Source organism: Gossypium raimondii, chromosome 1, assembly GCF_025698545.1.
Source record: "Gossypium raimondii isolate GPD5lz chromosome 1, ASM2569854v1, whole genome shotgun sequence".
NCBI lineage: Eukaryota > Viridiplantae > Streptophyta > Magnoliopsida > Malvales > Malvaceae > Gossypium > Gossypium raimondii.
In genome coordinates this window covers 3,841,026-3,955,615 of record NC_068565.1, presented here as the reverse complement: position 1 = coordinate 3,955,615, position 114,590 = coordinate 3,841,026, and the positions used below count along the sequence as shown (strand labels likewise).

At 32.3% G+C, this 114,590-nt stretch overlaps 6 protein-coding genes and 2 non-coding genes across 30 annotated transcripts; 6 read left to right on the top strand and 2 right to left on the bottom strand.

Annotated features, from left to right (window-relative positions):
* Positions 1–2,340: 2,340 nt before the first annotated feature.
* Positions 2,341–2,447, top strand: LOC128033106 (small nucleolar RNA R71). Its single transcript, XR_008189446.1, has one exon. It is a non-coding gene; the product is annotated as a small nucleolar RNA R71 (small nucleolar RNA).
* A 24,773-nt stretch (positions 2,448–27,220) lies between these two features.
* On the top strand, positions 27,221–45,221 carry LOC105776655 (alpha,alpha-trehalose-phosphate synthase [UDP-forming] 1). 12 transcript variants are annotated; one of them, XM_012599515.2, is made up of 19 exons: positions 29,936–30,136; positions 30,241–30,304; positions 35,196–35,595; positions 35,684–35,781; positions 35,872–36,260; positions 37,101–37,215; positions 37,397–37,498; positions 38,173–38,323; positions 39,187–39,275; positions 40,241–40,289; positions 41,044–41,144; positions 41,342–41,529; positions 42,595–42,712; positions 43,016–43,192; positions 43,269–43,391; positions 43,473–43,560; positions 43,660–43,790; positions 43,905–44,003; positions 44,327–45,221. In XM_012599515.2, exons 3-19 carry the CDS (start codon positions 35,205–35,207, stop codon positions 44,723–44,725), a joined length of 2,808 nt encoding a protein of 935 aa, XP_012454969.1. In that variant the 5' UTR covers positions 29,936–30,136; positions 30,241–30,304; positions 35,196–35,204; the 3' UTR covers positions 44,726–45,221. The 12 variants fall into 12 exon arrangements, 11 of the variants coding, with proteins under 11 accessions (XP_012454951.1, XP_012454933.1, XP_052485927.1 ...); XM_012599506.2 differs by having other exon boundaries at positions 35,142–35,595; XM_012599497.2 differs by lacking the exons at positions 29,936–30,136; positions 30,241–30,304 and adding an exon at positions 27,221–27,380.
* Positions 45,222–45,773: 552 nt separating this feature from the next.
* Positions 45,774–48,079, top strand: LOC105776623 (uncharacterized). Of its 3 annotated transcripts, none has more exons than XM_012599408.2 (5): positions 45,774–46,125; positions 46,259–46,286; positions 46,413–46,666; positions 47,291–47,479; positions 47,722–48,079. In XM_012599408.2, the coding sequence occupies exons 2-5, from the start codon at positions 46,283–46,285 to the stop codon at positions 47,797–47,799; spliced, it is 525 nt and encodes a 174-aa protein (XP_012454862.1). In that variant the 5' UTR covers positions 45,774–46,125; positions 46,259–46,282; the 3' UTR covers positions 47,800–48,079. The 3 variants fall into 3 exon arrangements, with proteins under 3 accessions (XP_012454862.1, XP_012454880.1, XP_012454896.1); XM_012599426.2 differs by having other exon boundaries at positions 45,775–46,125; positions 46,259–46,278; XM_012599442.2 differs by lacking the exons at positions 45,774–46,125; positions 46,259–46,286 and adding an exon at positions 46,127–46,215.
* A 6,570-nt stretch (positions 48,080–54,649) lies between these two features.
* Positions 54,650–58,209, bottom strand: LOC105776617 (trifunctional UDP-glucose 4,6-dehydratase/UDP-4-keto-6-deoxy-D-glucose 3,5-epimerase/UDP-4-keto-L-rhamnose-reductase RHM1). Its single transcript, XM_012599376.2, has 3 exons — positions 58,048–58,209; positions 55,672–57,244; positions 54,650–55,579 (listed from the first exon to the last, which is right to left on the bottom strand). Exons 2-3 carry the CDS (start codon positions 57,229–57,231, stop codon positions 55,136–55,138), a joined length of 2,004 nt encoding a protein of 667 aa, XP_012454830.1. The 5' UTR covers positions 57,232–57,244; positions 58,048–58,209; the 3' UTR covers positions 54,650–55,135.
* A 3,371-nt stretch (positions 58,210–61,580) lies between these two features.
* Positions 61,581–62,808, bottom strand: LOC105787157 (trifunctional UDP-glucose 4,6-dehydratase/UDP-4-keto-6-deoxy-D-glucose 3,5-epimerase/UDP-4-keto-L-rhamnose-reductase RHM1). Its single transcript, XR_008194589.1, has one exon. It is a non-coding gene; the product is annotated as a trifunctional UDP-glucose 4,6-dehydratase/UDP-4-keto-6-deoxy-D-glucose 3,5-epimerase/UDP-4-keto-L-rhamnose-reductase RHM1 (transcript).
* Positions 62,809–79,114: 16,306 nt separating this feature from the next.
* Positions 79,115–87,744, top strand: LOC105776590 (protein FLX-like 1). Of its 10 annotated transcripts, none has more exons than XM_052629946.1 (7): positions 79,115–79,233; positions 79,566–80,212; positions 80,396–80,562; positions 81,130–81,215; positions 81,365–81,493; positions 86,331–86,398; positions 87,084–87,744. In XM_052629946.1, the coding sequence occupies exons 2-5, from the start codon at positions 79,605–79,607 to the stop codon at positions 81,455–81,457; spliced, it is 954 nt and encodes a 317-aa protein (XP_052485906.1). In that variant the 5' UTR covers positions 79,115–79,233; positions 79,566–79,604; the 3' UTR covers positions 81,458–81,493; positions 86,331–86,398; positions 87,084–87,744. The 10 variants fall into 10 exon arrangements, with proteins under 10 accessions (XP_052485906.1, XP_052485913.1, XP_052485909.1 ...); XM_052629953.1 differs by having other exon boundaries at positions 79,131–79,233; positions 79,603–80,212; XM_052629949.1 differs by having other exon boundaries at positions 79,171–79,233; positions 79,590–80,212.
* A 315-nt stretch (positions 87,745–88,059) lies between these two features.
* LOC105776564 (probable sodium/metabolite cotransporter BASS1, chloroplastic) lies at positions 88,060–90,840 on the top strand. The gene is made up of 7 exons (XM_012599293.2): positions 88,060–88,664; positions 88,845–88,938; positions 89,042–89,075; positions 89,168–89,222; positions 89,744–89,827; positions 89,913–90,200; positions 90,411–90,840. The coding sequence occupies exons 1-7, from the start codon at positions 88,161–88,163 to the stop codon at positions 90,561–90,563; spliced, it is 1,212 nt and encodes a 403-aa protein (XP_012454747.1). The 5' UTR covers positions 88,060–88,160; the 3' UTR covers positions 90,564–90,840.
* Positions 90,841–101,541: 10,701 nt separating this feature from the next.
* LOC105776570 (protein SRG1) lies at positions 101,542–105,842 on the top strand. The gene is made up of 4 exons (XM_012599302.2): positions 101,542–101,850; positions 103,872–104,119; positions 104,339–104,663; positions 105,367–105,842. The coding sequence occupies exons 1-4, from the start codon at positions 101,590–101,592 to the stop codon at positions 105,616–105,618; spliced, it is 1,086 nt and encodes a 361-aa protein (XP_012454756.1). The 5' UTR covers positions 101,542–101,589; the 3' UTR covers positions 105,619–105,842.
* Positions 105,843–114,590: the final 8,748 nt, after the last annotated feature.

Here is a 114,590-nt window from a genome sequence, read left to right as displayed (position 1 = left end):
AAAAGTTTAGAAAAACTCCTCATGTGATCACAAATGATGGCAATGAGCTTGGTCAGTTGCTGGCCAAAGGTTTCAAGTCAGGCCTTAATGCGCTTTAAGTGTTGCTTAACGGTTTGCTTCATTTTTTTTCTAAGGAAAAGAAGAAAAATTGATTAATATCTAAATAAGTAATAAATAATAAAATAAAGTAATAAATAAAGTAAAGAAAAATAATAATAAATAAAATAAAAATTGGGTTGCCTCCCAACAAGCGCTTGTTTAACGTCGTTAGCTCGACGCCGTTATTGGTTCTTTGGTGGTTCCAAATAGATTTTCTTAACCGTGTAGGCTTGAAAATTCTCATAAAATGGCTTCAACCGCTGGCCATTGACTACGAACCGCTTTCCAGATTCTTCACTCTCTATTTCAATCGCTCCATGTGTGAACACTTTAGTAACAATAAAATGTCCTTGCCATCGTGATCGAAGCTTACCCGAGAATAACTTTAACACGGAGTTATAAAGTAAAACTTTTTGTCCTACCGAAAAATGCTTCTGAGCTATTCTCTTATCGTGAAACAACTTTGTCTTGTCTTTATAAATGCGAGCATTCTCGTAGGCATCATTGCGAATTTCTTTTAACTCTTGAATGTCTAATTTCCTTGCCTTTCCTGTGGGTTCTAACTCGAACTCTGGTTCCTGTATAACAGAAGGTAACAGTTTAGTATTTGGAGATAATAACTCATTAACAAATTCAATTTCATCAAGTTCAGAATTATCTCCATAAATTGAATGAAAATTTTCTTCCACTAAAGAGTCAATTATATCGATACGATTTACGCTCAAGATTTCGCTTGGATGGCTAATGGCGTCGTAGACATTAAACTTTACGATCTCCCCATCAAACTCCATCGTGAGAGTTCCACTTCGAACATCAATTTTAGTACTAGCTGTACTAAGGAACGGTCGACCCAGCAGAAGATCTGAAGATCCAGGAGTGCTATCCTCCTCCATTTTGATCACATAAAAATCTGCAGGGAAAATAAGCTCTTTAACTTTTACCAGAACATCCTCAAGGACTCCTTCTGGATGAACAACAGACCTGTCCGCCAATTGAATGATAACACCTGTTTTTGTCAAAAAACCCGCGTTAAGTGATTCATAAATAGAATATGGCATTACATTTATAGAAGCCCCTAAATCACACATAGCCTTCTTAATTCCTAGATGGCCTATTTTGCATGGTATTGCAAACATGCCCCTATCCTTGCATTTTGCCGGCATTTTTCGTTGTAACACTGCGGATACATTCTCACCAACATTTACCCTTTCATTACCTGTTAATTTTCGCTTGTTGGTGCAAAGCTCTTTAAGAAATTTAGCATACCGTGGTATTTGCTTGATGGCGTCCAACAGCGGAATATTGATCTCGACATTCCTAAATGTTTCAAGGATTTCCTTGTCCTCTTTACCTCTTCGACACTGGTTGAATCGTTCGGGAAATGGAAGTTGAATTTTAGGCAATGGAGGCTTCGGTCGGACCTGTTCGTCTTTCTTGGGTTTTTCCTGTGCAATTTCTTGGGCAAGATTCTTGTCAGGAATCGATTCCAGTACCTTTTCGCTTCGTAACGTCACTGCATTTGCATTTTGTCTAGGGTTTGGTTCTGTTTGTGACGGCAGCTTCCCTTGAGAGTTTAATTTCTCGATCGATGTGGTCAACTCTTTGATAGACGCCTCGGTTTTCTATTGGAAATCCTTCATCTCCTTTTAGAAATTAAGATTTTGCTGCTGAAAATCAAGAACATTAGCTGCTAACTTATTGACCATGGTTTCTAGAAAATTACCTGAACCTTGCGGCTGTTGCGGAAACCGATTTTGGTATGGCTGGTTATTTCGTAGATTAGCCCCATAACTTAAGTTAGGATGGTCCCTCCACCCTGGGTTGTAGGTATTAGCGTAGGGGTCATATTGCCTTTGTGGCGGCCCAGGGAAATTTCCCACAGCATCCAGATGGGCCGTGGTATCATCATACAAACTGGGACAAGCATCAGTTGCATGATCAGGTGTAGCACATATTCCGCATAACCGAGCTGTCTTTGCTTTTTCTGCAATAAGAGAGTTCATCATATTAGTAAGTTTATCAACTTTATCCTCTAAGGTTGAATTACTTAGCTGGTGAACCCTTCTAGGAGGTTCAGTATTGGCTCGGAACTGCTGAGAATTTGCAGCCATCGTGGAGATCAAGTCTCTCGCTTGTTGGGGAGTCATGTTGACCAATGCTCCTCCACTAGCAGCGTCTACCATATTCATCTCTATGGGCTTCAAACCTTCGTAAAAGTATTGGAGGAGAGATTGCTCCGTTATACCATGTTGTGGACAGCTTGCACACAACTTCTTAAACCGCTCCCAATAATCATAAAGGGACTCAGCTTCTTTTTGCCTTATTCCAACGATCTCTCTTCTTAGCTCAGCTGCTCGAGATGCTAGAAAAAACCTGTTCAGAAACAAACGAGATAGATCAGCCCAAGTTGTAATAGATCCAGGGGGTAAATAAAATAACCATTCCTTAGCAGAATCTGCTAGGGAGAAAGGGAAAGCACGTAATTTAATCTGATCCTCAGTTACCCCCTGAGGTTTCATGCTAAGACAAACCATATGAAATTCTTTCAGATGCTTGTGGGGATTTTCATTTTGTAACCCACGAAAAGTTGGCAATAACTGGATTAAACCTGACTTCAACTCAAAATCAGTATCCATAGTAGGATACGCGATGCACAATGGTGGTTGTTCTGTCGGAGCTTCGGCCAGTTACCGAATTGTTTGAGCCATTAGTTCGTGTGCTAAATTTGGGTTTTCGTTAACCCTAGCATTAAGCACTTCTTCTGGTGAGTCGACTTCTACTTTTTCACTTTCAAGTGTTCGAGTAGGATTTTCGTTAACCCTAGACTCAGCTTCGTCGTCGACTTCAATTTCTGGCAGTGGATTACTTTGAGTTCCAACCACCGCTGACTGCTTTTTTCGTAACTTTGTCTCCTTGCGATTGGCTCTAGCAGTCTTCTCAATTTCTGAATCGAACGCAAGAGTACCTGGAGCAGATCTGGTCATAAGAAACAAAAAACAAGATTAGTACGTTGCCAGTCCCCGGTAACGGCACCAAAATTTGATGCGGTCGTTGAAAGCACCAAAAATATCCTATCGCTAATAAATAATGAAAAGAATAGTAAAAGGAAGTAGGGTCAAATCCTCGTGGATTGGACTTGCAAAATATCTTGTTCGTGATATCCAGTGTAGTCTTGCCCAAGACAACTGCGTTCCTAAAAAATAAAAACAATAGCGTAATTAAATTGTTGGATCTAGAAACGAAAAATAAAATAAAAAGCAATTAAGAATATTGAATTGAAAATTCGAGAAATTAAAAATAAAGTTAAGAGAAAGAAAATTCTTATGGGAGATTCCACCTCCAGGTTGTCTCGTTCCGCCTTGGGTTCAATCCTCGGCTTTTAGATGATCCTTCCCAAACCAAATAAGCCAGTTATAGTGGAAGAGGAAGCCTACGACCACCAGCTCCAATGATTTAGACTTACGATTTGATGGAACCTGACTCTAGCTAACAATCGCTTCTGTGAGATCGTCTTATGCTAGATCAACGCTTCTCAATGGCGAATCTCACGCCATTTTGTCTCTTGGGCTCGCCAACCTCTGACGCAGTAAGCTAACGAACCGACTGTGCAACCTTCTCAAAACATACAAAGCGGCCGCCTTTGCATATGTTGAAAAACTTACTTTTAAGGGACTTGGACTAAGCGTCACCAGAGTAGTGAGAAACGATGAATACTCAAAGAAGAAGGCTAAGTACGGATTCTAAGCCTCAAGAACCTTTTGGGGATTTTGACAACCTTGACTAGATGGGTTTAGTGGCTCATGGTTGTGGTAGAAAAGAAAATAAATAAAATAAAAATAAAGATTTTATTGAAAGGAAATATGAAAAGAACAAAAGCCTAGACTTTTTGGGAGAGAGTGTTTACAGAAAAAGAAAAAGATGAGATCCCCTTTTGAGTCACTTCACCCCCTATTTATAGTGCTAGGGGAGATATTCTAATTCTACTTAAATTCCTAAAAGATAAATACATTTAATTGAAGATAAATAAAGATAAAATAAAATCCTAAAAATAATCCTTAATAATTATCTCAATATTAATTATCCTAATATAATTAAAATAGAGTTTAATAAAATAAAATCTCTTCTTTTTGCATTTCAACCCTTGTGTCCTCCATGCTTGCACTTTTGGCACCAACTTTTTCTTGTGTCGCACATTGGCCCATTTTATCTCTAAATTCACGCTTTTGGCCCTTAATTTCACTTTTGCCTCAAATTTAGTCCCTATGAGATAAAAGATCATAAATAGCTCAAATTAGCAGGATCATACTCAGAATAAATACATAATTAATACATAAAAATACGTTATTCTAGAGTGTTATCAATATGTGTATGATCCTCAGACTTGAGATCATCATAATCCCAACATCGTGAGTTGTATATTTTGATACAGTCAAACGTACACCGTAACTGGTTGTTCTATAAAGGCTGATGTTGGATATACCACGATCTATGTAGAGGGATATGGTTGATCGAGATAGGATAAGCCCCTCCTACATAATAGAAGTAATATCTTAGGCCACTTGATTGAGTGAGACTAGAAATGCATGGCCATGCTCAAATAAGTTGATATGAGATGTCATACTTATTTGTATATCGTAGTCTGCTTAAGATATCAAGGAACATGGAATGGACTATGCAAGTGTGACTATTCCATGACTATGCATAAAAGGTTAATCATAAAAAGGTTATGTCGAACCATGATTTCTTGTGACTTAGGTAGCAATGATGCATTGCTAGATGCCACTCATTGTTTGTAACATTGGAATCGTTCTAGTATTACTGCTAACGTTATAGGAACCTACAGGGTCACACTTTATAGTCGAAATGAACGGAATAAAACATAGTTGGTATTGTGTTTGGTTGTCTCTTGAATTAAATTAATTATAGAATTAATTTAATTACGTAATCAAATATCGAACACATTATGTACAAGGTTGTTGTACGCATAATGAGAACATGTATTTGGTTAGTATATAAATTAAATAAATATATGGTTTACCGAAATTATATTATAATTAATGTAATTATAATTTTTGGTTTAAAATATTATTATATTTATATTTATTTAATTTTTAAAAAACCTAAAAAATATATATAAGAATCCCGTTTTTCTTTGCTGTGGTCTAGCAGCCTTCAAAGAAAAATTCTTTTCAAAACTGTTTTAGGGATTCCTTCCGTTCATAGTCAACTGGGTGGATTACGTAGAGGCTGGGATCACAATAGATTGCAGCTGGGTTTGATAGTAGATCAGACTACTCGTTGCTGAGGCGTTGCTGTCTACTTTGAATAAACATTCGGTAATTTCGTAACCTTTATCACCCCGATTCGTTTCCCACACATGGATTCGTGGTTAGGATCGCCGATTTTATTTTTTCTCCGCTACGTCGTAGGGGTGTCGGCGATCCAACAACAGTCATATGTCTTTTACAAATCCACCTTAATGGTCATCCAACCTTTCTTTCTTTTTCCATCGTGCATAAAGTAAACAATCTCCTATGTAATAATAATGTTATATGTAATACATTGATTAGCAATAAAGCTTATTTGATTAGGCCCAATCGACATCATAGAATTTAATCAATTGACTATTACCTTGGTGAGAATTTTATAAGGCATGGTTTACAAGCTTATTAGGCGAAATTGAGATAGAACCTCAGGATACTCCACTTTCAATATCAAAACTAGCATTGTTTTATTAACGAATTCATTTAGGTTCCCTCTATTGAAAATTGCATGTATCATGGCAAAAAAAAAATGCACCCACTACATCCCACTCCTTTTGGTAAAACTGTACATGAAGCCTACTGATATTCGGTGCTTTGAGAATAGCCATTTCAAAGAGTGCAACCTTGACTTCCTTCCATTGTCACCCTTGCATGTAGCTGAACAAGGTCACCACTATCTAGGAATAGAAAGAAATCCCGACAGTGGCGGAGTCAGGATATTAATCTTAGGGGGCAAGTTAAAATTAAAAGTGCTATGTAACAGTTGATTTAAATATATAAACAATCAATTCAAAAGAAGCAGTATTCCAACATGACAATCGATTTAAACATATAAAAAAATATATTCAAAAGAAACAATATTCCAACAATTAAGACGAAATAGCTATCATTTGACTCGGTTAACCATTTTTTATTTCGTTTGTTTCACAAGCTATCATTTGACATAATTTTAAACAAGGTGACCAAGGTTTTCTTCCTCCCCTTCACTTTGGCCAAAACTTACTATAACATTATATAACTATTTTTGTTTCATTTTTACACTTCTAACAAGTTAGAAACCGTCTCCTAATCATTTTTCATCCAAAAACATACACATTTCACTTAATTTTATAAGCTTTCAAGTTCCACAAATATCCTTTAATGGCAAATTTTAATATACTTGATAAAACAAAAAAACTATTGGTACATATATGTAAAACATGTTTCAAATATCCAAAATCTATGAAAAGTTTGAAGAAAAACATACCTTGTGCTTCAAATTTAAAGATAAAATGATAGAGAATTTTTTTTCTTCTTTTCTTGCTAAACACCTGTAAGGGCCCTATTTTGTCTGGGCCCTAAAGAGAAACCAAAAATAAAAATAAAAATAAAAATAAAAATATAATTTAACAATCCGAGTCTAATTTTACAAGCCCAAAAAAACCCTAAGCCCAATTAACAAGCCCACAACCTAAACCTCTATTTAGTAAAATAGAAACCCTAATTCCCATTCGCGCCTCTCTTTGCCACGTCAACAGGCACTTCCCCCGAAGATGCCCATGCCTCGAGGACTGCTCCTCTACCACCCTTGCACCAAAACAGTAAAGACGATGGCCTCCTTCGTTGTAGACCCTCCACCGTCACCTGCAAAAAGAAAATGAAAAGACAGAAACAAGGACAACAAAAATGAAAGCAAATAGTAGCAAAAAATAGTAAATATAACATGTAAATAGACTATAAAAGCCATAATAATCCATGTAATTTTTTTAGACAGAGAAGAGTAATTAAAAAACGAAAAAAACTTCAAAAGGTGATTTTTTTTATTTTTTCTTTTCGAATCTATTATAACATATATATAAATATAAAAAGAATCTTACCTAAGATACATCGATGCCACCGCTGAATCGGCCCTTTCCACCAATTCGAGGAGCCTAAGAACCTTTTAGGGTTCTGACAAAAGGCAAAACCTTTCATTTTCTTTTCCCTCGGCTAAACGTTAGTTAGATTTTTGGGGTTTAAACTCTTGATTTGGGTTCTATTCAAAAATGGGGCAAAAATAGGGTTTTTTTGCATTTTTCGACCACTGTGGACGGTGGAGCCATCAACAGTGACCTGTAACACCCCAAACTCGACCCAGACGTTATGGCCAGATCTAGTGATGTCACATGATAGGGTGTTTGAAAACCCTGTCGTCGCATTAAAACCACTTCTATTGAATTCCTTATCTTAATATTTTATTAGTTCTAAAATTGCGTTGCTCATTTTATTAATAGTTTCAAAACATGATTCGTTGCAGAAGCTTTTAAGACAGTTAAACAATCGTGCGTTTAGGAAAAACATATGTTTCTTTTGAAAAAACTGAGGTTTCCTACTACTAGCAGTTGCAATCCATAAGGTAAAGATAATTAAAGCCCAATACCAAAGTCCGAAAGTCCAATTACAAACCAAAAACTTAGCCCGTAAAAATAGAATAGTAATATAACCAATTATCGTAAATATGGGTTAAAAACCTTGACAGTCCAAAACATTGGTCACCACCAGATCCTTCACCGCACTGATCCATCTAGATCTGGGGATTTCTTGTGCATATTTAAACAAAATGGGTGAGTTTACGAAAAACTCAATGTGTGATCCCACAGAAAATAAACAATAGCAAATCACAGTCCACAGTTTAATCAGTCTTGGGCCAAGCCCTTTTTCAGTATCAGTAACAATTTGGGCCTTAATTTATCTCAGTATAGTATCAAATAAGCAATAGGGTCTTAGCCCATCACAGTATCAGTAGCAGTCATGCAGTATTCAGTAACAAAGTCTTACCCAACCAGCCTCTACACACCATCTCCGTCCAACCCAACACTCCATGTGGGGAATAAATCAACCCACCCATCCCTACACTCTAGGTAGTACCAGAAGCGGCACAAAACAGTAATTTGTAGCTGAGCTGCCAGTATGTTAGGCTTAAAAGTCTTTCAATACACTTCCTCTAAATATAGTCAACCCACCCCATGCAATGCAACATACAAGTCATGACATGCTATCTCAGGACATCAGTACATATAACCAGTTCAGTATACAAGTATACTATCATCATGCTCAACACATATATAAATCAAACAATCAGTTCATACAATTAGGGGTCTAAGTGATGGTTACCGACCCTACAGTAGGTTCACAGTCGACTTGGGAGACCCGTGCAACCTTAGCAATCAATTTAGTGAAAATGAGCTCACACGCCCATGTGGTCTGCCCGTATGGGCCTACACGCTTGTGTGGCCCACTCGACCCAAATTGTCTTTGGCCGCGTGGTCCATTTTTAATGTAACCCGTGCTAGCTAAATATTTATATATATTTCACTATTTACTTATATGTTCCTTCAAAGCTGTCTACTTGAGTCACTGTTACTAAATTATTTATATCTTGAGCTACAGAATTCCACATTAAGATCCGCTTGATTTTTTTTAAACTAGACTCAAATATCTTTCAACCATAAAATTTTTAGAATTTTTTGTTCAGCCAATAAGTACAGTAAAATCTTAAAACTTACCCCTATTCTGCTGTTTGACAGCTTCGACCTTTCCTTGATAAAAATTAATTATCTCTTAGTACAAAACTTGAATGATGTTTCCATTTGTTTATATTGAAAATTGACTCATTATTAATTTAAACATGTAAATTTTAACCCCTAATTATTTTTCTCCAATTTTTTATGATTTTTCAAAGTCATAACAGGGGAACCTGAATTCATTCTGACCTTGTCTCACAAAATTTATTGTATCTCATGATTTACAATTTCATTACTTACACGTTTCTTTTATGAGAAACTAGACTCAATAATATTTAATTCCATAATTTTTTCATCCTCTAATTCGATTTCCACAATTTATGGTGATTTTTCAAAGTTAGCATACTGCTGCTGTCCAAACAGCAAGCAATTTTGGCTTTTCGCCAAATCTCATTTTCTACGTTTCGGGTACACACCTAGTTTCGTTTGATGCTAAAACAGTCCCCGAGCACTCCAAAACCTATAATTGAACAAATAACACTAATTTAATCTCACATAACGTGATCCCAATTCGAGCTCGTATTGAGGTTTTAACCCATAAGCGACTAAACCTTATCTTCAATCGATGAACAGTAATTCCCGCACAAACTAAGACTCTGATTGGTGATTATAAGCCCTAGCTTGAATCCTCCCCTAATTGGCATAAACAAAACACTTCAAAACAAAGTTAACAAACAAAGACAAATCACTTATCTAAAACTTACTGAACGATCGCAGACAAATCACTTATCTAAAATTTACTGAATGATCGCAGACAAACGTGGAGCGACACGAGGCAGAGTGGGAAATGAAAAATCAAGAAGATGAAGGGTGAAAGAGAGCAGAAATTTGGCAGCAGTGAAGAGAAAAATGGCAAGAGGGTGGAGGGATTTTGGGGAAAGTAAAAAAAGGAAACAAAAAAAAAAGATGAAAAGAATATTTGATAACCACCCCAATCCCTTATTTCTCTCCATCGAACTCCCTACTAAATCCACCACTTAGATTTTTAGTTCATCTCAAACTCTCCTGGATGCACGAGCAAAAATAATGCCCACGCCAAGATTTAAACACAAGACCTTCTTCACACCTACACTCCACTTATCCACCAGACCAGTAAGCCCATTCTACAATTATTTGCCAACATTTACTTAAAAGCCTACTAACCAAAGATAGGGCTTATTTATAAAGGTACCAAAATTTTCCCAAGTCCTAGCTTGAACTTGGGACCTTCCAAACACACCCAGAACACATAACCACTAAAACAAATAGATATTTTGTGTCACACATTCACAATACCCAAAATTAAAATTTTGGGGAATTACATGATCGGTGGCCGATGCAGCGGTGATTCGTCGGAGCCATGGCCGACCAGAAGAGACTTTGAGAGAAAAAAAAAGGGGTTCGGTTTTTTTAAAACGGAAGAGAGAAGTGTTTTTTTTTTAAAAAATTCAGCTTAAATAAGTGGTGCTAAACGACACCATTTTAGGCCGATTTTTAGACGTCAAAACGACGTCATTTTGACTCAAACTCGAGACTTGACCCGAAAATGGGTAAGATTTGCGTGTTTTCGCAAAAACTGGGTTATTTGCGGTCCCGAACCTTCCTCCTTTTATTTATTTTTCAATCTAGTCCTATCTATATTTTATATATTTAAAATTTTACCATACAATTTTATTTTTGTTTTATTTTAGTCCCCCTGAGAAATGGTGCGCATAAGGACAAGGGATATTTTTAGCGTGTTACATTTTAATCCTTATTAGCCTATATTATTATTTACAATTTATACCCTTAATTTCATTTAAATTTCAATTTAATCATTTGTTTATTTAATTCCAACCCTTCTATAATTTTTTGTTATTTTATTTATTTATTTCTTACTTTTTATTTTTTTAGATTGTTTATACTCTTTGATTTGGGCATTTTATTATCGTCATTTTTATTTTATTTTATTTGTACTTGTTATTTTATTATTTCTTTATTTATTTTAATATATTCATGTTATGTTTATTTATCTTTTTTAAATTATGCATTTTCATTTTCATTTTTATTTTAAGTTACCTTATTTATTTTGATCTTATTATTAATATTGTTATCACTATTATAATTATATCATTATTATTATAGTATTCTATTATTTATAATTTATTATTATCATTTTAATATTCTACCCGTATAGTTATTTTTCGTTATTATTGTACTATACGTTACGTTTAAAAATATTTGTTCATTTTTCATACTATGCCTGAATAAATTAAACATATACCCTTTTAAAATGTTACATTAATTTCTACTTGATGCATAAAAAGGAAATTTTTAAAATCAAAGCAATGTTCTGCATTTGGAGATTCAAGAAGTCGAGCCCTAACTTACGGGGATCGACTTTCTCTTTGAACCTAGATAGTCGAACATCCCTTTCAAAATTAAATCACATGAGATTTAAATAATAATTAAATAAAGAGCAAGCTTATTTTCGAGGATTCGAAATGGTGTGTCCTAACTTACGGGATATGGCATTTTTGCTACCTCAAGATAAGAGGGCCTTTTACACACGTTTTGACTTATTCAAGGGATTTTACTTAAAAAAAATACATTAATACAAAGAGAGATCGTATTTTGAACTTTTTTCGAGTTTCCAACTTTTGACATTAAGACACCAATTAATTAACTAGGTACCAGTTTTAGGCGTTAAAAGGGTGCTAACCCTTCCTCGTGCATAACCGACTCCCAAACTCATTTCTTGGATTTTGTAGACAAGAAAAAAAACATTGTTTTAGTAAATCAAACCTTTTATTAAAACAATTAAATTACGAGGTGAACCGATGACACCTCATAAAAAAAGATTGGTGGCGACTCCATCTTCGTTTTTAAAATATAAGTCAATTTCAAAAAAAAAGGATTTCGACAACACCAATATGGAGAAGAAAGATGATAAAAGTCTTTTCATTTTTTCTTTTCTTTTTATATATGTTATTATATTTCTTATAAAATATTATTATGTTAAGTAAACTATTAAATAAATATTAATTTATTATTTAACAAAGATATCATTCAAAAGTCATAAAAGCAATTTAGCTTCTTCAAAAACTCTTTGTTTTTATCAAGAGTAATTTTTAATATTAGTTTTAATCCTATAAAAATATTGGAGGGGCCTACTTATATTTTTAGAAGGGCTATAATATATATACAAAGGGGAAAATTGCAAAAATCTTAAATCTTAGGGTTCTACTTATATTTTTGAGAGGACCATAGTGTAAATTTACAAAGGACTAAATTGAAAAAAATTAAACTTTGGGAGGCCATACCCCTGGGCCTCAACGTGGCTCCTCCACTGACCCCGAACAAGATATTTCTCATGCATGGGTTGTCCACCGTATATAACTATTGGAAGAAGGAAACTGCTAACCCCTTTAACTATTCCTCATCAAAGCGCCAATCACCATTCGACAGCTCAAGGGCTTTAATTTTATTATGTCGACGTCTCGAGGAAGCACGACCATGGAAATATTTCATGTTCCTCTTGATCTAAGGTAATCTCTAGTTCCCCCCCGTAAGTCTCGTTCAAGATGAGTGAGTCGTTCCAATTTCTGGAACTCCAACGCCGTTTGTATCCAAGCAATTCGCCGCATCAACTTCTCTTTCCTCTGCGTAATTTGCGCATAGACGTTTCTATTCCATTTCCTCGCAGCCTGAGTAAATCGCTCAATTGATTCCCTAAGCATATCATTAGTCAACCAATTATCCTTAACAAGTGACGGAAAGGCATCATGCGCAAGCCATCCTGAAAAGAACCGAAACAGGCCCGACGGCGCTGCCTATTTCCAGGATTGGCGTTAAAATATTAATTTTAATTGAAGAAAAAAAAAAGGGTTTAACAAGGGTCAAATTTTGATCTGTTCGGGATGCGCTTTCAAACAAAAAGAACATATATCACATGATGGAGAAGAATTTCTTGTGAAAGCTTTTATACCAAGAGATTTAAGTTGGTACACACGAAATTTTTATGCAGCTTGTTATATTTAAAATTTTAATATATATTTTCAATATTTTGGTCAAAAAATAGTTATTCTTTTTGAAATGTTGGTGATTGAATTTGAATTTTTTAAAAGACTGAGAATCAAATTTAACTCAAAAAATTAAGGATTAAATCGATAAAATATGTAAATATTGAAAACTAAATTTGACATTATGCCTTTTATTTATATTTATTTGTTTAACCTACTCATGTTTTCTTCACTTGTTTTTTGTTTTGAAGTTATAACTTCAATTCTAAAGGACCACCTGGTGAAGGTGGCCATCTCCACCCATTACTCAAAAGTAAAGTTTGCAAATAATTCTTCACTTGGTTTTGTTTCCTTCTACTTTCATACTTATAAAAGCTAAACTATTAATTATAAATTAAAACCAAAATTCAATTGTTCTCTCTACAAGGCATATTCCCCAATTGTCGTAATAAAAAATGAGGGAAGATTGAAATTCCTTGGAACTTAATGTTGATATATTATGTATTTATTTTATATTCCCTAGTGGTTGAAAATTTGTGATGTCATAATCAATGAGATGGATGAAGAAAATGGTCCCAATTTTATCCCATCATTCTTTAATGGGGTAATATAATTTTCGGTCTTGAATTTGGTAATTAGGTTGGTTGTGGTAATATCTATACTAATTTTTTAGTCTATTTTGGTCTCTGAACTTGACATCGAGATTAATTTTAGCTCTTGAATTTCGATTTTGTCAAGATTTGATGATGTGACCAATATATGTACTGGAACACAACCAAATCGATCCTCCCAAAAATTAATCAATATAATAGTCCAAACAAAGGGGTTGAATCGATTAACTTGGAAACCACTTGAAATTGGCAAAGATTAAAAATCAAGACAAAAATCGACAGTTGGATAGGTTGAACCAGTTTAATAAATTTTTAATATTTTAGATTTTATTAATATTTAATTCTTGTTGGTCCGACGATCGAATTGGTCGAACTGGTTGAATTGAGAATTAGTAATCTAACATGTTCAACCATCAATGTAGTTATTAAAACACCAAACATGACATTAATTCTAAGATTGTATCACATCAACATCTAAAAAATTATATAAATTTTTAATTTTCAAGTGATGATGGGGCACTATCTCAAAGTGGCACATCATCAAACCTTTATATTTTTAAAGTTCAGGGATCAAAATAGACCTAAGTGTCTAATTCAAGTATCAAAGTGAACCTAATTGCTAAATTTAAGAGTTAAAAATTATATCCATTCTCTAATTAATTAGTTTCCATTTTTCACTAAAATGAAATGGAATATAGGCTTCTTAGAGGAATCTCGTAAGGTGTTGTGTCACCAAGATAAAAGGTACATTTTCCCTTCATTTCTATCCTTTGTTTGTGGCTTAGAACAAAAAACATTTTAGAATAAGGAATTAATAATGAGAATTAGAATATTATATATTATTTATATATATACACACACAAAGCATGTTTATAGGATTATTCTATATGTTTCTTTCATAATCATGTAAAATTTATTAGTTTTTGGTACAAAAGTTTCAACTTTGCAATAGGATAGAAGGGATTGTGTATACTGAGATTTAGAAATTTTAGTAAATACCACCATCTTTTATAGTTTTTGCATAGCTAAATTTCGATTTTAATTTAAGACTTTTTAATATTATTATAATTACATGTATTTTTGTATATCTAATAAATTTATTTCAGGGATTTCAAAACTTTTTAGGGAGAAATCAAGAAATTATTTTAAGAGATAAAATTAAATTATAAATTTCAAAGTGTCAAAATGTAATTTTATCATTTTATTAACTTGAAATTTTACAAATTTTAAAGAGAAAAATAAAATACCAATTATTATATCCATAGAGATAATTGAAATACCAAACTAATTCTAAGAAAAAATAAAATTCTTGTACATATCATATAAATTATTATTTTTAAATTTAGATTTCAAATTTTACATTGAAATCGTCCATTGTCTCTAAGATTACTTAGCATTATTACTATCGCATCAATAAAGAAGACGTGAATTTAAATATACTTAATCACGTTTTCTTCAATTTAAAAATTCGGGTTATGAGTGAAAATAAACCAAAATCTCTCATAAATCTAAAATTATGAAATAAAAATACAATAATGTTAATGAAATAATTTTGAAACACTTATTAGATATATGACATCATCGAATGACATTAAAATATTGCAAAAGATACAAAATCTTGAGTAGGCAAAGGGAATCCCAAAAAGCCGATATAAGATTGCTACGTGCATGAAAATTTTCACTTTAAAATATATGTTCAATCAAGCCCCTTTATAATGTGTAGGGGTCCCCTTCGGGTTCCTTTGTCGCTGGACACCTCTTTTTTACTTTCTCAATAAAATGATTCGATAAACTATTTTTGTGGTTCACAACCAAAAAGTATCTTTCTTTCAACTTTTTTTCCTATTCACTAATTTTTATTCTTTTTCAAAAGATAGGTAATCATTAATGTGTTGATTAAATTTACTTTTTTTATTGAATTTCAAACTATTGATAGCCTCTGCAGATAGGATAACCTACACCTTGCTCCAATCTACTTGATTTTCTTTCATATCTTGGAAACTTATGTGTTTGGTTCTGCCCCTTCTGGATGCTCAAAAAGTTTTAACAGTCTCTGCACTAGCTGTGTTATTTATAAGGGTGTAAATCTTCTAATAATATTCTGAAATAAAAGCTTAATAAAAGCTCTTTATGCAGTTCAATAGTCACATTTACCTATGCAAGTTTTGTCTAATTATTAAGTTTACTAATTAAAACTTTTTATATAAATAATTTAAAAATATTAATTAATTATAAAAGTAGTCTGAAGGAAATATTATATATGAAAATGACTCATTTGTTATAGTAGCCTGACCAATTGAGATCACCATCCACTTTTTCTCTCTAATCATAACTCTATCATCAATGTTTAAAAAAAAAATTAGTGATGCCGCCTGACATAGTTGTAATACTGATTAAAGTGTGATTATATAAATTGTTCAGAGACTTGACGAAGCAATTACCTCTTTTAGAGTGGCTGAAAAAAGGGTGCCCTTGTGGCAGCCAAAATTAAATTATTTTCAACTTTTGGTCTATTTGCATGTTAGGTTTGTTCCCTTTTGAAATTAAATTTAAATAGTCCTTAAATTATATAAGAATAAAAAAAATAAACCCTTCACATTTTTTTAGTTTTTTTTAAAACAATAAAATTAAAAAACTATATAAAATTCTTAATATAATTTTTCAAATATATCCCTCAAAAAAAATTTCAAGTTTATTTAAATTCAGATATGCTAGGAAATGAATTGAAAATATTTAAATTTAGATAAACTAAAAAAAAAATTAAACATTAATAATTGGGTCATGATTAAAGGAAAAAGGGGAGTGGTGCCACCGATTGCTTAGGTGACACGAACAGGTACGATAGTAAACAGATCATTTTTGTATATATTTTTTCTTCTAAATTATTTTCGTAATTAATTAATAATTTTAAGTTATTTATATAAAAAACCATTTAATTATTTTAAGATTTCCTAAGATCAGGAAGGAAGACAAGGGGTAGGATGTAGTCTTCATCCCAAAATGGTAAATTTACCAATTAGACCTTTTAAAAATTCAAAAAATTTATAATTCATATTTGTTGATCTCTTAAATAATTTTCTGACTTTGTTCTTACCTAAAATTATTCTACCCTCGTTGTCATAGGCTTTTATGGATGCTTAGCAAGATTCCTTTGTCTTTAGATGTCTTTGTCCCAGAAGTTACAATCAACAAATCTCAGAATGCATCAATGAATTCCTTTTAACAAATGAATTTGATGCCCAAAGTTGATATATTTCTTGCAGGGCAACCTTTTTTTTTTAGAAAAATAAAGAAATTACATTAAATTAAAAAAGATCAAAAGCACCCGGATTTGCTCTTTATTTAGCACTTCCAAGATTTTATTAGATTTCATTAGGTTGCCTTCATAAGCTTATAGTTCTGATTTTCACTCTAAGTTCAACTTAGTCAAACTATCAACAACAAAATTATTCTCTTTGGAAATATACCTGCCATCAATTTTCATAATTCATTAAACTGCATGATGAGGTAGTCAACTTGCCAAAGTTTCATCCTCGGGATTTCAAGGCAGAGTTAATAATAGACAATTCCTAAAATTATCACCTTAATATATCCTTAATGAGAAAAGCTTAGAATCCCACAATCTTAGAACTTATAATTATCTACTTTCCATACAGACATATAGAATCCCTATATTTATTGCAGCTAAATCCCATAAAAACGTAATTACTAGTACAAAATTTCAATCTACAACACCACACACGCTTGCATCGCTCCAAGTGTTGTGACATTCAATGTGTCACTTGCGATGTTGCAACACAAATCACGTCTATTAGAAGGTATTATCCATTTTAGAACTGAGACGATTATCGGGTAATTTATTAATAAAAGCCCTTTTTTTTCCAAAATTTACCGAAATGGGCCAACTATTTAATTATCTACAGGAATGGTCCATTTTCTGCGAAATCGCGTCCACGTCAGCGCGATGCTAGGGTACGCGCCAGGAAATCACGTCCACGTCAGTGTGATTTGCTGACGTGGACGGAAATCGCGCCTTAGAGGACGCGATTTGCTGACGTGGCATGAACAGTTTATTTTTTTAGCTTGAAAAACTTTGAAAGGCCATAACTTTTGGCTCGGTTGTCCAATTGAGACGATTTTTTTTATTTCGAATAACTTTTCGAGATCTACGCGCTGACAAACTTCTTAGAGATGAATAGGGACTAATTTGTAAAGTATAATTTGTTAGTTACGAGTATAGGGACTAAAGTGTAATTATTTCAAAATTAGCATGAAATTTTTGTATTTAAGAATATTTGAATGTTATGGAAGGATGAAATTGAATTTGAATTGAAAAAAGAAGCTTAGATTTGAAAATATGACTATTTAGGTTTTAGGGACTAAATTGAATCAAAATGGAAAATTTTAGGGAACTTCTCAAAAGTGGAATGAGCTGACTTATACCTATAACAAGATGATACAAGACAATTCTGTAAAAAAATATCCGGTGTTTACTTCAAATAAATAAGGAAAATAATAATTTGAATGTTTCAAAATTCAATTTTAAACCGAAAAAATCAAAATTTAGGGACAAAAAAAGATCTTTTTTGATGAAAACTTTGGCAAACCACCTTCGACCATTTTCCAGCGCGTAGATCTCAAAAATTTATTCGAAATAAAAAAAATCGTCTCAATCGGACAACCGAGCGAAAAGTTATGGCCTTTCAAAGTTTTCCAAGCTTAAAAACATAAACTGTTCATCCACGTTAGCAAATCGCGTCCTCGTAGGCGCGATTTGTGTCCACGTAAGCAAATCGCGCTGACGTGGACGCGATGTCCTGACGCGTACCCTGACATCGCGCTGACGTGGACGCGATTTCGCGGAAAATGGTCCATTCCGGTAAATAATCAAAAAATCGGCCCATTTCGGTAAATTTTGAAAAAAACGGCTTTTATTAGTAATTTGCCCACGATTATCACTATTTTGTGTTTTTGAGAAAAAAAAATTATGTTTTTCTTTTAGTACAAATCTAAAATGGATTTCACGTGTAAAAGTATTATGGAAATCTTTATATTTAAGGATGGATTACATTTCAGTTCATTTTACTAAAATATAAATAAATTAACCTTTATACATTTTGAAAGGTGTAATTTTTTTCTATTAAATGATGACGTAAATATGCAGAAAATTATTTTTTATGGATAAACTATAAAATGGTCACCCAATGATGCCTTTCGTTCTATTTTGGTCACCCAACAATTATTTTTTTCAATTTAATCACTAAACTTTTCAAAATTAAATATTTTAGTCACTTTGAGCTTATGTGGGTTTTTTATTGGTTTAGTAGCAAAATTAGCCCTCTAATGCTTACATATTCTATCAATTTGATCCAAAATATAAAAAAATTCAACAAATTTAGCCTTCATGTTTACAAATTGTCATCTTAGTTCTAATTCTATAAAAATCCAAAGAATTTAACCTCAACATTTACAAAATCATCATTAGTCCTAACTCTAAAAATTAATTCTTAACATCATTATTTTTCGAATATGTTAGTTAAATAAAATTCCATATTTAACATTATTATTTTTGTATGTTTGTCCTCAATGATTTTTTAATGAAAAGAAAAGAATAATAAGCAAATATTAGCTCATCAATTACCTAAAGTTTAACTAATATTAAGTTGCATCATATGGATGGAATATGATGTGGGAAGATAAATTATATTAGTAGGTAATCTAAACCGTCCATAGTCTGAGGAATCAAAATGAACATTTAATTCAAGGGACTATTATGTCAACTGTTAAGTTCAATGGAGGAGATATCTTGTCTTGGTTATCAAAGGAGATGACTCCCAAAAAATAGAAGCATAGGTGTGATTGTCTGAATTGATGGTATATTAGACAAGGCCCAAGTTGAATTTATCTTGGATTCGTTTATGGATTTATTCACTTGTGATGTTTACGACATGACTTGCCTCAATATTAAGTAAGTGATTGACCATGTGTACCTAACTCATATACTTTAGTATATCGAAAACTTGTGTTCCATTGACCTCAAAACTGAAAGTTTGTGTGTTGAGTATGTGACTTATGTATGGAATGACTTCACTTACAATAGTAGAATTCATAGCTCGGATAGAGAGTAAATAATATCATGTCACTGGCATTATATGGATTATGGAAAATAAATCGTGGCCACAAGTCATTCATCAGGGACGAATAATTGTTATTACTATTTGTTAGTAATCACCCCTAACACAATAGGGTAGAAAATCACCATTGTCAGGAGGTAGCCAGTGAAGTAGATAGCCTAGCATATATTCAAAAACTACTTCATTGAAAGTTTTTATAATATATATTTTAAAATATTTATTCATAATACATTTTAAAGAAAGAGATATAAGTTCAACATATATGACAAATTTAATAGGATGGAGAGAGTAATAATTTTTCATAATAATAGTTCTCTTGGGCTTATCCTAGTGTTGAACCTTAGCCATATATCATATAATACAACAATTCTAAACTTCTAACTTACAATATTAAGGCCAATGAAGCATTCGCTCAATGGCAAGATTAGACTCCGACAATTTTAATGTCCTAAGTTCGAATGTGTGGATTCCCTTAGTTATAGTCAATTCAATTATTGAGTTAATTATTCAACTTGCATTAGTTGATTGTATAGAAATTAGACATGTATAATATACAAAAAAAAAATTAATTTAATTTATTAATATATTTTACTTATTGAAATAAAAAAAATAAAAAAATATTCATATAATAATTTCCAAAATTTAAATAAATATTCGATTCATATATCATCTTCCAACATTGCGAAGTAGCCGCTACCTGAGGGATATGTGGGTCTCATTTTTGCTGCAGAATCCACTAAAAGAATAAGAAACACAAAGCATCTTTTGTTTTTCCCCCTTTAATTTGTTAAGTGGGTTAATGTTATTGGAATCTCAGCCATTTTAACAAAGTTAGTGCTTAGGTGGTGACTAAAGTGCAAATTACTGAAATTCACAAAAGCTTTTCCTCAAAGGCAACCAAAACCCTATTTATATTTTAGTGGTCAAAGGAAAATCCCAAAAAAAAAGAAGTAATTAATTGATTAATTAAAAAAGTGGCTTTGCTCACGTGACAGCCGGAAGTGCATAAAGATGTTGAATAGAAAATAAAAAGAGACACATGAGGCATAAAGTTACCATTATGCTGCCGCTCTATCACCATGCATATTTGTTTAGGGGACAAAATCCATAGTCAGTGCTACCAGAATTTTTATCTTTTTATATAAAATAATAATTTTTTTTATAAAAAGTTATAGAAGCACATAGCTTTTTCAACATTTTTTTATGTTAAAGATCGGTTAAAGATGGTTAAAAAAATGAATTTGGGTTTAAATATTAAAAAATTGTTTTTAAAATATTTATATTTAATATAATATTATTTAATCAATTTGAAAAATAGTACATTAATTATAATTTTCTTTTTTAAAAAAATATCTACATTAGTGTCACAAAACATGGATTAATCGTTTCTCTTTTATTTTTGTTTTCTTTGTGGCTCAGTAAAAGTAGTGGTTCATGACTTTGTGATCAACTTTGTGTAAAGATATAAAGTTGGCTATTGGTCAGCTAAACTTTTTGTGTGGAGGGACATGAAATTCATGAAGAGAAATGGGTATTTGATTTTCGACCTCACCTTTTCATTTAGAAAGTATTATAATAGTTAAAATTTTATAATCATTAAACTATTAGTAAATTTACGTTTTGTTCACTCAACTTCAAAACGTTATAAAATGGTCAGTAAATTATACAAAAGTTTTCATTTATGTCACTAGCTGTTAAAATCACTATTGTATGGTCTTCCCTATTCGCACTCCCTACACCAATCAAAAGCTCTCATTCTTCTTCTCTTCTACAATTTAGTTTTTTTTTTCATAAAACATCTTTGAATGTCACAATTCTATGAACCAAAATCTAAACAGCTTTCTTCTCTGATCTCCAACATTGATCGTCAAATCGACTTGGATCTAAGGTATGTTTTTCTACTTGTTGATGTGTACTAATCAACCATACTGATATTTGAATTATTGTTTAGAGCTCGTTAGCCATACTTTAGAAAAAAATATTAACAACCTAGTGACTTAAATAAAAACTTTCGAATAATTTAATGACTTATATAAAATTTTCAAATACTCTAATGATTAATTTGTAACTTTTTGAAATTGAGTAACCAATGACGTTGGGTGTAATTTACTATTATGAATTGTCAATCTCTTAATGCTTTTTAAGCATGAAAGGTTTGATGGAACATAGAAAATTTATGAGAAACAAGCAGAGGAATTTAATAGTTCTAACTTGTAAGTTCAAACATTTTCTTTTATTTGTAAAAGCTCATTCAAAGATGTAGATCAATTTACTTGTTACATGGTTTGTTTTATCTAAATGAATAGTTAAAATTTTAGGAGTTGTAATTGCTAATATAGATGAAGTCTTTGTTTATATGCATGCTTATGAAATTATAAGAAATGCTAAATTTGTTGCTTTATTCCCCTTTAAGGAGAGGAATCTACTTACACCTGTGTAAAATTAAAGAGTTTTACACATTTACAAATGATAAATTCATTTGAAGGCTAGTTTGAGGTTCATTAATAGAATTTTTGAAGGAGAGGTTGAATGAAGCGAACATGGCTATTCAAAGACCTATTCAAATAGAGGCTAGAATATAATAGACATAGGGTGCCTTTTGGCCTTTTAACAAAAAGGAGGAGATAAGTTGATACTAGTTTATTTTGATGTATTGGATAACATCTATTATGAGTTACTTATATTGATTTGTTTTTGGTATCTCATATGTTTTTATGGCATGGTGATAGGGGGAGTTTTGATCAATTGCTTATGTTTTGTCAAAAGTCAAAAGGGGAGATTGTTGGGACTTTAGCTATCTCGTTGCTAATGTTTCAACTCATGTTCAACACGTTCATGTTTAAATAGATGTTCAGATAAACCTTTAGACAGTAATTTAGACATGAATCTTAAACAACTCAAGTCAAGTTGGATGTTGGCATTTTTTACTTTCACCTCCATATTGGTTTCTCTATAAGCAAATGATTCCCAAAACATGTTTTATCTCGTCATTAAAAATGATGATCAAATTTGGCTGATTGAAGAATCTTGGAAATCAAACTTGCCTTATCCAATAAGAAGTATCCTTATCCTTTAAGCTATTTTTAGTAATTAAGTTGTCGATTTTTCTTGGCTGATAAGGCTGTATTTTGGAATAGATATTGGAGTATATTATCCACGACTATTATGCATTAAATTGATAATTTTATCTCCACAAAATTTGTTAAGGGAAGCTATTAATATGCTTGGTTTGACAAGCCCTTTAGAGGGTGTTGATACTACATTGTTTTGTATTTGTTGTTAGGCTTTTGTTCGGATTTGGCACTCAGTTTATAGTTTTGTAAGTGAGGTTATTTGGGTGAGTGATTCTAACAAGTCAGGTTATCTATTAGGTTGCAATTACTTCTTGTGTAAGGATAGATTAGGCTAGTCAATAGGTTACTAGAATGAATCATTTACTAAGTAATAGGATTATTTCCGAATTGAATTAACAAAATTTGTGTTCCTATATCTCTCCTTCTCTTATTTGTTTACTGCCTTTGTAGTATCCACATTTCTAGTCAAACATCTATCTAAACATCAAACTAGACAAACAGCAAAAGAGTATTCTCCTTGGTAAGGATCTTTGCATCAAGGGGTTTTGGAACTGCACTCATCATATAATATTTACAATCATTTTGCTTTTGGTCAAAGGACAACATGATCATGAAATTCCCCTAGGACTCAACAATGGCATACATTGGAGATATCCCCCGATCTCAATGGATATTCAGTCTCTTATTACACTGATGAATCACATCATCATAACCAAATAACATCACCAAAACCAAAAGGAGGTGGAATAGTTTGAGGGGCATGCAATAAAGGGTTTCTCAACAATTGCTTATGCATCGACATCAACTTCGTTTTTGCTTGATTTATTTTATTTTGTTGCATGTTTCATGTGTGTTAAATTCCACGATCTCTTTCTTTCCTCCATGAACTGTTTCTATCTCAACACTTACTTTGTCATTTAAAAGAAGATGAAGTTAATTTAATCTGACTTTTTAAAATTTAGTAATTTAAATTGAATACATTTGACATTGTGCAAACAAATGAAAAACTGTATAAATGCTGACATAAATTTTTATATGATTGTTTGCACCAATATCAAAGGAATAATAAATAAATTCTTTGTTTATTTTATACATAAACTAAATTGCATTCTTTTAGCATATAAGTATTGCATACATACTTCAGCCATATTAAGGATGAGGTTTTAAAATTTTAATAATAGATGGTTAAGTCTTATATGCTTAATTTCAAATTCTATTAATAATAAAAATAAAATTGAAGTTTCATTGAAAATGCATAATATTTCATTTTACATATTTACTTATATATATATATATATATATATATATATTTCCTAATCAACCCTTAACCTTTTAAACCTCTAACTAATTACATTCATTTAAGGTAGATGTTACGTAATTAATGTCAATTAAATTAATACCCAATCAATTATAAGTTAATAATAATTATTTTTATTTAACTGGAAAAAATAAACCTCCAAATGTGAGAGGTATAAAGGTAAACTTGATAAAAAAAAAGAGAGATAGATAAAAAAAATAAAACATTAATAATAATTTGTTTGATAAATAGAAGGGAAATGATTGAATTTAGAAAAACAAGATATGATGGCCTAAAATAGAAGAAAAAATAGAAGCTTAAGGGGCAAACTATTAAAATAGTCATATTTGTTTGCCTCAGGGTATACTTTAATCACTTATGTTTGAAATATTATATTTTAGTCACTTACGTTATTGTATTGTAATATTTTTATCACTGAGTCGTAAATTGTCGTTAACGGTGTAATGCTAAGCTGATGTGGTATGTTAAATCATCATTTCAAAATAAAATTTTAGGCTAATTTATACAACCTGTCCCCATATTTTTTCGTTTTGAGCAATTTAATTTTTTCTTTTAGGTTCTTTTAACCTTTTTTTTCTGCTTCTCCCTCTGTTTTCCTCCCTTCTTCATTTCTTTTAACGTAGTTTTTTTCTATGTTTTCCATTTGTTAAAACTAGTCTTTATACTTTTATTTTTTTGAACAATATAATTTTTTCGATTGAGGCGAGCTTGTGGACTAATTTTATCAAATGGAAAACATAGAAAAACTACATTAAAATAAATGAATAAGGGATGAAAACAGAGGGTGAAGCAAAAGAGAATGGAAAATAAAGAAAAAAAAAAGGAAAGTTAAAAGAACATAAAAGAAAAAAAATTAAATTGTTCAAAACGAAAAAATATGGGGACCGATTGTATAAATTAACCTAAAATTTTTGTTTGAAATGATGATTTAACATGCCACATCAGCTTACCTTTACACCGTTAACGACAATTAACGACGTAGTAACTAAAATATTACAATGCGATAACGTAAGTGACTAAAACATAACATTTCAAGCATAAGTGACTAAAATATATAACATGAGGTAAACAAAAGCGACTATTTTAATAATTTACCCTATATTAAAGATTATGTAAAAGCATATTCACAATCAATGATATTTAATTTGGCAAATATCTATTTATGGCATAATTTTGTCACACCAAAAATATGTGATCAGATGGATAATTGCTTCCTTATTATGAGTGGGAGTGGGTTACTAGTAGTTGCTAAAATTACAAATAAGTTTTGATTGATTTTGACAATTTTGGATATAATATGACAATATAAGGAAAATAATTAAAATATAATATTCTATAAAATGTGACGTCAAAATTGCATAATCACGACATGCATGAAATTTAAATATGTTAAAATTTATATAATATTTTAAATATTATTATAATATGTGAAAATACATAAACATCATACAAAGCATTTTTAATAGTTGGAATTTGAAAATAAACATATATTTAATAAATAATTGTGACTAAGAATTGCTTTTATTGCCTTTTAATATTTTTTATTTTATACTATTTGTTGAAAATATTATAATTTTATTTTAAAAACACAAAATTTTCAAAAAAGAAATTCTTGAATTACCTTCGTGTCACCTTAAATTACATAAAAGCTAAGCTTACATTATAAAATGAAATAAATTAGGAGATCGTTGATTGAATTTTAACTTAATTGGTATCGTTATCATTACAATAATTAGGAGGATGTGTATTTAGGTATATTTTTCTCCAAAAATTGGGTTCTATGGATAGGTATAATCATTGTATAAAAGAAGACTTCTTAATAATAATAATAATAATAAGGAAAAAGGTCTCTCAATCCTTCTCAATTTTGATATTGAGCAGAGTGGTTCTTCTAAATAAATTAGAGTAATTTAATCAAGACATTAATATTTTTTTGTCAATTTTACATAAATTTGATTGGTATAATAACAAATTTAATTTTTATTATTTAAACATTCTATCAATTTGGTCACAATTAAACAAATTTAACTCTGTAATATTTTCGTAAATGTGTAAATGTTGAGGCTAAATTCGTTGACTTTTTAGAATCAATACCAAATTAACAAAATATGTAAACATTGATAGCTAAAATTGTTATTATACCTATCAAAATTATGCACAATTAACTAAAGACGTTAATGCAATAATTAATTGTTCTTAATTGTTCATTATCAAAATTAATAGAAATTAAATTACTTTAATTTTTTATAGAAACTATTTTACTCAAATTTAGAATTAAAAGTGATTGAAAAAAATACCAAAAAGATTCTGTGTGAGATTCTCCAATAATATTAAGCTTCAAATACCTTACCACCAAATCTAACAAATGTAAATGATGTTAAAAATATTTTAAAATCTTAATCTTAAATTTTTTTAGCTCAAACAAAATATTATCAAAGACAAAAATAACAACAAAGCAATAAATAAATTAAAATAAATAAATAAGTAAGGCATGCATTCACTAAATAGAATTCAAAAGTTTAAAGACTACACTTAAATCGAAAGACTCAATCACTATAAAACTCTTGGTACGTCGTAATGCCATACATTGGTTTGTTCAATCTGAGAACTCATATCCTTCGCATTCATAATCAACGCTTAAATGTTTAATTCTTATTTCATAAGTTGTTTTAAATTTAATGAGATTTTTAAGTCACGAATTCACAAAAGAAAAGATAAAAAAAAAAAAACTACAGAAACAACTTAAACATAAAGAATAAGAAAGACTTGAAATCAGTTTGTAACGTAAAACTTAAAGACCTTGTTTTTTCGATAGATGCTTAAAGAAGGAAAAGAGAAAGAAAGCGTAGAAAAAATGTGAACATATGTGAAATCATTTTATGTTATCGTTAAAATATTGTGTAACGTACGAATCAAATTTATTATTTATTTCATAAATTATTTAAAATTTATTAATGCGATTAAAGTGACAATTTTTATTTTATTTTATTTTATTGAAATTTACAAATATCAAAAAAGAAAAAAAATATATTTTTTGAAAAGAAAGAAGAACAAATTCCCTCCAAATGATTGGGCACAACCAAAGCGAAGCCAACAGTCTCCCAGCCATAGCCATTACTCTCTCTCTCTCCCCCGCCAAAAGAAAAAGCCTCTTTGATTCTCTCCTATAAATACCCTCCTCTCTTCCGTTCCTTCGTTTTCTCTCCAGAAAATTCCCTCACTAAGTTTTTTTTTTTTTTTGTTCTCTTAATCGCGCTTCGACTTTGATCTCCATTAATTTTTAGCTTTGTTCTTTTGAAATTCCTTAGCATTTGAGCTCTTTGCTCAAACATCAGATCTACTTCTACATTTTATCAAGGTTAGTTTCTCTTCTTTTTAAATCTTTTTGTCGTTCATTTTTTCTCTGTTTTTCTTATTTGTTCTGGTTTTTTTTTTAGCTTAAATTTCGAAAATCATTGATTGTTCTTCTTCTTATTGTTGCTGTTGTTGTTTTGTTTAGTATTTCGAAAATTAGAGGCCCGTCTGATTTTCGTCGTTGTTTTCTTTAAATCTTTTTTAGAATTTTCATTGAGAAATGATGTTCATTCTTTCGAGGCTGCTCTGTTTGGTTGCTGTGAAACGAGAGAGTAAATTTTGGAGTATATAGAAAGAAACTTTTGTTTCTTTTGTTTCCAATATCGAGATTTTCTTTGTTTTCGAATAATGGTAATTGCTTTATTATTTATTTTTCTAAAAGATTCGGTCTATTTCTGGATTTCTTTGAACTGTAAATAATACCCTTTTTTTGTTTATATAAAAGGCTAATTTACTCTTTCTAAGCAAATTTCTGCTGTGTTGTAACTTGAAACGGTTATCAGTATCGTTTACTTATTTGATAGTTTGGATGAAATATAGTTATAGGAAAGCTGTTAGATTCATATGGTGGTATTGAAAATTATATTATGTAAACATTTTAGTTTTCAGGAAAGACAAGTCTCTAATTATATTGCTTTATTTTTCTACAAGCGTAGGTTAATTATAAAGTCTGGTATTATAAGTTGAGTGATACTTATTTTGTTAAAATTATACTGATAAATCTATCAAAACATTACTGATAAAATAAATTTAAATATTTAAGTCATTAATTTTAAAAATAATTTTTTAAGAAGGTATTTTTTTTAATCTAGTATGGTTGAAATATTTTATTTAAAATTTTTATACAATAAGAGAACTATTCATGATCTCATCCTACTTTAAACATTTAAATTTTGATAATAATTTCGATACCAATCGAGTTAAAACTCAATTAACTTACTTAATTTTTTTTAAAGTGCTTTAAATTCAAGTTTATATACTATTACTCGAGTAAAGTATATTAACTACCGTTAGTACTTAATCTTGGCTTGGCGCATCACTCAAGTTGTCTAGTCTCAATTTTGTCACGATAGTGATTGAGTGGAACTTAAGTATATCCCTGGAATCTGAGTTTAGTGGCTAGCACTTAGCAGAACTGCATAGACTTTCTTTTATTGTTAGACTGCGGAAAAGCACTAAACAGGTTCATTTAATGAGGCACTGTAGATTAGCAAAAACTTTTATAGCCAATGCGGCCTTGGAGGGGCTAGCATTTTCGAGCAGTTAAATCATATAGCTGGCTTTGCAGCCAATTGAATCTGGATTTTCCAAATACAAAAAATTGCCAGAGTATATTTCTTTGAGACCCAGGGGACTGTGACGTTAAGTCTTAACTACCCCTGTAGCTTTTACGGTGTAATTTTTAACTTTGGGAAACAAGCTCAATAATTGGAGTTTAAGGATTATACACTAGAAGGAAAAGAGCCAAAATCATTAGTGAAGAAAATGACAACTCTTTTGGCTAACTGGCCAAATTGCTGTCATCTTGCTATTCTGAGAGTGTGGATAAAATGACACTAATTTTAGTTGGTCTGGTTGCAAAAGAGGGAGTAAGAACTCCATTGGAATTAAGGCATTTATGTGTCTTCACTTCGTATGCACAGATTCTCTGATTCGTTAGACAAGAATAGTATATATCTCCACCTTCACAACAACCAGAACTTGAAAAACAGATTCATCTGTAGACTGAAAACAGAGTTCATTCTTTCTCTTTTCAAATCGTAATTGAGGTAAGCTGTATTTCTCTTAGTACGATGCATGTAATTTGAGTTCCTTCTATGTTTCACTCTGTTTTTCTCTTCATTTTCATATAAAAAACTTAGTAGTCGATGCTTTGAGTATCTTTAAAACATTTTAACTAAGAAAAAAAGATTGTTAATTCCCCCCCCCCCTTTTTTTGAAAATTTTGCTCAATGACTTGCAGCATTGATGGTAAAAGGCCTTTGTAACCGTTACCTTCTTATTACGTGGGTTGAAATGTTTTTGTATGGTGGTTACTGGTTAGATCAACAGATCTTATCCTAGGAGAAGGAAAGGAAAATCATGAAGAATTTCAGAAGCAGAGTAGTGTTTTTCTCCATTATTCTCATCAAAAAAAAAAAACTCTGAACAACTTGTTATAGTAGCCACTTGCCAATAGTGGGCCCTTAGTTTGAGCCTCTGAGGCTGAAAGGCTCATGTTTTAGACGTTTTGCGAGATGGCAGTTCCCTGGGGCCACATTAGAAATATTTTCTTAGGCTCAACATATATTTCAGAGATCTTTTTAAAGTATTTTGACATGGGTATGGCCTATGAGGTCATTTTTGCTCCACGAAAGTGTTTGCCAGACTGGATGGTTAGTATCATCTATCAGGCGATTCGGCCGGCCAAGGTCCCAACCCCAGCCCAGGCAAGGAATCTGTGACTTAAATTTTTACGGGACCCACAAATTGTGGGTACCAACCTTTCGTGAACGAGTAACAAATTTATGCCTTCACTGAAAATTCCCTGGCGAGTGGCTACTAGTGTATCTTTTCACGGGCACTCACGCTCTAGGATCCCCAATATCTTTCTTTTTATCTCTGACCACAAGCAATAATACCAACCGCCCACTTGCCTTCGTTTAGCACAGAAAAAGAACAAACCAGCATGCAAGTCCTTTCTGTCAATTTCTGGTCTTCGCTCATTTCCCTTTTCCTCCCTTTCATCGATTTAGTCACTTGTATTATGGTTCTTTTCCGGTATCTGTCTTTCCTTTCTTCGCTTTTTTATTTGGACAATAGTCATAATTCAAAATTATATTTAAAAAGTATATTTCTGTTTGCTTATTATTTCTTTTTTGAAGTCCAAAAGTTGCAACCTTCCCCTGTAGCAAGTCCATGCAGTTCTTCCTCATTTCCTCTTAGACCGTAAGTAGCGGCATTTACTTACCTATCTGTACCATTAATTTCCGACATTTTCTAGCACCAGATTGCTTATGTTTTCCATTTTACTGGATTTCATTGACGCACGTCTTTACTGTCTCAGTTTATCTTTTTCTTGTTTCTTTGATTGCTATTGCTTAACTCTGGTAAATCAACAGAATTACTTGAATTGCTTTTGGTGAATTGTAATCTAGCTGAGCAACAAATTTTATGCTTTGGAATCTCTTCATTGTTTGACTTTTAGAAAGTTTGCTTGCAATATGCAGAGCGTGTAACCGGGTTAGGTATATAAGTCTTTCTAATCATACTATACAAGTTGGTGGCAAATCATTTTCGATCATCAGGTTAGGTACCAAGGAGATTCCTAATATGTACTATCTGTTAATATGGCTAAAGCCATTGTCATTCAAGTTTTCTTTCAAGGAATCGGATTAGGAATACATGTAGACCAAGCATTTTGGCTTATCTCTTCGGTGCTTTACGTAAAAAAACATGTCCGTTCTTGAGTTGCGTCAATGTCCCAAGGTGGGAAAATGTCTGTTCATTCAGAATTCCCCACTAGGAAAATAGGGAAATGGTTGCCCCATTTGGTTGTTCTCCCACAGGCAAAAAATTTGCCTTTTCTTGTGCCAGCAGTTAAAGGTTGCTGGCTGCACCACTCAAAGAGTACAAGTAGCCCCCCCCCCCCCAACTCAACAGAGCAGGGGTTGACATGTCATCGCAATCGACATTGCTTAGTGCTTTTATTCTTTGGTCTACTCAAAATTACCCAAAAAATTAATCAAGGAGATTGATTTAGGTTTAGTTTAGTTGGTATTATTACTATTAAAACATATAAGAGAATATAAATTAGAGTGCATTTAGTCGCATAATATTTTTCTATAAATTAGTGAATAGGAATTGCATTGAAGAAAACACTAAAGAAGATTATTGTCGCACTTCTAGTTGCTTATTTTCCATGCTGATGTTTTTCAGTTCGAAATAGAGAGGAAAATAGAGGGGAAAACATGTTATTAAATGCGCTTTTGAGTTGCCAGGTCTAGTGGCTCTGTCTGTGCATTTATATTTAATTTCACCTATTAAAAGATTGTCACAAATTTCTTTAATTTATTATTACAATATAAGGATATACGTGATTCTATTAATTCTGTTTGTAAAAGTTGATAATTTTACTGTCAACGAATGTGATAACTGGTCTCATAAGTAACAGAAATGTTACTAGAAAAAAGTGTAAAATGTAATATTCCCCTAAAAACTACTTTTTATCTGGACTAGTTTATAAAATGCGCATTGCTAGCGTGGTCCAGTTGCTGGTCTCTCTATGCGCATTTACTTTATTAATCCTTTGCACGATAAAGGTACAAAGGACTAAATTTATATATATATAATCAGTAGAATTCTTAAATTTGTACAGGGCACTACAAATACAATATATGTTAAAATATAAAAGTAGAAACCTTATAATAAAATGCTAAAGATAATATTCTCCCAAAACAAAAGGTAAAGTAATTCAAGAAAACGGGTAGAAATTAGACTAGAAAAGTTGGTGAAATGAATTTTTAATAAAGTTAAAAGTAATAGGAAGATTTTAGCTAAAACACATTTGGAGATTCCTAGTACGGCCCCTAAATTGTTTATAGATCTAATGTGAAAAGCATTATTAAATTATATTGCAGAAACGTTTTATGTGTTTTTTTTAAGGTGAAGAGGGATTTGATGTGTTGAATATAATGAAGACAAATAAGTTTGTCAAAATTGAAACAAATCATGATTGTCATGTATGACCCCTTTTTCATGCCTAGAATGCTGCTCGAGCCATACATGCTTTCTTCTTTTGGTTTTAACGAGGGAAGGAAAGTATATGGGGATTGAACTGGTCAATGTTTTTTGTCACTATTTAGTGGCTTAAACCACGTCGTATGTGCCTCTTAAGTATATTAGAATTCATCAGTCATTTTGTGGATAAAATAAAAGAAGGTTTTTTTTAAAGTAATAATATTTATTAAAATGGTTATATTTGAAAAATAAATTAAAATAGAAAGTAAATTTTTAAAGGAAATGAGGGGAGTAGGAGATAAGAGTGGGTAGTTATGAAAGATATTTATAAAAATACAGAAAGATAAGTTGTTTTTGAAAAAGTTAATTTGTTAGTCTTTTCTCTGAGTTATGTGACTAATTCAATCAAATATTTTATTATTAGCATAAATAATATTATGAAATGCTTTTCCATTAGAGTTTGTAGTTCATCCTCCGATTCCACACTGTGAGGTTCACACACTACACTATCAGTGGTCACCTCTTCTATTGGAATCTCTCTTTCTCGTATTTAAACTACAAGAAGGGACTCAAGTATCCTCCAAGATGTCTTCTTTCTAACTTGTATGATCATTTAAGTTAAATCCTAATTTTATTGTTTATTTTGTATTCCTTTATATGTAAATTAGGAGATAAAAAAAATATTTTTAAAAAATAACAGTCCTCGTTAATTATAACATTGATTTATCTTCTTTTCCTTTTTAAATATTAATAAATTGAAATCTTTCCGCGTGGTACATATTCGTATTGTTGACACTATTACAAGATTTTACACCTATTTTAGTAAGAGTATACCTAATTTTACTAAGATTTTGATTTACTGGTTTCTTTTCTTAGAGCAAAAGTTGGACCTTAGCAGTTACCACGCCACTTAGATTTTCTCCCATAGATGTAAAGAAAAAAAGGATATTTGACTTGTCTCTAAATGTTGATTAATTGTTGCATTGCACAGCATTTTGCATTTTGTTTATTATTATTTCTTTCTTTGGTCAATTAAAATGGATTAAGGGACAACTTGATATCAACCATTTGTTTCTTTATAATCAGTTTCATTGAAAATTAATAATAGAGATTAGTTGATTTGTGGAAAAATATTTGATAGGGAGTTTTTAAACACTAAACAAATATCTTTATAGGAAATGGTAAATTAGTTTTTTTTTAAAATACACATCAATTTTTTATATTGTTTGTGAAATAAAAAAATTTATGTCCTGGTGTGCCAAATACATACTCTACTAATAATAGCTCGTACAAAAAAGCCAAAATTTTTGGGTTGGAAACGAGCTGTAATGATAGGACTTTTGGCACACTTCATGTTTTATTTTGCATGCAACTTCTGAAAAATTAAGTGTCCATATTATTACTTCATCTATTTTCTTATCAGCTTTATTAGTTTTTAAACTATTTGTTTAGTCACTTTCTTCCATTTCACAGCTTCTCCAAACAGTTACGTACTTGTCACATTAGTGTGTATATATAAATGGTGACGGCTCTTGTTTTCTCTCTATTTTACGTTCTAGAGAATGCCATAGTTTTCAAGGGTAGTACATTGATATCTGGAACCTTTTGACAAAATCAGCAGAGGACTTAAATACAAACTTTTGTTTCCTTTCCTTGAAAGGGGTAAAAACAATTGGTTTATACTTTTGTTTTCGTTGTTGTTTTTAGAAAATAGGACAGGCTTAATTATTAATTATAATAAGTAAAAGATTTGATTGTTTTATTTTATTTGAAAAAGACAAAAGATTACCCTTCCATGCGGAATAAAAGACACAATATTTTTTCCCACTAAAAGAAAACCAAAATAAATTAAAATTGATATTGAAGCGGTTCAGATTTCTTTAGCAATCTGTTCAAATACACGATAAGACCTGGAAAATGCTCATGTGGCCTTACCTGAGTCGGACCCACGGAGGAACGTGTAGGAAAAGCAGATCTTTCCTAAGTGCTTTCGTCATAGATTTTTTAGTAATGATCATTTAAACACTATTAAATTACTTGACTGAAATGTCCCAATTTCTTGAGTCTTCCGAGGTTTTGATTAGTATTTTACTATACTACGTATTTTCTGGTTTTTTGTTGGTAAAACTTTTTCTTTCCCTTTTCTACACGATCTTATGTTCTTTCTTGTGTCACCTGCAGCTGCATGGCTGGCTTTAAGTGCCCATATAAAGATTTCACAAGAATTGTGTTCCTTCCTTACTTTTTGTCCTGCTATGATAACTCTCTCCCACCCACAACTAGACTCTGGAATTTTCTTTCTGTTTCATTTCTTTACCTTTCTTATCTAATCCTTTGGTGCTTCAGTTTTAGTACAGAAGTTCATGTATTGTAGCAAAGCGTAAGCAGGTTAACTTTTCTTATAGGAAATATTGGGTTGTTTGGTTTTTAGGATTTGGTCTCAAAGGTGGGAATTTTTTTTTCTTTTTTTTTCACTACTTTTTGCTATTTTAAACTGGTTAAGACTTAAGATAGATTCTTCGAGTTTAATAAGCTTCCAATGTTTTAACTAAAAAAGATTCTTTTAATTTTTGCGTGCAATGGGTTGGATTTTAACCTGGATGATAGGTTGTTGCGGAATCTTGAAAAATGAAGGGAACTACATAGCCGCGTGGATTTTATATTCTCTATAGTTCGGCTCTGCTAATGTGTCATTCTTGCTTCTTTTTCCTATGCGATTTTTATACATAGTGGATTTTGGTCCGAAAGAAATCTTGGGCTTGAATTATTATAAAAATTCATGGTAGACCCCATTTTTTCATCAAATTCAGTGGATCCCATTTTATTTGTTATCTTTTCATATTTTTCTGTCCTTTTGTTTGATTCTTTTTGGGAAGAAATTTAGGCAGTAACAAGTTTTTAAAGACAATGGAAATCTTAGTAACTATTTGTACAAAATCATTGACCGTCGTCGTGTTTTTACAGTACGTAATCTTAGTAAGATGCAGAGCTTTCTCAGAATTATGCTGCTGATTAATACGCTTAATTTACTAAAACAAAAATGCAGGACATAAAATTATTCTGAGAGCTTATAAAATTGGTATTGGTGGTTGGTTTCTAGATTGAGCGTATGCCTGGAAACAAGTACAACGGTAATTCGCCGCATATACCAACTCGCACGGAACGCCTTTTGCGTGATAGAGAGCTAAGGGAGCAAAGGAAAAGCAACAGAACTTCCCATTTAGATGAAGTGATTGATATTCGTAAGGGGGCTGAAGTATCTGAGAATGGACCACGTTTTAGAGAAGGTGACAACTCTAGGGCTGCTTTTGTCGAAAAATACTTGGAAGACGCTGCAGTTGCAAGGGCACTGACTGAGGGATGCGAAAGACAAGATGGAAGGCCTTTTAGGCAACGACTGTTGGTAGTGGCCAATAGGCTTCCTGTTTCTGCCGTGAGGAGGGGTGAAGATTCATGGTCACTGGAAATAAGTGCTGGAGGTCTTGTAACTGCTCTCTTGGGTAAGCTATTAACTCCCTGGTTTACTTGGGTCTTGTGTCAACATTTCTACATTTACCATTACAGGATAACTTTAGATGAACTTTCCAGGTGTCAAGGAGTTTGAAACAAGGTGGATTGGATGGGCTGGTGTGAATGTTCCGGATGAGATTGGACAGAAGGCACTTACTAAAGCTTTAGCTGAAAAGGTATTTAGCTGCTTTTGAAACACTCTTTCTGGAATGCAATCTGATTATATGTTATATAGGCAATTTAGATTGAAGGCACTTATCATGCAGTGGTGTATCCCAGTATTCCTTGATGAAGAGATTGTTCATCAGTACTACAATGGTTATTGCAATAATATATTGTGGCCTCTATTTCACTACCTTGGACTTCCTCAAGAAGACCGCCTTGCTACTACAAGAAGTTTCCAGTCCCAGTTTGCTGCATACAAGAAAGCCAATCAAATGTTTGCTGATGTCGTAAATATGCACTATGAAGAGGGGGATGTTGTCTGGTGCCATGATTACCACCTAATGTATCTTCCCGAATGCCTGAAGAACCACAACAATAATATGAAAGTTGGTTGGTTTCTACATACACCATTCCCTTCTTCTGAAATTCATAGGACACTGCCATCCAGATCTGAGCTTTTGCGTTCAGTTCTTGCTGCTGACTTGGTTGGGTAGGTTTCTGCTGCATTTTTGCTGACTTATTGCACTTCATCTTAACATGATTGATATATTTTACTTTTCAAACATAAGTTATCAGTCTATCTCAATTGGTGAAATCTGGATATGCATAGTATAGCTAGTTAACTTTTCCTCTTAGCCTATTTACCCCTCTAATTTTTGCTGTTGGTATTCTTTGTACTTATGCAAGGTTCATTGTTTTACAATTTGGTTGTGAATGGTGGACATTTCTATTGGCAATTATCACACTGACATTTTCTCTGCCTTGTTAATTTAATTATTTTAATCTGCAGATTATTGAAGTTTAGCTGGTCCAGAAATTTGTTAATTTCACTTATCGTAACTAACATGTGCTAGTTTAAAACAAGCAGGATTATGTGGTTTTAGAATTGCATGACCTCTTGCAGTTAAGCTTTCTGAAAATCTACAGGGAAGTGATGCTTATTAGTGAAGAAAAGTCGGCAAAATAAAAACAAAAAAAATCGTTATTTGTATATGTTTGTATTTAAGATGTGTTGCATTTGATTCTAATAGGTCTCATGATTTTATCACACCTATTATTAGATCAGCTCTGAGAGTGTGTTTCTCAAATTTTTATAAAGCTTACTATTAAAGCAAAGTTGGCAAAATAAAAACAAAAAATCCTTATTTGTATAGATGTTTGTATTAAAGATGGATTGCATTTGATTCTAATAGGTCTCATGGTTTTATCACTTTGAAGTGGTTCATTCCCTATGATTGGATCACCTCTGAGAGTGTGTTTCTTAGACTTCTATAACTATTTGCCTAATGTGCAGATAACCATTGTTTTCATTTTGTTGTATGCGTTCCAGTTTTCATACCTATGACTATGCCAGACATTTTGTTAGTGCCTGTACTCGAATTCTTGGAATTGAGGGGACACCTGAAGGAGTCGAGGATCAAGGGAGGCTGACCCGTGTTGCTGCGGTATGTTTGATTCCTTTATTTCCTTTTTTTTCACTTGACTTCTCCTATGCCTTTATTCTTCATAGCTTGTTGCTTTATATGCTGTACTAGGAATATTAGTTTAAACATGTTTTTCCTTCAAACTAATTGCAAATTATGCTTATACTTGTCTTTTTGGTTCTTTAATTGCTTGAGACATCAGTTTCCTATTGGGATAGACTCTCTACGGTTCCAAAACGCACTTCTGGTTCCTCAGGTCCAGGAACACATCAAAGAATTGAAAGAAAGGTTTTCTGGCCGAAAGGTAGATGCTTTATTTACCTTATGACATTATTATAACCTTTAATTTCTTTATCTGCTTGTTTGTTGCTAAATTTGAAATCCGTGATTTCTGGTTTTGTAAGTGTGTGATCAACATCTTGTGCAATTGTTTTGACCAAAACTATTTTCAGTGTTTGTTAATAAAAAAATTCTACCCTGATTTCTAGTCATGCCATGTTTGAATTACTATGGAATATATACATACACAAACTGATTATATAGACATGTAGATATGTATGCATAGTTTATAATATTTTAATGTTAATACTAGGATATATACTTGTTAAGCATCTAACGTAAAAACAGTTGGCATTAAGTGGAGAGACTTTATAAGACTAGGAAACCCAATATTTAACAGATGGGGTATAGCACCACTTAACAGCCAGCTCAATTTCAGCTATTTATCCCTTTTAGATTGAAATTTTCTTTTTCCTTTTTTCATTTTTATTTCTATTTCACCTTTCAAAGCAGTATAATGTAGAAGTGTTTGCCAGTTTATTATACATGTTTGTAAATCCATGCAGAAAGAACATTTCTCTCTTCTATATCTTCTCTTTTTGGTTTTCTAATATAAGTCTTTTGTGGCCTTATATTGCTGTGACGTATTATTTTATTTGTTGCTCTGTGTGCTTATTATTAACTGTCCTAACTTGGCAGGTAATGCTTGGTGTTGATCGTCTTGATATGATTAAAGGAATTCCCCAAAAGATACTGGCATTTGAAAAGTTCCTTGAGGAAAATCCTAACTGGCGTGATAAAGTGGTTTTGCTGCAAATTGCAGTGCCAACAAGAACTGATGTTCCTGAATGTATGCTTCTTTGTTTCTCTTGTCTGTAGATATGTGTTCTAATACTGTTTATGTGTTTGCCAGGTATAGCATATTTCTGGAGTTAGTTTTCCTTTACAAGAAAGATATGTTATTGTTAGTTTTTAATATTCTTGAGTTCCATCTTGGGCAGCAATTGTGTAGATTTTTTAACCTTAAATCTGTTTTGGAATTGTCAATGGTGTATTTACTAGTCGTTTGGCATAAAGAGCCTCCAGATGTTGTAGACTGAGCAAGTTACCAGGCTATCAATTAGCAATTAGAAGCTTTAAAGAGGAAAGTGCAGGATACAACATGAGCTTGAAATTTTAGTTCACTTGCTATACTCAATATGTATTATCAATTGCATGCCCAAATATGTTATAAAAAATATCAATTAGTTTATAAAGGATTTTGTTTTCCTGAATAACAAACCAACCTGACTTGAAATCTGAACCAGGAAATGATGTAAGAGTCGAGGTCTGACATATAAATATGCTATTCTAATTCCTCAATTGCTCTCCTGAAGTATGTTTCGCTTCCTGACCAAAGTTGAAGATAATTAACATTCTTCTTTTTACAGTTACTCACGCCCTTCAGAAACCTTTCTTGAGTTTCTTTTGTCGAATGAAAAGGAATTTGATATGTTTTACTACCAACTCTGGTAGTAAATGCAAAAGGCAGGATGATAATGTTGTCAACTTTTTCTTACAGATTCCTTGGGTTCATCATGCATGCTCAATTTGGTCATATTATTTTTAAACTTTAATATGGTTATTTTTATAAATAATGAAATTATTTGGAAAATTCCTGATTAATGTGTTTGGCTGAATGTAATTCTTAATTTTACTTATTATTGTTGGCAGACCAGAAACTTACAAGCCAAGTTCATGAAATTGTTGGGCGAATTAATGGTCGATTTGGATCACTGACTGCAGTACCAATACATCACCTGGTTTGTCTTTGGCATCCTAATAATTTCATGCCTGTGTTTTTTTTCTTTGCTTGTATTTTATCTGCTAGCTTCATGAAACTTTGATTTGAACTCTTTTGCCTGCAGGATTTCTGTTGCCTGTCATCTTGGCATTCTAGCATTTATCTTTTTATCTTATTATCTTATTATCATTCTTTTAGTCTGGTGGGAGATAAATATGGAACATCTTGTAGAAAAATGTTAAAGAGTAGCCATTTCTGTTGGACATTAAATGGAAGAGAGAGTAGAGTAGAAGAAACAATTATCCTTTTCTTGTTTTGAAATAAAAGTAGAGTTGAGAATTTTTCATAATGGTTTTTCCCCAGAATTAACAGTATGCCCCAAATTCAAACCATTACTAAAATGGATTTTTGGGTGGTAACTTTCACCTCTGAATCCTCTACTGAAGAACTCAGAAACACTGAATTTTTTTCACTCTATTTCTCTCTACTCTTCCCTTGCCAAAGTTGTAAAAGTTTACCATGAGTTCTTGTAGTTATATTCTCAATCCTCAATTCATAGTTTGATTATGTGGTGTAGTGCCTTAGGAAGATAGATACCTAAATTGACTAAAGTTTTAAATGAAAAGGAAGTACTCACCTTTTTGTGGAGACTCTGAGATATTAAAAACTTTTACTTTCATGAACTTGCTAGACTAGGATGAGAAATATTCATGTATAGGAGAGTGATATATTGTCTAAAATGAATTATAATAGGTTGAATTTCAGGTTGTGTATTATTTGTCTTATCCTGAATGTTCCTTAATTTGTTATAATTGAACCCGTTTATAATCATAGGTTTCTTGGTTTCATCTTTGAGTTTCTACCAGCATTTGAAGTTTGGACTTTGGACTGTGCAAGGAAGAGAGATCATTATTTTAAGTTTTTGTTTGCTTTCATGGATTTCTAATAACGGGGATTTTTCTATGTACTTTTTTCGCTTTACAGGATCGTTCACTTGACTTTCACGCACTATGTGCATTATATGCTGTTACCGGTACTTGTTGAATTATTTTTCTTTTTATCTTCAATTTATTTTCATTCTTCAGTTTATTACTTTATTTGGTTGATTCGTAATTGTTTTGCCACTAAACATTTTTAAATTAGTATTTATCTTCTACTTTTTCTTTTCGATTTGTTCTCTATGGGTTCAGATGTTGATTGATTTGGTCGTCTGTTGTAGTTGCAATTACAGTTAGTACTTAAGACATAAACAAAGGCCCTGGTTTCACTTCTTGCAAGTAAATATTCTAGGGAAAGCATAACTGGTTCATTTGTTTTTTCTGTACATCACAATCTAACTGTTTTATTGTGTTTTGGCACATTGAAGAATCATATGACATCTGTAACTTTTTTGGAACTTGAAACTAATTTGGATAGTTCTGAGGAAAGGCTGACGGTTGTTCTCTAAAGAATAATATCTGGAGAAATCCAATAAGTCTGTACAATTAGAGACTTTATTATGAAGTTGCCATTGTTGTAACCTGGAATGTCAATCGATTGTTGTGATCACAGGATTAACAATCTTGATGAATTGTATCCTCAATGTCTTTTAAATATTTATCAGTCTTCAGGGAACTAGTGAAATCCACTTTAGAATATTGCTTTTCGGCTTCTCGCAAGGCCCATATGACAATAGCATTTTGGTTATGATTGATTCCAGGATATGGTTCTTAGCACCAAAATTTTCATTATACTGTTTTTAGTTGTGGATTGTTGTATTTAATAATGGATGACCTTTTCTTCTTCAGATGTAGCACTTGTCACATCTTTAAGGGATGGCATGAACCTTGTCAGTTATGAGTTTGTTGCTTGCCAAGAAGCAAAGAAAGGGGTCCTCATTCTCAGTGAAGTAATTACTTACTACTTAAAAGTATTCATTGCATGTTTTTGGGTTGAAAGAGACTAGTTTTGCTGTACTTGATTTTCATGCTATATTGAAGACTTAATAGGTTAATCAAAATTCTTGCTCTCAAAGTACTGAAGTGCTGTACTCAAGTTAGTAAAAGTAGTTCTTTCTAACCTTGATATCCTTGATGTATCTTGCAGTTTGCTGGTGCTGCACAATCTCTGGGTGCTGGCGCAATTCTAGTAAATCCTTGGAATATCACTGAAGTTGCGGCTTCTATTGCCCAGGCTTTGAACATGTCGGCTGAAGAAAGGGAGAAGCGACATCAACACAATTTCCATCATGTGACAAAGCACACTGCTCAAGAATGGGCTGAAATGTTTGTAAGGTACGCAACGATATTTGTCTGCAGTTTTGAATATATCTTCTGGCTGTTTGTCTCGTTCTTAAGAGTTCTGAAACTCTCTAGAACATGTTCATCATATAGGCTGGGCAAATTTTCCTCTAATAGGCCAATTAGTTCTATTTCACTTTCAACATGGTTTTAGTGTTGAAATATATTCTGCTAAATTCAGGCTGAGGTTCATTAATCTGGCAATGGAGAATTTTATAGTTGAAAACATAGCCTTTTCTTTTAAAGATTTACGTGAATGTGAAAGAGGACACAATATGATTTTCTTACATTGTTCAAGTGCATGTAAATTTTGAAATTTTACTGCATTTGTTAAGGTCATTTGCACTATGACCTTTCCCAACTTCATACAGAAGTTATCTGGTTTGGCCATGGTCAACCCTCCATCAGCTTTTGTTGCATTGATGTACATTATCAAAAGTAGCAATCTATTTTCTAATTTAGTTAGCTAGGCATCATTGATTTTTGCCTCAGTCACATAGGAAACTAAATTCTCAGGTCTGCTTATTTCATCTATCAAAAACGTAGATGGACAAGATATTATCTTGATATGTCATTATATATATAATTTTCTTTTAAAGGCACTCAGTTTCCCATTAGTACTGATGATTATTACATTTCCCTTTCCAATCAACCTTCAGTTAGTTTGGACAAAGTCGCTTGTTGTCTTGTATTAGGCATTCACATGTCAGCCCATTTTGTTTAATTGTCAATTTGACTTGCTCACAAGGGCAAATATGTGGTGTTGCCCCATATTAGCTGATTTTGAAGTTTGGTATTGCCAAGTTTGATCTCTATTCCTTGGCCATTTACTTTTAGCTTAGGTGCCTTAACAAGTATGTAAATGGTAGAGATTATTGGTACTAATTCTTTCTGTTCACTCTTTAAGATCAGTACATTTCTTTCCCAATGATTAAAAGAAATGAAGTAGAAATGTAATGTCTTTTCCTCATTAAAGTTAACGTGTCCATGTTCTGCTAAATGCTAACCATGTCATGCCGGGATTCACTGAGATTTGAGTTTCCTGTAAATACTTTGCAGTGAACTGAACGATACCGTTGTTGAAGCACAGCTAAGGACAAGCAAAGAGCCTCCTGAGCTTCCACAGAATGATGCAGTGGAACGTTACTTGCTGTCTGGCAATAGATTACTGATACTGGTATGATTGTTTGACCTATAATCTCTTATGTTATTTTAAAATGCCCCTCAGCTAGTAAAAGCTTTATCCAAGGCCTGCAAGTATAAGATACACATCAAGCCCAAGGGGCTTATGATTGTTTTTGTATCAACTAAAGGCAAGTTAACATTTTTACATAATCTGACCATTGCCATCTATGTTTGCTAATGTGATTGCTAGCTCTTTGATTTTCTTTTTCCCTTGCAATCTTTTCCTGGAGGCATACTATTAATGTCATAAATGCTTCCCTTGTTGACCTCATCTTGGGGATGGCCCAAAACTCAGGGTTTTAATTCAACATTAACCGAACCTGTGGATACTTCTGGGAATAGAAGTGATCAAATCAGAGAAAAGAATCCTAATTTGCACCCGGAATTAAAAGAACACTTGACAGCTCTCTGTAATGATAAAAAGACGACGATAGTTGTCCTTAGTGGGAGCAAAAGTGAAGTCTTGGACAAGGTACGCTTGGAATTTTCTTTCTTTCTGCTCTATCCTCAGTTTGTCCTCTATCAAAACCACCTGATTGCTCTCACAGAACTTTGCGGAGTATGACATGTGGTTGGCCGCAGAAAATGGTATGTTTCTACGCCATACAAAGGGTGACTGGATGACAACCATGCCAGAACACTTGAACATGGAATGGGTTGATAGTCTGAAGGTAACAAGATTGTAATTGATGTACTCTTCATCCAATCTGTCTTTCCTGCTTTGCCTAATGATGCTGATGGCATGATGGCAGCATGTTTTTGAGTATTTCACTGAAAGAACACCAAGATCAGAGTTTGAGATCCGCACTACATCGCTCGTATGGAATTACAAGTATGCAGGTACTTGGTCTGTTTGATTTTCGAGTTTTCTCTTGATTGATACCAACCCTGCTTGTCTGAACCTTCCTTGTGTTCCCTTTCATGTTATTTTGTCTATAGATGTTGAATTTGGAAGACTTCAGGCTAGAGATATGCTGCAGCATCTCTGGACCGGCCCCATTTCTAATGCATCTGTTGATGTTGTTCAAGGGAGTCGATCGGTTGAGGTGCGACCTGTTGGTGTTACAAAGGTAACTTCCTGTTCACCTCATATAGATTTTGTTTGTTCTATTTGAATATGTTTTTAGTTTAGTGGCATTGGAGATTCCTCCTTGCCTCTATTTGATAATTTCATTTAAATCCAGGGGGCAGCTATTGATCGTATTTTAGGAGAAATAGTTCACAACACGTCGATGACAACACCAATTGATTATGTCCTTTGTGTTGGACATTTCCTGGGGAAGGTAATATTCTCTTCAATCTTGCATAAAGGCATTCTAATAAACAAACAACACTGCTGCGTTATGGGAAATAATGAGAGGCATCTTTAAGGTCGCAAAACGAATTGGAGCAACCTCACCATGGTGTGGAGGCATGGTTCATTAGTAAATCTTGGTGCATTGGTTATTTTAACTGGATTAATCATGTTCTGATAATAGGATTGTGGAAAGTGCTGAAACTATAATGTTCACACTTTAATTACTAGAAAGAAATGCCAGAACATTGCATGATATTGAACTTTGTTTGACGCCCTTTAACGATAAGAAAATTTTCGTCATTTCAACAGGATGAAGATGTTTATACATTTTTTGAGCCAGAGCTGCCTTCTGATGTAAATATGGCAAAATGCAAGCCAATCGATGCACCAAAGTTACCTACTGAGAAAAAGGCTCCCTCGAAGCTTCCAGCAACCAAAAGTGGGCCAAAATCATCACAAACAAAGACACCCAAACCATCCCCGGCTCCTGATAAAAGAACTGGCAATAACCATAGCGGTGGGAGTTCACGGCGTGCATCACCGGAAAAGGTAAAGGAGAAGGAAAAGATGGCCTGGAGCGTGCTTGATCTCAAAGGAGATAACTACTTCTCCTGTGCTGTCGGACGGAAGCGTACATCTGCTCGATATTTACTTGGTTCATCAGATGATGTTGTCTCGTTCCTGAGCAGACTAGCAAAAGGCACTTGATAACGCGCCTTCAGTTGTCGACTTTGCATGTCTAATAATTTCTAGCATTTGAGGACTCCACAATCAAACGAAGTGTTTCCTTAACAGTCAAGGCAGATATGTTGCCATTGATCGGCACTTTTCCCTTTGATTCTCCCATCCTTCTGAGAACAAACTGTGCAAAGCTAAAGTTTTCAGACATATGAACGAACCACAGCATAGTTCATTGGGTCAAAATATATATATGATGAAGGAAAACAATATATGGCGACGAAATTTTCTCTTCATTGTTGCATCAGTTTATACAACAACTACAATGGCTTCACCAGTATTTGAATGTTTAAATTATGGTCACTTTTCTCTTTGTAACTTCAACACTTTTGACTTGAGATTCATTTAGACATGCCTATTGTTGTATTAAAGGTGGATACATCTATATACAGATACAAACAGAGTACCCAGCTGACAAGCTTTGAAATTCTTTTTTAGGGAATTTGAAAACTGCTAATTGACAAAATTACTGGTTGATGCAATTTTTGAACTTCATAAATGATCCGAAACTTTAATTGTTAGCCATTTTGTTTTGTAATTATATTTAGGGGTTAACAAGTATAATGAAATACTAAAAGAATAAATATTTTAAAAAAGAGATGCATGTTAATTTTTTAAGATCATTTCTGGAAATATAATAAATATTCGTCCTTATTTAATTGTGGATTCTTGGTATTATCTAATTGGATAGATTTTTATCTCGTGTTCTTCTCTCTTTCCTTTCAATTTTATTATAGAAGTCTTTATTGACTTCAACAATCAACATATTTGATTATAAAATTAAGTTACCGTTCTTAAACATTAATTGAAGAAATTACTAGTTTGAAAGGAAAAAAGTTAAAGAAATTATTCATGTAAAAGATCTTCCTTTTATTTTTTTAAAAAAAATTGAATTAAAGTTATAATAGTAACAACAATAAAAATAAAAATATTTACCAAAAAGGTTTTTTTCTTTTTTTTTAATTCACGCTCAAACCCAAACCTACCCAATTTTGTTGGGGCTCATGTATGGGCCACTCCTCGTTTCCTTTCTCAATTGTCTCGGCTCTCGTCATATCTACAAAGGAAAGCTCAAGCCTCAGCTTGCGACGATCACCAGTTGCTGCAGCTAACCTTTTTTTTTCTTTCCTTTTGCCTGGTTTCCCACATTATCATTTGTCAATACTCTTTAGTGAACTGTTCAATTCATTAGTTAAATTGGGTATTATTGGGTTTTTCATATTGCTTCAATTGAGTGGAAACGAGCTGCCTTTACTCAACTTCGCACTTCTCCTTTATCGTTTTCTCGACTCAACGTCCTTGTCTTTTCCCCTAATTGTTAGGGGCAAGTTGATTTCATAACTTCACGATCAGTTCATAATCTTTGCCAGGTTCGTACTACAGATGTTAGACGGAATTAATTAAAAAAAAACTGGTCCTTTCAGCGAAAGATTATGAGTGATTGTATTCTTGCTATGTTGGTAAGGGATTAATTTTAAAAGTTTCTTGCTTTTTTAATTGCAGGTGGCTTTTACTGGCAGAAGGTTAATGAGTTGAGAGTCTTTATTTTTCGATTTTCATTCTCTGTTTTTATTTGTGGTTTAAGCTTTGGGGTGCTTTTGTTTTAATGGTTTTATTCATTGACATACTTGGATAAGTAGATCATATCATCTTCTAGGTAACATGAACAGGGTTAGTCAAAACTCGTCGTTGTTTCGGAGGTTGTTGCATACATTATCCCGTGATGATGGTCCTTCTGAAACCTTGAAGAAAAAGGTTCCTGAAATCGAGAAGACGAGGAAAAGGAGGAACCCCAAGAAGGCTCAGTTGTTTGTGGAGGTTCCCGAATCAAGATCCTTTCTAGATACAGCAACACTGCCAATGTATCTTGCTGTAGCTGGAATTGCACTTTTTGCAAAGCTGCTCATGATGGTTTGTTCTTTCAATCCATGTTTTTACTAGGAATTTTGTCTGTCATTTACGTAGTTTGATGGTTGCTCCTAGCTGATCTCCTAGCTGATCGGTCTAATAAACTATATGGTCTTTTAGGCTGCCTTGAGTATGGAAAGCTTAATATATTATATTTTCTTCTATGGATACTTCAATGTAGAGTAAAATAATCATTTTGAAAAGCATCTATTCTGGAAGTTTATTCTTAGATCATAGTTAAAACAGTTCGAAGAAATCCTTTTTGGTTATGTTGTCACTCTGGTTAACCCCCCAGACATCGGATTTTTCATTCTGCACAATGACTAAATACAAGGTATCAGGAGGAAAACAAAATTCGCTCAACAAAATTAGACACTAGTTATAGAATGAGGTCAGTGATGGGTTCTTTTTTTAATTATGTATGTTGTGTCTTCGGTCGCAGTCTTCTTGCCAAAATGAAATAGGATATGAGCCTTCCAAATTCACTCATCATTACACATTAATGTTTCTGTGTTTATGCTTCATGAATCGTCTTAAAACAGTTACATGTCTCATTAAGTACTCTTGGTCAGTACTTACTATCAAATGCAGAGGTATTTGTTTTATTGATATTTTGTCCATTGGCAGCATGATGAATCAAAGTCCCAGGAAATGATTGAGCGAAAGATAAAGAATGCTCCTCCTGGTCAAGGCACCATTCGGATGCTTACTCGTGAAGAGTGGGAAGAAATTAGAGAAGTCAGACCAAGAACTCCTTTTGAATCCAAGCTTGCTCGTCCAAATGCAAAAATAAGAACTGGTGAACCGTTGCATATGGTAAGCCACATATCTGATACTCAATTTTGTTTGATGATCAAATCTATGAATCTGTTAATTTTTCTTATTGTCTGTGCCCTTTCTAAATGGCAGTTGGACTATGGCATCGTGTAGTTTTTTTATGCTTGCATTGAACGCATTTAGATGATTTTCAATAATATTGCATTAGCTAATAAGCTGTAATAGAAAAACCCCGGATGTTGATGGTTTTCGAATCTTGTTGGTTTTCTTCTTGTATGTAGGAGGACATGAAGAATTGGACAATAGATATTCTGACAGATGCACTTACACGAGCTGAAAACTGTTCTAAACACAAGTAAAGCTGATATAACGCGAGAAGATGTTGCCATATTTTTTCGCCCTTGATTACAAATACAATTCTTTGATGGAATTGAGAAACCATTAATGATGCTGATACCTAGCAGAGTAATTATGCATATCTACCTATTGGGAAATGGTTCAAATGGATTTGCTTGGGATTTAACTGTAGCTAATGAATGATTGGATATCTTTAGCAGATTTATAGAAGCATATTATGTATAACATGTTATGACATCATCTTGGTTTATCCTTAATAAGAGGATGTTTATATTTGTACAACTTTCATATCATTATTGTTTTGCCACAAAGAAGATATGTATCATTTGGTATTGTGAATTTTGTGCTTCCTTCTACATTTCAGAGCAAATGAAGCTTTGCAAATCAACCTTGAAGATATTATTATTCAGGGGATATGAATTTTTTATCCAAAGTTTGAAAGCCTTTTTCCCGTCGATTTCCTCCATGCATAATTGACCTACCTTGAAGTTATATTTATTTACTATTTTACCAAAATAATCTAAAAAACTTTTATATTTACAAAAATAACTCAGGATAAAAAACAATCACCAAAATAACCTAAAATGAACAGTAAAATGGGGTTGTGGCCTGTCAATGGCCGGCACCACCTGGTATTTTGGACCCATGATTGACTGATAATTGTGTCAGACTTAAAAAAATGATTTTTTTGATTCTGGCCTGTCAATGGCCGAAACCAGTGTATTTTTTTTAACTCGTATCATATTGGTAAACAGGGAAAAAAAGGAAAAAAAAATTTTGGATGCTGGTCTGTCAATGGCTGGCACCACTTTTATGTAAAAAAAAAAAAATTACATTTTGGGCTGTCATTGGTCGGCACCAATATACGAAAAAATTCAAAAAAAAAAATTTTTGGTGGTGGCCTGACAATGGCCGGCACCACCTTTATGTAAAAAAAATTTTACATTTTGGGCTGTCATTGGAAGGCACCACTATACGAAAAAATTCAAAAAAAATGCTTTTTTTTTGTGGTGGCCTGACAATGACCGGCACCACCTTGATGTAAAAAAAAATTTACATTTTGGGCTGTTATTGGCCGGCATCAGTATACGAAAAAATTCAAAAAAAATTTATTTTTTGGTGGTGGCCTAGTAATGGTCGGCACTAGCTTTATGTAAAAAAAAATTACATTTTAGCTATCATTGGCCGGCACTAACATATGAAAAAAATTTAAAAAAAAATTTTTTTTAGGTGGTGGCCTGGCAATGGCCTGCATCACCTTTATGTAAAAAAAATTACATTTTGGGCTATCATTGGCAGGCACCAGTATACGAAAAAATTTAAAAAAAAAAATTTCGGGTGCTGGCCTGTCAATGGCCGGCATTAAACTTTATATATAGTGAGTGGTTTGGGTTTTGATAGTGTAAATGGAATGAGAAAAAAAATTTTGAGAGAGCCATCAAAATGAGAGTGTTTTGTAGTATATCATCATATAATTTTTTTTGGAGTAGATTGTATATAGAGTTTTTTGTAGTGTACAACCAAATTTCGAGGTTGAATTATATACTGTCATATTTTATTGGAGTTGAATTATATACTGTCATGTCCACGCTAAAGGTTATGCTATTAAGGGTTGGATGATTATTTGCACCATAGATGGCCAATCGAGTTATCCAATGCAGATGGACATTATCTATGGTGCAATAGTGTTTATTCTGCAACTAGGTTCTGATTGGAACCGGTTGGTAGAGTCTCCATGCAAAGGTATCTCATAGGACCTCATGGGACAATGGAGGAAGAAAAGGTCTAGAGCAGAAGACGATTAATTGTGAAGAAATTAGTATTGAAAATAATTGTATTATTTCTTAAGAATGTTTGTATTTTTTTATATCTGTAAATTTAATATAGTTGTTTAGGATTTATGGTTTCATTTTTATATTTTTGTGTAATAATTTCTTAGAATGTTTGTATTTATTATATGTAAATATAATTTACTCTGTAATATATAAAGTTTGAAAATTAAATTTTGTGTATTAATTTTACCCATCTGCTTGTAGTTCATTGGGTGTTTAAATTTAATATCGTGCATATTATTTTTGTTTGAAATTTATAATTTTGTATTAACATTGTAGAATAATTGTAGTTTATTGTGCATGTAAATTTAATTTGTTGTGTAGTATTACTTATTTGAATTATTGTTTTTAAATATTACGAATTCATGTATTCAAAAAAATAATTATTTTAGATCCATTAAATTAATATTTAAAAATAAAAAAAGTAAAAATAAAAGAAATATTTACAGAAAAATTTATAAAAAAAGAAAAAATTAATAGAAAAATTAAAATTGTCGCGATCCTGGGGACGTCCCTGGCGCTGGCATGTAATGATCCGGATGCCTCTGTTGGTGATGTCGTGCACCTTGCTGAGGCGTTTGAGAATTGCTCGGTCCGGCATCCAGTGTCTCGTCCGGTGTAGTTAGAAAGGTGGAATAATCGTATACACCATAATCGGGACTTAATTGGTATTGCGTGACTGGAGGTGTCGATGAAAAAATATCCTCAGTGGTGGGTGTGCGTGCTTCAGGATGGAACTCCGGATGGTATGAGGATGATGATTTGGATCGTGTCGAATGTTGAGGGTGGAGGTTGTCACCAAAAATATCTTCAAATGATGGAGAAAATTCATGCACCGGATCCGGATCTATGTACTGTGATGATGAGTCGGGTGCTTCATTTTGGGCCCCGAGATCGGTGTTTGAGGCAGTATCAGACTCTTCGTTCCCGAATGGCGAAACTCGGTTCCTACGCGGTTGTGCGTTCCTTGGTTGCCATCGCGAAGATTCAGGTCACGCGTCTCTTTGGACCATCATGTACTAACCCTGGAATATGAAGGGTTTCCTGTGTGCCATATACCATGCTGCGTACTCGGGCGTAGGAGAGAACTCTCCTTCTAAGACATACAAGGGAGGGCGCCTTAAATGTCACTGATTCCACAGAAAGATATACGGTTCATGTTTTTGTGCCCAATTTAAAGAGTCCCGACCCGAACCCTTTTTATCCATTCCGTGGACATCTTTGATGTCGACGGGAGGGTTCAGGATAGGTTGTGCACAACCAAACTGCCTCAAAATATCTGAATGTACACAGCAACCCCAAAACCCGCCACATTCAAATACGGTATAACTCGTTGATCGGGAAAATAACCGGGATCATGCAACCGAGGTCTCACAATTCTGTACAAATCCTACATTTATAGTAAATATATAATGTTATATTTATCGTTTTAAAAATAGTTTAAAAGAATATTTAAAATTAAATAAGACATTTTATTTTTCAGTTACCTTGTGCACAATGCTTGCAATGTGGTCGTTGCCATTTAAAAGAACATTCGGATTAGGATCCATGGAGTGATCGGCGGTCGTCGGTGATGGTTAAGCGTGAACAGCGACGGTCATCGGCAGTGGTTGAGGGTGAACCATGGCGGTGGACGGAATAGCCTATTTATGGTAGGGGACCATTTGAAAAGGGGGCAAAATTGGAAAAAAAAATTTAATACTTCTGACACACTTTTTTTTTTTTTACCAATCTTATTTTTTTCATTCAATCTGACACACTTTTTTTTTCTACCAATCTAATTTATTTCATTTAATTTTAAGCATTCAATTTTATGACATACTTTTTTTTTCTACCAATCTAATTTATTTCATTTAATTTTGAGCATTCAATTTTATGACACACTTTTTTTTTTCTACCAAGCTGATTTATTTCATTTAATTTTAAGCATTGCATATCCGCAATAAGGACCGAGACTTGAATGGTGGGTGACACTTTCACCAAAGGGATGATGCAGTTGCATATAGTTTTTGCATATAACTTTCTATGGTCTTGCGACATACGAGCGGATGTGCATGTGTGTGAACCTTCTAGTTTCCTTATTATCCACATCTGTGTCTGCTGCATTAACGCGGCTCGGACACGCCATTTACAACCACTCGACGCTTTCTAACATTCTCCTGCGTACAAAGACTGCATCGACTTCGTTACTTTATAATCCACACCTAACTTCAAGCTAAGTTGTTTTATAGCATGTAAACAGTCTTTTTTGTTATCAAATTGTTGCCCTACAAACAATGCTTCTTTGTCAAAATCATTGTCAACTAGGTGAGTCGACACAATATTTGGGTATTCCAAGAACTCGCATGCAAGAGTCGCATTAGGATCCACGTCGGTCATGAAGGACCCTGGATTATTTCTTATAACTATACCAGGGCCCGTGTTTCCGGCTGAATGGGGGTTCGCATTTTCACCCTCTACCGGCCCTTTCTCGTCTATGTCTTCAGGTATGTCATCCAAATCGAGGTCACTAAAATCATCATTGGGATCATGGTGGGACTGATCATCATTATCGGACCCTTCATCACTATCTTCTATGGTGGCCAACACCACAGGATGGATCTCTAGACGAGGACACGAGTATGGGGTGTTATACGAACATCCACCAGTGTTTGGATTTTCGGGAGTTGGCGTTGCCCATCCAAAACCTGACTAATCTTCCCAATAGACGTTAAGATCAAAATCAATTTCGGAGTTTTGGCTTGCTGGAATTACCACTTGAATGGGATCTGGTTCAACTATCTCCGCAAACAACTCAACTGGGCTGGGATTTTCTATTTCAGGGGGGCAATAAATTGCTATCATTGTCCCTAAATCATCATCTTCAAGCTTCATTTCTGAGAACTTTAGCGGATCAGTTGAAACCGAAAATCTGTAAAACAGTCTCAACATTTGCTTCCCGCAACGGCTTGATATCTTTGTACTGATTTTTCGTTTTAAATCCGAAAGCGAAATCTGTTTGTTAAATCTCATTCCTATTTTTTTCGACTTCGAAATACACAGCCTTCTTCAGTTGTATTTATCATTTCTCCATCGAAATGAACATAAACAAACAATATTTGGGAACTCATTTTAAAAAAAATTGTTTTCTTCTAAACAGAGAGGGAAAAAATTCAAACCAAACAAAATGGAAGATTAAATACTTATATATATTTAATAAATTTGGTGCCAGCCATTGCCAGGCCACCACCAAAAAAAAATTTTTGAATTTTTTTATATACTGGTGCCGGCCAATGACAGCCCAAAATATATAAAAAAAAATTACATATAGGTGGTGCAGGCCATTTCCAGACCACCACAAAAAAAAATTTTGAATTTTTTTATATACTGGTGCCTGTCAATGACAGCTCAAAATGTATTTTTTTTTACATAAAGGTGGTGTCGGCCATTGCTAGGCCACCACAAAAAAAAAAACTTGAATTTTTCCATATACTGGTATCGGCCAATGACAGCCAAAATGTAAAAAAAAAATTTACATAAAGGTGGTGCCGGCCATTGCCAGGCCACCACCAAAAAATAAATTTTTTTAAAAAAAAATTTCGTATACTAGTGCCGGCTAATGACAGCCCAAAATGTAAAAAAAATAAAATTTACATAAATGTGGTGCCGGCCATTGCCAGTCCACCACCAAAAAAAATTTTTTTTTTGAATTTTTTCGTATATTGGTGCCGGCCAATGACAGCTAAAATGTAAAAAAAAAATTTACATAAAGGTGGTGCCGGCCATTGCCTAGCCACCACCAAAAAATAAAAAAAATTTTAAATTTTTTCGTATACTAGTGCCGGCCAATGACAGTCCAAAATGTAAAAAAAAATTACATAAAGGTGGTGCCGGCCATTGCCAGGCCACCACCAAAAAAAAATTTAATTTTTTCGTATACTGGTGTGGCCAATTACAGCCCAAAATGTAAAAAAAAAATTACATAAAGGTGGTGCTGGCAATTGTCAGGCCACCAGCAAAAAAAAAAATTTAAAATTTTTTCGTATACTGGTGCCGGCCAATGACAGCCCAAAATGTAATTTTTTTTTACATAAAGGTGGTGTCGGCCATTGACAGGCCAGCACCCAAAAAATTTTTTTTTCCTTTTTTTTCCCTGTATACTAGTATGATACGATTTAAAAAAAATACACTGATTCCGGCAATTGACAGGCCAGGACCAAAAAAAATTATTTTTTTTAAGTCTGACACAATTATCAAGCAATCATGGGTCCAAAATACTAGGTGGTGCCGGCCATTGACAGGCCACAACCCCATTTTACTGTTCATTTCAAGTTATTTTGGTGATTTTTTTTAACTTGAGTTATTTTTGTAAATATAAAAAATTTTTGAATTATTTTGATAAAATAGCCTATATTATTCAGGGGACTTTCCTCGTTGTTTCTTGGCAACTTTTGAGGAAATAAAATAGAAAATCAATAAAACAGAGAATGAGAGAAAATGAAACATTAATGCACTGGTCCATTTAGTAACGACCAAAAGAATGGCATGTTTCAATAAATACTGCAGACATTGCCCTTTCAAGATCCTAAAAGCCCGGAAACAGCAAATGCTTGGATTTGGCATTCGACAGGACCTTGATTCTTGGCTAGATTAGTTTAAATTAAATAAATTATTAAAAATATAAATTTTGATTCAACAGTCGATTTAGTCAGTTTTTTAATCCGATTTAACATTGTATTGATAAACAAATTAATTCTTGATCCAATTAAATTCAAATGCTCAATCCAATTTCAACAACCTTTGAAAAAAATTACAAAATACTGAAATTTGTATGAACCAATGGAACTAAATCTTCATTCGTTCTTATGCATATAAAAAAAATCTTATATAAAAAAAAATCTTCATTCGTTCTTAACAAAGGTAACAAGTACAAACGTGTTTAATTGTAAAAGAACACATGTTCTTATGGAATTGCATAAACATCAATAATATGATTGCAATTGCAACTTTGGAAAAGTAAACAAGAAAAGGTGCTAAAAAGTGAAAAGAAAATATATACTCTTATTTCAGTCAAAGGACTGGTATACTGAGTAATATAATGTAGTTGCACAAAGGACAATTGAGAGACTCAAATACATAAATAATTCACTCATCTGAGTAATAAGAGATAGATGGAATTTCCTCCATCATAGACCAGTAGGTGACTGTTGAAAGTCATAACATTCAACTAATGTAATGCCAAATAATACACCTGTCAGCCTGCAGATGACAATTTGTAAAGCACCTATAGATTGTTTCTTCAAGAATGGACGTACAGACTAGGATACTGCTTGGTGCAGCTACTAACAATGAATGGTTTAAATCTAATAGTAACACCTTAAGAGTTATCTAGTGGAAACTAATAAGGTGGAAGACAAGATTATAACAAATGAATTAAACTGAAAAGATATTCCAGGCAATAACTAAATGAAGAAAAAAACATAGGATAATACCGAATTCTATTCCTGTAAACTGCTGCTCAAAAGGCTCAGGTTCTCTTGTTGGGTTCAAAGACATACTTAATCAGTGATTCCTTGATTGGTAGCAGATCGGGGAACTCGTTCTTCAACTTGGATGCGTCCATCTCATTATTGCTTCGAGGGGCAACTATAACCTTGGCTTGTTCTTCCAATGTGAAGTTCACCCACTGAAACTTTGGGTCAATGTAAGCCTTATACATCTCCAGGATCTCATTGTGGCTTACAACCCCAGGGTTTGTAAAGTTCCAGATACCGTTCAAGTTCCTTTTAGCCATCTCGATAGAAATAGGCAGAAGTTCATCCAAGATTGTCATGCTGTTGGGAATGTTGACCACCTTGTTGTAGCGTGCAATCTTGGTAATAAAGTTACGAGGGTTGTTTAGGTCAGATGAGATCGGCATTCGAACTCTGAGAGTGCAGACGTTGTCATATTCTTTCAACAGCTCTTCAACCTAAAGAAAAAATAATTAAGGATGTTTATGAGATCATAAGAAACAAACTTCCATACAAATTGAATCAGAATAAAGATATCGAACGTAGTTACCATAGCCTTGGTTTTTGAATAAAAGGAACCAGTGAAATTGGGTTTGTCTTCCTCTTTATACCCAACGCCGGAGCCCTCAGGATGTCCTGCATCGTACTCGAATATACACCCTGTAGCAAAATTCATCATCAAAAGCCCATGTTCTCTGCAAACATCTGCTAAGGTCAAGGTTCCAGCCACATTGGTGCGAATTGTTTCTGTTTTGTGAGACTCACACCAATCAACATTGGGCCTACCAGTCACACCAGCAGCATTAAAAACATGGGTTGGCTTTATATTCTGAATATCTGCCATAAGGGATGAACGATCTTCCAATCGTCCTCTTCCATATTCAAAGGGAATACCTTGTTTCTCACATAACTGACCAAGCAGACCTCCAATCCAGCCAGTCCTGCCATAGATCAAGAACTTCAAGGCTGGTTTTTGCGTGCTGCTACTAGTTTTGAAGGTTGGAACCACCATTCGGGTCTGATTAGGTCCACTTGCAAATGATGTACCTTTTCCCTCTTCAGAATCGAAGTGTCTCCCACCAGGCATCATCAGCATTCTAGGGTGAGGAAGCAATGCACCAGACACATCGCCCCACCATTCGGGATTCTGAGTGTACCATTCAATGGTCTTCTTCAGCCCCTCTTCCCATACAGTTTGCTCGGACCATCCCAAGTTCTTCAGCTTCTCATCATCAAGAAAATACCTCTGGTCATTGAATGGTCTGTTTTCAACAAACTTGATGCTGGTCTCTGGATCCATCGAGAAAAGCTTACAGATATCTTTGGCCACATCAATCACTCTCCTCTCCTTCTTTGTTCCAATATTATAAACATGGCCAACTTCACCCTTGTGAAGAATGACTTCAAATGCCTCGGCCACATCCTCACAGTATAAATAACTCCTCACATTAGAACCATCACCGTGAATTGGTAAAGTCTTTCCCCTCATTGCTAGGAGAATGAACTTTGGAATCAACTTTTCAGGGAACTGGTTGGGACCATAAACGTTGTTTCCACGGGTTGTTATCACAGGCAGCCCATATGACCTACCATACGCCATAACAAGCATTTCAGCACCAGCTTTTGTAGCAGAGTACGGATTTGTTGGGAGAAGTTGGGAAGCCTCATGGTTTCCTACAACAGCATCCTCATCCGTCTCACCATAAACCTCATCAGTGCTGACATGGATGAACCTCCTGATTTGACCAGTGACTTTGCAAGCTTCAAGCAAGACATGAGTGCCATAGATATTGTTCTTGGTAAACTCAAAGCTGTTTCCAAACGAGTTATCAACATGAGTCTGGGCTGCAAAGTGCATTATTGTGTCGATAGACTCGGTAATAAGGAGGTAGTTAACAAGGTCAGCACTACCAATGTCACCTTTCACAAACTTAAAGTTCGGAGATGACTTGGAAGGAAGGAGGTTTTTCAGGTTCGAGCAGTAATCAAGCTTGTCAAGCACAACAATCTTGTAGTCTGGGTAGTTCCTTATGAGCCGGTTAGCGACATGTGACGCAATAAAACCAGCTGCCCCAGTTATGAGGATGTTCTTAGGGGTATAAGAAGACATAGTGAAACCAATTCTGCAAAAATAAGAAACACCACAACCTAATATCAGAACCCTGGCAAAAGTTATGAAAATCAGAACCAACTTGCATAAACAAATACACAAAAATGTAAACAAAGAATCAAGTACCAAACCTTATATAATCATGTAAAAATCCAAAAGAAAATAAAGACAAGCTGAGTTCAGCAAAATTCCATCTTTACAGAATATTCCACCAGATCTCATTCTATATAAATAAAATAAGGGAAGAAGAAACAGGCAACCTTAAAAACAGATCTGACGGCGAAATCAGTGGATCAGACCATCCAAATGCAATCAAAATCACGTTATTATTATTTTTCTATTATTTTTATAGCTTTGGTTCATCAAACTAAACTGGAAGAATAAACTACCAAGTCAATGCTTGTAATAGTAGCTAAACAAGCCAAAAAAGGAAATGATCCATAAATTTATAACTTTAGCAACAAGATCCACCTTATTTACTAGATCAAAGGTAAAAAAAAAAAATTCAGATCTTTTAAATCCCATTTCGTTCATATATTAGGAGAAAGAGAGATCCGGATCCAATTAAAAAGCAAAAAACTGTAGCCAAAGTAACGGCTAAAAGAGCAAAACAAAGACATGAAATTTCCTCACATTTTAGAACAGATCTAAGAAAATTAAGCATCACCCAGATCATAAAATGGATTGAATCAATCAAAAAACACTAAATTTCCCCCCAAAACACACGCATACACAGAATCATCGATCACATTTGATCTTCCATCAAATCACACTGAAAAAAAAGAAAAAGAAAAATGAGAAGACTTTTTGACTTACAAGACGAAAGAAGAGAGAGCTCAATCAAAATCCAGATGGAGAAAGATAAACGACGAAATCTTAGAGCGAGATTTCAGAGGAGAAGAGAAAAGGCTTTGAAGGAGAGGGAAATTGCAGAGACTCCGCGGATTCGTATCACTATATATATACATCTAAATAACAGTTAAGGCGAGCCATGAAATAATCTAAAATTCCAAAAGTACCCTTATGGGGTAATATATTTAACTCGTGTCATGTTTCTTGCGTGTACAGTAAAGTATAAGGGTTAGTTGCGGAATGAAGAAAAGTAAAGATAGCCAACGCGGGGTTCATGGTGTTTAATTGTTGACTTAATTATAAATTATTTTTTGGGATTTTAAAAAAGTTTATAATTTCGTTTATTTTATAATTTAAATGAATTTGGACAGTCTTTTTTTTAATTTATTTTTTAATATTTTGAAATTTCTTTTCCTTTTTATGAAGACTGCTTTCCTTGATGTATTATTTATTTGGTAAATTAATTGCATGTACCAAATATTTCTTTTAATTGCAATTCTTGACTAATCTGAAGAAGTTTTTCATTTTGTGTTGACTAATTAGGATTAATTTATTTCAAATAAATTATAGTCTTTATTAGTAAATTCATTCTTAAATTATACTTTTTTTCAAAATGATATCTAAACTATCAATTTTGTCTCAACTTATCCAAAAATAGTATTATGAGATAAGAATGTGACACATTCTTATTTAATGTCGTACAATTTTATATACATAGAGAAGTGCTAATTAAAACCCCAAAAATGTTATATTTGTTATAAAATAATAATAATACAATGAACACGAGAATAATAGACGAGAATGAAGGAATTTTTATTGCATTTCACTTCTTTTCTATCATCATTACAAGTAGTATACTCCTATATATATATATATATATATATATATATATACACGGAGATTAGACTCCTTATTTTCTAATACATAAATAGGAAAAGAGTTACAAGAATATGAAATATTGAACATCGACTTAATAGCATTCATAATAATATTGATACGTTTAGTTCACTACATAATTTATTAAGAATGTAATGATAATTTTTGAAATTATTTATAAGATAAAATACAAAATTTATTAATTTAATACTTTTTAATGATATTTATTATTAATTTGATTTATTGATTTTAAATAAAAACAATCAGTATATTTTTCTTAAAATTAATAAATCAATAAATTTAGGTATACTACCTACGTGATTACCAAATTTTTAGAGCACTTTCATTTTAATTATTCAAGTGTTAAATTTTTAACACTTGTTAACTATACATGCCACATCATGTCTGTACTTCCATTTTGGTTACCTAATTTTAGGTTGTTTTCATTTTGGTCACCTAAAAATTATCTTTTTAAGTATTGATTGGAGTAAAAAAATAAGGATTAAAGTACAAAAAAAATGGTAGAAACTAAAATAATACACAAAACTGTCAGTTTGTACATTGTCAAAATTCTAAATTTGGGTTTTGAAATATAAAATTATAAATATCAAGAGTTAAAATTATAGTAGCAAATCAGTTGATATTATCAATGGATAAAAATTTCAACAAGTTATTTATTTTGATGTTTTGAATTTATTTTCAAAATTATCATTAAAAGTCTTTAATAGTTGTCTACAAAACCCAAATTCTTTTGATTTTATGATTTTGAATCTTCCATGCTAAGCTAAAAGTAAAAAAAAATATCCTTGCAATTAATTTTATCTTTCATTCCAAACAAAACTCAAACAAATTTCATCACTTCTTTACTCAAACGAAGAACAAACAATTAATTTAATTAATTACAATTATTTTTCCCTTTACTTTTAGCTTAGCATGGAATATTTAAGAGTATATAATTAAAAGAAATTTAAGTTTCAGTAAACAATTATTAAATATGAGTTGATTTCATTAAGTATAATCTGAAAACATAAAATAAAAATTTTAAAGGATATTAAATTAATTAATTTTAATATTATAGTAACAAGTAAGTCGATATTAACAATGGATAAAAAAATTCAACAATTTATTCAATTTATTTTGATATTTTGATATTTTGAAATTTAAAATTTCAATATTTTAAAAATAGAATTTTAGCAATGAGATAAACAAGTACAATTTTTTTTAAAATTATGTATTATTTTAGCTTCTATTACTTTTCCACTTTAATCCATAATTTTTTACTTAATCAATACTTTAAAAATATTTTTGACTGATCAAAATGAAAGCAACCTAAAAGTTGAGTGACCAAAATGAAAGTGTAAATATGATGTGAGGTTTACAGTTAACTGCCATCAGATATTTAATGCTTGGGTGATTAAAATGGAAGTGGCCTACAAGTTAGATGATCAAATTATAAAGATTTCATTTCGGGTAACCAAAATAAAAGCACCCTAAAAATTCAATGACCAACTAAAAAATTTACCCATAAATTTAAAATAAATTTATCGTCGAAGTGAGCTAACGGTTTTGGATGCAATTATTGAGAATTAAATGATAGCTGTCTTTGATTGAGAAATTTGTAGTGTTTGAAAGTAGTCTACATTTATGCCAATTTTAAGTATTAATTGTCTTTTATAGTTTTTATTAATTAAAATACTTTTTATTAAAAACATTCTTCACATATTTCTTAGATCTCAAGAAAAGTTTTATTGAATATTTATTAATTAAAATTAAATTGTATATTTTACAATAATAAAAATATAATTTTATCGTTTTAGTAGTTTATATTTTTATAAATTTTAAAAATTAAATTATTTTTATCATTTTAAAGATTGAAGTACAATTTTATCATTATTAATTTAAATTTTATAAATTATAAAAATAGAAATAGAAACTTATTCATTTTAGGAACTCGTGCCTGCAGTGCACCACAGTTGATTTAAAAAGTATTAATTAAAAAAGAAATAAAAGTTTATTCAAATAAGACACGCTATGGAGACTCAGCGCAGTAGCCAAACACTCATATTTAATCATTTTGTCACATTGAGAAGAATCTAAATTCCAATTGGGTATCACGAATTGACACTTACAAAGTCACTTCTGCTGACTCCTTTTATTGAAAATACATGTTATCCAACATTATTGGATATTATTATATTTTTAAAAGTTTTTATAATTATTTAAAACATTAACTATGATAATTTATAATTCTAAAAATAAAATAAATATGTTTTTAATTGATATTTAAAGAACTCTTTTGCAAATTTGAAAAACTCTTAATTTTAAAAAACCTATTTAATCTCCTTAAATGGAATTAATTGTGATGTACGTCATTCTTGTTAATTAAACAGCATAACATTAAATTATGATTGTAAATAAAATTTTATTAATTAAAGTGACTTCTCAAAAAATATATATATAATAAATGATATATCTCAATAATTGAGTTGGTGTACATGTTCACAAATTGATTTCTTGCAATACTTGTTTTAAATAATCCTCATCAGATAATTGAGCTAAAGCTCATACATTTTCTTTGGCGGTTTGGGTAAAGGGTTTCGATTTTTTTGTTGAGGTGATAGTTATCTGCAGTCGTGAAAATTGATCACCATAATTAGAAGATGTGCTTTCATGGCTTGATCAACAGAGATCAATGGTGGACGTAGTGATGGTTTTGAAGGAGAACCATTGCATTTAAAGTTTGGATTTGCCATTTGGCAATTTAGGACCATTTACGTGTGACATACGGTTCAGTTCTTCGAAATCAAAGTGCCGTCCGCCCGGTATCATCAGCATTCTCGGGTGAGGGAGCAATGCACCGGAGACATCACCCCACCAATTAGGATGTTTGGTGTACCAATCTATTGTCTTTTTCAGCCCCTCTTCCCATATGACTCGTTCGGACCATCCCAAGTTCTTTAGTTTCTGATCGTCGAGAAAATACCTTTGGTCATTGAATGGTCGATTCTCGACAAACTCAATACTTTTCTCTGGATCCATCAAGAATAGTTTGCATATATCTTTGGCTACATCGATCACTCTCCTTTCTTTCTTTGTCCCGATGTTATAAACATGTCCAACTTCTCCCTTATGAAGTATGACTTCAAAGGCCTCAGCCACATCCTCACAATACAAATAACTCCTCACATTCGAACCGTCCCCGTGAATTGGAAGAACCATTCCCCTCATCGCTAAGAGGATGAACTTCGGAATTAGTTTCTCAGGGAACTGGTTCGGGCCGTAAACGTTGTTTCCCCGAGTCGTTATCACAGGCAAGCCATATGATCTACCATATGCCATCACAAGCATTTCAGCACCGGCTTTTGTAGCGGAGTACGGGTTCGACGGGAGAAGTTGAGAAGCCTCATGGTTTCCCACAACAGCATCCTCATCTGTTTCCCCGTAAACCTCATCAGTACTCACATGGATGAACCTCCTGATTTGACCAGTGACTTTGCAAGCTTCAAGCAAGACATGAGTGCCATAGATATTGTTTTTAGTGAACTCAAAGCTATTCCCGAACGAGTTATCGACATGAGTTTGGGCCGCAAAATGCATTATCGTGTCGATAGACTCCGTAAAGAGGAGGTAATTAACAAGATCAGCACTACCAATGTCCCCTTCCACAAACTTAAAGTTCGGAGATGACTTAGATGGATGAAGGTTTTTTAAGTTCGAGCAGTAATCGAGCTTGTCGAGAGCGACAATCTTGTAACTCGGGTAGTTCCGAATGAGTCTGTTTGTAACATGAGATGCAATAAACCCAGCAGCCCCAGTAATCAGGATGTTCCTTGGCTTGTAAGTTGCCATACCAAAACCAATTCTACAAAAAATATATATACAATCTAAATTCAGAAAACTATGGCAAAATACCCTAAACATAGAATTTGCAAACATAAAACAAGCATGAAAAAAAATCCAAAAATAACCAAACAATAAAAAAATCCAAAAATAACCAAACAATAGAGATATAAACAATAATAAAAATTATGGGTTTCTCTTTTTATGTTTTGGTTTGTCAAGTTTAAACTTGAATTTATCATATTCTAGCACTTTCATTTTCTATAAAAAGAAAAGAAAAGAAAAATAGGACAATGAACTATAAAACAAGATTCGGTAAAATTTTATAGAGAACTTTATATTCAGATTATATTTTTAATTCAAAAAATGAGTAAATTAATTCTTGAATATTAGATCAAAGAATAAATTAATTCTTTCTATTAAAATTTTCTTCAATTTCTATCATTAAAATTGGTATCTCGTGATAACGTAAAAATACCAGTTTATAATAGTAGAAATAGATTGTACAAGAACTAATTTATTTTTAATAAAATCTAAATTATTTATTTTATTCCTAAAATCAATGTTTGCCATTAATGTTTAACGAACAAAGAAAAGATACCTAAGTTTATTGCTTTATCAACAACAACTCTCCCTTAATTCCAGATATTATCGAAAATGTCACGACACTGTTATAAGTATATGAGAAATTACAATTAAATTATGTCAAAATCAATCATTATATTAAATTGCTAAATCAGAATACATCAAAACAACTCACGAATTAAACAAATCATTTAAATCACATTTCATCCTATAACATTACAAATTTATTAAGATCCAACTAAAACGGTAACCCAATTCATGAAATTTCATTCATTTTTAACAGAGACAAAAAAAATAAGAACAATGAAATACCCAGATCATAAAATGGCATCAATTAATCCAAAATAAATTTAAAAAGAAAACAGCAAACACAATCATTAATGGCATTCGATCTTCCAACAAATGACAGTGAAAAATGCGAAAACTTTTGAACTTACAAGATGTAGAGAAAAAAGCTGACAGGAAAACAGTAATACAAGTGTTTATGAATGGAGAAGCTTTGTGGAGATGGAAATTGTGGAAGTCTATGTTTACTATTCCTAGCCCTACGCCTACCGATAATGTGGGTGGAGTAATTAAAGTATTTATTATTTAACTAAATATTTTTTAAAATTTTTTAAAAAAAGTGAGATGACCTTACCTACACATTTTAAAAAAATTAATTTAAATTAAAAATTAAAAAGTGTATCATTTTAGATTATAATCTTGACTTATAATTACATCAAATATTGAGATTTTAGAATAAGATTTTATGTGAGATATGAAGAGATAAAAGAGATTATTTTATAGCAACTTTTATCTTGAAGAAAATAATTTAGATGTGATTAGTTAATTGAATATTAAATTATGTCCGTAATAAGATTACATGAATGTAAGATTGTATGTGAAATGTGAGATTATCTTATTTGACTTATTTGTCTGGAATATAAAATTTAAATGTTTGGTTCAAGGAATGGAAGATTACTTAAAAGCACAATCTATTCAATTATTCTTGTTATAGAGTTTTTTTAAAAACAAATTTAGTTCCTTCAATTTTCTTTAATCTACGATTTTCATGAAATTATGATAAATTATTACAATCTTCACTTCTTATTACACTTTATATATTAATAAGTAAATATACAATGTTGAAATAAATTTATAAATCATAATTATAATATTTCCTAAAAGTGATTGTAACACCAATCATAATTATAATTAATATATTAATAAAAATATTAAATAAATTATAATAATTGTAATTGTAATGTATGAATTCTATTGGTTTACTATTAAGAAAATATATATTTTTATTTTTAATTAGTATTAAAAATTCTAAATTAATTAAAATAATTTCTAAATTTGGTTAATATATTTTATAAACTTTACTAAAAATCGTAAAATGAAAGGATAAAAGTTGACCAACGTTATAGCTAAGTAAAGTTAAAATATCATGAAATGAAGATTACCCAAAAATCTTACATTAACAAGGAGGAGTGCTCATTCTAAAACCTGAGTAATATTGAGAACGTAAAATTATCGATTTAAGATCATATTTATAAACCAAACGTATTTTTTTTGCCAATATGTTAAGTCAAAATTTAAAATTATCCCTGAAAACATACGATGACTTAAACTAAATGTCTCCTAAATTATAAGCGTTTATGTGTTTTATACTAATAGAAATTATATAATTAAATCGAAATAAATTAAGATAGTATAATGTAGAGTTTAAAATTCGTGATTTCATCATGTGTATGTATTTTCTTAAATTTATCAAAATATCAAATTTAGAAAAAAATTAATAATTTTATAATTGAGTGATGATTTGTTTAATAAATGACACTAATACAATTCAATCAAGCGCATGATGGTGATAATAATAATATAAATAAACCCTAATGATTTAAGGTTCACATAAAGTAGAAAAATAATTGCATCAACTTCGAACATTGACCAACACGTACTAAACTCTTTTTATTCTTTTTTCCTGCACCCCCTTTATTCTCGACATCTTTATTCCTTCACACCCTCACTTTAAAATATTTTAACACATTTTCTTTTTTGGTAAAAATATTTATATGTTACCTTTTATTTTTTTATTTTTAGCTTTGCTATGTAACGATAATTAAAAATACGAAATAAAATAGGATATAAATATATGAATATTTCAAAACTTTTACATATAAATTATTCATGTATTAAAATTTTATAATTAACTATAAAATATTTTAAATATAATTATGATATGATAAAATATACAAATATGGTTGGAATATACGAATCATTAAGTCTAATGTTTGGAGTCTAGATTCATGAAGACTATGATTTTTCCCATTGAATCTCATCGTGATTTAAATATAAATTTTAGTCTAATTAAATTTAAAATTTCAATATTTATACTAAGTCGGTGTCATGAGTTAATTTATAATGTAATAAGTTTTAAATATTTAACTTAATCACTTAAACTAAAGTATCATTTGGTTTCATATGAACTTGTAATAAATATATTTGTAAACCCACATCTTAAGTGTGTCATAATCTAGTATATATGAAGTCATTGACCAAGTTTATGCCATAAGTCAATCGAGCACCAACTCAATTGAGTAACGACTAAAATATCATAATTTTATAAAGTAAATTTATAACACCCTAAACCCGACCTAGACGTCCAGCCCAAGTCTAGAGGGTTACATCATCGATACTAAAATACCACATATATAACACAATAAAACAAAACTATCCGTCGCATAATACCCATCACAAAGATTAGTTAATTATATAATCCTTCGAAAGTCATATAATCATAGTTTACCGAAATTCCTAAAGTAGTATTTAAACGAATGATAAAAACTTGACTGAGCTCCCGTAGCGCCGACCCGTTCAAGTTTGAGAACCACTTGAAATCCAATCAGAAAATAAATGAGTTGTGAACTCAGTGCATAAAAGAGGTTCATTCAAGTGAAATAAAATTGAAAGACCATTCTCAAATGACAAGATTCAATGAAGCAACATAAGTCATTCCAATTGAGATACAGAACAGTTCAATTACAAAAGCAGAAGTAGTTTCAGTTTCATTTACAGAACAAATTAGTTTCACATGCAGGTTTTCCTACCCCTAACCTCTACACACCATCTTCGGCCATCCCAACACACCATTAAGGGCGTTCAATGCCCAACCAATCCTATACACCATAGAGTCTCATGTGGTTTATTAGCGAGCCATTTTTACGAATTTGAGCTTGTTAAAGCATGATGGTTTATTAGCTGAGCTTCAAGTTGAACCGATGTTGGTGCTAGAGGTAAAAGAGGCGCAGAAGTCTGATGATAGTTTGGTTGTCAGAGCAGATAAGGTGAGGCTAGGAGAAGAATCAGGCTTCGAATTACAAGATGGCGATGTATTGTATTTTAGAGGGCAACTTTGTGTTCCAGTAGGTGAACTAAGGGATAATATCCTTCGTGAGGCACATAGTAGTTCGTTTACTATGCACTCAGGTAGTAACAAGATGTATTAGGAGCTTCGTCTATTTTATTGGTGGCCAAGGATGAAAAGAGATGTGTTAGAGTTTGTGACTCGATGCTTAGCTTGTCAGTAGGTGAAGGCAGAGCATCAAGTTCTTTCAGGTCTTCTTCAGCCTATCCAGATTCCAAAGTGGAAATGGGATAGAGTCACTATGTATTTTGTGACTGGGTTACCTATGTCTCGGTGCAGACACGACGTAATTTAGGTTATCGTGGACAGATTGACGAAGATTGCACATTTTCTACCAATGCGCATGGACTTCACTCTCGAAAAGTTGGCCAAGTTGAGTACCTGCCTGTACTTTAGTACAGCTTTTCATCCGCAGACTGATGGTCAGTTAGAGCCAGTCATTCAAATTCTCGAGGATATGCTTCATTGTTGTATCATTGAGTTTCAAGGAGGTTGGGAGGACCACCTTCCCTTGGTCGAGTTCGCATACAATAATAGCTATCAGTCTAGCATTCAGATGGCTCCTTTTGAGGCATTATATGGTCGTAAGTGCAGGACTCATTTGTGTTGGACAGAACTTAATGAAAGGAAGATTGTTGGTTCGGAGTTGGTCAGAGAGACTGAGGATAAGGTTCGGATGATCCGGGACAATCTGAGAGTATCTTTCGATCGTCAAAAGTCATATGCAGATTTGAAGCGCAAAGAGATAGAGTTTGCAGTGGGCGACAAGGTCTTTCTTAAGGTTTCGCCTTGGAAGAAAGTTTTACGCTTTGAACGTAAAGGGAAATTGAGTCCCAGGTTCATTGGACCTTATGAAGTTCTAGAGAGAGTTGGACCAGTGGCATATCGATTAGCCTTGCCGCCAGAGTTAGAGCATATTCATAATGTGTTCCACGTGTCCATGCTTAAGAGGTATCATTCTGATCCTTCCCATATCTTACCACTTGAGCAGATTGAAGTGAGCCCAGACTTGTCATATGAAAAAGAGCCAATTCAAATTTTGGCCCAAAATATTAAAGAACTTAGGAACAAGAAGATCCTCTTAGTGAAGGTCCTGTGGAGGAATCACGGAGTTGAGGAGGCAACATAGGAGCTAGAGGAGTCCATGAAATTATAGTATCTGCACCTATTTTTATTCATGTAAATTTCGAGGATGAAATTTCTTTTAAGGAGGGGAGAGTTGTAACGGCCCCAAATTCTTGAGTCATTGTTCGAGTGTTGACTTGGGTTAGAGATGGATAAATTTATTTTGGGATTGGGTTTTTGTTGGAATTAATTTGGGTGAATTTTAGACCTTTTTATAAGAAATTAAGGTTGTCAGGAAGCTTGTGTGAAGTAGGGGAAGATGGATGGCTAATATGGTGATTTTACCATTTTTGAATAAAAATCTTCTCCCAATTAATGGGAAAAGATGGTTTGGTAGATTGAGGTATGGGATAAAGTGGATTTGTCCCTATTTTTTCCTATATTATAATCACCCTATTTTTTTCTTTTTACATTTCTTCATTTTTTTTCTTCTTTTCTCCATCTATTTTTCCTTAGCAAGTCATGTAGAGGGAGAGAGATTTGAGTGAGTTCTCACCATTTTTTTTCATCCTCCAAATCTCAAAGAAGGTAAGGGTCTTGATCTAGTTTATTTTCTTTTAAAAACATCCTCCAAATCTTAAAGAATGTAAGGTTCTTGATCTAGTTTTTTTCTTTTAAAATGTTCCATGGAAGAAAAAAATATCTATGTTCTTCAAGGATGAAGGTGGAGGTTTTTGGGTGTTTGGAAGGGTTTGAGTTTAAGAAAGTCTTTACACATCTTCTCATATTTTATTTATTTATTTATTTATTTAAAGTATGTATTTTTATGTCCTATAAACTTTTATTTTTGTGGAAAATCTTGTGTGTTACATGGTTATTAGTTAAAGAGGGTGGTGAATCTTCTAAAGCTAAAGGTAAAGGCAAAGTGGTAGAGAGCTAGGCAAGAAACTTTGTTGGTGTTCTTCCATCAAAGTGGTACCCTCTAACTCTCCTATACTTCTTAATAAGTCATAAATATGATGCTTGTATGATAATGCATGCATGTTATATGTCTTTGGGTGAAAATCTTGTTTGGATGATTTAAAATAGAGCTAAAAACTTAGTTGTGAAATCTGCTAGAAATAGATTATTATAAGAATAGTAAGTTTGAAAATTCACCATAAATTCTATAAAAATAATTAACAAGTTATCTATACAAGTTATCTATAAAAATAATTAATAAGTTGTAACCGTGAGCCAGTCAAATTTCATTTAGAATAAACAGAGATCGATTTCGATTTGTATTTTAAAAGATATAGGTTTTTAAGTGTTGAAAGGTCATAAAAATCTAGCAGCAGAATTCTTATAAAATAGATTTAGCAGTGACTTTGAAAAACCACCAAAAATTTCACAAGATAAAATAGGAAGTGAGCCTTATATATCTATAACCATACAGAAGTCTAGTTTCGTTTAAAACAAACAGTGCTCGATTTAGATTTATATATTAAGAGTGAGTTACATGCTCGTGTGGTTCCTAAGCATAAACAGTGAGTTATATGGCTTGGACACATGGCTGTGTCCTTGCCCGTGTGGCTCCAAAACATAAACAATGAGTTACATGGCCTTGGCACCCGCCCGTGTCCTTGTCGTGTGGTCCTAAGTCACAAACAATGAGTTACACGACCTAGACACATGCTCGTGTCTATTGCCCGTGTGAACCCTACACCAACATGGCTACACATAGCCCAAACACACACCTGTGTGCCGTGCCCATTTGGCCTCAAATTGATGAACAGTGGGTCACACAGCCAACTACATGGCCTAGCACACGGCCGTGTGGCGTTGACAACCACCATTTTCGGTGACCGAAACTCGCAAAATTTGAGTTTTCAGCACGCACCTAAAGAGATTTCGAAGCAACAACAACGAGGAGGATCCCCAAAGCCTAAAATAAGCATTTAATTGCACAATTAAGCCATTTTATCGACAACCAATCCCAATTATACTCCTATACCCAAGTCGAAAGTTTCGACATGAAACTTCCAATTGACTCAATACCTATAAAAAATTCAACGACAATCACTGGAATTGGCATGTCGTTGTTCACCACTTCAGATATTTCCGCCTAAGTAGAAAATCAACAATCCTTTATCAACAACTAATTGGCTGGGACTTACTCGATAGCCTTTCGATCGATGCGATTTACAATGTATAATATCGACTAGACCATATTCACTTACGACCACAATCAACTTCCAACATTTAGCAAAAATATTATCTCTCACATATTCTAGGATTCAAACTCAAAACCAAACAGAATACAGATAAATACTTAACCAGTAAACCAACAAGCTCATTCTTGATATAAATTTACACTGAATTGAACTTAACTATATAACGCATGGACATAGATTGTTTTTAGAAACTAATAAAACTATTAACAAAGCAACTCGAACTCCAAACCATAGACACAATAGCAAATCACAGAGCCACGGATATAGAGATTTAATTATTGCAAATTCTTACAATTAAATTCTTAAAATTTTAGGGCATTACAAAATTATATTATTTTAAGAGTATTTTTTATTTTGTATAAAAAATGCGAGATACATGATAGGATTTGAATTTTAGACATTATAGTTTGTAACAACTTTATTTTACCATTTCAACCAAAATCTCGATTGTTCTTTTATCAATTTTTTATAAATATATTTGTTACGTGATTTTGTTTTTCATCCAACATTGTGAGTATCTTATAATCCAGTGTAATTTATAACCCTTTCTTTTCAAATTATTATTTTATGTTTTTCTTTCCTATCACTTTTACTAGCATGGTTTTCGACCATGCTTTATGTAGGGTCAATTAAGTTTTTACCAAATTATAGAATAAAAATTTGAAGGTTAAAATATGCTCTAAGTCCCTATACTTTTGTACATTTAAAATTTAATCCTAATACTTCAATTTTCAAGAATTTAATCCATTTACTTTTTGGATCTAAAACTTCAGGTTTAATTGTTAATACTATCAAAATTTTATGTTAAATCCACCAATGTGGCTTATTGAAATTAAAAAAATACTCACTTGGTAGCTATGTAACAAAAAAGAATATTGTAATTGACATGAATTTAACAGAGAATTTTAACAATGATGGCAATTCTTAAAATTCACATCAATGTTTAATCCGAATAAAATATTTACTAACTAATGACACTAAAAATGTTTAAAGATCAAATTATGTCAAAAATTAAAGTATATAGATCAAAATTTCAAATACTGAACATAATATAGGGACCAAAACTAAAATTTGACCATTGTTGTATAATTTGAAAAAGAAGTAGAAATTATTGTATTTAAACACATGTACACCAACATTTTAATGAAAATGGAGTATTTAAACTAATCGTAACATTATAAAAGATACCAAATTATGTCAAAAATTAAATTAATATATACACCAAACCTGAAATTTCACCATTTTATATTATCTAAACAAATAAAAACAAAATCTATTTTCACAAGTGTCATAAAAGGAATGTTTATGGATTATATCAGAAGTAATAATAATATTATTATCATCTTTAATCGAGACAACTTTTATATATATATTATTAAGCATTATAAAGTTGAGCCAACTTTTTACACCTTTAAGCATTGTTAAAGTTGAGTGTGATACTAAAATGACATTTTAATATATTTTAAAATAATTTTATTTTATTTTTAATGAATTATAAGAGGAGGGTAAAGCTCTAACAATAATGCGACTAACGTAATTCAAACACGATCACATTTAAAACGATAAACACTCGAGTATTAATCAAACTTGCCTAGCATTAACAATTAACATTTTTCTAGGTCAATTGATTTGGTATTTGGTACTAACTCTCTGGTGGTGCAGATAATATATTCTATCTACCTATAGAAAGAATGAATAAATTGTAAAAAAAAAATTAATTAATTTTCCAATGCATAGTTATGGTCCAAAGGAGATAAAATAAATATTTAAAACTTTTATTATTCTTATTCTTTGTTGAAAGCATTAGATTCCCATAGTAAGGTTTTGTGATCTCCAATTTTCTTTTTAAAATTTATTTAATTGTTAATACTATTAAAATTTGTATATTAAATTTAAATTTATTATAATATTATTTGTTTATATAAATATCAAGTTTTTTATTTTAAAATATCACACCAACAAATTTAGTAAAAGAATTTTAATGACATTAATAATTGAATATGAATTTTGAAATTCAAAAAATATTAAAAATAAAATAAAATTTCAAATGTATGAAATGTACATAAATTAAGAGTATATTCTAACTTATTTTCTTCTAGTTATTGAAAATACTTTTCAAAAAATTGAGAAAATGATGAATTTTCCAAATTTTTTCTAAGATGATATTCTTTTATTAATTGGTTGGGATGTTCAATTTTATTTTATTTTAATTATTTTCTTTTGATATTTTTAAAAAAAATATGTTTGTTCATAGTATTGAATCGAATCCAACGAAAATTTGAAAATTTCTTAAACCTTTTATTTAAATTTCATTTAACTATTTTAAAACAATATAATAATATTTTTATATTTTATAACTAATGTCCCAATTCGATAATCTGTAAATTTACTATAGTTATTTTAATAGAAAGTTTGTTTGTTCCTTTTTGTTAATTTCGAGTTTTTATATTTCATTATTTTATTTAAATTTAAATTAAATAATATTTAAAATAAAGGTCACTTTATATTAATCAAAAAATAAAATAAATCAATCCAATTAAAATATAATTTGTTTACCTATAATTAAGTCATTTTAAATTTATTATTTAAATAAAATTTGTTACAAGTACAAGAATTTAATTGGGGCAAATTTTCAGTGGCATTATTTCATTATAGTAGCAGAAAATTTGCTTTTTGATTTATGTACTAATAGAAAGAACACTTATTTGTCCGTCAAAAGAACTATGTGGGAAAGTAAAAGTGAATCTAAATAAATGTATAGGAGTGAGGTTATACTATAGTAAGTGAACTAAGTTTAAATCACATTTTATACTATTAATTTATAATGGGTTATTCTCTAAAAAAATCCCAAAAGCATAGAAAGAAGTTTTGAATTGTGTAAATAATTTTTATGTTTATTATCTTTACTTTCCGGTTTAAATTATATCTTTAGTTGCAATTAACTATACAAGTGATTGGCAACTCAAAACTAATATTTTTCAAAGGTTATAGATAGATGTAGACAGGGGGCAAGTGTGGTGCAGTTACTAATCCATCTCTCTCATGAAGCAAAACTTGGTGGACTGGTTTTCTATCGGTGGATGTATCCTATAGAGAGGTGCTAATTTATTTGCAAAGTTTTCATTCATTCATGAATATACCTTTAATTACAACTTTTGATAATGTTGTATATCGTGTTTAGGTTCCTATGTAAATTGAAGTCTTATTGTTGTAATAAGCGTTATTCAGAAGAATTAATTGCTGAAGGTTACTTAGCAGATGAGTGTATGACTTTTTGCTCTAGATATTTAAAAGATGTTGAAACAAAGACTGAATAGACCAAGTAGAAATGCTGGGCTCACTAATCATAACTTAGCTGAAACTTATCTATTTTGAAGTTATGGACAACCAATCGGTAAAGTTGAAATTGCATACTTAGATGATAGATCTTGGGTATAAGCACATCGATATATTCTTTTTCACCATGATTCAACTGAACCATTACACAAGTAAGTTTTAGAATTTGATAAATATTTATCTTTTTCATTTGTTTATCTTCTAACCAAGTAATCCACTTTTTAACATAGTGAGTACAAACAAGTCTGGAGATCTCGTTCACGCTCCCGAAGATTACAACATCGAGAGATTCAAAATTTATTCACAGAATCTTTTCATGAATGGTTAGGGCAGACGGTATACAACTGAAGCTTTCAATGACAAATAATAATGTTTTCGTATAACATTATGATTAATCAATTTACTTTCAATTCAATAGGTTTGGAGTGGAAAGGACGTTAATGAATAAGTTAAATGACTTTCCCAAGGTCCGAATAGAGTAGTAAAAAGATATAATGCCTTCCTTATTAATGGATTCAGGTTTCATACAAAATCTCGTGAAAGATTGAGGAAGACTCAAAATTGTGGAATAGTTATTAATTCTTCAATTACAAGTTATGCTAGTGCTAGGGGCAGTAATCTTGTTGAGGGAAATGTGGAGTATTACGGACTTCTTATGGACATTATTGAGTTGGATTACTATGGCAAACGAAAGGTTGTCTTATTTCGATGTGATTGGGCTGTGTGCTCCGGCCGTGTAAAAAAGTCTAGGTCGTGTGGGGGGTCAACACACCCATGTGGAGGAACACACACTCGTGTGGAAGGAGGTATATACCCATGTGACCTAGGGACATAGCTGTGTGATCCAGCCGTGTAACTCTCTGTCCGTTTGTACTAAAATAGAGTTCAGGGCAGACACGACTATGTGAGGGTCTCATACGCCCGCATGCCTACCAGACACAGCCGTATGTCTAAAACACACGCCGTGTGGGATTCTTAAATCCCTAAATTAGCCACACAGCCGTGTGGCACCAAGACTAAATCCCTAATCCCCAAACATACACACTCGTGTGCTCAGGAGACACGATCGTGTGAAAATCGACTAATTTCCCCAAAATAGCCACATGGGCGTGTGACACCCAAATTAGCCCAGAAACCCTAAGTCTCAATTGCACACGGCCGTGCGAACCGCCCGTGTGGGGGCGCACGCCCATGTGGCCACCCGTGTGGTCACAAAACCACCCTAAAATATCCTATAAAAACGTGTTTTCACCCTCGAAGCACTTCCCAGCCCTCGATCACTCAAAATTTTACCAAATCAAACAAGTTCTAAGTATAAAAACAACAGAACAACATCCTAAACAATCGATTTGCGAACACACACAAAATGCCGATTTTCGCAGTATCGAAACTAGAATTCACAAATAAATTAGAAAGATACGGAACCCACACCTTAATTCGTGATCAATGACGTCTAGATACCGAATCATCGACAAAGGAGTGAAGCTCTTCGAAATTAGCAAGAAAAACCGTTTTTCCAAAAAGAAAGGAGAGAAGAGAAAAAACAAAAACAAAACCGAAAAGAGGGAGAGGGAGAGGAGAATGTGCAAGAAACAGTAACCAAAAAAATAAAAACAAAAAAACTAATAATTATTTTTTAAAAACTTAAAACAAGTTTACTATTTAACAAAATAAAAATGTTTCTCCAAAACGCACACACAAAGGTTCAAACACGTGACCTAGAGATACACTAGCATGCCACTAACCACCAGACCAGCAAACCCATTCTGTCACTTGAATGCGAAAACAAGCTCGAATGCCTGATCTAGCCATTGACCCTACCTACAATCCTCAAAACTTATAGCCCAGAATTCGGGGTCCTACAACTTTAAAGAATTGATATTTTAAGAAAACATAAGCTTCAAAGAGAAATTGCGAAATGTCCCGCCGGGAATGCTAAGGTACCAATGGGAATATGCATTTAGATTTTGGAATTCAAAGAAATGAGATGTATTACGTACTTCCAAACTCTTATAATTATTTTGATTTATAGTATTTACTATATACGTAATGATAATTTCATAATGTAGGATCGTGAGTGAGTTGGAACTACAAGTAGGCAAAAAGAAAAATTCACGCACACAGCTAGGTCGAAAAGTTTTGTTTGTATAGCTGATGACAAGATATTTTGAATTTATTAATTGTGTCAAATATCAATTACTTTCTACTAAATAATATTTTTCCTGTTATATTGTAAGAACTGTCGTCTAGTCAAAAAGTTGGACGCCTTCAGCTTTTTGACATTACACATAGAAAGAAAGATGGATCTCCTATGACTATTGAAACTGTAAAAATTATTGTAGATTTACTTAATAAAATTTGAATTATTTTAAATATTTATCATGTTTAATTATAACGATTTAATTCGTCGTTTGTAATGCAAAGAATGCCAAGTTATGTTGCATTTGTTTGATTATATATTTCGTTTCTAACTTATTGATTGATTTATTAGGAGAAACTAAAGGATAAAAGGGCGAAGTATGAAGCGATCACTTCAAGTGATAGTTTTGTTAATCTGGACGACATTGATAACTGAATTATTACTGAAGTTTTGGGTCCTGAAAGGTATGGTCAGGTTCGATTTCAAGGATCTTTTGTTAACCCAACCCAATATTTTGGATCTAGCTCGCAGCAATACATGTCTTTGGGGAATCAGACTCAAGTTGAAGTTCAGAGGTTAAGAAACCAGATGGCTCAGATGCAAGCGAGCACAGCTGAGCAAATTGCTCAACTTAAAGCGGAGGCAACATCAAGAGAAGTAGAGGCTCAAATAAAATGATGAATTCTAGCTACAACTTAAAGCGGAGGCAACAGCGAGGGAAGCAGATGCAACAAGAAAATATGATGAACTCCAGCTACAACTTTAGAATATGGTGAAGATGTTTCAACAGTCGCAGAATCTGCCATCTTAGACTTTTTGTGAGAATATTTTAACAAAATAACTTTTGAATATAATATATTATGTTATTTAATTTATTAATTTAGATCATATACATATTTCTTTCGTGATAGTATCATTTAGATTTGAAGTTTTTGGTTGGATTTTATGTTACAGGAAATTATGTTGACAATTCGGGTTAGAGGTGATCATGGGTTGGGCTACCCGGCTCGGCCCGACGGCCAGCCCAAAAATGGAAGGGTTTTGGTAAAAATATAGGTCCAAAATATGGGTTTGGGCAAAAAAATAAGGCCCGGGTAAAACTTTTTGGCCCGGGCCCGGCCTGGCCCGAATTATATATTAAATATATACATATTTTATTTTTAATCAAATAGACTTTTTAAAATTTAATATGCTATTTTTAAAAAAATATGCTATTTTGGTGTTGTGAAATTTAATATGGGCTAGGTCAGGCTCGGGCTTAGCAATTTTCTTTCGGGTAGGGCCCAGGCCTAGAAAACGGGCCTAAAATTTTGTCTGGGCCTGGCCTGAACTCGGCCCATGATCATCTTTAATTCGGGTTCATATGAATTAAAATGGTTTGGTAAAATCTGCTAAAGTTAGTGGCGCTTATCAAAACGCCGCAAATTGTTTTAGCGACGCTATAGAGCCAAAAAAACGCCGCAAAAAACCTATTTTGCCGTAGTGAACTCACTCATCAATCAACCAATAAAACAATTTAGCACATGATTGAACTTAAATTTTGCACAAGCATTTTAACAAACACATAGTAAACTTAAAATACAAAAGATAAAAGTTAAGAAAATGTTCATTAATAGATAAACATTCGATGAAGCGCTAGCATTTAATACATCTTCATCCACAATGTTCCAGCAAAAATGAAGAAATAAAAATACTACAACAAAAACAAAAAGAAAAGAAAAAGAAAAAGAAAGAAAAGAAGAGAAGAGAAAAAAATTTGAAAACCTAAATTAAGAACTATGAAACTAAGGAGAAAATGTTTGGCCACCAAAATTTGAAATCAAAAGCTTACAAGGTAGTATTTATAGTGTCATAACATTTAACTTAACATTGATCATTATGCCTTTAAATAAAAAATATATAAGCTTATTTGGATACAAAATTGCCCTGTAGTTTTTCACCTCTCAAGTAGCGGTATCGCGATACTCAAAACAGTCTTGAACTTGGAAGTCTTAGGGGTCTTAGTATCGTAATACCCAAGCTCTAGTATCACGATATCACTGGAGTTGACCTCAATTTTCCTTACTTAAGCATCATGATTTTTTCAAGTTTGGGTTATTATCGTCTCTCTACACCGCTCAATCATATTATTAGGTTCCTTATGACATGATTGACTAATTTGGATCCCAAAAATGACATAAAACTAACAAAAACATTTATTAATGCTTAAAACTAAAAATCAAAAATATAAAAAAAAACACTTAGAATCAGCCAAATTTTAGATATCAAATTAAAAAAATAATTTAAGATAACCTAAGTGTTTCAAATATAAGATTTGGTTAATATAATTAAGGGTAAATTACATAAACAGTCACTCAACTTTGGGGTAGCTGACAAAACAGTCACTCAAGTGTCAATTCAGTCACTCAACTTTTGAAAAATAACAAAACAGTCATTTTAACCATTTTACGTTATAGATATAATGAAAAAGTAACATGACATTTAACGGTGGGCTAGCTGTCATTTAAACAACCCCATTTAAGAAGTCTGGGCAGTAGAAGAATAAGAGAATAAATGGAGAAGAAGCGAAAATGGAAGGACTTCATACCAGTGATTCCCAATGCTCAAAATCTGGGAACTCAAATACGACTACGCTTCCACGACACCAATGCCTCAATGGCCAATGCCCTCTGCTGCATCATGGCCGCTAAGGTTCCCACCATAACTCAAATACAACTTTTTTCATAGCTTTTCTTTGAGATGCCTAGGCAGTTTTGGCTCTTGCGGTTTTTTCATCATCAATCCCCTTTGTATTCCTATAACAATTATTACCATTTATTTAATATTTTGAGGTTGTACACTTGACTTTGGATAACCTTTTTGTGAGATTCAAAAAAAATCCTATTTTTTTTACTTATTTTCTGATGAGGAAAGGGAAGGGTCCCACCGTCCCTGATGGAGAAGAACCCAAATACAGAGATGTTTGAAAAAGACCATGGGGTAGGTTTGCAATTGAGATCCAAGACCCGTGGAAAAAACCTGGGTTTGGTTAGGTACTTTTGATTCCACCGAAGAAGCGGCTTTAGATTACGGTATAGCAACAATGACACTGTGTGGATTGAAAGCCAAAACGAATTTCCCAATCAATCCCTTAAATACTATTGCTTTTCTGGTCGATCACCACCACCGACAGTTATACTCGATGGGTAATTTTCCATTTTTCTTCTCCTCTTCTTCTTCTTCTTCTTCTTCTTCTTCTCCATTTCTCTTATTCTTCTTTTTACCCTTAACCAATCATATTTTCTTTTCTTTTTGACCCTTTGACTACTTATCCAACATGGCAAGTTAATTGGCCACATCAGCTAGTTAACTAGCCACGTCAGCTATCCCGTTAAGTCTGTGACGAAAAATGTTTCACTCATTCAATAACGTTAGTCACTATTTTATTATTTTTCGAAAGTTGAGTTACTGTTAGTGTAATTTACCCTATAGTTAATGGTTAATTTAGAATGTAATAAACAATTTAATAAATAAATTTAATTTTTATTAAATATAAATCTCATGTCTTACTGGTTTCCATAAAAAAAAAAACCCTCAATTCCTTTAAAACTCTCTCATAAATTGATTCCTGGAGAATTATTAAAATGGATACGGGTCAAAAGTTCAGAGTTATCAGCTGATTAAGTTTGGCCCATATCAGAAAGGTACGTAATTTTGTATTCTCATGATTTTACTCAAATTTTAATACCCTTTCTTTTTGGTACCCGAGAATTTTAAGTGATTCTCTTGCTTTTCGCTAAATTTTCTTCCGTCTCCAAATAGCCAGCTCTAGTGTTTGTATTGCAAAATTTCAATTAGAATTTTGTTTTATCATTATTTTTCCAGGTAATGAAACGCAACGTTTGTTTCAGGTTTTAGATTTGCAATTTGCTTTAATCATTTTTGAATTTTGTCTGCTTTTTAATTCCATTTGTTTGTTTTTTGGAGTTTCAGAATGTATTCATTATTTGATTAAATTATATATAATTCTGTTCAGTACACTTTTACATTGATTTTAAAGAACGATAGTTTAGTTATGTCTGGAAGAAATCGTGGGCCACCGCCTATTCCGATGAAAGGGCCGCCTCATGCTGGATTGCTGCCGCCGGTGCACGAACATCCTTATGCTAGAGGCCTAGGACCAATGCCACCACACCCAGTTTTACTGGATGAAATAAGAGAACCCCAATTTGTGTTGGGTCCTAGAGGGTTTCCTCCTCATCCAGCTATCATTGAGGAGCGTCTTGGAGTTCAACTGCAAGAAATTCAAGCCCTCCTGGCGGATAATCAAAGGCTGGCAGCGACTCATGTTGCGTTAAAGCAGGAATTGGAGGCTGCTCAGCATGAGTTAAAACAGATGTCTCATTATGCAGATTCGTTGAGGGCGGAGAAGGATGTTCAGATGAGAGAGATGTACGAGAAGTCGGTTCGGTTGGAGGCTGATCTTCGTGAACTGGAGGCTATGCGAGCTGAGCTTGTTAAGGTTAATGGTGATATTAAGCAGCTTAGTGCTGTGAAGCAGGATCTAACGGGTCAGGTTCAGGTTATGAGTCAAGATTTGACAAGACTTACTGGGGAATTGCAACAGGCTCCTGTTCTGAAGGCTGAGATTGAAAATTTGAAACAGGAATTGCAACGTGCAAGGTGACAAGTTACTTTTTTTTTCTCATTTCTCTAAATTTATTTATATGAGAGTTATTGTGAGAATGAAAACTACTTGTTTGAACGAAATAGAAAATTTATTTTCGATCATTTATGTGCCTTTGTTAAATTGTTGTACGGCATTTGGTTTTCTGATGGTTTTTGTTTGATTTTCTCGACCTTTAGAGCTGCCATTGAATATGAGAAGAAAGGATATGCGGAAAATTATGAACATGGTCAGGTGATGGAGAAGAAATTGATCTCAATGGCTCGGGAGTTGGAAAAGCTTCGTGCAGAAGTTGCTAATGCAGAAAAAAGAACTCGCGCTGGTGGTGGCACTGGTGCTAATCCTGGTATGGAGGCCCTTCATTTAAATATTTAATCCATTTTTTTTTAACATAGTGGACTTTATTTCAGTGGAAGCATGTTGCTGTTTGAGTTTCATGCACTTATCTATTTTTATGATATGATCTTTGTTTGAGAGTTAAGTTTTTATGTAGATGTTGGGTTGGTTTTCATTCTAACTTGAGGATATATGTGCTGTCAATGCTGAAGAGCGTACAAACTACAAAGTAAATAAATCCTTTTTTTTTTTGAAGTTTGAGCTAATTTAATCACTCAAGCCATCTTTTTCTTTTATCTAAGGCTCCTTGACATCTTATTTAACATAAATTCTAGTTAGCTGTTTGATAGTTCACCCAGTAAGTCTTATCATATGAGTAGTAGATGAAGCCTGATGTAAGTCTTATTTACCATAAATTCTAGTTAGCTGTTTGATAGTTCATCCAGTAAGTCTTATCCTTTAAGCTGTGAGGCTTGATGTACTGGATGAAGCCTGATTTTTCTGTTTATGTAACAGACTAACTAATAGTGGTTTTTCTCTGTTTATGAATAACATTTCCTTTGTCCATAATTTTCAGCTGTATCTGGTTATAATGCAAATTATGGAAACCCTGAAGCTGGATATACTGGAAATACTTATCATGTCAACTATGGCATGAATCCTGTAAGTTGCTATTTTATGTACATGTTCAACACTTTCTGCTTTGTGTTTGCTTAGATTTGTATGGACTTGCATGTGAGCTACATTTGCAAGTTTTATGCATATCCATTATTTTCTTTAAAGAATGATTGGTTTTTCTCCTTGCATTACAGGTTCAGGGTGGTGTGGATGTTTATCGTCAGTATGGTCCTGCTTCTGGTTCCTGGGGTGCATATGACATGCAGAGAGCTCAAGGACATCGCTAGTTTGATTTTCCAAATCATGCTAAGATGATTCATCTGGTACTTCTGGGCAACTTATTTGTTATCTAGGCTTGGATTTGAGCTATTACAATTTATAATATGATGGGTGTTCTGGAATTGTACCTAAAAACATTATTTATATTTGCTTAAAAGTTGCAGTATGCTGTTGTCTGCTTGATATTGTCTGGTGCATATATTTTCTCAGTTGATTTGTGATACAGCATTTCAATTTGATACCTTTCTTTTCTTAGATATATTAATGAAATTTTAGTTTCATCATTCATTATGTGGACAAGACCTTGCCATGCCTTTTTGAGGTAGATGTTTGCTTTTGAAGAATAGGAATCAGTGGATTCCTGTAATACTAGCACATATGCTGCTGCTCCTCCTCTTCTTCCTCTTCCATTTCTCATGGAATATGGGGTTGTTCGGTTGTGTTTCTTCTGTTTATTTGCAGAAGAGTGACTACTCTTCAGTGTCTGGCTCGATTTAGCAAAATATTGATAAAATTTAGCCAGCTTTTCTAGCTTGTTTTTTCTTCTGTTTTCTCTTGGGTCTCTTCCATTAAAGATTAGTATTACATCTAAGCTGACCTTCGTAGTTCATTTGGTAGTTGTCTTTCCGTTGCTTTTTCACCTTAGTTTGGCAGCCTTGCTATATTCATGCACCTTTGCTTTGTTAATTTCCCATGGAGTTCCTTAAGAGGTTACATCTATAGATTGTGCAAACTGGCAAGGGGTTTTAGTTTCATCTATTTGTACTATGAAGATTAATCATCATTGCCTTTATTATCAGGTCCTTGGTCTATTCTACTGCAAACTTAAGGTGATGCACGCTCTATTACAGAAAAACGAATTGAGAAATGAAAAAGAACAGATTTTCAGCTCATTGAATGACGTTTACTTCTTTTTTCTAGATAATATTTTCTGTTTTGGTTTTCTTTCTCTGGTTCCTGTGCCATTTATTCATTCATTTTGTGTTCTCTAGAGTTTTTCTGATCAACGGGTATACAGTAAATTTCATTTAAGCTAGACATGCCTCTGGTATTGGTTCCAGAGTCCCTGTTTGAGTAGGATTATATTTCTGGGTCTTGCTATATTATTTCTATTTAGTTTTTGTGTATTAGGTGGAAGTGCTTACATTTGTTATCTAGTTTGAAGCTTAGTTTTGTCTAACCCTTGAGTTTAACTGAGAATAAGATGATAGAAGAATATCCTAGCAACTTTTTCCTGCAAAAGATGTGATCGCAAGGTTTTCTGCAGCTTATCCATTTATTCAAGAAGTAGGCTTAAAACATTTTGCAAGATTGTATTGTTGCATAAATATACAGAAACTCTAGGTTCTGTTGTGGTAAGAGTGGAGCCAAACTTTAGGATTTGCACTGAAAAGGAGCACAATGTTGCTCCCAATCCACAATATGCACAGCGTGGATCAATGAGGGGTGTGCGTGCAAAACAATGTCAAAGTCAGATATGTTCTTTTAATGTTGGCAGATCTTCTGCTTTCCTAAGTCCAGCTTTCAGAGGTTATATGTGATGCCAACTATAGAACTAGTGAGGGATATGATGGCAACAGTCTTAGTTGGAAAAATATATCCATTGCTAGACTGAATAGGGATAAATATATGTGCCTTGGGAAATTCTAGGATACAAGTAAGAGCAACTAGCTGACACCTGACATTCTCTGTAAATGTCAGAACAGGTAGCTTCCTTACTAGTTTTATCTGGTTTCAACTGGCTTGGCTTTTAGGATTTCTTTTACAAAGTCTGTCACCTTGGACACTAGAGCAGTTCTTCAGGACTGTGACCCTTTTTTTTTGTGGATCATTGCTACCTTTATCAGAGATTTTTAAAGGAGAGTGAGATCATACTTTATCACAATGGCCACCCTCTGGCCTCCATTGCTTGGACCACTATTGTATCTGTACCACTTATGCTTGACTGGCTTCTCTCATCATCTGATGGTTTTTTAACCCCTTTGATTTACAGCCTATATGATGCCCCCCCAAATATATATTATGAATATTTCCGGAAATTTGTTCTCTGGAATTTGTATGAAACTGTATGAATACTGCATCCCGAGTGTAAAGAAAAACTGCCCTTGTTTTGATAAATAAGTAACATCTTGTGTTGAATTTTCATTCTTTTCAAATTTTATGAAAGATGAGAAACATCCTAGCACTTCTTCCTGATACTTGACTTCCTGTGAAGTTGAAAGCAGCAACTCAACAGATTATACGACCTATTCTTTAAATATGTGAAATTTTGTTTATATTTGCTTCTGGCATATGTTTTCAGTTTTGAATATCTTACCTATTGGAACTGGGATCCAGATCATAGGATTAGATTCTGTTGAGACGAGGCTAGCAAAAGAACCAACTTCCATTGAACTTAGTGTCATGGGGGATACCAGAAATAATAGGGTTATTGGATAGATAATTTAAGAATGACATGGCAATAAAGCAGGTCATGAATATGACCTTATAAACTTTCTGGGACTTCCAAATTTGTAGACTGTATTTCAGCATTCAGATAGGATTACCATTTTACGATTGAGGGGCTATGTGCTTTAGGATTTCATAGTATGTATTTGTCTCTCTAACAGTAAGTTATATATTCTTTATATCTCTGGTTTCTTGGACTGGTTGTGTCCATTATCATAATGGCTTCAGTCTTGATTTAACATCACATCTAGTGTTGCCTCATGGAAGCATTGGTGCTTTCGCTGGTATTGCAGCTTCTTCTCTTCTTCACCTTTAAAATAAAATTGCTGCCATTTGTGTGTATATGCCATTTATCATTATTTCTTTTTTCTCCATAATTTGAGTATTCAATTTCCATTGGTTAAACATAAAAAATGCCTAATTGTCAAACAGATGCTCTATGACTAACAAATTTTCTTTTTAATAGTTTGCCTATTTCTTTCTCTTCCCGTTTCTTTCTTCCTTTATGCTTTCGATTTGCCTTTGGTCTTAGAGCAATGATCTAAGACAAGTACTTGGCTAGTCTTTGGATTTTGTTCCTTCTGTGATTACTAGTCTGTTTCTTTCTCAATTCATTATATTTGAATATTAATTCAGCTGTGACTGCTGCTGGAATAAGTTAGCTATTACTTGGTTTTAAGAGCTTATTGGATTCTGTGGTCTTAGACAGATTTATACGTTATTTTATGTTTGTGTGCAATCTACTCCCTTTCTTCTCTCTCTTGTCTCTCTCATGCTACTACTGGTCTACTACAATGAGATGGATTTTTGTGGATTACTCATCTGAAGTAGAAGGCCGTTGTCTGTTACCGTATGTAAATCATTGTTGTAGTTGCTGCCGGGACTGTTAAATTGCTGAAATGTAAACTGTTCAACAGTGAAGCAAATTATTGAGAATAGAGGAGTTTGTCTTGGGTTGTAAATACCTCATCAATGCCTTTATTACGTGAAAGTGAGGTCAAGAGAAACTTGAGCTTTGTTAAGGGATATCATCCATGTCTTGTTCGATTTGAAAAAAATGTGACTTAAGTGCTGGAAGAAGCTTATTCATCGCGTAGGTATGCGACATATTGCCAAGACATGGCCATCAATGATGATGCAAGATGGTTTTTCTGGTCAAGTAAGTGATGTAAATTTCTGAGAAATGCTTTCCTTTTTGTTTTCCATTGTTAGTTGTGCTAGTTTGCCAAACGATTTTTGTTAGCTAAAATTTTGTTTGGTATTGTAATCCACGGTTGAAAGTACCTTGTGACACTCCTATATTATTGTACTTATTCTTTTCATACTGAGAAAGTATGATGTGTTAGCTGTGGTGATGGTTTTATGACTTGTCTGTTGAAGCTATTCAGAGTACAGATTATGCTCTGTATTGCTTATTTGCAATATTTTTCTGAAGCGATACCTATTAGCGAGTGAATGATTCTTTAGTTTATTTGGTCTGTTACGTAAAAGGCAGCAGGCTTGATTTATGATTCTTGAATGTGGATTGTAGTAGACAATCTCACTTTCGTCTCAGTAGCAAAGAATGCGTGAAACATAATTGGAGAGGCAAACTCTAGGAGGGGGGTGATCAAAGGATTTTTGGTAAAGAATTAAAGAATTAAGTTATTCATCATGTAGATGTAAAGAGCAGGATAAGTAATACCAAGTAGGAAAGTAAAGGCTATGTTTTCTGATTGAGCTCTTGGTATTACATTGCTAGGTCATTGTGAAGAAGTTAAAATGGCCCCAAGTGTCTGCCATCTTACATGGTTTAATTACTGTAGGTAAAAATAGAGCTACACCTTAAATTGGATTGTCTTTTGTCGTATCATAAGACTAGTCCCCTTCATGGATTCGGAATTTAAAACTTCTTCATGAAAATTGTTTGCTTTTGCTAGAGGATTACTTATTTATCCTTTTCCAAGTAGATCAGGGGGCATGCACCGTTCTTTTGGAAAGAGCACCTATTAGTTTGCTACAGCAGAAGCTGTTTGTGGCATCTGAGCATGATATTTGATATTGTCTTCATATTCTATCTCTTCTTCTGCCCTCCTTGCCAGACCTAGTTACACGCAATTATGTTATATGCTATTGATTTATCAACTATCAAGGACTTAGGTGACTGCTTTCTGGGCTTCATTGGTAGTATTCAGTTAAATATGTAAATTTTAACTGGTCATTTTCATATTAGATTAGTCACTTAAGGAAATAAGATGTGGTGCTATCTATCTTGATACTTGATTGTTATTTTCTCCCTCTTCTTTTCTTTTATCTTATCCACACTCCCTACTTGTTCAACAATTGCATGCCTTATTCTTTTTCAACTTCTATCTTTTTAGGTATTTATGCTTTGCACATTTGTATTACTTTATCTAGCTACTTATATACTAATATGTCTTCTTTCCATTTCAGGTTTACAAACTTGTACCCAGCAAATTGTCTGCTTCAGCAACTATCCGTTGATGTCTGAGTTCCATGAGGTATGCTGGTGCTGCAGCGCCGGACTTGCTGTTTTCTCTGCTTTGCTCCTTTGTTGTTTTGTCACACCTTGCAAGCTCCTTCTTGCTTTGGACCTAAAAAAAATTTAACTTAAAAGTTATTACCTAATTTAATCGTGAAAGAAAGAAATAAAACCAACATAAAAACTGCTAGATATTAATAAATCTGAATTTCAAGGACTTAGCTAAATCAAATGCACAAAATTTGACCAAATAACTCTTTTAGATAGAGTTATCATATTTTAGCTAGCACAGTAATATTTCATGGTTTGGGATATATGTATATCATTCAAAGGTCCTAGAAGCTAATTAAATATGTAGTTTTATAAGATTCAGCCTCTATTAGCAAGAGCAGGTTGGTTGATAATGTAGATAGTGTCTCTCCTTCTGCAGCTTTTTGAATGATGAGTAATCTACAATAATAATAATTATAGCTGGCTAGACTTTTATTTTATTGAAGATTGTGAATAGGCCTGTGCATCCCCTAAATTACTCATTGTAGTTTTCTAAGCAAACCTGACTCTGCATAAACCTATGAAATCGTCCTGAGATTAAGCTATCTAATATTTGTAATGCATAATGAATTCTAGCTGTCCTTTTTGCTGATATACCAGCTCAACCTCTAACCCTGCAATGTCTATCTGCTAAAAGTTTATTGCCCCTATAGGCAAGCGGCTGACTCTGGAAGGGACCGGAGGAGCTCAACATAGGGAAGTGCTCGATCGGAACCTGGGAGCAGCTGAAGGCTGAGTTGAAGGCTCAGTTCTTACCTGGTAATGTGTCGTGGATGGCACATCGGTCCTTAATGAATAGAGACAGAACAGAGCAATCTCATTGTTTATTCCTTGCCAGTTGCCACTCATCTCAACAAAATCACCTAAACTGTGATTTTTACTGCCTCTGCGAATAAAAAGCATATATATATACAAGCTCAACTATAACTTTACATATACTTTCTGATCTTCAATAGGTTATTCAGGGCTTCTTGTTTACATCTTATAAAAAATCGGGTCCTGTTCTTTGATACTCATACATTAACACCATTTTTGAAGCACTGGATTTGCTCTTTAATCTCCAATGATTCTAGCTGTTGATGCAGAGAATACAGATCTACTTATGGCTCGTAATAGCTTAGATCTGGGGAAATAACTATTTTAGTAGTTTCTTAAAAAGAAAAGTTCTAGGTCCTAAAGTAGAAGTCATACCATGATATTCTTTAACAACTTAGACCATTTTATTATATTTTTATTATATAATGTAATTTATAATATATATGTACTAAATTGTAAAATGCAATAAACCACCTAAAAGGTGCTAAAAGTTGGTCAGATTCTGCCTTTTAGTTTCTGCTTTGGGTGCTATTAATTTGATTATTCTTCAAATATTAATGGTTGTTGAGTACAATAAAATATCTATAAAAGCAAAAATAATTCCATTATTATCAAGCGGAAGAAAAGCAATTCATATACAAGGTTAAGGTGATGACTTGTGTATCATTTATTTAATATTTTTAAAATTTAAATATAAAATTAAGATGATGATATGTGTGTCATGTATTTAATTTTTTATATTTTAAATATATCTTAAAAAACATGTCATTATTATATATGTCTGTACTCGATTATGTGACATTTACTTTATAAATGAATTGAGATCTCAGCCAAACTTTTAATAATATTTACACAGGACCTTTCTGAGGAAGGAAAGAAAAACTGAACTGAAAAACGGCGAAGCAAATCAAGAAATGCAGTCCTCACTTCCATGCCCTCATGCAACAACAACATACTTCAAATCTCTAGAGAAACCAAGACCCCCTTATCTATTATACCCTAATCCCTTACTTTCATTTCCCAAACCTTCCAATTCATCATCTTTGTGCTTGACACTAAGATCCCAATCCCACAAACAACTACCCAATAGACCCATCAATTCGTTGACTTCCAATAGTTTTCAAATTCACTGCGGCATTTCATCAAACAGTTACAATGCTAACAACAAGAAAAGTGTCAGAGATTGGATTGAGTGGGTTGGTGAAGTGATTTCCACTGCATTCCCGCTATGGGTTTCTTTAGGATGTCTACTTGGACTGTTCAAGCCAAGTTCTTTCAGTTGGGTTACCCCCAGATGGAGTATTTTTGGTCTTACTCTTACTATGCTTGGTATGGGTATGACTCTTACTCTAGATGATCTTCGTGGTGCCCTTGCTATGCCTAAAGAGTTGATATCTGGTTTTGTGCTCCAATATTCGGTTTGTATTTCTTAACTTATAATTGTTTATGTTGAACTATATAATTTTTCTTTGTTGAGTTACATATACTTGTTTCCAAATAACCTTATGAAATCCGACTCTGGCAATAACTTTGGGTATGTGTAAGCAAGAGTATCATAGCAGTTCATGTTACTTTTATATATGGGTAACTTGTTGCAGGTTATGCCTTTATCTGGGTATTTCGTTAGCAAGCTCTTAAATTTGCCATCTCACTATGCAGCTGGTTTAATATTAGTTGGTTGCTGTCCTGGTGGTAAGCTTATAGTCACTCTTTGCAAGTATTGTATAATATAATACTTCACTTCTCCATCCTAGTCTTCCTCTTGATAGTGCTGCATTTTCTTTTTTCATTTCAGGTACAGCAAGTAACATTGTCACATATCTTGCCCGGTATAAAAAAAATTGTCTATCGGTATCATTCATTTTTCTTTAATTATTGATGCTTTTGCCTGATAACATCTGATGATGTTTCTATCTCCCAGAGGAAATGTGGCACTTTCCGTGTTGATGACCGCTGCAAGCACTCTATCTGCTGTGGTTGGTAAACCAGAACTTTGCCTCATATTGTCTTTCTTATTTAATAGGTGTTAAAAAAAGATCAATAAACCTTCTCATATTGACTATGTCTCAACCGTACCATCCACTTGTACGGGCAATATTTTTGATTGATGACCATCGATCCTACGTAGGGGAGTGCTGAATTATGAGTAAATATTTGATGCCACAATTTTTGTCATGTTTTTGTGATGCAATATGGTTTGAGTTCCATTTTATGAAAGACATGAAAAACAAAATATTAGATACTGTTAAATTGAGTTCTATTTTAAATTGGCCTTTTTAAGAACTTGGGAAACATCAATGACCTTTCTTCTAAGGACCATCCAGGATATTATGTGATGAGCTGCATCGAATCCCGATTGAGTAGAGTATTGACATGAATTTATTAAGATGAATACTTCTTTGGGGGGGGGGGGGTAGGATTTTAGTACTCTGTCGGATTACGTTCTTAGGATTATATTCTTGACATTGCATCAATTAATCTCTCTTCTATTCTTTAGATTATGACCCCCTCTCTCACAAGCATTCTGGCTGGGAAATATGTTCCAGTAGATGCTGCTGCACTGCTAAACTCAACACTGCAGGTGAATTCTTTTGTCGCATAACTTTTCTTTTCTTCAAATATTGTTCATTCCTTGTGTTTAGTACTTAACCAGACTATTACCCCAGGTGGTGCTTCTTCCTGTATTGGGTGGTGCATTCCTAAATCAGTATTTCCATGGCTTCGTTAAATTTGTTTCTCCTTTGATGCCAAGCATTGCTGTCGGAACTGTTGGTGTTTTATGTGGAAATGCAATTGCCGAAAGTTCTTCCGCAATTCTTGCATCTGGTCTACAAGTTGTGCTAGCTTCATCCCTTCTTCACGCATCTGGATTTTTCTTTGGCTATGTCCTTTCACGGATGCTTCGGCTTGATGTGGCTTCATCACGAACCATCTCCATTGAGGTTGGCATGCAGGTACGCATACTTTTTCAAGCAGTTTGATTTCAAATAACATACTTTCTATTTGGTTCATCCAGGCACTATCCGTACATTATTGTTAGAACATTTAAAACAATGATCCTAGTTGTTTAACATGAAAAATAATAGTGTGGTAGCATGTTGTGGATGATTTGTTGGTGTTCTATTCATTTGCTTGATCCTTAATTCAACTCATTGATGTTTCAGAACTCGGTTCTCGGAGTTTTTCTTGCTACTCATCACTTCCAAAATCCACTGACGGCAGTACCATGTGCAGTGTCCAGTGTATGCCACTCAATTTTGGGTAGTATATTGGCCGGAATTTGGCGACGCGATGTGCCAAAGCAGAACCAGGATTGATAATGATATATCTATATATCTATATATATATTTCAATATTCTTAGAAGAAACATTGATAGATGCAGATTTGTATCTAAGGTTAGCCATTGTCTCTTTTAGAGACATTGGATATCTCCTGTATCCAGAACAGGAAGAGGCAGGGCTTGGATATGCAATGCAAACTTCCCTATATTTCAGAGGGGTCAAATTCTGCTATAAGTTCCTGTACTTTTGAGTTGTGGATTTAATCTCTATACTTCAATTTATTCAAGTTTAGTTTTTATACTTTTCAAATTAGTCAAATTTAGTCCTTGTTATTTTTAAATTTTGAAATTTCAATCTTGACTTGTTTGGTCAAATTTTGTTATTATTACTATACTCTGCCAAAATTGTAGATTTATTTATATATAGTCTACCATTAAAAAGTTTATAATTAATGATAAAAGGAAAAGTACTAATGTTTTATAGTAAAGAAAAAAAAGTGTTTGTAAAGCTTAGTTTTTAAATATTTATTTATAAATTATAATTTCTTGAACCTCATTGATTTCTTATCCATTTATATTTAAAATGTAAGTATAATTGATTAATTTTTCTTTTGGTACATGATTCATGTTTTATTAGTAATGGAAAAAAAGTCTACATGAAACTTATTAATTAAGTCTTTATTTATACATTTCAGACAATAAACTGAAATTGAAATTGAAATTGCTATAATAAAAAAATAAAAGCTTTAGTTAAAAAAGTAGTAAATGTAATTGTAACTTGTTATAATTAAATGGATTTTAATTTTAATTAAATATGGTAACACTTAAAATACAATTAATTAATTTAATGTATTATAATAAAATTTTATAAATACTCATATTCCAACATCTTTTAAAAATACCTAATCTATATATTCATACAAACCCAATTAAATCTATATATTCAACAAAAAATTGTAAATTACATAAAATTTGAATTCTAGAAAATGTAACTTATAGAAGATAGTAAAAGGTTGTTAACAAAAATAATTTTAATTACAAAAAAATATTTAAAACACAATTAATTCAAAAATCACAAAGTATAACTTCCAAAAAAAAAAAAGTTATAAAACACTCGAAGGCAATTAACAAAATCTATAAATGTAATTAATATTTATAACACAATCAAATCAAAATCAAAATATATAAATTAAACTAAAGTAAAAATTTAACATAATCCATTTTGATCCTATTTACTCTCATAAGTCTCATAAAAGTTGCTACATATAAATGGAAATTGAAAATCATAAAATATAATTTTGAAAAAGAAATTAAGCCAAAAAAGAAAGGAAGTTAACAACAGTAATAATGACTTGAAAAATGATATGATTTGAACTGCTTATTGGTTGGGTTACCATCCTGGCCTAAATGTCCGTTCGAAAATGAGTGGGTTTAGAAAAAATACGATGTTTGAAAAATAGACTTGCATAAAATTTAAGGCTCATTTTTTATATAGGCTGGCTTTGGGCAAATCTTTTGGCCTGAGCTTGATCGGCCTCGTCCGAATATATTATGTTATAAAATAATATTATATTAATTATATATGTTAAATAATAATTTTATTTATTTATATTAAATAATTAATCTAATAACAATTAAATTTATTACTCAAAATCTAAAAAAATTTTACCCAACTAAATAACTCAACCCAAAATATAAAGTTTTAAAAAATATATTTAATGCAATAAAATATTTATTTTTTAATATAAATACTTTTTAATGTATTTTTAAATTTTTAGAAAATTTTTATTTTAATATTTTCTTAATGCTTTTAGTGTATTATATTTTTAAAAAATATTTTTAAATAAAAATTAATTTTTTAAAAAATCAAGTATGGGTTAGTCGATTCAAACCCGAGTTTACTTTTCTTAAATTGGATCAAGCTTAGACAAAAAAAGTAAATCTGTTTTTTAGAGTGGGCTGGACCTGAACTTAAAAAATTAATTTAGATACCTATTATGAGTCCGATCCGATCCGATCCAAATCTAACCTGATCTCACCCATAAACACTAAAACTCACTTTTGCAGAAAGTAAGAAAAACAATCCAAAAAAGAGTATAAGGTTAGTAATTGTTGAATTTATGCCTACAGATTTTTGTGAGAGGGAGCTATACGTGTTGTTACTTCCATTTATATAGAAAATTTATGAACTTTTTAATTTATTTTAATTAGAGTTTTATAATTAATTATAATTTAATGTATAAAAATTGAGATTACATTTATAAGATAATTGTTATTGCCATTGAATTTGTTAATTAATCAGGTAATTAAAGATTTTAAAACGTAATGTAAGTATAATTGATTTATTAGTAAAAGAAAAAAATTGTATAGTAAAACTTAATAAGTAGATAATTATTTATATATTTTAATATGGTTTATAATCTATTATTTTTGAACCTCATTGATTTTTTATCCTATCCATATTTAAAATGCAAGTATAATTGATTAATGTTTTATTAGTAATGAAAAGAAGTTTTTATAAAATTTAGTAATTAAATATTTAATTTGTATATTTTAATATAGTCTATAATTTATGAGTTCTTGAACGTCATTGATTTCTTATCCCATCTAGAATTTTTTTTTTGGAAGAAAGGAACAACATTAAGCGGTTACATTGAAACAATCAAACTCGTGTAAATGCATTAGTCTTGAACGGCAAAGCCCCTTGTACTGAACTTGGTGGATCCACAAATAACAATAAATTTGGTGTACCATTATTCACGTACTTAGCCATTTGATCAACAATCGCATTTTGAGACCTTGGAATATGACGAAGTCTTATCTTCTAATTTCATCTGAAAAGGCAATTAATTAAATGTAGCTCCATCAAATTACTATTGCCAGCTCCACCAGCTAGCTGAGTCTCCACTAGAAGTGTGTTATTGCATTCTAGTTCTAATTGCCTGAATCCCTTCTCCCATGCTATGCGCAACCCTTCAAGCATGGCACGCGCTTCAACTTGAAAAATTGTTTCTCTATCAACTGCCATTCAAAACCCACACAACCATCTCACATCAACATCTTTAAACATGCCTCCCACCGAAGCATAATTGCTAATGTACGACATAGCTCCATCCATGTTGAGCTTAACTCACCCTTTTTCCGGTGGTGACCACCATATAGCTGACACCATAAGATTTGGTTGAGGCCAAATTGAATCCAATTTTGCATAGCACCTTGCCCAAATAATACTTATATCTACAAGTCCTTGTACATAGTTATTACTATTAGCAAAAACATAAATATTATGATTCTTCCATAGCAACCAACATAACATGGAGAAAAGGGATTGCCACTCAAATTCCTCAAACCTCCATCTTCTTGAACTCATTAAGTTACATTGCAACTAGTCACCAAGCGACAAGGAAAAGAACGCACTCTAAACATGTTTTGGCACCACAAACTGCCATACCGTTCTTGAGAAAGGACAATCCCTAATAGCATGGAGTCTTAACTCCAACACCTCATCGCATCTAGGACAGTGTCCCTCATTAATCATATGTCTTTCACCATTCATCAGTAGCCTATCCTGCCAAAAGGCCCAGAGAAAGACACACACTCGTTGAGGCGCTTTAGCTTTCCATATTAACTTCTAGCAATTAAAGCCTTCGCCATGAACATGTTGGTACATACTCCTATACATTTCAGCATTAGAAAAGTTGTCTTTAGACATCCACTTCCAAGCTAACCTATCCAATCTTGCATCAGTGGATGGTGGAACCATACTACAATGAGCTTAACGACACTATTAGGAAGCAAATTGTGTAACTGAGGCCAATCCCAACCCCTATTACTATTCACCAAGCCACAAACACGTAAAGTATTATCTGGCTACCCAATACCTATGCAAAAGCCCCTAAGTTGACCAACTTGACAAACCCACACATCATTCCAAAAATTTGTAAGTTAATCGTCCCCTAAATACCAGAACACATTGGCAATCACATTTGACCATACCTTTATCAAAGATCTCCAAATATAAGAGCAATTACTCTTTGCTATGGCTTTGGTAACACCAGTTGTACACTATACTTGTTTCTCAATAATTACACCCACAAAGCTTCTGTATTAGTGAGAATTTGGAAACCCAACTTCAACAAAAAAATTTATGTTTTGATCAACAAGGCTTCTGAGTCCAAGACCCTCGGACTCGAAGGGTCGACAACAATTCCCCCAGGACACTAATTTTGGTTTCTTGGACTCCAATGTCATTCCCCATATGAAATTACGAGCTAAATTTTCAATTTCACAATTTATAGAACCAGGAATTCGAATTGTGCTCATGAAATAGTTAGGAATAGCAAGCAATATAGATTTTACCAACGAAATTCTTCCCACCAAAGATAGCTTCCTTGCTTCCCATCCAGTCAACTTATTTCGAACTTTTCTAACCACGAAATCAAAAGTATTTGTAACACTCCTAGATGTATCCACTATCGGAATAGAGCTACTGAGCATTCCAGAAGTTTACATATCACAATGAACAAGTATTCAAAAAATTCAAAACATAACATAAATCATAGTAAAATTATCCAAACTCAAACATATAGTTCTTTATACGAGTCCTCGAGGCCTAAAAATCACCTTAGAAATGAATCGGGACTAAATCAGAAACATACAGAATTTTTGGGAAAAAGTTTAAAAATTTCATACTATAAGGGTCATACGACTGAGACACACGCTCGTGTCTCAAGCCATGTGGGTATTCGAAAAAGGGACACATAGCCGTGTCCTAGCCCATGTCCGTGCCCGTATAACTCTCTGATTTGGGTCACACGTCCAAGCCACACGTCCGTGTACCAAGCCGTGTACCCCTCGAAATGGCCTCACATGTTCGTGTGCCAGGCCATGTGCTAGGCCGTGTAACCGCCTGACTTGCAACACTTTGTAATCTACATGAGACACACGGCCATGTCGCATGGCTATATGTCACACACGGCTGAGACACACGCCCGTGTCTTTGGCCGTGTGGACAATAAATAAGCCATTTCCAAGCCATTTTTCTTACCCAAAGCCTAGTTACTTACACCAACCAAAAACACCTATTTTCATGCATTCAAGATACACCTAAAACATGCATAAACATGCTAGAACATCATAGTACTTAGCCATACAACCAATATGCCTTAAAGGCACCTCAAACACAACAATCAAATTTGACTAAACATTTGATAAATTTAACCATAAATCAATTAACCAATTGAACAACTTATATACTACATTTACCATAATGTTCACATATCATTTTCGTACTCCTAACCACTAATATGACCATCCACACAACTCAATTAATACCTTAACAACTTAGCCATATGCCAACCACAACCAAAACTACCAAAACTAACCATTTAACAACTCAATGCACTATCTCATTCCATACCAAACCAACATTTCATAACTTACCTTTATATTCATCATTTCAACTACCATCATTTAAGTACTTAGATACCAAACTAACAACCATTAAAGTATCATACATACATGTCAACATAACAACTATTTCATCACTTAAAATAGCATATTTGCAAGCCAAACATAATGGCTAATTTCATCAAACAAAGACACCTATACATGCCATTATAACCATGACTCAAAATCATTAAAATCTACCGATATAGCCGATGGACAGTGTGATAAATCTCTGACTAGCTTCCAACTCGATTGAGCTTCCAATAATTTGTAAAGTAAGAGAAAGACAACCACATAAGAAATATATACTTAGTAAGCTCGTATAAACTTAAACATAATATTCCATTTTAAGTATGAACTTTATAATTCATAAATAAACCTATACCAATGCTTCAAGATTTATCAAACTATATAACTATCATATCACAAATGAATATGTTCATTAACATCCCGAATACTTTCCATTTATAACATAATAATGTATTATAAGCTGAATTACATAATCGTCAACCTTTTCTTAAAAAAACGAATCATTTCATTTACTTACTTACCATTCCATTTACTTAGCATAAGCTTAGTTACGTTATCAATTCGCGAATCAGAGCATCTATTCACAACATAACTAAATTCCTTCCTTACAAGTAAGTCCTTTAACTTAACAATTCTTTTTATTTCATCATATTTCATCACATCTATGAACTTATCATTTCAACATCTGTTCTCACCCATTTCATTTGCAAAACTCACGAAACATAAGCATAAACACCAACCATAACCACAAGCTAGTGCATTTTAACATAACTCTTTCACATTTAACTTCTATTTAATGACACTCACATATGATTAAGTAATTCATTGAACATTTAACATTTAACATTTACTAATATCTTGACTATACATTAGCCTTTAACATTAAATTTTTTTTATAAATTCCATTCACTGTTAGCCCGACGAACTAGTAACTTGACTCGGATACTCGGGTAACTACACCATCCCAAAGGCATTATAGATGCATAACAGGGGCACTAAAGTGCAGACAGGGGCACAAATGTGCAAACAAGGGCATCGTAGTGTGAATAGAGACACTGAAGTGTATACAGGGGCATCGAAGTCCAAATCTCGTACAAGCGTGCATTCTAACCCTATTGGCATGCCAATCGTATCCTAGCGATTACTACGATCAACCGGGCATTTCATTTCTTTAAACATATTTATCATTCAAGGGCACTTCATTGTTTCTGTACACATGGTATAATATCAATACATATATTCATACTGTCAATGTGTCATCACAATGATTAACATCATCTATTAATCACTTTCATATTTCTCGATACACATGCTATAACAATTCATAATCATGCTGAAATCGCATATATATCATATCTCATAAATATTCAATAGTTTTCTAATAAATCCTTTCTCACCTTATGTTCAGTTACAATATTTCGAGTTTCAGCTCACATTTTAAACATCATATATATAAGTATATACATTCATGAATCAACATTAACATTATTTATATTTATAGGTATGTACAATTCTATACCTATGAGCTTACCTGGCTAAACTGCAAAAATGTCAAAGTACAAGGGCTTTTTGGTAATTTTCTATTCTCCTCAATTTTCCACCCGATCTTGATCTAAATTAATAATTTCATTCAATATATTAATTTAGACAGTAAAAAAATGTATTTTATACAATTTAGTCATTTTTATATTTTTACAAAATTACCCCTAAAGTTTTACTTTTATTCAATTTAGTCCCTGAGCCTAAAACTTGCAAGTTAACCATTTTTACCCAAAATTGAGCCTAGATGAATACTTATGGTATCAAATACAGCCCATTATTGCAATAATTTCACATCAAATCCTTGTACTTTTACTATTTCAACAATTTAGTCCCTAATCAAAAAATTCATCAAAATTCACTTAATAAAATACTTTAAAATAACAAATAATATATCAAATTCATCATTTAACATCTAAAATCACAAGGTTCATCAATTACAACATTCAAAATCTTTAATAGTTTCAAAATCGAAGGTACGGGATACCTGGACCTAGTTGCAACGATCTCAAAAACATAAAAATTATTAAAAACATGCAAAGTTTGCTTACCAAATCATCAAACCAAAGATGGCCGAATGTTTTCTTCTCCTTTAGGGTTTTGGTGGTGGCTTTCAAATTGAAGAAGATGATAATGAATTTTTATCATTTTTTTATTATAATATACATATTTAATAATTTACTATTTTATCCTTATAATAATAATAATCAAAATTTAACAATTTATAAGCCCACTAACGTCCTCTAATTACCATTTAAGTCTCTTTTCCTTTATTCAATTAACCATTTAATCACTCAAATCAAATAGTGATCAAATTTTACATCTTTTACAATTTAGTCCTTTTTAATTAATTAACTATCCAAACATTAAAATTTATTAACTAAACTTTAATACCACCTTAATGACACTTCTTAAATATTTATAAAAATATTTACGGCTCGATTTATAGAACTAAGGTCCCGATACCTCATTTTCTAAAACCACTCGACCTTAGGGTCTTACCACTTGAACTTAATTAATCATTTATATCACATAAATTACCATAAAAACATTTTTAAAACTATATTCAACTCGTAAATATTAAATAATAATATTAGTCGTAGGATTTGGTGGCCCCAAAATCACTATTTTTGACACCATTGGAAAACGGGCTGTTACAATATTAGTCGTGACTCTTTTGTGAAACAATGGCATGCCAAGATAATTACCAAGATCATCCACACTCATGAAACCAATATCTCTACAAATTGCATCTGCTAAACTAATTAGTGTATTGGGAGAGAAAATATCTGTGACTTTCCTCTATTCACTTTTTTGCTCAAAAAATGACAGATATGCGAAGAACATCATTAACTTGAGCTACTTGATTCCTATTGGTTTCATATAAAAGGATAAGATCGTCTGGGAAAAATAAATGAGATAAAGCTAAGCCCCTTCTTGACAGGAAAATCGGACCAACTCCCACGATTGATTGTCTTCTCAATTAGGTGTCCCAATTTCTCCATACAAAGTACAAACAAAAATGACAAAAGAGGTTCTCCTTGTCTTATTCCGCATGACGACCTAAAAGCTTTCATGACATCACCATTCTAAAGGACCTGGAGTGAGGCTGATGATATACCGTTCAGAATCACTGAAACCAATAAACACGGTAATCCTGCTTCCGATAGGGTGTCCTCTAAAAAATCTTATCTAACTCTATCATATGCCTTCTCCAAGTCAATTTTCAAAGTTATCCCATATTTTCATCCTTTGAAACCTTCCATGGAATGAATAACCTCCTGTGCAACAATAATATTATCAGCGATGTTCCTCCCACAATAAAACTTGCTTGATTTTGTTTTGTAAACTTCACCATCAAAGTAAAAAAGATAAAAAAAAATATTAATAATAAAAAGGTAACAAAGATAAAAAGAAGAAGAAGATCCTATTTACTCTAAGGCTCCCATAAAAATATCAAGGTGCTATAGAAAACATCTATTTTAATAAATAATTGGCTATTTTGATATAACTTGTTAAATAATTCCACTCTCATATATACCCAAAAAAAAACCTAACTATTTTTTAAAATAACATAATTGCTTCAAAAGGATCACCTTAAAAATAATTACTTTTAACCCACAATCAAAGAATTATAAAATACATACGTAAATACCTAAATGCCTATGGACTCTAAAACTTCAATTCAATCCTAATTTAGCATCATTCTTCACCACACCAAAAAAATTTATGAAAATAAAATATTTATACATTAATTTTTCAACGGAAGAAATTTAATTAAAACTTTTGAAACTTCAATACGGAACGGTTTAGAAATAAAAGATTAAGTAAACTTTATGAAGAAATTTAAAAAAAAAAAATCAGTTTTCTAAAGATAAGATTAAATAGATTGGAGAATTAATGTTCAGTTTTTGAAATTAAATTATGAGGCATTCTTGATGGCGTGCTGTTGGTGCAAAGAAGATAATTTGATAAAATATTGATTTAGACGGACAACATGGAAGTTATTGGAGCTATCAAGAAATCTTTGTCGAAGTGTTCAAATTCAATAATAATCAAACGCATAGCTCAACTTTTGAAGAATGTAAAGAATTGATCAGTTGAACATATTCTCAAATAATAAAATGTTGAAGCTGATCGCATTGCCAAATTCGCTTTTGACAAAGAAAAAATTTTACACTTGTATGTAACTTCACCTTTTGCTTCTTTTTAACTTGATGTAAAGTGTTCTAATCTATTAAAAAATAAAATAAAAATTTTAGGAGAATAAGTATTGTCAACCCTCATTAATATTCAAAATTTTGACAATATTTAATTTAAATAAAATCAAAATGAAGCTTAAATATTGTCAAATTTTACTAAATTAAAAAGTCTAGTCAATCCTTCTCAATTTGTTGACTTTCCAACGTTATTAATTTTAAACATTCGCCAAGAGTTTGATTTTATATATTAATTATATAAATGTGGAGATAATTTTAATGAATTTTTAATTATTTTTGTTGATGGAATTTACAATTTCTTTTAAAAAAAATTTTAAAGTGTCGTCTACTGAATAGTTGATCGAACCTTCTAAAATGGTTGGTATTATCACGAGTCATGTCAAGATTTTATTTTCTATCTCCTTCAAAAGCCTTGAAAAATTCATAGAAGGAAAGTGCCTTGAGACATCAAATTGGACATGGGTGCACGGCCACCCACTATAGGGACATGGACATGGGTGTCTCTATCTTTACTCATAGTGGAAATTGAATCTTTACCTCTTAAAACTTCTAAAGTCAATTGGTAGAAAATTTTACTGAGATAGAGTATTATAAGCTGAATTATAAAAAACCTACCCATAAAATTTCTCATGAAAATATTAAAATATATTTAATATTTTTATTTCATGTATATTTAATATAATTTGAATATATGAAGATTTGTAAATATATTCATGTGGAATATGACCCTTAAAATATGGTCAAGATGGCTTTAAAATTTACATTTCATTCTCATCATAGCAATAATATACTTGTACCAAAAGTCAAGGTTATTTTTTAATAAAAATGAGATTTGACTTTTGAAGTTAATTTTAGGTTTTTAAATTTTAAATTTAATTATTAACATCTTAAAGCTCTTCTATTAAATTTAATGCATTACAACGTTTCACTTTGATTAAAAAGTGATTTTTTAATTTTAAAATACCACAACAATAATTTGTTAAAATATTTTACTAATATTAATAATTGGTCCATTATTAATATTTTTCCGAAAAAAGAGTAGGTTTTTTATTTTCTCAAACGACCATTAACAGCAATGTATGGCACATGAAAGAGTATTTAATTAGCAAACCATTAAAAACCTAGAGATGTGGCAATACGACTATACACTCAATCTATACAAAATTATTTCTATACTCGTATTTAATTATCAGATAAAAAATATATTAGAAATATACGATTAATAAATTGACAATAATCATCAATTGTGTATTATAAATTATAACAAAAAAATCCAGCAAAAATTAATTTTCAAGAGTTGGGTGCTCCAAAACCTGAAGAAAAACATGGAAAGGAATTCAAAAGCATCCAATGTGGGAAGTTCAGTGCTGGTGCCAAGTGTTCAAGAGCTGGCTAAACAACCTTTATCCGCCATTCCCGACGGGTATCTCCGCCCTGAACTTGAAGGAGATGCGGTTGCCCACGGCGGCGGCGACCAGGTGTTGGAAATCCCCGTAATTGATATGCAGAGATTGGTCTGTGAAGAATCAATGAATTCCGAAATCCACAAGCTTGATTTTGCTTGTAAAGAATGGGGTTTCTTCCAGGTAAAATGTTTTATGTATTATTTCTCTACGGTAAATAACCTAATTAACTAAATATTTATCGTGTTTCTAGTTCGATCATGAAAATTTTTAATTTAAATACTAAGTTACTCGAATTCATTTTTTTAGTAATTGTGCGGTAAAGGAGAATGGATTGTATGAAACTGTGATTCCACATCATTTTATCTCTTTTCAATAAGTGAATGACAAATCAGATATTTCCTCCTTATTTTTAACTTTTCTCTCCTGAAAAAATTCAAATCCAACTAAAAATACTAAAAGTCAGGAGGAAAAATATGATTTGTCATTCGCCTATTGAAAAGGGATAGGGATGACGTACGTGGAATCATAGTTTCATACAATCATTTCTCGTGGTTAAGTTTGAAACGATTGGATGACATGACCATTTATTTTTTGGATAAATCACATGAATGATCACTCAATTATGAGAATGTTTCTGTTTTGGTCACAAAACTATAATTTTTTTTTTTGGATTTGGTCAACAAAGTATTCGAAATTAGAATTTTTAGTTACCATGCCATTAAGTTGAAAACGGAAGTTTCGACATGGCCTTTTTGTATTGAATAAAAAAATTATGTCTTCAATATTTATATGTTCTATCAATTTAGTTCTGATTCTAAAAAAATAATAGCTTTAAGCATTTTTACTAGTATTTGGTGCTAGAAATGTTTTATCTATCTATATATATATATAATAATTTGTATTTGACGCTAATAAGATTTGAGTTCTCTTTTCGCATGGGAGAGCCATTGCTTTAACATAAAAAATTTCCAACAAGTTATCACTTTTTTGGCACCGAAAATTATTTTTTTTTGAGTTTTTCAATGTCAAGGAAGCACCGTTTAATCTGAAGTGTTAAAAAAATTTGTCAACAATTTATGATCTTTCTGGCATAGGAAACTGGAAACCTTTAGGTTTTCTACACTGAATAGCACTAGCTAAGAGCATAAAAATAGGTACAAGAGAAAAAAATCAACCATTAGTATTAAATTAACAAAATTTGAAAATATTGAGGCTAAATTTATTAGATTTTTAAGAATTATGACTAAATTGATAAAATTATAAACATCAAAGGGTTAAATTTATTATTAGATCAATAAAAAGATAATATCAAACCTCCATTATCAACTTAATAGCATGGTGATTAAAAATCTAATTTAAAAAATTTGTATAGTTGAGTGACTAAAACAGAAGCACTAAAAATTGATTGACTATATAGTTTATCTAAAAATAAATGACAATGTCATCTTGTGTTGACTAAAAATGAATTTGGATCATTTAAATTACAAATTTTCATAGTTGACTAATTGAAACAGAAACATGTAAAAGTTCAGTAAACTAATTAGGTTGTTACCATTTCTTTAACATGAAATAATGAGGCTTTTCCAGGTTTCTTTAACATACTTAAATCCTTACACAGTTTCTTTAACTAATAAGTAAGGTTATAAATGAGACTTTGATGCTTAGAAATTATTTGAGTTTGATTTAAAAATATCAAATTCGACCAGTAATTATAGAATCGAACTCGAGCTATTGACAAGTTAAATTCAAGCTTAGTAATACTTGATTCGAACAACTTGCTAGTCTTATTGAGCTTTTTATAATTTTCTATTATTAAATTATGTTATTTCCCTTAATATATATCATTAAACCTAAGTTTAATTATCGAGCCTAGCTTGGGTACAAAAATTGGTAAACGAGCTTAATCAGGCTCGATTATATCTAGAGCCGAGCTCGAACTTAAAATTAGATGTTCGATCGAGATTGAGCTCGAGCTTGACAATACTTGGGCTCGACTCAGCTTGATTACTATTTACTAGTAAGTGTTGGGTGTAGTGGTAAAATATATTGTACTCCCAAAAAGAGAACATGTGTTCAAACTTTGAAAACGGTATTGTTGGAAGGGATAGTTGTGAACCCTGATCATGATTCGTAAAACGAAAGATAAATATATGTGTGTGAATTTGGTTAGGACTTTAACAATTTGTAAATTCATGGTGCAGCTAGTGAACCATGGAGTGAACTTAAGATTGCTGGAGAAAGTGAAAGCGGAATTGGAGGAGTTGTTCAAACTTCCAATGGAAGAGAAGAAAAAGCTGTGGCAATGTCCTGGGAATGTAGAAGGATTCGGACAAGCTTTTGTTGTGTCGGAAGGTCAAAAGCTTGATTGGTGTGACCTCTTCAACATGCTCACTCATCCTCTCCACCTTAGAAACCCTCGCTTGTTCCCCAACCTCCCTCTTCCTTTGAGGTGCAACACTCCCACAATTTATAACTAAAACATCAAATCACATCATAATTTAAATATCATGAACTAAAAATGTTATTAGACACAAGTATGCCACGTACACAAACACAGGCAAAAAAATATACAGGTTATCACTATATCAAAAGTAATACCAACACTCTTGTGAAACATTTAGGCTAATTGGCTTTAACCTAACCAATTATTCTAATGCTTTTGGTGTAGAGATATAATGGAGCTTTACACATCTGAGTTAAACAAGCTATCAACGGCAATCCTAGAAAAGATTGTAGAAGCCATTGGCATGAAAACTGAAGAAATGAAGGAGCTCGTCGGAGAGGGAAGGCAAACAATTAGGGTTAACTATTACCCACCATGTCATCTATCTGACCAGGTCTTGGGCCTCACTCCTCACTCAGATGCTACTCTCATAACCATTTTGCTTCAGCTCAATGATGTCCATGGTCTTCAAGTAAGGAAAGATGGGAATTGGGTTCCCGTTAAGCCACTCCCAAATGCCTTCATTCTCAACGTTGGAGACATCTTAGAGGTAGAATAATTATGGGTAAACTAGTACTTTTCCCAATTATTGGTAAGTTTTTTTTTTATCATTCAATTATGGAAAGTTACAAAAAGGTTACCTAACTATTCGATTTTGCCTTTTTTGTCACCCTATTTAACTTTTAAATTGGCATAATAGTAACTTTAATATTTATACATAATGTCAATTTAGTCATAATTGAGTCTAAAAAATAACCCTCAACGTTACATATTATGTACTAAGTTTTTTGTAGTTTTTCTTTCAGACGTGATAATTTCACCTAAAATTAAAAAATAAATTTATTAACTAAATTTAATTGAAAATATACCAAAAATGAAAATACCCAAAATTCAAGATAATATTTTTCATCTTTTCTCATTCTTTTACAAGTAACATTTAATGTCACAAAGAAAAGTAAAATGCAAAAGGAAACCAAATTACACAAGGTATAAATGTTGAGGGTTAAATATTTTAAAATCAATCAAGATTAAATTAGCACAGTGTATAACTATTGAGAATTAAAGTTGCTATTATGTCAATTTTAAAAGAAAAAGTCTAATAGTTGAGTAACCAGTTTGTAACTTGTCATAGTTAAATGATAAAAAATAATAATAATAGTTGAGTGACTACCAATGTACTTTATTCAATAATTACATATATATAGCACCATTGTATTCCAACTTTACAACATCACTGATATTTTGTATGGCAGATTATAACGAACGGGACGTACAGTAGCATTGAACATCGTGCGACAGTGAACCCAAAAAAGGAAAGGCTCTCGTTTGCGACATTCATCGGAGTGGGGGCTGGCGGAGAAATAGGGCCTGCACCCAGCTTGGTGTCAAAACAAAAGCCTGCCATGTTTAGGAGGGTGAAAGTTGAAGAATACTACAAAGGGATGTTCTCTCGTAAGCTTCAGGGGAAATCTTATCTTGATTACATGAAAATAGAACAGGAGTAAGGTCGATGTGTTGTGGTAGCTAGTTATATATAATAAGGGAAGTGCCCCCAACATCTTATAAAGATTTGCATGTGTGCATGTATCTATGTATGTGGTATGCTATCATTAAATTACGTAGGAACCTAAAGCAAGTACTATACATAGATAAACTTGCAAATATTCATGTTGTTGTTTTGTACTTAATAAACATAAATACAAGTAGATTCCAACCTTTTCTCTTAAAACATGTTGAAAGGTACTATACTAGACCAGAGAGATATTGCCTATAAAAGAAACCAACAAGGAATCAATGACAGCAAATGGCAAAGATTACACCATTAAGATTCATATTTGACTCACTCTAATCAAAGAACTACAAATATATTTAGTATCTTTAACTCTAAGGTCAACATTGAAATTATCCTTACGGGGAACCTTCCAAGCCGAGTTTGGTTCGGTTTTATCAAGTTTTTTTAAATTGCTTATGGTAATTTGGTTAGGTTCGGTTCTTAATTTTTTTCATGTTGATTTAGGTTTTAAGATTTTGGACTTTATTTTGATAAAAATGAGTATTAAATACTATTTCGTAAAGTTTCAAAATTTTATTGATAAATATTTTTAAAATAATTAAATTTTTAAGTAGATAAAAGATAATTGATTTTTTTTAACTTATGAACCCAAAAAGCTAAAATGACAAATAAACCCTTCGAGAATAATTAAAAAATCATTTAAACCCCTCATCAATAAGTGCACCCAATTGAACCCTTTGAATCTTGAATGGTATTCAATTAAGCCTCTTAAATTCATTTTTCCGTTGAAATCCTTAAAGGTTGTTAACTGTTGATGTAACAGGTGATGTGGCAAGCTGATGTGGCAAAATGATGATATGGAGGACTTAATTGATTTTTTATTATTTTATGAGGGCTTAATTGATTATTTCAGTAAAAACTTTATTAAAATTATGAAAAAAATCTAATTTTAACATGAATTGTAAAATTCATTAAAATTATTAGAAAATTATAAATAATTATAAAACTATTAAAAATATAGAAATTTTTAAATGTTATAAAAAATTTAGAAAAATATTATAAAATTTATAAAAAAAGTATAGAAACAATTTAAATGTTATTAAAAGTTTTAGAAAAATATATTAAATTTATTCAAATACTATATAAAATATAAAAATAAAGAAAATTTATAAAATTAAAAATTACTACACATTTTATTTTCTCACATACATTGTCTTGCATCATACATGGTCTCATCCTTATCAACTTCTTCACATAATTTATCATCAACTAAAATATTTACATAGGAGTATTCATGGGATGAGTTGAATGTAGGCCTGATTTCAAAAAAAAAAAAATTAGGCTCAAGCCCAACTAGACCTAACTCTCAAAAATGATTTCATTTCACTGTTTTAGAAATAATAAAAATGTTTTTATTTAAATTTAATTATAAAATATAAAAAATATTAACATAAATTTATTTTTTACACATTTTTAATTGTTGTAAATCGGATCAATCCATGAGCACCTTTACCAAACATTCACCTTAAGCCATCAAGCATTGAATTCTTTGTCACTCAAACCTCTCACTCGACACCCCATGTAAGTTTGATCATCACACTTCAATTTCCCCATTTCCTTATCACCAAAACAAAAGACTCCATACCAACAAAATAACAAAATTTTTCTATAATTTTGTAACTTTATTTTATAACCTTTTATTTTATAAACTTCTATTGATTTTTAATAATTTTCTCTAAGCTATTTGTAGTTTTTATAATTTTAATAATTTTAAAAAATTATACTATTTTATAATAATTTATAATATTTAATGATGTTTCAATAATTTTTCTAAATTTTTTATAATATTTTTCTATATTTTAGTAAAAGCTTTTATAAAATATTAAAAATTCTCTATATTTCTAAATAAGTTTTATAATTTTAAATAACTTTTTATGAACTTTTTAATTCATGTTTAAAAAATAGATTTTTTTAAATTTTAATAATTCTTTTACTTACGCAATCAATTAAACCTCGTAAAATAATAAGAAAATCAATTAAGCCTTCATAAAATAAAATAAAATAATATCAATTAAGCATCCCACGTCATCATTTTCCCACGACAACTTGTCAAGTTAGCATTTTTACCATGTTAGTAATTGACGGCCGTCAGGAGCTTTAACAGAAAGATAAATTCAAAGGGCTTAATTGAATACTAATCATAATTCAAAGAGCTCAAATAAGTACACTCTTCAACTAAATGCTTAATTCATTTTAATTATTTTCAGAAGACTTATTTTACATTTTAACGTATCCAAAATTGTATTATTTAGGTTTTTTTTTTCTCTAACCAGCATGGGAGTTTGAGCAAAAATCAACTATTACTTTTTATATATATGTAGTCACTTACCATGGCCTTATTATCAATAAGATCGTAACTCTACTCCAAATTGCGTTTTAAGGGTATAAGATGGTTGCAAACACATTAAAAAAATTTCTCCAACATTACATATATGTTAACAATCAACTGGGTTTGGACTAGATATTGTGTTGTATAGCCCTCACTTTTTTTTACATATAATAATAGGGGTGGGGATGGGTAACATGATTTGAATTCGTGTTAAACTGATATCTGATAAGAATTTAACCATTATTTCATATAAATCAAAACTATACAACTCTCACTTTGAAAATTAAGATAACTCTCACTTCGAAAAGTAAGTTATTTGTCCAATCTAGTAAGCACAGTTTATTCAAACAAAACTAAAAAAAAAAAAAAAGTCCACCTCATAAAATTACTATTTCAATAATAACGCAGTTATTTTTATTTAAAATTTATAAAGATATTTAAATATTAATATAATTATTGATATAAGGTTGAAGTTATGATAATTTATGACGGTTCACTCGATAGGTGGAGAGATATAATTGATCACAAATTATTGAAATTTACAGCTTGTTTGGTTTGGTGTATTGGCATAGCCAATACACCCCTAATCGGTGGGCCCCACCTAATCCGGGTGTAACACGTCGTTTGGTTTGATGTATTGGTAATACGCACCTAATCCATTACCTTCTTAATCGGTGAAAACCACCGATTTCTATTCCCCCCTCTTTGCCCAGATTAGCTACCGATTGAGCATCACCTCCCTGATTTGCCCTCCCCCCATCCCCTTGTTTCTCTTCTGTTCCTTCATCCGATTTCCTTCCTTATTTCTTTGCTTTTGTTTTTTGCCGATTTCCTCCCAGTCCATTACGCCTCTTTGCTGCTGATTTGTTCCCTCCGTTTCCTTTCTTTTCTTTTTCGCTCTGCCACTCTTTCGATTGCCTTCTCAACCAGTCGACCTTCTTCTTCTCAACCAGTCTCCAGGTTACTGCAACTGAAAGGTAAAGGAATGGAATCACTGTAATGAGTTTCAACTCTCTCTTTTCTTTTCTTTTCTTTTCTAACTCTCTTTTCCTCTCTGTAATTAGTTTCAATGGCTGCCTTGTAGTGTCTTTAGCTTAATTCTAGGTTAGCAGATTCGAATCACTGTCACCGTAGAAAGAAACCAACGGTGAAACCAAAAAAGCCGACGATATCCCCACTGTCACCGTAGCCATCGCTGGTTCTATCGTCGACAACGCTCAGTCTCTCGAGCTCGCCACTCGAGTAATGGAAAATCCCTCTGTTTCTCTCACTCTTTCTACCCTATGTTACAAATTTTCATTTAATTTCTCCTTTTCTTTCGGTTGGCGAGTCAAATTGCTCGTGCTGCTACTATTTTTCGGATCAATGAGTTTTTTTAACCTAATTTCTTATTTGTTTAATGGTCTAATTATTGTTTTAGGCCATCTATTATGCTGAAATTTGAGATGTTGCCTCCACTTGATGCTCCACATCATCTGCGTAAGCATGAGTGGGCTCCCTACCGGGAAGGTAAAGTTTGGCTGCTGCCTTTTGTGATTGTTATAGGTTTCTTACTAGGTCTATAATTGTTAAAAGGTGAATTGTAGGAAGGATAGATGCGGACAGATAAATTGATATGCTTTTTAAATGTAAAGAGCTTGGATGTAATTTGTATGGGGAATTGATTGGAAACTGAGGTTACAGGCTTTTATAAAGAAATGATAAGGTTAGGTTAGGTTCCAGATTGTTAGGAACTTGGGTGCAGTTTCTATGGGGAATCTTAGCAATCTGTTGCCTACTAGAAGACATGCTTGATCAATGGTGAGCCTGAATTGAATCTTTGGTTGACTTCATTTGTTGCGATAACTTTATAGGTGTCACACTTGAGGAAAAACACACAAGCTCTGTGGGAACAGTGGTCGATGTAGGTTTAGATAAGGTATGTCTGTTCTTGTGCGAGTGTGACTCACTTTAACTTGCTGCCTGCATAATTTCTTTTCTTTTTAATCAAGTGGCAAATTTTAACCTTAATAGGCAAATTTTAATGATAGCTATCAACTTATTTGACCACATACTGGTCCTTAATGGCTATATTATCCTGAAAATCTTCTTGTTTGCCCCTTGAAATTGTTAATGGCTTACGGTTATTGTCTTTTTTCTTTCGTACTTTTGGCTCAAACTTCTTTTTGAGCATAGAAGTTATAAATGGAAAGAAATTAAGTCTGTTCATGAACATTTATTAATTCTTAGTTGCTAATTTCATGCTGTTCAATTATTGGCATTGCCATAATTTTTTTATAGTATCAAGCACTAAAAGATTTTCATATAAAGTGGCAATGGGAAGGATCATATTTGCTCAATTATTTTCTTGTACAAAGTTGTAGTTTCCTATTTTGCATTCGAAAGCTCAAACATGACTTAAAACTTATATATATATATATTCTCTTGTTGATTAAATTTGTATACTAAGGAGTGTGATCCTGATATATTACTTATGAACTGGTTTGGGCTATTTCATGGTTCTTTATGCAGAATGTTGTGGTTGATCAAGCACTTGGGCCTGGAAAAAGAGTTACCGTTGCAATGGGAACTAACCAAAACTTGGATTATGGTAATAAAATTGTTCTTATACTATTTCATGTTTCATGTTTCATGTTTCATTGTCATGTAATTGTTTTTCTGAATTTAGCTGATTGCATTGATTGTTTTAATTCATAGGATCAGTGATGGACATCATTCACTTCATTGTTTAGTTTCGGTATTGGTGCTCATGACATAGGCGAGTAAGTAGAGATTCCTTCGCTAAAAGCGAGGAACAAGTAAGCTTTTGATTTCTTCTGCTGAATGCTTGCTTTATATTGTAGTTGAACTAAGATCTTGAGGCGATCTGCAACTTGTCAACAAATATGCCTTCGGTTTTGGTGCTTTAGAGGAAACATGTGCTCTTGGCAATTTAGCCTTCTGGAGAGGTAAATTACTTTTGATTCATTGTGATTTTTAGCAACCTTACCTCATGGCCTTCTATTTCTGATTTATCAATGCATCATATAAATCCGAATTGGCGAGATTGCTTTTCCCTTAACTTGTGGAATGGACACATGAAGTTGGAGGTTATTTTCAATGGCAACTTTGGACAGATTTGTTTTCTGCTAGATTGGTGAGCTATTTTGTTTGAAGTGAAGAATCGGTTTCATGGAAGGCCAATTGGAGTTGAGAGCGGGGTGAAAGAGTTATTGTATCGGCTTGAATTTCTTCTATTGAATGCTTGCTTTATATTTTAGTTGAAGTGAGATATTGAGGCGATACTTCGTTTAATTGAATTGTTGTAAATTCAATCGAGTTCTTGATGATAATTCGATATGGTTATGTTTTTTTATTTTTAGAGTTCAATTCTTACTTATTAAATTTTATTAGTTATAATTATTTTAAATTTTATTAAATCATATATTTTAATTAAAATATATTTAATATTAATTATTTTAAATTATCTTTTATAGTATCATATAATATATTATGATTTGAGTAAATTCATATAAGAATATTAATTATTAAGAATTTTATTAAATTATATATTTTAAGTATAATATATTTAATAATAATTATGTTTAAATATGATTAAATTATTTATTATTCATATTAATAATCTTATCAAAATTTAAATAGCAATAACAATAATAATTTACCAAAACAAATTTCGGTAATTATTAAGAATTTTATTAAATTATATATTTTAATTAAAATATGTTTAATAATAATTATGTTTAAATATGATTAAAATATTTATTATTGATAATAATAATCTTATTAAAATTTAAATAACAATAACAATAATCATTTACCAAAACAAATTTATGCTAAGGGTATTCTAGTCATTTTAGTTTTTTCCACTATGCTATTACACCTCTATTCCATTCAACCAAACACAAGATTACTATTACGCCTCTATTCCATTACATTCAACCAAACAGTTGATTTGCTATTACACCTCTAATCCAATACAGCGAACCAAACGCACCCTTAGATTCTCAAGAGATTTGGAGTCTAAGAGGAGCAAGAATGATAGTTGAGAGTGAGTGTAGAGAGAGAGAGATATCAAAATCCTATTTATTGGCCTCTTTGAGTCTTAAAAGTGGTACATTTATTCGTTCATTAAACGTTATATGTTGTGATGCGTACTTCCTAAAGTTCAATCGACTTATTGATATTTTGTTTTCCTAGTATGAATTATCATGTTAAGACAATGGATGAATATAATGTAAAAGTATTTTGTTTGGGTCAAAAGTGGTCCCCTTCGATGTATGCTTGAGAGTTCATAGGCTCGTATAGGCTTGTCACGAAGTGTAAGTAACGTAATCTGAGCCAAAAGATCTGTGGAGGGTATCTCCTAAATTTCGATCTTGTTGGGAAATTTGTTTCTATTTAAGATCCTAAATAAGAAGCTTTAAGCTCTAACTGTTGGAAGGTTTATAAAAATGTGAAAATGGTACAATCATATGCAATTCAATCGGAAAAGAACAAAACATTCAAAGTTTTATTTATTTATTCAATTTGGGACGGCTAAATGCCGTGCCAACAATCAATCCACAAAAATCCAGCATGGATTAGGTAGGAACTACCCCCCCCACCCCACAACCCCAAAACTTTGCTTATATTAAATTAACGGAATTCACTGTTCCAAAACCTGAAGATAAACATGGAATCTGAAGCATCCAATGTTGGAAGTTCTCTGCTGGTGCCTAGTGTTCAAGAGCTCGCTAAACAACCCTTATCCGCCATTCCCTACAGGTATCTCCGCCCTGAACTTGAACAAGATGTAATAGCCCGATTTTAGGCTTAGTCGGAACAGTGGTTTCGGGACCACAAATCCGACGAAAAAAAATGTAATGGCTTGAATTTTCAGAGGTGTCAGAACGGTGATTCGAGATCACTAAATTCGACAAATGGGTAGAAAATATTATTAATTTAGTAAGTATAAGTTAAATATGAAGTTAGGAAAATTTTTGAAATAGTGAATAGTGCACTAGAAATAAATATTAAAATAATTAGAATCGAAATGAGGTATCAAGACCTCGGGATTTTAAACTGAGCCATAAATATTTTTATAAATATTTATGGAGTGTTAAAAGTTAGTATTAAAGTTTCGTTAAGAAATTTTAAAGTTCCGATAATTAATTGAACAAAAGGACTAAATTGTAACAAATGCAAAATTTTGGGAAATGATTAAATAGCTTAAATGATAAAAGGAAGAGGGCTTAAAGGCAAATAGACCCAAGGTCTATTTGGGCTGGACAACAGAGGCATGAAATCAGCAAGAAAGTAAGGAGAATTAAGGGCAAAATTGGAAAATTGCAAAATTTGCTTAATAAAGTTAGGACCCAAGTGGAATTGTCTAGATTTCTCTTCATTTTTCTGAATTCTCATCAGCTAAAACACCATGGAAGGGCTTCTTCAAGCTGGTTCTTCATATTTTTATTACAAGTAAGTTCAATTCTTGACTATTTCTTGAAATTTTGTATTTTTATGACTTTTACAACTAGGCCCACTTGTTAAATTCATTAGTTTTGATTTTATGAAAGAAGTTGAAAGTTGATATGAATATGTGCTGGAAGTATATGATGATTTAGCATGAAATTAGAGCTTTAAATTGTTCATATGCTGATTTTATTGAAAGAATTGAATAGAAAGTGAATGTTTGGGACCTAATAGTAAAAGAGTTTGAAGATAGAGTTATATGTGGAAATTCTGAATTTCAATAGTTGTGTAACAACTTATAATGTCTAGTAAAGTACTAATTGAGAAAATTAGATTAATTGAGGGGTTAATTGAGAAAGGACCGAATTGTATAAACTGTGAAATTTGGGGCAAAATGGAAATCAACATTTTGCACTAAAACAGTTTTGGACAGCAGCAGTAGTGTAACTTCGAAAAATCACCAAAAATTGTAGAGATTGAATTAGAGGATGAATAAAATATGAAACTAAAGCTTATTGAGTCTAGTTTCTTATAAAAGAAATGATGTGAGCAATGGAATTGTAAATCATGAGATATAATAGATTTTGTGAGACAAGGTCAGAATGAATTCAGGTTCCCCTATTCTGACTTTTGAAAATCATTACAAATTGTACAAAAATGATTATGAGTTATAGTTTATATGGTTAGAATCCTTAATGAGCCTATTTTTAGAAGAAACAAGCTAAAACATCATCCGAATTCTGTACAATGAGATAATTAATTTTTAGTGAAGAGTGGTCGGAACTGTCAGACAGCGAAACAGGGGAAACTTTAAAGAATAAACTGTACTATTTTGCTGAACCAAAAATTCTGAAAATTTTATGGTATGAAGATATGTGAGTCTAGTTTCAGGGAAAATTAACGGATCTTAATTTGGAGGTCTGTAGCTCCGGATAAAAATAATTTAGTGACTCTGACCGGATAAACAGCTTTGAATATACATGTTAGTGAATATTGAAATTATGGTTAATGTTGTTTAAGTGTGTTATACACATTAAGGATGTGGAATGGAGAGGAGGAGGAGGAAAATTGGGAAATATATGAATGATTCGTGTATAAATGGTCATATGTTTGATTATAACTCA

Coding starts and splice junctions, on each gene's coding strand:
- LOC105776590 (XM_052629946.1), top strand. CDS start 79,605: ATGTCTGGAAGAAATCGTGGGCCACCGCCTATTCCGATGAAAGGGCCG. Junction 80,213..80,395: donor CAGGAATTGCAACGTGCAAG/GTGACAAGTTAC, acceptor CTCGACCTTTAG/AGCTGCCATTGAATATGAGA. Junction 81,216..81,364: donor TCAACTATGGCATGAATCCT/GTAAGTTGCTAT, acceptor CTTGCATTACAG/GTTCAGGGTGGTGTGGATGT.
- LOC105776570 (XM_012599302.2), top strand. CDS start 101,590: ATGGAAAGGAATTCAAAAGCATCCAATGTGGGAAGTTCAGTGCTGGTG. Junction 104,120..104,338: donor AACCTCCCTCTTCCTTTGAG/GTGCAACACTCC, acceptor CTTTTGGTGTAG/AGATATAATGGAGCTTTACA. Junction 104,664..105,366: donor ACGTTGGAGACATCTTAGAG/GTAGAATAATTA, acceptor TTTGTATGGCAG/ATTATAACGAACGGGACGTA.
- LOC105776564 (XM_012599293.2), top strand. CDS start 88,161: ATGCAGTCCTCACTTCCATGCCCTCATGCAACAACAACATACTTCAAA. Junction 88,665..88,844: donor GTTTTGTGCTCCAATATTCG/GTTTGTATTTCT, acceptor AACTTGTTGCAG/GTTATGCCTTTATCTGGGTA. Junction 89,076..89,167: donor ATTGTCACATATCTTGCCCG/GTATAAAAAAAA, acceptor TCTATCTCCCAG/AGGAAATGTGGCACTTTCCG.
- LOC105776617 (XM_012599376.2), bottom strand. CDS start 57,231: ATGTCTTCTTATACCCCTAAGAACATCCTCATAACTGGGGCAGCTGGT. Junction 55,580..55,671: donor ATTCAAAAACCAAGGCTATG/GTAACTACGTTC, acceptor TTTTTTCTTTAG/GTTGAAGAGCTGTTGAAAGA.
- LOC105776623 (XM_012599408.2), top strand. Junction 46,667..47,290: donor TTGCAAAGCTGCTCATGATG/GTTTGTTCTTTC, acceptor GTCCATTGGCAG/CATGATGAATCAAAGTCCCA. Junction 47,480..47,721: donor CTGGTGAACCGTTGCATATG/GTAAGCCACATA, acceptor TCTTGTATGTAG/GAGGACATGAAGAATTGGAC.
- LOC105776655 (XM_012599464.2), top strand. CDS start 34,142: ATGTCCCAATTTCTTGAGTCTTCCGAGGTTTTGATTAGTATTTTACTA. Junction 37,216..37,396: donor GGCTGACCCGTGTTGCTGCG/GTATGTTTGATT, acceptor TTGAGACATCAG/TTTCCTATTGGGATAGACTC. Junction 40,290..41,043: donor TGCATTATATGCTGTTACCG/GTACTTGTTGAA, acceptor TTTCTTCTTCAG/ATGTAGCACTTGTCACATCT.